This window comes from Alligator mississippiensis, chromosome 1, assembly GCF_030867095.1.
Source record: "Alligator mississippiensis isolate rAllMis1 chromosome 1, rAllMis1, whole genome shotgun sequence".
Taxonomy (NCBI): domain Eukaryota; kingdom Metazoa; phylum Chordata; order Crocodylia; family Alligatoridae; genus Alligator; species Alligator mississippiensis.
In genome coordinates this window covers 176,325,825-176,470,003 of record NC_081824.1, presented here as the reverse complement: position 1 = coordinate 176,470,003, position 144,179 = coordinate 176,325,825, and the positions used below count along the sequence as shown (strand labels likewise).

The 144,179-nt window shown below is 44.4% G+C and overlaps 3 protein-coding genes across 4 annotated transcripts in view; 1 reads left to right on the top strand and 2 right to left on the bottom strand.

Annotated features, from left to right (window-relative positions):
• CLIP4 (CAP-Gly domain containing linker protein family member 4) overlaps window positions 1-32,177 on the bottom strand; it is a 48,249-nt gene extending 16,072 nt beyond the window's left edge. For both annotated transcript variants that reach the window (XM_059717190.1, XM_059717196.1), the window contains exons 1-10: window positions 32,076-32,177; window positions 26,551-26,604; window positions 25,828-25,975; window positions 19,075-19,214; window positions 17,587-17,680; window positions 15,417-15,578; window positions 13,928-14,046; window positions 6,895-7,131; window positions 4,324-4,459; window positions 2,888-3,028 (exon numbers count right to left, since the gene is read on the bottom strand). In XM_059717190.1, the coding sequence (XP_059573173.1) occupies window positions 2,888-3,028; window positions 4,324-4,459; window positions 6,895-7,131; window positions 13,928-14,046; window positions 15,417-15,578; window positions 17,587-17,680; window positions 19,075-19,214; window positions 25,828-25,960 (1,162 nt within the window). In that variant the 5' untranslated portion in view covers window positions 25,961-25,975; window positions 26,551-26,604; window positions 32,076-32,177. The remainder of the gene's footprint in view (window positions 1-2,887; window positions 3,029-4,323; window positions 4,460-6,894; window positions 7,132-13,927; window positions 14,047-15,416; window positions 15,579-17,586; window positions 17,681-19,074; window positions 19,215-25,827; window positions 25,976-26,550; window positions 26,605-32,075) is intronic.
• Window positions 32,178-47,045: 14,868 nt separating this feature from the next.
• On the top strand, window positions 47,046-51,267 carry PCARE (photoreceptor cilium actin regulator). Its single transcript, XM_006271805.4, has one exon. The coding sequence runs from the start codon at window positions 47,347-47,349 to the stop codon at window positions 51,130-51,132; it is 3,786 nt and encodes a 1,261-aa protein (XP_006271867.4). The 5' UTR covers window positions 47,046-47,346; the 3' UTR covers window positions 51,133-51,267.
• Window positions 51,268-85,689: 34,422 nt separating this feature from the next.
• TOGARAM2 (TOG array regulator of axonemal microtubules 2) lies at window positions 85,690-138,935 on the bottom strand. Its single transcript, XM_059717187.1, has 20 exons — window positions 138,704-138,935; window positions 126,803-126,914; window positions 125,341-125,475; window positions 124,513-124,704; window positions 122,752-122,981; window positions 120,753-120,946; window positions 119,747-119,793; window positions 117,654-117,844; window positions 115,696-115,861; window positions 112,502-112,675; window positions 110,594-110,735; window positions 108,958-109,063; window positions 105,427-105,662; window positions 103,599-103,757; window positions 102,551-102,668; window positions 101,030-101,133; window positions 97,344-97,542; window positions 96,555-96,771; window positions 89,835-89,921; window positions 85,690-86,955 (listed from the first exon to the last, which is right to left on the bottom strand). The coding sequence occupies exons 1-20, from the start codon at window positions 138,752-138,754 to the stop codon at window positions 86,699-86,701; spliced, it is 3,117 nt and encodes a 1,038-aa protein (XP_059573170.1). The 5' UTR covers window positions 138,755-138,935; the 3' UTR covers window positions 85,690-86,698.
• Between the last annotated feature and the right edge of the window lie 5,244 nt (window positions 138,936-144,179).

The window sequence follows — 144,179 nt, the reverse complement described above, 5'->3', positions numbered from 1 at the left end:
CACTGGAACAGGGTGGGGAGCTTTGTGATTTAGGTACCTATTTTCCATATATACCCTATGTAGACACATAATTTATCAATTGGGATCTGACCTTAAATACCCCATTTCTAACATAGACAGACAGACAACCCTTCAAAAATGTGAAGCGCCATGTATGCCTAGAAAGTGTAGATTCAATTATGTTTGACTGTCAGAGAGCAACATGCATTCTGTGGTTACACATGTGCATGAAAGTAAGAGAGACAAGTAAAGGGCTGTTCCAGATGTCCAGGTAAAGGCATGACAGGATCTAATGAATGATCCACACAATTGTGCCTCCTGCCACGAGACACATACATAGCAGGAGGAATGCCTGTGGGATCCAGCATCAGATCCTAGTAGGCCTTATTGCTGTGTATTGGGATCCTGGGCTCCCCCTGCACTGGCTCCCACTATGTGGATGGCAGTCCCATCAGTTGAGGAGACTCTCATCCTCAGCAGCCTGTGGGACAATGCTGTGGCTGGGAGTCCCTTCAAGTGTAGGACTCCCAGTCACAGAGGCATAGCTATGCTATACATGCAAATTAAAGCTAGATAGAAACCAGCTATAAAGTTAGTATACATTTTCCAGCTCTAACATTATAGCTGAATGGACCTTTTTATGCTGCAACCGTTAATTTTCACATGTATACAATCTAAATTAATGGTACAACTAACCCACTAATTGCATAATACATGTAACATGTACTGGAGACCTGAGTTATGCAGTTCATTCTAAATCACTGCCAAAAAAGCTACCTTTCATCATTCCATCTTGCAGTCAATACATGCTATGCTGCATGTTACAGTAAAAATGATATTTTTGAGGATTTTAATAAACTTGTTGGGAATGTATTTTGTGGCAGGGGGACTCCCGGGGCCGAACTCTGTGGCCCACCCACCTGTCACCGTGACAGCAGGCCTACTCAGGGCCGAGCTCTTCATGGCCCGCCCACCTGTCTCTGGGCAACCACCCGCTTATCTCGCCCGCCACGCCTTTGATGATAATGAGTTCAATTAAGATGATAATTAAGCGGGAGGCTGCCCATCGTAATGCCCCGATGCCAAGGGGTGCTCTGCGGTTCTGACCTCCCCTAATACCGCAGCCCAAGCCTCGCAGATGGCATCACGGTGTTCTTCCTCACCGGCCCCCACACTGGGCCCCAGAATCTTCTATGCAAGACCCCACTATGGTCTTCACTACTCAGGCGGCCACTCCACCGTCATCTGGGCTACCTCACTCCCCCGAAGCCTTGTTCCTCTCTCGGGTGTGGTTCCCCGGGAACCTTCGGCTACCTAGCCCTGGCCCACCTCAAGGCCAGTCGGGACCCCAGGCCCCCGGCTCTTGGGCGTCCCTCGCGGTGGGCCCCCGGCCCTTTTGACCCTCACTGGTCCTGGCCCCAGCATGGGCCAGTCGAGGGGACTCTCCCCTTCGGGCTGGGTCTCTCTAGCCACTCACTAACACTGGGCCTCACCGTGCCACTACTCCCTTCCTCCTAGGAGCAACCGCAGCACCTTGCCCACATCACTCCCACTCTCGGGGTCCGCCCTCTCTGGGCCCCTCACAAACACTGGCCCTCTCGGCCCTCATAGCACTGGCCCTCTCGGCCCTCATCCAACTCAGGGGTCACCCACCCGGTGGTGGTGGGAGCTAGGGGTTAAGGCGCCCCGACCCGCCTTTCACCGGGGTGATAACTGGCCTGGCATTTCCTGGGGGCTCCCACGCCACTGAGAGCCCCACCAGACCACCCACTCCCGGCAGGGTGCAGTTTCAGGTCATGCCCAGGACCAGGAGCCTCCTGCCAACCCCTTGCAGCTCCCCCTTACCTCCGGGTCGTTCACAGCAGCCCTATGGCCAGGCGATGTTGCTGCCTGACCTCCTGCAGCCAAACTGCCTGGTTTATATAAGCCCCAAAATGGCTGCCCTAATCAGGCACCTGGAGGCTGCCAGCTCCAGGCCCTTAAAGTGGCAGAGACACCCTGTGCTCTGCCACATATTTATATCCCTCTACCTATAAACCTGTGCTGTCTTATGCTCAGTCCACTTAGGCAGGCCTCAAGAAAGGAAATAATGAATGAACACATTGAATGACATGAGTTAACTCAGCATTTCCCATCTGGTATGCCACAGCACACTGGTGTGCCATCAGGCATGTCTAAGTGTGCCACGGCATTCTGGGCTGGAGCCATGCCCCCTGCCTGCTGCTGCGGACACAGACAGAGGGGGAGCGTGGCTCAAGCCCAAAATGCTGTCCAGATGGCTGCCACCCCTCCCCATCAGCATCCAGCTGGCTGCATGCCACTGGCCCCCTCCCGGTGCTTTTTTATTTAGGTAAGGGTGCCATGGGACAAAAAAGGTTGGGAAACGCTGAGTTAACTAACCACAACTAGAATCTATTTGTGCTTGTTAGACCCTGAATAATACTCCTTAGGCCTCAGAGTTTGGAATCTAAACAGAAAAGCAAGAATGAGGATAAAATTAGTCTCAGGTTCCAAATGGGAAACTTGAGAGACAAAGATTAAGTGATGTGCCTACCTTCAGGATTATTTACATAATACTGTAGGAAATGTAAAACAATGTGCCATACCTGTCTCCTAATGTACTGATGACAAAAAAATAGTATCTTATGATAATGATGTTATGTGGCCTGATCCAAAGAGGCACAGTGGCTACAGTTGTTAGGTAGTAGCAGATACTAAGTTCTCATCACCGCTAACTTCAATTACAAAAACATATTATTGGTATATTTCCTTCCATTTTACTCATTGCAAGAGGATGAACTGACTCCAAACAAGCATTTTAACATCAGGATATGCAGGATCTGTCTAACTTTTGGAAACAGTCAGATATGCTACTGGTAATACATACCAGTATTCACCTTGGAAGTTACGCGTGTTACATCGATTTTCTTGGATTTGACCAAAGGTGAAGATCGTGTGGAAGGACTTCTTACAGGATTCTTCTTGTGATCTGAAGCCTTACTTATTTTAGAAAGGGGTGCAAAGATGCCTGTGGACATTTTAAGAAACAAAATATAAATCGCTATTAACATGTAGTATGGAATGCAGAGTAGCAATAGTTGGAAAGTTTTTGCCGTATTACTTACTATGTGACCCTGAATCAACATAATTTGGGGTCTACCACCTAACTCAAGGAGGTGACCAGTCAATTTTGCAGGCAGGCAGATCACATGGCCAGTTGCCATTTTTGTGGGTGCACTCCCCACACCTCTGATTGGCTAGGGGCCTTACTGGTCCCACCCTCTGCTGCTGATTGGTTGATAGGGCTGTCCATCATGAGGCTCTGTCCCTGATTGAAGAGGGGTGGAGCTGCACAACAGGCAGCCCTCTCAGCCAATCAGTGGTGAGGGGTGGCGGGGGCTGCTCTTGCCTGCTCACCTTCATGCCAGCAGGCTCCTTTGTGCTGGGTTGCATGGCTGGGAGGACTACTGGCTCCCACTGAGGAGCCAGCCAGCATTTATATTTTTAGTAAATTTTTTGGAGGAGGGGGGTTTCCCCTACAGATTTCACCCAATTTTGTGATTTCTGCGAAATCCGCAAACTCACAATTTGAGTAAGTCCCTAGACATAAAATTTGTAGTACATCTTCAATGGGCAAGCAGACAGATGTATACACCCACTCAAGTACTCAAAAAAAGCCCACAATAAAATGCCAATTAAAAGCTGACAAAAATTATAAAAGAAACACCTAATATGGCAAAGAAGGGAGGCTTGGGGACTTGCACTGGGAAGAAAATTTAAGAAAAGTATGGCAGAAAGCAAGATAGATTTGTAACTTATAGTCTAATTAAAATTAGAGCCGTAAAGCGTAAGCTTTCACAAGAAGGCTCACTTCATCAGATGTTGTGAAAGGACAGTAGGAAGCAGAACTGCTATATATCTGATTTAGTTGGTCAACAAGGTGAAAATCTACCCTGGCTCTTCCCTGACTAATCTCTTTAAGAAAAGTATATCAGAAAGAATACCACAAAAGAAAATTTTAAGAAAGGCAGGCAAAGCAAGAAATGAAAGAAAGCTAAACAGAAAAACAATTTAGCTGTAAGAAAAGAAAATATCTTAATTAAAAGTGGTGGCAAAACTAGAAGAATAGTACACTAGAGTTCTGTAAGTCATCAGAAATGCTCTCTTTTAAATAAGTTTGATGTTAAAAAAAGAGTTAGGAAGAGTTAAATTAAGAATTGATTAATTTTAATTATCCAACAAAAGAGGGTGGACATTCTTACAAGTTTTGTTTTTTTTTAATTAATGTTTCAAATGGTTTAAATCACCAAAAGAAGCCATTACCACATTTTGCTGCACACTTGAAATACTGGATTTTTCCAACACTTCCATTGTTCTTTCCTTCTGGTTCATCCAGTTCTATGCCAGCCCACTGTCCACTGGCAAATTCTGTTGTACCACAAAATCTTAATGTACCAACCTAAAGAAAAGAATAAACCAAAATCAAATGACTTTGTGAATAGTAACCATTTGAAACAGACAAAGTATTTACTATGAAAGACGACTAAGTCATCTCAAGACTATTAAGCAGTATGCAGAGAAATGTGAACATGACAATCTCCTTTGAAAATACATCAATTTCCTTCAATGCAAGATAATGCATTTCTTAAGCTGTAAACGATAGAACTAATTCATCTTAGTTTAAAAAACAGTGGCCATTTTCACTCAAGTTAAGAATCAAATTCAGTAAGTACCATTAGATTATAACACCAGTTCAGTAATATATTTCATCATGAGCTGAAATGTAAGCAGGTTTTCCTCTCGTTGACTTCAATGAGACCACTCACCTGTACAGGATTAGGAACATGTTCAAGTATCCAGGTGAATTGGACTTGCATGTAATTGGACTTCCATGTAGATACATGAATCATATTCATACTGACCTGAAACTTCAAAAGTTTAAAAAAAGAAGTCCATGCCCATTATTCCTTCCTTAGGATGGTAAAAACAAGGACTTACTTTTGTTTTTAAAAATTATATTTAGATACTGCTTTAAAATATATAATCAGGAACACCTGGACTGATTTTCTTTATTTTGCAAGTGGGCCCCTCCTTGTGGTCTCAGAAGATGTGCATTAAAATGTCACAGATTTGAACTGAAGACAGAAGCTGTGGAATCATTAACAAAGACTGCCCTCTCTCTTCAGAATCCCAGACACTGGATTCAAGTGTAAGTGATGTTGTAGCTGTGATGGTCCAAAAATTATAGGAGACAAAGATTTCTTAGGGTGGGCTCTTTTATTGGATCAACTGTATAGTGGGGATAGAATTAGACAAGCTTTCAAATGCAAGACATTCTTCTTCAGATCTGACCAGAAGAAGAAACCCTTACTTCTTTCATTGGATTCAAATCACTTTTACATTTTGTTTTCTTAAGTAGATTAAATAAACACCCTCTTCCTGCAATTACTCCCCTTTCAGTCCCTTTTGCAGCTTTAATTGTGCTAGTTCACCCATAAATATAATATTAAAATGCATTTTGGCCTTAGGAAGAAGGATTAATATTAAAAAATTCCAACAGGCATGCTTCTTCAAATGCAAGGCTAAATATGAAAGTGAAAGTGCTACAGCCCACAAAAGATACCAAGAGTACTAATGAAATATCAAATGAAGTTAGAGTTCTGTCCATTCTTTAAATTTCAAAAAATGAATGACGAGAAAAAACATTAATATCCTCTTTGTTACAAAATTTACACTAACTTGCAGCTAAAATATCAGATCACTGGTATTTTCTTCTTTGTTTTCATTATGCAGTGATTTATAGCTAACTAAACTTTCATATATTCATTAATTACTCTGTCAGAAGAAATGGTTCCTTGTATGTGTTTTGGTTAGAATTAATTGTGTATCACTAGCAATTATACCTTTTCTGACCTCATTTCAGTAAAATGTTGAATGCAAATTTATAATTGAAAGCTGCTATACACCCTTGAGGAAAAACCACTTTGAAATGAATCATTAGCATTATAAATCTGAATATACAAAAATTAGAAAAAATGGTATATGCAAATACTGTTATCAGCAATACACAAATATCCAAATATAGAATTATGCTAACATAAATAGCTGCCTGCACAACTGTCACAAATGTACTGTCAATTTTTTGTTAAAAGAATATAATCAAATTATTTCAAAGTTCTCACTATCCAAAGCAAAGAAAAACACATGTATTTTGTAACCACAGTAGTATAAACATAACTTTCCAAAGTTATCTGGGTAACTATGGCATGGTGGTTAAAAAAAACAACATGAACATTTTTTTTAACTTTGAGGTAGAGCTATAATAAAAGTATTTGCATTGCTGTCCCTATACCCCAGCAAGGTTTCATTGGAGTTTTCGGCTGCATTGTACCAATGAAAGTTGGTTACTAAAGGCTAAACAGAATTAAGTGTACCTTTTAATGCTTTCTGGAAATAGTAACTAAATTAACCCTACAAAGCATACAACCTCTCAATTTAAAGTATAGCAACTCAAAATTCTGCAACTGATATTATTAAGTTCTCTCAAGGTCCTTGGTTCACCTTGTACCCACAAAATACACTGGAAAGACTAGATCTCACACACTGATTTCAATGGTCTGTTAAGGAGAATTTGCAGATGCAAAATAGAGACTTTTCCCTGTCAACAACTGCTTTACAAAATGAAAATGTTCCACTAACACATAAGCATTCAGTTTATCATAAAAGGATTTCCCTTTGCTTTAAATAAGGAAAGAAAGTATCTTCATAGTTCTACTGCCATCCACATTCCATACTTTTCATAAATGTTATACCTACAGTTGAGAAATGTGCTTGAAAAGAGCTAAGTTCCACTACAGAGAGGTTATTTAGGCAGTTTCAGTTTCATCCTTGTACCTTCTGTCCTGCAATGATAACACGATCTCCCAGTTTCAGTCCAAGGGACATAAGCATGGCTTTGCCAGTGACATGATCGTAGTTTGGAAGCATGGCCTTGGAGATGTCACATGATAAAGGCACTGCATCCAACAGCATCTGTTTGATTTCTTTTGCACTGGCTGCTGCATCTGCCATCTCCAATGGCATATCCACTGGATCAGGAACCACATCTGCTGGAATCTGGCCTTTGTCATTCTAGAATGACAAAATAGCAAAGGAAAAGGAAGGGGTTGTGGGGAGGGAGGCATAAGTTTAAAAAGTTAATATTAACACAATGCAAATCCTGGCTATGAAAAATGTCATTAGCATTTCTTTGAAATGGTTCAGCTCCTTTCCCTCCCTTTTTCTTAAGTAAACAGTGGCTAAAATTATCCATTGTCTGAAGTTAGGTATCTGTTTCTCTAATTACGGCATTTTATTTTCAAAGGTGCTGAGCCCTACAGTTTCCACAGACTAACATAGGGGTGCTCAACCCCTAAATATGTCATCTGGCCCATGTGGCTCCCCACAAATATGGAAATGTAGCCGTTGGAGAGCAGCGGCAAGTAACACTGTTACCACTCCCCTCCCACCAAATTGCCAAGCCCCAACCAGGCCCCACACAGCTGGACTGGGCCTCAGCCAGGCCAGCCGTATGCAGAGGAGTCTGGCCCACAGACAGGATCCGGCTCACGGACCAACCCAGAGCTGCCCTTCTGGCCTGTGAAGCCAAAAGGCTGGGCACCATTGGACTAAGACCATGTATAAGTAGGGTTACCATATTTCCCATTTCAAAAAAGAGGACACTGGGGGGGTGGGGGGTATATGACTGTGAGGTGGAGGTTGGTGCTCATATGCCCGTGCCTTGCCCCCACTCCCAAGCTACAGCCCCCCCAACCCTGCTGCTGCTCCTCACTCCTAACCTATAGCCCCCCTGTCCCTGCTGATACCCCTCACTACGGACCTGTAACCACCTGGCCGTGCCTGTGCCCTGTGCTCCTGACCCACAGCCCCCCACCCCCTTGGTGCCCCTCACTCCCAGGCCACAGCCCCCCCCAGCCCTACTGCTGCCCCTTCACTCCCAACCAGCAGCCCCCTGCCCCCAGCCCTGCTAGTAATGCTCACTCCCAACCCGCAGCCCCCTGCCCTCCCCAGCCCTGCTGCCCACGCAACTCCCTGCTGCCCCTGAAGATCCCCTCCCCCTCCTCCCCACCCTGCTGCAGCCCCAGCACCGACAGGCAGCTGCCCCTTTGCACACCGATCCACAGACAGACACAAACACACACACACACACCCCAGACAGTCCCGAGCCCTGACTCTCCAAACCCCACCCCTGACAGAGTTGCATGCCTGCAGCTGCCAAGATGCACACAGATGACCCGGACTCCAATCACCTTCCCTCTGCTCTCCCCAGCCCCAAGCAGCTCCTTGCTGGAGCAAGCCAGGAAGTGCCGGGAATGTGGCAGCACAGCAAAATCCCAGACGGAGATGGGAGGCCCCCAAAAAAGGACACGTCCAGGAAAACCCGGATATATGGTAACCCTAGTATAAGTGCTCACCACATCCTTAAAAAAGGGTCTAACCATAGATTTAGGAACCTGACCTAGACATTGGGTTTAACAATTCTGGCCATTAACATGAACATAACATTAATTTTAGAGGTATGTTTAGAAATAAAAACTTTCCTCGGTGTAAAATTAGACAGCAATAATAAATTATTTTTTTGGTGATGTTCATGCTAATTGCAAGATACAATTATACTGGTACTCATCAAATGTATGCGGCACAAGGAGAATAAAATACATGAAACAAAATATTTTTTAAAAGGATGAGGTGTAGTAAAAAAAAAAAAAGGTATAACATTATTCACTGGAAAAAAATCCCTGTCTATGTAATTCCTTATACCGCTCCTACAGTTTTAGAGCCCTCTCAAGCTCAGCCCCGGAAAAAGATAGTTCTAATTCTATTCCTTAGGTCCTTTGTCCTGCCACAAATGTCAGGGAGACATGGACTATCCAGGTATTGAAACACTGCACCACATAGCAGCAATGTGCATTTATGGCCACCTACCATGGAAGCTATCCAGGGACAGTTGGACATTCAAATAATTTAAATAACCAATTTCAGTATTGGGTTTCCAAACATATTTTGCTTGTCTTCTTTGTTTTATATTATTTTAAACTTATGTACTAGCAATGTTGTTTTGTTGCACTTTGGCACTGCTTAAGGAAGATATAAAAGATAAACTACAAGCTGACTAATGAAGCATATAAATTAATCTACAAAACATCTTTGTTTTTCAAAACTCCTGCATCAATTTTACATACATTATAATGTCTGGCCATAGTTCTACTAAAAACACGCTGAAAGAACATATAATTTAGTTGGCTTCAAAAATAAGAATTACATTTGGAAAAAAAATCCTTTTTAAGAAAAAATGTTTAAGAGGTCTTAGTTGCCATATTTTACTATCCTCCTAAAACATAAAAGAGGACTTGATTTTTTTTCTTTTTCAAATTTTGCAACCTAGTAATCTAATATACACTCTAAAAACATGCACACTTTAAAGCAGAAAGTGCTCCTCCCTCCCTCCTTCCCCCCACCCACACACAAAAGCATTGGATTGAGGCAAACTATAGTATTTTAAGGTAGTACTGAAGTGATATTGTAGCCATGATAATCCTGGAAATATATATATAAAAAAAAAGAGGCAAGATTTTTGTGGGCGATAGCATTTGTTGTACCAGCTCTGTAAAGAAGAGTGTCCTATACCCAAAAACTTGTCTATGTATCTCCCAACAATATAGTCAGTCCAATAAAAGATATCATCCACAAAAAATCCTTGCATCTCGCATACTGTATTTTAAAGAACTTCTGCTTAAATTTATATTATGCATGAGTGACCAAATGGATAATAACAATGTTCTGAAAGAGAGTAAATCATCACTGACACATAGTCTCTCCATGTCTCCTTAATATTTGCTGATTAAAAGATATGATTCTAAGAGATTAGATGGCTCATGGAATTAATAATGGGAAGCATATCATATTTTCTAACATAGAACATGCACCCCCCAAAACATCAGCTGCCCAAAATTGGGGTGCACATATTTAGCGGGCAAGCTGATTATCTGACTGGGATAGAAGCACCCTACTTTTGAGTCCTACTTTGAGTCACTGTTCTTTATTCCAGAGATTAACAAATTTCTCTCCTTTTTAATGGTCATGAGGTTCCACTAATCAAGCTAACTCGCCTCTATTTGCTAACTGCTCCCAGTTTCTCTCCTCCTATTTCACAGTTTTGGAGACTCTTTAGCCCTTTTCAAATCACAGGCCTAGAAAGACCAGTTTTCAGCAAAGACAAGGGTTTCAGCTTTAGTTAAACAGGTAAGGGAGAAGCACGAGTCAGCTGAAGATTATGTTCTGTCCCTGCCCTATGCAGCCATAAAAAAAAAATCTTGTTTTTTCCCCCGTTCATTCTGCCTTTCAAAAACAATGATTTGGATGAGGGGGTGAAGAGCTCACTGGCCAAGTTCACAGATGACACCAAGTTATGGGGAAGCGTAGTCACATTTGAAGATAAGCTACAGATACAGGTGGATCTCGACAGGCTAGCAAATTGAGCGTGTCAGAACCAGATTAAGTTCAGTGTTGAGAAATGTAAAGTGCTCGACCTGGGGATGAACAATCCCCTGCACACCTACAGGCTTGGCAACAGCAACCTGACCAACACTATGAATGAAAGAAACCTGGGGGTAATAAAAAACCACAGCATGAATATGAGCCAGCAATGCGACTCTGTTGCCAGCAGGGCAAATACTACTCTGCCATGCATCAATCGATGCATCTCCAGCAAGACCAAGGAGGAGGTTCTTCTGTTCTACTCGGCACTGGTGAGACCCCAAATGGAGTACTGGGTCCAGTTCTGGGTGCCAAACTTTAAAAAGAACGTGGTACAACTTGAAAGAGTCCAGAGAAGGGCCACCCATATGATTAGAGCTTTCACGGCAAGCCATACAAGGAAAGGCCAAGGGACCTGGGACTCTTCAGCTTGAAAAAGAGAAGTCTGAGCAGTTTACTGCTATGTCAGGGGAGTACATCAGGGGCTCGGTGAACAACCAGGGTGCCCTTGGGGAGACCCAGGAGTAATGGCCACAAACTCCTGGAAAACAGTTTCAGGCTCAACATTAAGAAAAACTTCTTCACAGTTAGGGTGTCCAGACTGTGGAATAAGCGCCCTCCAGAGGTGGTGCAATCATCTACCCTGCAAATCTTCAAGAGGAGGCTGGATAGTCATCTTGCTGGGGTCACCTGACCCCACCTGTCTTTCCTGCCTGGTGCAGGGGGGCTGAACCCAATGATCTTCTGAGTCCCTTCCAGCCCCTTACAATCTATAAATCTATGAAAGGTGAGCATTATATTCTGGGGCATGTTGTACTCAAGAAAATATGGTAATATAGAACATTTAATCGGTAGCAATGGCTTTCAATCACTACTGGTCTGCATCAGATCTGAAATGCTGAATTGAGACCCTGCATACACTACATTTTTAAATAGGGAATGCAACTAGATAATTTGCTTGGCTTTAAATATGACTTGAGCCCATAGTCAATGCCATAGAGCTACGATTTGGTTAGTACCCAGGACAGCTAACAATGCTTCACCATTTTCAGTGGCTTAGGCTGATATGTAGGAGATGTATCTATCATATTACCGGGGGGGGGGGGGGGAGGGGGTGTTTACAATAGTGTGGTATGACATCCCAAAATGCACTGAACACATACTGCTTTATGTTTATATATATCAGGAAAAATTTGCTAGAGGTATGAGATTCCGACCTAGATCTTCCTATGGTAAGGAGTACAAATAGTGTTTTGATACTACGCAAGGTAGACATTAGCATGATTGTTGTAACTGAATATGAAACTAGAAATCCTGTGGACTTGATTTAGCTATGTTTGTTCTAAACAAATGCAGATTTTTGTTATTAGATATTGAAATGGAGGCAGCATCTACAGCAATTGTTCTCAACCTCGTTACACTCAAGATACCTTTCAGGAAACGCCAGCTCTTGACTTTCATTAATTTTTTCACTCATTATGAGAAAGTAGTAGAGCAATTCTTCTCTTGCAAAGAATTCTGAAAGGCCCCAACAGATCTGAATGTTTTTGACATTATGGATTCCTGTTTGAAATCCCTGGGTTTATCTTGTGAATCACATGTAGATGTTTGCATACCTAAAAGCGCTAATATTGTGCTTCACCCTTAAAAGGATCTCATAGCACCCGAGGGTACAACAGCACCCTGGCTCAAAAATCACATATCTAGATGTTAGTAGGTAGGGACCCATTTTGTGAGGCCTTATACAAACACAAAATAAAATGATAGTCCCTGCCCTAGAACTGGATTAATAGACACAGTCGTGCTTTTAGTATGGATGAACTTATGAAGAGGCACTATGTCAGAAAAATGCTGACAGTTTTAAATTAGTTTCTAATGAACCATCCAATCTAAACACACATACCAAGGACTGACAGGGCATAAAGACTGAATCACACTACTAGTCTTCAGATGAAGAAACAATATAGAGGTAAATGCTTCTATAAATGTTACAACTCAAATGAAAAACGTGGAGAGACAAATGTAGCCAGGGAGGCCTCACTTTACAGCAGTAAACGTGGAACATCAATTGTAAGGAGCACACGTAAAGAGTTGATGGATATTGTGATAGAAGCCCTCCTGGAATCTGAAAAATGATTTAAAAAAATAGTATGATACCATCTTCATTTTACCTCTTTGATGGCATGGCCCAGATACATCCATAATTTACTAGGACCTATTATTTTCAGCAGAATAACAGCTGTAAGAGGAAAATTGCCAACAACTCATAGAAAACCATAAGCTATAGATAGGTGCAACTAAAACTGCCCCAAAAAACTCTGGGATAGAAGATATCCATTAATCTATCTTAAAATAATAGAATTGAAGCATGAAGATGAATAGGGTATTAACTTCAGTCTATATACTAATAAGTGTAGACTTACTCTAATTTTCAAAGGAATCAACTAAAATCTTATTCTTAAGCAAGTGGTTTTCAACCAGGGTGCTAAGAGGGCACATTTACACGTGCACATTTACTGCACAGTAATCTAAAATTACTGTGCAATACAGGCACACGTCTACATGTGCACGCCCATACTGTGCAGTAACTATGGCGACTTATGCCAATTTGGGCATAAATTTGATGCCTGCATGATGCAGGTATCAAATTTACACCCAATTAGTTACTGCGCAGTAACGCACATGTAGACACCTTACTGCACAGTAGCACTGTGTGTGGACTGACTTTGGACTAACTTTAGTCCCAAGTTAGACCACACACAGCATTAATGCACGTGTAGACACCGGCCTATTCCCACTTACTACTCAGTAAATTTAATGCAACGTAAATGCATGTGTAGATGCGCCCAGAAATAAGCAGATAAGCACAGGCTCAGGTTTGTCCCTACCTGGACAATTCCCTACCCTCACTATCTGGCCTCTCTGCAAGGAGCTAAGCACTGTAATATATATATATTTTTTTTTTTTTTTTTTTTAATTGGATGCCATTCAATTCACAAAAGTTATAAAGGGGTACCTCCAAAAAAGCCACTGACTGACGCATTTTCTTAACTCCAAATCTTTTCCTTAGTAAATTGAATCATTGGCCCTAGGTTGATTTCCTTCAAAGCAAAATCAGTTAGGGCTCTGTCTAAACTGATTAAGATGGAATTGGATCTTGACATGGAAATCTAGGCTTGGATGCACAAAGCCTTGATGCAATATTCTCTCTGTAAAATGTGATTCATGGTGAGGATTTTCTTATTTCTCAGACATTACTATGCAGTGTAATACATTTTTCCCTGATCAAAAACAGGAATGGCCTCTACAGTTTTTGGCTAATTTTCTCAAGTCATATTCTGAATTAACTCACTTCCATCCTTAAGCATTCAAGCAATCTCTAACATCTTACCCTGAAGGCAGGATTTGCTCCATGTTCCAGTAAACACTTGACAGCTCCTGTGCACAGGTTAAATGCAGCAATATGCAAAGCTGTTCCAAAATCGAAGTCACTGCAGGTGGCATCCACATCTGCAATTAAACATCACAAGCAAGATAAAAGAAATGTCCGAGCATTTCATTTTACATGTTCTTTAACAGCAACTTAAGTTTTACATTTATCTTAAAGTTAACACATAACACTATTATCCATAAACCAAATGCTGATAAAAGGTGATTTTGTGTAACTTACCAGTCTTAATTCTAGCTGCATACTTATGCACAGACTACCCTATTTCCAGTCTAGTTTATTTCCAGACATTTTATAGCCCTGATAACTACTAAAAGTTAAACTGATGATACCTAGGATGCTTCATCATATGTGCTAAGTAACAAAAACTACTGTACATCTGCATATGAGTTAATAAGTTTATATCTACATTTCTATTTTTATTGATTGTTCATGCATTTAAACTTTAAAATATTTTTTTTACCACCATCCATTTCCATTTTTGAGATGATGATAATTTCATCCATAACTTTCAATGTTTACTTTATTCTTGGTACAGTGACAGTGTAAGTGAAACTAACTGTGAGAATACAGTTGGGATAGTAAAAAAAATGTGATGACAGAAGGGTCCTATATTGACAGTTAAGAGATGCAACTGATAGGTAATAGGACTTCTCCCCTAGACACCCCTGAACCTCTTCTGATCTAGGTGTTTTTTTTCTCTCTTATTCCCTCTGCTTAAGAGGCAAGTCAGGACACAGAGTGTACATAGAGTGTACTCTGCTCGTGTTCCATTTGCCGAAGAGCACAGGGTGGGAAGCAGACAGCAGAGCAGCAGACTGAGAAGAGGAAGGAAACCAGAGGGAATCATGCCTGCCAAAAAGGTTGGCGCTCATTCATCTATAGGATCTCTTTTCCATTATCTCAAATGCAATATTTCAATTGCTTGCTTTGTTTTTCAAATTCAAGGGGAATTTTCAGTGAGCGAGACAGGGTGTCAAAAAGCTACTGTTTAATGTTTACCGAACTGCTTTCCGTCTTTCCTGCTTCTACCCTTCTGAGCCCACCTCCCATCCATCAGGGCACCTCAGAAACCCTGAGAGTCTGCAAAAGAAATGATTATGCCTGTTTCTCTATTTCACTATATCAGCCGGACTTAGAGTTGGGTAAGGTGAAGCTACACTGCCTTTTTCTTCACCCCATTCCCAAATTCTCTATTCATTTATAAAGTATGTAATCCCTTCCTAATCCCTCATCTTTAAAAAATGCATCTTTAAAAATCTGGCATGCACAATAGCACTCAGATTCAGTTCACAGAAAATGGGCCAATAAGGCAAATGAAAGAGAATGAGACACTGTAATTCTTTACAGAGGGTAACAGCACCTTTCAGCTATACTAACACAATCCCATTGACTCAGCCTATGATAAAAGCTGGCATTTGACTCTGCATACCTTTTGGCTTCGCATTTTTCAAAATGATACTAATGAGCTCCGGAACATCAAAGTAGGCAGCATAATGCAAAGCATTCATATTTGTCCAACGGCTACGCAAACTGATATCTGCACCCAGATCAATAAGTTGAGAAGCAAATTTCACAGCAGTCTCAACATCACCTGTAAAGCAGGGTTTTTAAATATTTAACATAGGGTTATAAATATCAAGATACCATACAAAACACACCTGAAACCCTTCATTTCCCAAATTAAAGCTACATGAGGTAAGGCCTTTTCAGGATTAGGCAGAATAAGAATCATTGCCTTCTATCTTGTAATACATAAATTAAGGGCTGGATTCTCCCTTCTGCTAAATTCACTTTGTGCTGCCTACACTGCAGCTGTGCCACCTACGCTAGGGACAGACATTCAAAAAGCCGGAGCCTGCATAGACTGAACCACTTTGCACATGAACAGACATTCACTTTTGACTCCAGAAATGCAGGCACATGCCTGCAGTGGCTCAGGCCAGAAGCTGGGGGGCACTAGAGTAACCCTTGACTGGAGAGAAGCTGTGCTGGGTGTGGGGGTATGACTGGAGAGGGGTTTAAACCCACACCCTGACCTGCAGGGACCCCAGCCAGGGTCTGTCTGGAGGGGGAGGGGGGAAACAGCCCCTGTCAAGGGTTCGCAGCCCCTCCACACCCACTCACTCACTGCTCCAGTGGCAGGAGCGGGAGTGGGGCCAGAACTTAGTAGCCTGAGGGGAAGTGGGGGTTTAATCCCTGCATTGCAGGAGCAGGGGGCAATGCAGGCACCAAGGGCTGTGCACCCAGGGCTGGCTGCAACAGCCAGATGCCAGTAGCCTGAGGGGAAGGAGAAGGTTATTCCCCTCAATGCAGGCAGCAGTGGCAGGGGTACCAACACAGCACCACAGGCCGAGTCCCTCCAAAGAGTGGCTAGCCAGCCACGGGGAGGGGGCCAGTGACGTGGCTGCAGTGGAGTGGGGAGCCAGGGCTGGTTATGGAGCCCAACTCACCATTATCTCCCACTGAGGCAGCATGGCCTGGGCTGAGGCAGCCCCAGGGGACAGGAGGAAGCGCCCACTACCAGCCCTGCACGGGGGCCTCAGTTTGCAGACGGGCTTGCAGCTGCAGTGCAGTACCCTGCCTAATCCCTCTCCCAGCGGTGACAATGGAGTGAACTATCATGGCAGGTGGAGGTGAAGCATCTGTCACCCTCTGCCTGCTCGCAGAGGCACCGGGCACTTGCAGTGACCTACCACAGGCCAGAGGCATGGGTGGCAGCAGGGGGAGGCAATGGACTGCCACAGCCCAGTTCAGTCCAGCCCAGCCCCATGGCTCAGGAGCATAGGCAGTGACAGGCCTGCAGCAACCTGCCCTGAGCTCCCAGTGCTGCTGTGAGCAGGTAGTGGGTGATAGGTGCCTCACCGCCACCCGCCACAATGGTTTGTTTCACTGCCATACCTGGGAGAGGGAGGGGCGCGCTGGCGCAGGCCAGTAGCTGAATATGCCCCTGAGTCACAGCAACTCGTCCCTCCCTCTTCTGGTGGCAGCAACAGCACAGCAAACCAATTCAATCAAATATTTATTTTTATTCATTATCAGCTAGCCACTTGTTTTATACCTGGCTACCACCTTTACCTCCATCTGAAATAACCTGTTATATTTATTTCCTTCTTAACTGGTAATTAATTTTATATCATTTCAGAAAAGCTCAGAAAGAACAGAATCATTCAGAAAAGTTAAAAGCAAACACTAGAAAATTTAACATAAAGAACAATTTTGTACTGGAAGCAAGGCTGTCCCAGGGAGTGAGAAGGAATGAATCAGGGCAACTGCCCCAGGCCCTGTGCTTTGGGGGGCCCCACGGAGCTGGGAAGAGTGGCACAGCAAGCCCATGCTGCCGTCAGCTTCATGTCTGGCCAATCAGCACCCATGGCTGAATCCGCCGCGGAATCCAGCACGTCCAGCCACTAGCCACTCTTTCCCGCCTCCCCCCCACCCAAATCCACCGCCGGCTTCCTCATGTTCAAGGACAGGGCCCCACACAGGCTGATTTACCCCAGGCCCCACACCCTGATCAGGTCACCTCTGAATGGAAGATAGGAGCAGACTGCGAGATCAAACTAGGTTCTCTCTTCTCTAATTTCTGTTTCATTACTCACCAATACCATGAGCCCCAGATTTACAGGTATAATGTAAGAGAGTCATATCAGTCAGTCCATCTCTGTCATTCACGGTGCAGCCTCTCTTAAGGATCTGCAGGAAAACAGCAGATTGCAGCTTTCAATAATAATTAATTATAGAAATCCTGCTTTCAGACAGGTAGACTGAAATTCCAGATTTGTTGAGCTTGAAAAAGCAGTTTGTCAAAATATATACCACTATATTCTACTAATACGTATGCTTAGCAATATGTATATATAGTCATTTGTACTAAATTATTAGTAACCTTCAGCACTTAGAATTTACAACTTTTCTTTATTATAACTTAGTTTTAATGTGCTAAGAAGTTACTGTTCAAGCATCAGATGCAATGCAGCTCAGATGAATCTTACCAGTTTAAAAACTTACCATATTTACTCAATTCCAAGACATTACCTTTGCTTCAGCCCCAGCAGGTCCCGTCCCTGCTCCTGTGGGGACGGAGCCTGCTGGCATTAAAGCAAAGGTAAGCAGCGGGGGGGGGGGGGGGGCCACGGGCGGTAGAAGGAAAGATATGGGGAAGAAGTGGCAGAAAGTCTGCGGCTGCATGAGGGGGCAGGCAGCAGGGGGGCACATGATGGGGGAAAAAGTGGCATACGGTAAGGCGTGGGGGGGCAAGGGGCAGAGGTCAAGTTGTTTGAGCCCTCCCTGCCATCTGCCCTGTTACTGATCCCCCACTGTTTTCCCTGGTACAGCCGGGGGGGGGGGGCGGAATTAATTTAAGACAACTCCCCGAACAATTAGATTCTATACATGGAAAAACTATAACAATTTTTTTAATTTCCACATATGAAATCTAATTATTGGGGGGGGTCGTCTTGGATTCAGGTAAATATTATAATTTCCCTTTCTCCCCATACTTTAATCCTGTTGTTTCCCAATACAAAGGGAGAGTTCACAGTTATAACACTGGGATATCTAAAATCCTATACTACCTGAAGAAACATAAGGAAAGAGGAATTTAGGGTTGGGATTACCCAAAGCAGCCAAGACTCTTACAAACAAAAGTCACAACAGTAAATAAGAGTTCAGTTACCAAGTCACTTTGATATTTTTGAAAACCCCACCCTTAGAGGTATGAATTAGTTTTAATTTTGTTTCTCAGAATTTAAAAATTACTGCAAGTAGAAAACTGGAAGATAGGGGGCAGGGAGACTAAATTACAGATTGAAGAAAGTCCTGCCATTTCTGTTACCACCCATTTGTTTTCTTTTTGTAATTTTCTTAAATAGATTTTTTGGTTTTCCTTATCCCATTAGACCTCTGTCACAAAACAGCTGAAAGCACCTTCTATTGTATGTAGTGCCTGTACAACTGGTACATTAACTACAAGCTGCAAGGCAGAGATATCTTGGACCTTGCCATCACTTTGCTCTTCAACAAATCTATTTCCGATCATTATCAACACTATAGCATTCTTTTATATTGGAACTATTTGGGATCCTTACCTCATTCCCAATGATATCTATGTTCTGCTGGACCTGTGGGACCCATTGCCTTAAGATGGCAAACAATTCAGAAACTGATGTTTTGGGGTTGAAAAGAATTTCTTGGCATGCTGCATCATTAGGATCAAAGAAGGAGAACTCTGTTCAAAAAAGTTGAATCATTACATGTAAATTTGGGTATTATATTTTTTAAACATCACATATGTTTTCCAAACTCTGAGGAAAGAAGTTGGTAATGCCTATCCCCAGATTTAAAATTCAGGATCTCTAAAAAATTCAGCTTCTTCCTTAAGAACTTGACTTTTTTTTCTCACTTAAACTATGTTTACACTGTGGTAAAAACTATGATTCAGCAATCAGTATTCTTGTATTGATGCTATGTATTGATGCCTGTAAGTTTAGGCAAGGACTTGCAGATGTTGGCAATGATTATGTTAATAGAAATCATCCTTGCTTCAAAGCTAGCCACAAACTGCTAAATAAAGACTATCCCTAAGAATAGATAAGTTGTTTGTTAACAATCAATTTCAGCAATGGAGGTTTTGCTTGGTTACTCCACATGCTGTTATCTATTTCTTTTCCTCTTCCTCCTCCTAAAAAACAAAACAAAAACCTCACTTACACACACTTATAAAAACATGCAGGAGAATGGAAATCAAGATAATTAAGGACAAAAGAATTCACTGCTCAACTACTTTCCAGCACTGCTACACATTCATAAATCCTACTAAAATTGGTGGCAGCTGCAGATACTTAGCACCTTTGAAAATCAGGCCATCAATCACTACCCTCAAAAAGCATCTTCCTTTGTAGAACCTTAAACTTATTTATACAAAAGCTGAACTTACAAGCTGCGCATGCGCATGCATCTTCCCACACCATACAGACTTGACATTTGTGGACATTTTTCCTATCCTGAAAGAAGCTAGCTATCCAAAATCCCTCATGTTATTATCATTTCCTGTGGGAATGAAAGCTAAATATACCTTGCTCTGGCAATGAAAATGAAAATCATAGATCTTTCACCTCCCTTATAGTTACCACCAAGCTGCTTTCAGAAAAGGATGAATGCATAACATCCCTCTGCATCAATAGCAGATAGAGGATTCCTGTGATATTACTCAGAGTAAAAATAGGCCTCTGACTTCTGAAACAGCTCTGAGGCCACAACAAGAGGGGTTGAGATAGTAATGCACCCAGAGGTAGTGCACTGCTGCTCTCCTCAGTGAGAGCCATTGAGTTGAATCAAGCAATAAAACACAAAGGTGCATACATCAGTGTTCTAAAGTTTTTCTCATCATGTTTCCTTGACTTCCTAAAGCAGAAAGCAGGATGGTATCCGCACTGCCATTTCTTTATTCTGAATTCTGATTCACATCCAAGCTTTTAAGTCACTTGCTCCTTAACCCAAGCCACCTTGTGCTAGCAAATCAGATAGCTCAGATAAAGTATCAACTATATTTAGCTTCTTTCTAGGCCCAAGCAAATCTCATGATGAGAACTACAGTATTTACTTGACTATAAGATGACCACAAAATAATTAGATTCTGCAGATGAAAAAAATCTAGAAATCTGTTATAATTTTCCAGGTATAGAATCTAATTCTTGGAGATTTGCCTTTAATTCACCCCCTCCTACTGTTACAACAGGGAAAATAGATCTTGGGGGGCTGGAATCAGGTGGCCTCCTTGCCCTCTAGCAAGGAGACTTCTTCCCCATGCAACCTACCCCACTCCCCTTTACTGTCAGACCCTGCTTTCCCTGAGCACATGAAAGCGAGGAGCAAATCTGAAAACATTAACTTTGATACAAACATGCTCATAGTAATTTGTGTATTACTTAGTTCATCCAGAATTGATGCATTCAGAAGTTTTACCTTTTTTGAAACTGCTGTAAGTTTTAGAGCACATACTCCAGTCACGCATATTTAAGCAACACTTATAAGCCTGCAGCCTGCGCCTGCCCCAGATACAGACCTGGGGAGGGGTTTGCAAGTCCCCTCTCCCCCCCAGCAGTGTACATGGCAGCAGGGAGCTGACCCTCCCCCAGATGAGCCACCCATGGCCCTGTCCTTCTCCCCGCTGGGGCCCTGCAGCCGCAGGGCACATTACAGCCCTGGGTCCCAAGCCCCACCTGGCTGGGCAGCCCTGCCCAGCTCCCTCCCTACAGGGGCCTCAATCCCCCTCTACCCCCACACTTACCTGTCGGAGCTGCTCTGCAGGCTGCCTAGGGCCACGTGCATGTCTATGCACATGGCACTCCCTGTCTTTCTGCTTTCCTCCCGCTCCCTCCCAGCTCCCTGCAGGGTGGAACTCTGCCAGCCTGCAGGGAGCTTATTGCAAAATGGCAAAATCCATGGGTTTCTCTGGTAAAATAAAGTTTGCGTTTGCCTCTGGTAGAAGGCAAAATCTGATGTTCATTCCATTTTTCCGTGGGAAACAGAAAACCCGGATCCATGCTGATCATACATGACAGGTTGAGTGAGGGGGCAACCTGTTCAGGACCCCATTTAATGATGCTTGCTAGACATTTAAGGCTGGTGAAGAAACAGGAATCACTGGAAATGGAAATGAAAGGCACAGCTCAGCTGTGGGAGTGAAGAGGAAGTTGAAATGTATTCATTGTAGTGGCTCAAAAAGAGTTGAGGCTCAGGGGGACTGAGAGCAATGGATATTACCATACATTTTATTTAAATGGACTACACTAACCTAGCCTTGTGGTAGATTCTTATCAGCCAAAAAAAGATTCCTATCAGCATTTTTGGCACTATGGAGAGTGCTGGAGCTTGCTCTGACCTCTCCTAAGAGCTAGCCTAGTACTGTAATACCTCCAGACCTGGTATTCATTTCATAGATTCATAGATGTAGGGTCGGAAGGGACCCAAGTAGATCTTCAAGTCCGACCCCCTGCCTTGGGCAGGAGTGAATACTGGGCTCATGTGACCCCAGCTAGGTAACTGTCAAGCCTCCTCTTAAAGACCCCCAAGATAGGAGCCAGCACCACTTCCTTGGAAATTGGTTCCAGACCCTAGCCACCCTGTGAAATAGTGCCTTCTAATGTCCAGCCTGAACCTACTCTCAAACAACTTATGGCCATTATTCCTTGTTACTCTGGGAGGTGCTCGGGTGAACAGGGTCTCTCCCATTCCCCGCTGGTCCCTCCTGGTAAGTTTATAGATGGCCACCAGGCAATGTTCCCTCTAAGGAGTAGCGGTCCATGAGCATGCCGCTTCGGTCCATGAGTGCGCCACTTTGGTCCTGCCTCCCCCTTTCAGTGCGGCATGGGACACTTACAAAAGGTAAGCTCCTCGTTCTTCACCCGGGGCAGGCAGCAGGGCCTTGGGGCTGGAGGCTGGGGAGCTGGAGGGCGGGGACTGAAGCCTGGGGGTCTGGAGCCTGGGGGGCAGGGGCTGGAGGGCTGGAGCCTCGGGGGCGGGGGCTGGAGGCTGCAGGGCTAGGGCCTGGGCCTGCCTGCCCCAAGTGATGCTCCGCTGGGAGCTGACGTGGGCTCCGGGAAACTGCTCCGCTCCCCTGCATTGCCTCGGGGAACGAGGAGGCATGTGGCATCAGGGCCGGGGAGTGGAGCACTTCCTGGAGCCCACGGAGCAGTTCCCCGGGGCCAGCGGAGCCCGGGCCAGCCCCCACCCCAGCCTCCATCCCTGCTTTGCCTCACCTCAGGGAGGAGCCGCTGCCTGCCCTGAGTAAGGCTCCTCTGACTCCCGGGAACTGCTCCACAGGCTCCACCAGCTCCGGGAAGTGCTACACTCCCCAGCCCTGACTCCATGCGAGTCCTCGCTCCCCTAGGCGATGAGGGGAAGCAGAGCAGTTCCTCAGAGCCGGCGGAGCCCACACCACCCCCCGACTCCACCTAGGGGACAAGCTTACCTTTATTAAGCGTCCCATGCCGCAGCCCGGCTCCATTCCCAGTGGGTGCGTGGCCTGAAAAAGTTTGTGCGCAGCCAAACTTTTATTCATGCCTGCCCTGCTTTCCTCTTGGAGAATCAACTGCCCCCCCCACCCCCATTTTTTTTTTTTTAAGGACCACACACACACACACACACACACACACACACACACACACACACACACACACACACACACACACACACACACAAAAGGTTCCCGTCATGTGTTTTACAGCCATGCTCAGTGACGGCTGCATTTAATCAGCTTCATGGTTGGTTTCCATTACTGAGCACATGCAGCTTTTGGCAGCAGTTTAACAAGAGACAATGTATTTAACAAGGTTTCCTTGTATGAAACTGTAAGATTATGAGCTTTTTTCCTCATGTTTATTGGTGCAAAAAACCTCATCTTTTATTTGAATGAATATGGTATTACAGCAAGTCATAAACAGGTAGCCATGACTGTCTTCTGTGCATCTCTCAGGGCTCTTTAAGCTTCTGGAAAGCCCCCTTCTTCCCCCCCACCAATCCCCTATGGTATAAATCTAAATTACGTATGAAAATACAAATTCAATAAAACATTACAACTACCACACTGAGATAAAATTTCTAAACTATTTTAAGTACTGAGGACTGAAACCAGTTGAATGTGTTTAACAGTTAATGAGCTATGATACCCATGCCTTTAATAAATCTGTGAGATAACAAGATGTAATGCAAAGAGCAAACTCCATTATGAAGAAGAAAGGATCTAACAGGATGCAGCTAAAATGTAGCAGATCCAGTAATGTCACTTCCTGCCTGACAGCTGTTGCCAAGATGCACAAAGTATTAGATGCCATAAAGAGTTAAGCAGTGCACCACAGCTGAGAAACAACAATTACTATTTAAGTGTCTTATTACTACACAGGCAGTACTTTTTTTGTTTTGCAGTCACATTTTTAGTCAACAGGGAGGCTACGTAACAGGATGGCTCAGCATGGAAATGCACATTGTACTTGGCTGTAGTACTAGTTCTAACACCGATGCATGCGAGACTGCTGGCAACGAGAGGAGAACTGAGCTCTTAACTAATCTGTACCTCAGTTTACGGGTTATCTAAAAACACCATCACTGCATCCCAATAGACCTACAAGAAAGCCTGCGATATGCTAAATACTGAGGTACTCTGATAGCTCTTAAAAGAAGAAATTAAAATTCCCAGGTATGTTTCGTAGGCCCAAATCTCTACTCCATTTGATTCTTCGCGGGGCAAAAAACAGCATTTCAAAATGATGCCAGAATAAATTGGTATGATGGATGACAGATTCAAACACAATATGACTCCACAGTCATACATGCCCCTGCAAGTAACAGAGCACACACTGTGCTCTGTTACACAGTACAAAGGTGAAATGAAGACAGGATAAAGAAATCCATGTATGGAGAGACTCAAATTAAAAGATAATTTTTAAGCCACCCAAGTACATTTAATATCCACTAGAATATCTATCAGATTGCTAGAGATTCTCATAAATATTTGCAATTAATCACTATAGCTTTATTTAAATATAAATATTGTATTTTTGCGCATATATCCCGCGGGGTATATGTGATTTTACAAAAAAAATGGATGGGTGCGGGCTATATGGGGGTGCAGGCTATCGATGGACTTTTTTCCCCTGCAGGGGCCGGGCTACGCCGCCGCTGCCGCGGGGGCCAGGGCCGAGGCAGGCTGCACCGCCTCCCCGCTGGGCCTGGGCAGAATGGACTGCGCCGCCACCAGGGCCAGGTCTGGGCTGCACCGCTGCTGCTGCAGGGGCCGGGGCTGGGCTGCGCCGCCGCGTGGGCTGGGGCGGGCTGCACCGCCTCCCCGCTGAGCCCGGGCAGGCCGGGCTGCGCCGCTGCTGGGGCCAGGCTGCGCCGCCACTGCCGCTGTGGGGGCTGGGGACAGGGCCGGGCTGCTGCGCCGCCGCCGCTGCCACGGGGGCTGGGGCGGGCTGCGCCGCCTACCCACTGGGCCCAGGCAGACCTCACCCTCCATCTCCTTCTCGCCCAGGGGTGCCACTGCCACGGCTGCCACCTGCCAGGGCATGTAGTAGACACCCAGCGGCGCCTCCAGGGCCCAGCGGGGAGACGCCGCTTGGCTTGAAGTCCTTGCCCAGGGGTGCAGGGAATACAAGGGGGTGCAGGGAATACATGGGTGCAGGGTATACATGGATTATTTTTCGAAAATGTAATTTTCCGCGGGTTATACATGGGTGCGGGTTATACCCATGTGCGGGGCATATGCGCGAAAATACGGTACAAGTCACATAACAGATTTTAAAGGATGCATAGGAAGGCAATTTCTCCAAAAGCAAAAGTCCACTGTCTGAGGGAAAGAATATCGATCTCCCTTAAAACACACACTTTCCACAGAAATTCTCTTCCCCAAAATCTCTGTGTTTTTAAACAATGGGAACCTATGTAGGACCATCAACTTTTAAGTCTTTTGTTTTTATTTATTTAAACACATTTTAGATGCCACACCTACTTAAGTCACATCCTACCCACTTTTTGTGGTTTTACAGTGCTTATTTTCTCCCCCACACAAATAAGATTCACCTATAGATTGGGTCACAAAAACTCCACAAAAATCAGGAAGATTACTACAACTGAACATACAGGAAAGTTAAGCTGACTGAACAAAAATAAAACTAAAAAAAGCATTCTGCCTCTTAAATTTCAAATATAGAAATTTCAGCTGACATTTTCAGACAGGAGCAACATTTTTAAGTTTCTAATATCCCTTTAAGATTGCTTTCTTCTCAAATCAGCCACTGCATTTGCTCTCAAAATAGCTTCTTGTTTCCAGTAAATATACATACCACAGTCTGAAGGCATTGGTGCTGCAGCAACTGAAAAAGTAACTGATGTTTCTGAGCCAGGGAACAAAAATGGATTTCTCCGATTCAAAGAATCTCCTTCTAAGGAAGGCTCTGGAAGATCTTCTATGGTCATCTTCTAGCAAGCCACCTTAAACAGGAAAAACTCACTGCGCACACTGAAGACTATGTTTTATTACAATGAACTATAAATTGCTATCTATATTGGGATTCAGCTATTTCCTTTTTTCAAACATACAAGGGACTGTAATTACCACTCTTTTGATAATAAATTGAATGTTATTAATAAAAATAGGTTGGGCATGATGCCAAGGGCATCCACATTCTATTTCTTTCTGCCATCTGTGAAATGGAGCTGTATTACTACAGTTAACAGGCATGCTGTAAGAATTAACAGATTAATATTTTGCATACCTTTATGGAAATACGAAGTGATAAGCATTACTACTCATCCTATCTTCTCATCTCAACTTCCTCTAACTCCCCTGCTCCCACAAACAAGAAATAAATCACTCAATATATCTGCCATTTACTCTTCTTCAAACAGAAAACTGTTGTCATTGCTGTAATCTTTCCACAGAGGACCCCAAACCACCACTCGCAGGGAGATTCATTACTGAAACTGCTCATCTCCCCCTCCCTGCTCTCTTTTCTTTCAGTTCATATCTCAACCTGTCCTTCCAGGTTTTATTTTAATGAACTCACTGTGGTGATGTAATGTCCAGTATTGCCAGCCAACTTTCCAAGCCTTACACCAGCCTAGGAGAGAGAATGGTTGAGGGGGGAGAAGAAAAAAAAAAATCAAACCACAATTCAGATAAACTTCATAAAATAATCAGTTACATTTTTCCATTAACCAGGTCAGACTGTATTACAGTCTGACAAACTGAACAGGATGAGAGGGAGACTCGGTTAGTATCTGTAAGACTGAACTTTAGGAGGTTGTACTTCCTTTCCCCATAATTAAAACTGAATTTAACTGTGTAACTAGACAGACCATTTATGTCTTGGATGAGAAATTGAAAATCTAGACCCTGATGACTCAAGGCAAAATATGTTACTTTTCACAAAAGGAGAGGAACCTGCTTAAAATGGAATTCAACCATAACATACAGGCTATTACATCCTACATCTCTGATCTCCTCTTTTGCAGAAGTGTTCATTTGCCAAAAATTATAGATATTATTAAAATGCCACAATTTCAAAGTATTTTCTCACTGAAAGTTTTCATGAAGAGGATATTGCCATCCCAAAGTACAACAGCACTCCCATTCTGCCCAAGTAAGTAAGTAAGTGACTCTAGAAATTTGTGTAAATGTCTGTTCAGAGAAAGCGCAACATAACATGTGAGAACACTATAATCGGTTAACCATGAGAACACTTCAACCTAGACAGTTTAATATAAAATATAGATAAGAGCTGACTCTAGATCATGTACGTGGTAGATTAATAGGACTGTGATACAATGCAGGAAAGAACTGGTAAATGAACCTCTGGGAATCAGTACATGTACTTCTAATGTAGGCATTTATATTACATTCATCACTGTGATGTCTGCAGCCTAATAGTAAAGATAAGCTAGAGTGCCCCTACTAACAGGCCCCAAATTCTCTCTGGGGAATGGCTATACAGCCCTCCTGGAGAGCTCTTGACTTAACAAAGGTAGAATTTGCTGAATTTTAGGGTATGTGATTTATTAAGCTTCATCTACTTAACTCAAGAAAACTTCTATGTGTTATCTGAAGTTGCTCTTTTGTGTATACTATTCACACTTCAAGGTATTTTAAAGAGGCTCATTTCAATAAACCCCTAAATAAAGTCATCACCTCTTGTGAATGCCCCAAACTTGCGATACATACACAGCATGATCCATTTTCTAATAAATGATTAATTTAGAGTATAGATTGACAATGGTGACCTCGAAACAAGAAAATCTCTCCTCTTTCAGCACCATGTACAGTTCACTGCATGCTGCCACATTCTCAACAAAAATCTGACATGCTCAAATCCACTTTTAAAGTTGTCATTGTTGTTTTCATCCAATAAAGCCAAAACAAGTTTCAAAGAGTTTTATTAGTGAGACTGAATTGTAACTGTCATGAACATGACATATAATAATGTTAGATGTACAATCACAATGGCTTACAAAACCTACAATTGCTAGGTCATCAGTTTAAATCTTGCATGGAGCGACTGTGCTCTAAAGCTGTTACTATCTGCCAGGCATTCAGCAGCCAGAGAAAGATAAACTGATTGGACTTTTAGTGAGACTTTTGTCGTCTACCACAAGAGTTTACCACCCCAATGAGGCCTCTGAAAGATTCTACAAATGCATCAAGCATCTTAAATCCAATAAGCAGAGAAACAGAAAACAGTTTTAAAAAAGCTGGAAGGGATGGGTACAAAAGGATATAGACTGTTGAAGTGTGCCGCCAGCACATCAGTTAAGAATTGACTTTTGAGAGGATGAATTTAAAAAGAATGAGGTGCCACAACTGACAGTGCAAGAGCAGTGATGTTTGAACACAGGAATAAGCAAGATCAAAGACTCATTACTATGAAAGTTCTTGGAATTTGGCAGCTGGTAGGATTCTTGCAAAACGGATGCAATGTGGTGGTGGTAGGTTAAGAAATTTAGGGTCCAGTAAGTGATAGTTAGGCAAATTCAGAAGCAGGGAAGAGAGAACTGGTTGACGTAATGCAGGTTAGGTTAAACAGATTAAAATGAAAATGGGAAATTTAACTGTGTAAAACAGAAAAACTGAAAGATTGTTTAGACAGACATAGGAGCACCTAGAGCAAGTAGATTTCCTAACCCTTGAAGATTAGAGAGGACTAAGAGTAGTTCAAGAAAAGTCAACTAAAGATTCCTACCTTTACAATGAACAGTAAAAAACTGGGTGTATCCGTATCTCTGTAACTGTCAATTTTATCTTAAAGGTTTAAAAGTAAAAACTGTATAAGGGCTTCTACCACAGGACATTTTTGAGAAGAAAATGTATGATGCACCATATCATAACAAAGTCAAACAGTGAATCATGTCTTTGCATCAGAACTTGTCTAGTGGCACACAGGAAAAATCTGCATGCTTCAGAGAACAAGATTCTTGCACACTGCCTACACCCTCTAGATCAGGGCTGTCCAACTTGGGACCCACAAACCACATACAGTGCTCAGGTTAACCAGCTGCCACCACCAAGCTCCCTGTCCAGGTACTGCTGCCTCTAGTGTACCCAGGCTCTCTCTCCTTCCTCCAGCTTCCACTCTCTGCAACTGTCCCTAGGAGGGGTGGGCAGTGCAACATAAAGAAATAATGAAATAACAATTCAGCATCTTGAACTTCCCTGGCTAAAATGCTGGAGCTCCTTGCAATGCACCACTGCATTTTGGAGAGCTAAAAGTTTAGAAAAACCTTTTTAAGTTTTAGACAAGATCATGTTGCCATAAGCTGCCTTCTTTTCCTGCAAATACTACATGATTTGGTGGACAAAGAACATGGGCAAAAAGGTCATATTTAAATGCTACAAATAGGTCCTCAGCATTAAATTCTCCTGCATGGCAGTACAGAAAGCAGCATGGACTTTAAGCAATTGCAGCCAACATTTTATATGCAGCAGAGGTCAGACACAAGATAATGTTTCAAAATCCAAGTGCAGGTCCAATCCAAGGCAGTATCAGAATTACATTAGTAGCATTTCTTATGCTACATTACTACAAGCAAGACAAAATGTAAACACATGGCAAGTAAAATCCATGCTGTCCACAAAAGTTTGTGGACAAGCAGTGAATACAACTTTAATTTCTCAAAATAAAAAAGGTCTTTCAATCTGCAGTTTAGCTCTCCACTACACTGCTCCTTTACCCATAATGTTACAGCTTTCCTGAAGCTCTAAGTCCATTTATAGACATCAATCTAGGGAAACACCGTATTTTCTCATATAAAACATGCACCTCTCCCCGCACCCTCCCAAGCTAGCTAATGAAAATTAGGGTGCGCATTATGGGAGAAATAGGGATCTCCATGGGTCTGGAAATCCAGCATCAGGGGAGGAGTGGCTCTGGGAGTCAGAGCAATTAATACTACAACCCCTCCCCTATGGCCAAATTTCCAGACCCAGGCCTGACATGTCCCCCTGTGCTGGATCAGGCTGACACACAGAGTCAGTCCATGGGCTATATCTGGCATGTGGCTCAGGAGCAGGCTCGGCTCCCTAGCTGCTGGTAGTCAGTTACTTACCAGTACTACAAGGCAAGATCTTCTTGGCTTTCAAAAACAGGGTGCATATTATACTCTGAGGCATGATATATGCAAAAAAAATACAGTACTATAAATAGGGGGAATCACCTAAAGATCTTAAAAATGTGTGCGCCCATTGTAACATGTGTAGCCAATAACATATATCTCTTTTTAATGAACAAAAACTCCCACAACTTTCAGGCTAGTTATTAGTGCTAGAGGAAGGAGGCTGTGGTAGAGGAAATAAAGGAAGGATGAGAAAAAAGGAAGGAGGTAGGGGGGGCTCACCAGCTGCCTGACAGAAGCAAAGGGAAGAGATTAGTTGTGCCTGTGTGTCTACCGTGCTGTGCACATCCCAGTATATGCATGGATCAGAGCATGCACGGGCCAGCATGTCTGCTATGATACGCATGTGTCTGTGCATGACTGTTGTATATGTGCCAGCCCATGTTCCAGCATATCTGCTGTACTAGGTGTGTGCCAGTGTGGGTGCATGCAAGCATGTCTGCATGCCAGTGCATGCACCAATGTCTACTATACCATGCATGACCAGTGCATGCATGGGTTGCATACGTGCCTACTAGCATATGGCAGTCTGTTGTGCATGTGCCAGTGCATGAGTATGCCAGCATGTCTGATACATTGTGCATGTGCCAGTACGTGTGTGTGCCAGCACGTGTTTGCATGTGCCAGAGTATCTGCTATAGTGTGTATGTGCCATCACATGGGTGTGCTGTGCATATGAAGGCACGTGTGTTTGCATGTGCTAGCGGCTACTATGCTGTGCGTGTCAGCACATACATGTGCTGGTGTGTGTGTTTGCATGGGCTGGTGTGTGCACCAGTGTCTCCTATGCTGTAAGTATGCCGGCACATGTGCTCACATTTATTATGCTGTGCATGTGCCAGGATATGCACATATCAAAGTCCATTTGCATGTGCTGGCATGTATACCAATGTCTACTATGCTGTGTGTGTACCAGTGCATGTGTTTGCATGTGCCAGCACCTGTGCTAGTGTCTACTACGCTGTGCATGTACACATGCATGTGCCAGTGCAGGTGCTTGCGTATGCTGGTGCACATTGCTTGCACATGCCAGAATGCCTACAGTGCTGTGTGTGTGCTGGCATGTGTGATGTGTGCTAGTGTCTACTATGCTGTGCATGAACACACAGACATACCAGCGCATGGGTTTTCGGCACACGTGTTTCCATGTGCAGAAGGCCTACAATGCTGTGCATGTGCCAGCTAACACAAGCAGGTACTGTGTGCCTGCCTTATTATTAAGGTTACCACATGCCCGAGTTTCCCCAGACATGTTCTCTTTTTGCATCCTCCCATGTCCGTCCAGGCAGTTTTTAAAAAATATCAACAAACATCCAGGATTCTGCCCTGCCTCTGCTCAGCATCGAAGCTTGGGGCTGGGGCACCACGTGCATCTGCTCACAAGGCCCAGGACCTGAGGACCGGGGATAGGGGGTGTGCAGGTGTGTCAGGGGCATCTGAGGGGATGGGTGTGGGGGGCTGCTACAGGGCAGGGAGGTGGGGGAAGCACTGCCCTTCAAGCAGAAGAAGGCGGGGGACATTGTTCAGGGCCAAAAGGGAGCTGTCTGGGCAGCAGGGCTGTGGAGTGCAGGTCAGGCATGAGGGGCGGGCTGTGGGGCTGTGGCATGCAAGTAAGGGGCAGGGCACGGGCATATCACTGCGCTCTCCACAGGCGTCCTCTTTTTTTGGAAATACGGTAACCCTCCTTATTACGCCCCCACAGTCAACTGAAGCGGGGGGACGGCGCGGGACCCGCCTCACCGTCCTCCCCAGGCCTCGGCCCCCACATGCTGGGGGGGGGGGAGGAGGGAGAGCGCCTCCCCCGCCGTGCCGCGGCCAGCACAGCACCCCTCCCCCCGCGCCCGCATCTCCCCGCCCCAGGCGCGCTCCCGCGTGAGGTGGGGGGAGGGGAGGCCAATGGCGCACGGGCGCACGCGAGGGCTTTTACCTGGGCTCGGCGCGGGGAGGGACCAGCAGGCCGAGGCGCTCGCGCCTCCGCTACAGCCCGAGCCTGCACTGAACTGACAGCGGCCCCGAGCCGCCTCGCGCGCCCGCCCCCCACTGCTAGCCCCGCCCCCTCCCCCGCGCCACGCCCCTCCGCAGGCTAGACCGCCTCTCTCCTCTGCGCATGCGCGTCCCGCTGCTCCGTTTTTTCCTTCCTCCGAGTTGTTAGAAAAGGGGCGGAACAAAGGGAGTGTCCCCGCCCCCTCCTCCTGTTCCCCTCCCCCTGCGCCATGCCCTTCAGCGGGATAGACCCGCCTCTGCCCTCTGCGCATGCGCGTCCCGCCGCTTTCCCGTAGGTCTGTTAGAAAAGGGGGTGGGGCAAGAGGAGTGGGACAGGCAACGTCACACCGTGAGGGGTTACCCTGGGTTGGCAACGGCAAGACCAGGGGTGAACACTGGGCCCTGCCCCAGGTCCCACCAAGTTGGCTGGAAGCTGGCCCTCGAGTTTCTGTTACACAGGTTAAGCGCTCCCCTAGTCAGCTCTTAGGAGAGTCCTTTTGAATCCTGTCATACCTCCTTTGCACGTGCAGCTAGTCTAAATGCCTGGTGTGATTCACCAGTGACTTACGTGCCATGTAATATGTGATGGGCTAAGCTGGGACCCTGTTTTTATGGCGTGGTAATAGCTTGGTGCCTGTGGCCAGTCTAAATGTCTCATGGGATTCACCAGGACATTGTGAACTGCATAAGACGTTTGACAGGGGCCTGGTGAGACAGGGCTAGAGCCCAGCTAGTCTGTGTGGCTAAGTAGAAGGCAGGGGAGATTTGCACCTTGTACCCTAAGGAAAGGGAGGAGAAATGGAGAGAGAGAAGGAACAAGGTTTTCTGAGCTCAAGCTCACTTCATCCCATGCTGTAGAAGAACATGCATCATACAGCAGTGTATAAAATGAAGGCAGTGGTTAGAATACAAAAGGTTTCATTTCATACAAGGAGTTCTCACTTTTCTCTCTCTCTCTCTATATATATATATACACACACACACAATCGATTTATACTACAAACTATATCTACTTTGCAGTATATATAGAGAATATCTATAATCTACTGCAGCATATATATACTTTGTTGTATATATAGGGTGCATCTACACTTGATGCTATATCACTGTAGCAACACACTACAGCAACATAGGGTCTGTGGGTGTCTACACGTGACCAGCAGCTGCTTTGCCACAGTGACGCGCTCCCCAAGTTTAGCACGCCGCTACAGCGAAGTAGCTGCTAAAAATAACTGTGTGCCATGCATGCAGTGCAGTATGGGCTGTTACTGCGCCATGACTTAGTAATAATAATAATAATAATAATAATAATAATAATAATCAAGGCACAGTAACAACATCGCCAGAGCTACACATGTAGACATACACTACATATATATACTCTTTACGTGTATATATAGATGTATATACATTGTAATATATATAGTATATATACTGTGTAATTAGAGTACACACACACAAACGTTATATATATACTACAAAGTATATATATGTGTACTCTATATATGCTACTTAGTAGATTATACTACTATATATATACTGTTTTGTAGTATATAGAGTGAATAAATATCTACTTTGTAATATATAGAGAAAGTATATATTTGATTGGGATGTTCCAGTGCTACTGCTGAAACAAAAGCTGAACTTTCCTGGCTGGAGGGTCTTGCCCCTCCACTCAGGATCACATTGATGGTCATATCTGGGGTCAGGAAGGAATTTTACCCATGGCTAGATTGGTATGGACTGTGCAAGGTTTTGTTCTGCTGTAGCAGAGGGCATGGCCCTCTACCTGAGATCTCTTGAGCAAGAGAATCCATTTTTAAAGTTTGTTGATCCGTTTTTAAAGTTTGACACATCCCTTTCATATATTCTTGCAACCCATGTGTTGAGAAACGCTACTCTAAAGTGCCACCCTGCCTTGCCTTCTGCCTAACTTTAGACTCACACAGCTAAAGCTACCTCTCTCTGCTGATGTATCATTACATCCGCTTGATGTTACAGCAGGTGAATAGACTTTCTTCCTCTGTAGACCTGTATTCAAGTGTGCCCTCCAGTAGATCACCAACTAGTTTACTGGTACCTTGACTTATTCTGTAATGTGCGTTTCTTCTTATTACGCAACAGTCATACTGTGGGCATTCTCTCTGTCTGTAGCTACTCAAGGACTTGTATTGCTAAGCAGCACTCATGTATTATCTTACAGTATGCGGAGGAGTTAGCCTACTTAGAGACTTGCTGTAGCCAAACTATTCAACTTGTGTCTCTCAATATTGCTAACATTTACAAAATGTATCAGTATGTTTTTCTTAAACAAAAGGGGGGGGGATGAAAAGGGAATTTATAGACATCTCTTCACATCGCTCTGTTTGGAAGTGACATCTGTGCAATCCTTTATAAGATAGAAGATCCTGTTACATCTAGTGTGATGTGAGCCTGCACTAAAATAGTATTGGTCTGTTCTGTAGGCAGACAGATTATGTCCCTTGTTTACACTAGACATGGATTGGTTTGGAAACTATCCAAGATGAGTTGGAGGACATTTCTATCAGCTTAATCAATTGCACCTGCCTATGTTCTCCCAACATGTTGGCACGGAGGCATTTAATGAATACAGTAGTGCCTAGAAGTAAAGCCAATGGAAAATTACAGGTCACCAAATTGAAAATCAGACAGCTTGGATCTGTGGACAACTGGGGAAATAATACTAATGCTCTGTCCTCAGTTGTGAAGAAACAGGGGCAGAAAACATAGATGGATCAAGAACAAAGGGCAAATGGAGAGAGAATTGTGAAGAGAATGGAGTTGGAATGGAAAGCAATTAGATAATATGTGAGAGGCAAGGATTTTTGTGGCTAATATCCTTGCTTATCACACAGTACCTGGACTGTCATGGCTACTCTAACTCTGACTCTGAAATATCACTTTGACACTACCAATTAGATAATGTATTTTTAACTGAGGATCTCAAGCATTTTCCAAATATTCTAAATTTCCAAAGTTAAGCTTCACTCCTACAAAGTGAACAATCTTACCCATTTTACAAAGGTCAAGACGAAGCACAGAGAAGTGAAATGCTAAGGTTGCTTTAGAATTACTGACAGCTCCAAGGGAATCATTTGCTAATCGTTAGATCTGAAGGAGGAAAAATGGGAGAGAACGGGAAAGTATTTCAGCAGGGTGCCTACCTAACACTGCTAGTCACTAATCAGTAACTAATCAGTATCTAAATCCAAACACGGTCTGATAAATTTCTCTAAATTACATGTGCAAAGGGAAACTTATTCTCTTAGAGCTTGGTCCTGAACCAATGAAGACAACAAGAATATTTCCCTTGAATATGAGCCAAAATCAGCCTTGCTGGAGTATATGCTTGACTTGAGACAGCACTAAAAGTTAAAATAAAATAAAAAAAATCAGCTTTATCTTACTGAAAACTATGATTGTTAATGAGACCAAGAGTATGCAAATAAAAAAAAAATCACAGTCAAGATAGGAGACAAACATGGAAGCTTAATGTTCTGATGTCAGGGGAGACCAGATAACCTCCATCCCAGAATTCTGAAAAAAATGGAACATAAAACAACAAGTCTGGAAGTAAATATTTTTAATAAACGTATCAAATCAGGGAGGTACTAGATGATTATAGAATAGCAAGGATTGTAGACAGGAGAGAAAAAAAAAAACAGGCCTGTTAGTTAGTTTGAACTCAATAATATGCAAGTCTTCAGAACAAATTCTGAAGGAAAAAATAATCAAAGATATGGGCATAAAGGGGAATGGGAACAAATTGGGATACAGGGCTACCAAAAGCAAATCATGTCAGATTAACCCAGTGTCTAACTTTGATAACTCATTTTCTAGAGAAAGGAAATGTGGAATATCTCATCTAGCTAAACTTCAAGAAGCATTGGGTATAGTGCAATATGGGAAATTATTAATGACATTGGAGAAAATGGAGAATTTTGAGTTAATGAGCGAGCTAGGTAAAAGGGTGATAGATAAGGGTTGAAGAGAGAGTTTTGGGGCTACAGAGTAGTTACTAATGGACTTCCATCAAGGATTAGTCTTATTTTTACAAATAGTGGTTACCAGTAATTTTCATCAACTACTTTGGCCCCAAAGCTGGTGGCTGACAAAAAGCATGCTGAGAAGGCATTTTTGTGATATCTTTTACTAGGCCAACTGCACAGTTGGGGGAGAGAGGTTTTGTGGCAGTGGGTAACAGTATAAAGAAGATGGCATCATCAGTACAAAAAAGGATCTTGATATGCAGAAAGAACTCGGTGACCTGGAGGTTGGTAGTAAAAAAAATGGGATGAAATACCATAATACAAAATACAAGGTCATGCACTTGGTAACTATAATAAAAAGTTATGCTATAAACTGGGAGTTCATCAGTTAGAAACAATGGAGGGAGAGAGGGACTTGGGTATGTTAATAGATTGCAGGGTGAATAGTAGGGCTGTGCGAAACGGCATTGTTCCGTTTCACCTTCTGTTTCGCCGGTTCAAAGAAACAGCATTCTGTTTCAAATTTCATTTCAATTCAAAACAGCTATTCCATTCCATTCTATTGAAACTGAAAGGCTGTTTCGATACTGTTTCGATGTTTTGCTGGGAGTGGGGAGTCAGCCCAGCTAGGCTGACCTCCCACCCCCAGTGCTAGATTGCACAGGGGCTGGGAAGTCAGCCCAGCTGAGTTGACATCCCATCCCCACTGCTAGATTGGGTGGGGGGAAGTGGAGAGTCACCCCAGCTGGGCTTATTCCCACCCCACACTGTGATTGGGCAAGGGACGAGAAGTCAGCCCAGCTGGGCTCATTTCCCCCCACACCCCCACGCTGTGATCAGATGCAGGGGCAGAGAGTCAGCCCAGCTGGGCTCACTTCCCTCCCCCCCATGCTGCGATCGGGTGCAGGGGTGGAAAGTCAGCCCAACTGGCCTTCCAATCACAGTGTGGGCGGGGGGGAAGTGAGCAATGTTCTCTCTAAGGAGCAGCGGTCCGTGAGCGCACCGCTTCGGTCCATAAGCACGCCACTTTGGTCTGGCATGGGACACTTATCAAAGGGGGCTGAGGGCTGAAGGGCCAGAGGTCAGGGGCTGGAGCTGGGGGCTGGGGCCAGATGCTGGGGGCTGGAGGCTGGAGCCAGAAGCCAGGAGCCAGGGGCTGGAGCCAGGGCCAGGAGCTGGAGCCGGGGGCCAGGAGCTGGGGCCAGGCGCTGGAGCCAGGGCCAGGGGCTAGAGCCAGAGCCTGGCACGGGCTCTGCCAGCTCCAGGGAAGTGCTCCACTCCCCCGCATCAGGGCCAGGGAGTGGAGCACTTCCCCAGAGCTGGCAAAGCCCACGCCAGCCTCCATCCCTGCCTTGCCTCATCTCAGGTAGGAGCCACTGCCTGCCCCAGTGAGGCTCCGCCGGCTCCAGGACACTGCTCTGCTCCCCGGCCCTGATGCCATGTGCCTCCTCGCTCCCCGAGGTGGTGCAGGGGAGCGGAGCAGTGTCCCAGAGCCAGCGGAGCCTCACTGCGGCAGGAAGTGGCTCCTCCCCGAGGTGAGGCAAGGCAGGGGTGGGGGTTGGCGCGGGCTCTGCCGGCTCCAGGGAAGTGCTCCACTCTCCGGCCCTGATGCGGGGGAGCAGAGCACTTGCCCAGAGCCGGCAGGGCCCGCACCAGGCTCCAACCCCCACCTCTTCTGGTGCACGGCCTTGAAAAGGCTGTGCATGGCCACACTTTTAGTTGTGCACAATCGCACACACGTGCACCTTAGAGGGAACCTTGGAAGTGAGCCCAGTTGGGCTGATTCTCCACCCCACCTGCTGGATCGCAGTGCAGGGGGGGAGTGAGCCCAGTTGGGCTGACTCTCCACCCCTCCCAGCCGATTGCAGTGTGGGGTGGAGAGTAAGCCCAGCTGGGCTAACTCTCCACCCCACCCCTCCACCGGCTCGCAGCCCCCCCCCACGGGATCACAGTGCTGGGGTGGGGCCTTCCCCTGCGCTGTTATCAGCTTCTAGCAGTGGGAAATGGGGAGAGCCAGGGCTGTGCTCCTGGCTGGTGCTGGGAGCGCAGCCTTGGTTCTGCCCTGTTTCTCGCTGCTGGTTTCGAAACTCGAAACGTTTCGACACTTTTGAAACATTTCGACTAGCCTCGTTTTGTTTCAAGGCTGTTTCAAAGCCCTTCATTTCAATTCGATCTCACTGTTTTGAGCTCAAAATTAGTTGAAACAGTCTCAAATCAAAACAACCAGTGAAATTTTGCAGAGCCCTACTGACTAGGAGTTACCAATGGGCGCAACTGTAAAAACTGCAAATGAAATCCTAGGGTGTGCCAATGGAGATAAAAAATTCAAGGGCAAAGGTCCACCCAAGCTTAATGGCCCATTGAGCTAATGTGGTTAAGGCCCACCAATTTCTGTAGACAACAGAACACATGGGAGTGATGTGGTTGGCATCACATCCAGCCACCTTTGACTCCTCAGCCTGAATAACCAAATATTTCTTTACAGAAGGGTTGACTAGAAATTACCTTGGGCACAAGTCAAGAACAGAGCTTGAACTCATGCCCCTAAACCTGCAGCAAGATAACTGAGCTCCACTGGCACCACATACCCCTTTCCAGTGGGGAAAGGGAAGTACTCATTATACTGTATAAGACACTGCAATGCTGTGGCTAGTTCTAGGGGTGGGGTGTGCCCGAAATCTTGCAAAGAAAGAAATTTTTTTGCTACTATTTAGTTGGTCCAATGAATGACAGATATCACCTCTGAACTAAGAGCTTTGTGTGACTAGTTCCAGTCACCCAAGTTCAAGAAAGATGAATTCAAACTGAAACAGGTGTAGATAAAGGCTACTAGGATTCTCAGGGGAATGGAGAAATGTGACAAGATGCAACAAAAAAGCCTGGCTTTGTTAGCCTAACAAAAGAAAGGCACAGGGAGATATAATTCCTGTCTAGCCATATATCAAGAGGTAAACACTAAAATGGAAGAAGGCAAAAGGACAATACTGGCAAAGCAATAAACGGCTTTAAACTGGCCGTAGGTTAGGTTAGGAATTAGAAGAAGGTTCCAACCATTATAGCAGTGAGATCTGGAACATCTTTCACTTAGAACAGCAGGGGCAAAAAAGCCTTAAGGACTTAAAATTAAGCTTGATAAACTTCCGTAAGGGATTATATGACACAGTGCTTTCAATAGGCCGGCACTGAATTCACTGACCAAGACAACCTCTCCAGTCCAATGTTCTTAAAACGATAAGAGTATCTTTTCAGTATTGCCTTTCCAATCTGCTGATTATCAGGAGGTATATTTATAAGTAAGAACCCCATCACTTTCTCTTCCTCCTGTCTAATATCATAATGCACAGACATCATAATTGCTTATCAATTGCAATGTCCCAAAAAAATGGACTATGGCATCTCTTAATGAAAAAGGCAGGCAGAAAAGGCTAGGTATATAAAGAAAAGTATTTTGCTAGTTAAAATATTTTACTTTTATTTATTTGTCCTGCAGACAGAATCTGGATATTACTAATCCAACCCCATCAACCTCATAAATACTAGTATCTAAGGGAAAGAACTACTTCAGCCATTATGAAATCATACCTGCAGGGGGTGAAATGTAGTAACTTTGATCAAAGACAGCAGTTCTCCCAAGAGGTTTTGAATAGGACATGAAAAAAAGAGCCTAGTTCATTTGAAACTTCAGGGGATCTTCAGAGCACAGTTAGATAACTCCGCTCTGTTTCTGCAAATAATATTCTCAGACAGTTCATGACCACAAGTAGTTAGGATTCTAGTTTTACATCTGATTCAGAAGATGGCACCATCACCACCAGAATGGTGTTTTGTAGTCTCATGCTGGGCCACTGGTTTAGTGATGACTCAGAAGACTCCTACATATTAAAGCACCAACATCTCTTCCTAATTTGGTTTTTCTTAGAAGATCCCCACCAAGTGCAAACTTGCTTAAGCTTGTAGAAGCTGATGCAACCATAGCCCAACATGATATAGCTACCGCCTTATTTTTTAGATCTTCATTAGCATGGTAGTCTATCTTTAAATTTCATCTCTTCTTGCCAGAATTTGTTTTATAAACTGGCTGGAACCAGTTATTTTACAGACCCTAATAATTTGAATATTGTTTCTCACCACACCTTAGGTGTTTACCAAGAAGTGTTTTATCATGAGCCATTTCTGTTGTTTGCCTTCCTGCTTTTCTACCATATCTATTAAACCAATATATTCTAACATTCCCATAAGTAGATCAATAAATAGTACTAATAAATTATACAAAGCAGGTCCTTTTTATCACACCTTATTTCATCCAGAAATTTTTCCTACCTAGGTTGCCTCACCAATAATCTTTTCATAGTGCTTTTACTGAGCTCATGTCCTACATCATGTTTTGTCTCCTCTTTCCTAGTAAGATCTTCTGGGAAAAGGAAATGTGTTCTTCATGTGATTTTTAAAGAGTCTCAAACATTTGCTACACTGTATAGATTTATAACAAGAACAGACATGACAAAAATCCTGTTTCAACCGGCTGAATAGTCATATAACGAGTCAACAAAGCTTCTATTGTTTACTACCTTAACAAGTAATAGGTTTGGAACAATGATGACCAATCACAGTGCATATGCAAATTAGCTATCATGTGTTAAAGAAACACTGTCAGGTAAAGTTAGGCCAAAAATGTATGTCTTGTTATTATGAGATTTACCGAGATCTTCTGAATAACAGTAAAAAGAATCATGCAAACATTACAATAGCAGAATTCAGATGTCAATACTGCAGTCTATGACATCCTGTAATGGAAATTAACTAGAAATGAAATTGTCAAATTAATAGTGAAAGAGGCATAATTTAATGTATTCAAGGGGGAAAAAAAAACTGTCCTCACAAATAGATCAATCAGCATTCTGCTAATATCCTTGCATTCATTTACCTTAAGGAATTTAGATGCAGATGCAATCAACACAACCATTCTTTCTCTTTCTGCATTTCCTTGTCTTGTTCTGTATGTACTTTTCATCTTCTAAAAAAGTAAAGACAGGACTGTTATAGGTCACAGTTCCATTCGCTCTACACCTGTATTCATTCTCTAGACACCATTCATTTTCTTCCCTGCTTTAGGCAGAAGTCTTATATATGATCATGTGATTAAAGATTATCTCATAACACATATCTTATACAGGGTCAATTTAAGGTTGAACAGGTTGAATAATGCCTAACTTGTATTTGAATTTCGTATCCAAATAGTATTCTTTCAGTAGAGGTTTTGTCTTTTGCTTTTTTAAAGCATGTAACTAATGTAGTTCTATTTTATTTTTAAGAAAAAATGGGAAAGCAAATGCTATTACATACAGCTGTTGCAGATTATGGGTCCAGTGGTCCACCCTGTGCTGCGATACGTGCTTGATGTCAGGAGTATTCAGGGTAGCTTGCTAGAGAGCTTGCTATTACTCCTGCTGTCACTCTAAGAGATGGGGGAAGTCCTTCCTCACCTGGTGCCCCTAGAGTGGGAGATGGACTACTTCAATCATGTAGTAGATTCAGAAAGGCCTTGTTGGGGTTCTCTGGTGTGACTTTTAAAGGTATGCTTCTGGAAAGACTGACTGCCCCTGGGTTTCCCGATGCAGTGTGTGCTGCTGTGACAACAACAGACAGCAGTGGCAGCATGGGCCAAGCCATAGGTTGGAATTTCCATGTTTGGGTATTATTTTGACAAGCTGCTAACATTATTCTGCAGGAAGCAGACAATAGGAGGAAATGGTAATACACGCTTATTTTTTAATCAAGTCCAGAGGGAATTTCACTCAAGAAAGAAAATGTACTTTTTGGCCCTGGGCCTTTCTTCTTGCCAAATTTCATAGAATCCTAGGGTTGGAAGGGACCCCAAGTCTCATTTAGTCCAATCCTGCAGGATCCACTGTTCCTAAACTAAAAAATCCTCCTCATCAGAATGAACAGGAGACCCCCACAAATGGATTTCTAATCCATCATCTTAACTGTGCAACTACCTACACCTACTGTCATCAGTGGAGATTTAGAGTTTCTTTTCAGTTAAAAGTAATGAGAATGTTTTATACAGAGTGTTAGGTAACGTCTCCACCAGTGCAGAGGTATGCTAACCATTGTAAATTGTGGGGAAGAATGTGGATGACTGGAAGGGAAGGCTTATCTTCCCAGGCTACTGCTGCCGCAGCAGTGTTAGCACCACTCTGATGGTAGCAGCCCCATAGCTGGGCTCCCTAGGAGCCAGCCCTGGTACCCCATTTGCTTCCTCCCTCTGATATATACATATGGGGTGCAGGACTGTGCCTGTTCTGGCAAAGGCTCCCATGATGGAGCAGGTTGGGGAGTACCATTCCACTTTCTCCACTTCCCCCTCACTCCCTGCTTGGTGTGGCACTACCCTCCCCATCTACTATGGCCAGGCAGTGACAGCACAGTGCTGTTCTGCATTTGCAGATTCCTGGCATGATTCTAGCACTCCCTCATAGCATCGCGGGCTGGTGCCCAACTCACCTCACCCTAGTTAGGCTACTGTGGCAGGATGTTAGCTGAGCACCTATGGGAAACTAGGTCAGGACTGTTGCATGTACAAAAGGAAAATATATGGTGGAACATGAACATACCATTGGCATGAGTTGCATTATTCACCACCACATGAACTACGAGTGAGTTGTTCAGGACTTTGCAGATAAAATGTTTATACTTCAACAACATTCCTGTGCCCCATCCTGAATTCTTAACACATTTTATTTATGGCAGAAGAACTACTTTAGAATTTTTTTTTTCAGTTTGACATAATTTTGTTGAAACTAATTTTTGTACCTCAATAGTTTATAACCAGGTGCCTCCATCACCATTGTGCGGGCCAGGGGTGAGCCGGGCCCATCTTTGCGCACGCGGGCTGTGGCCAGCATCCCGGGCACGCGGGGCCGGAGGAGACCGGGGGCGAGCTAGAATTAGTCACGGAGGCGTAATGGTTGATTTAAAGATTATTTACTTACACCCAAGATGGTCACGGTGCAGGCAGGAAAACTTGCTTGAGTTACAGTTGCAGATAGAAAAGAAGAGAGGCGGACTAGAGTTCCTTCCCATGAACACTCTTCTAGCCCATCCGGTTGGAGGCTCTAAACCGCGAGCCCATCACGCCAACCGAAGAAAGTACTCAAAACAAAGAGCTCTGAATACACTCACACGAAGTTTGCTAGGCTCCGTGGATCCTTTTTGCGCGCAGGGAAGAAGGATACATCAGGATTGCGCTTGGTGACGGGGAGAGGCTAGAGGCTGATCAGACCTCTGTTGCCTGCTTGAAACGCGTTGGGTCCATAAGGATCCGCAGTGCTTAGAGATCTTCACACAGCGTGAAGTCTCCTCCTCCTGGTGTTCGTGGAGTCCTCCAACTTGGGCGGAAACCACTCAAGCTTTTTATACAGCTAGCAAGCCAATCACTAGCCGCCACGTGTGAATAATTTAGAACTAGCCAATGGTGGGGCACAAATTTGAATACGAATGGCGGGAACTCCTTGCAAAGTGCATTTCTGTGCTGCAAAGAAGAAATGCACCCTGCAAAGAAAGCTACTAGTGGAGGGAATTCTTTTGCACCCGGGGTTCTCCTCTGCAGCGGAAAACTCCACCGTGCAAAGAAGCTGCAATTTGGCGGGAACAATTTAGCAGTGCCGAAGCACACAAAACAAAAATCACACCCTTGGGTTGTGACAACCATGAGTCTCACTGTGGGGAGAAGGGGAAGGATGAAACCTTATAAAACCTGTTCATAAAATAGAAATCTGGTCCACCTGGATCTTGTCCATATGTCTATAGTGGTAGGTCCCAGCATAGGACTGCTCAAGCATATCCTGCCCAAGCACACTTTAAACCAGAAATATACCAGGAGGCTGCTCCTAGCTTGTCTTTCTGTGCCTGTGCCTAATCCTAAACCTTCTGGTGCCTGGAGCTACTGCTTCTTTTGTATAGACAAGGCCATTGGTTTTTTGCTACTAGAGTCTAGTAGTGAGGAATTAATTATATCAGCTATATTTGCTATGTTCTGAGAACACCACATACATTTGGCAACTTGAAGAGAGATTTTTTAGGAAACTAGAGCTCTGCATCAAAATTGTTAGAAGTCATGTTTTTACAAAGAGATGACTGCTAACTCAGCATAAAGCTACATAGTAATTAAAGGTAGTGGAAGGTACCTTTTCCAACCTTTACAATACTGAGAGATGTCTGTTTTCTTTAGGATAACTGTATTTAGGAGATGCCAGCTGTGTCCCCTCATCAACACAGAGCACAGCATCATCAGACCAGAGTGGATTATAACAGCTAAGGTTTTTCTTCTCTACCAATGTTATATAACCATCACCTGCTTACAGTACTCCTCTACTGTCTGCACTGGACTGACAGGGAAATCCATACATGAACGAATGAATGGACACCAGTGTGACACCAAATCCAGAAACACACAAAAACCTGTAGCAGAACACTTTACTCTCCTTCAACATTTCATCACTGACCTCAGAGTAGCTGTTCTCAAACAGTACAACCTTAAAAACCAACTAAATGCAAAAATTGTGGAACAAGAAATCATCCACAGACTGGATTGTGTTAAGTGTGGTCTCAATAGAGACTATATAAATTCTTATATAAATTCCCACTGCCTACAGTAGCTTTTATGACTCCAATGTCCGTATAGTTTACTGCTTTGTTTTTTAATTCAACCCATCTTTGCCCCTCTCGCCATTTCTTCTCTCCTTTCCTCCCCTCTTCCTTGTCTTTATATTTAAAGAACTCTTTCTTTTTGAATGCCTGTTCCCTGAGTGTCGATTCACAGCATCTGATGAAGTGAGCTGTTGCTTACAAAAGCTTATGCATCTCCGAATTAGTCTGTAAGGTGCAACTGTACCCTGCCTGCTGCCTGTATTTAGAAGGTAGAAAATAATACAGCTCAGTACATTTAACCTAGTCTTCATAATAAATTGACAAACTTTGGTTTAAGGACAGTTTTCTTTCTAAATTTTTATTCACAAAGCACCCTTGAGAAATATTTATTTTTAAAAAGCATGTACTTAATTCAAAATCAAACCAAGCATAACAGCCTGTTGGGCTACTGAGGTTAAGGCACTACAGTTTCTATAGTAAACTGTAAACAAGGGAGTGATGCACCTTGTTTGAATGTCTTTGACTTACCAGCCTGACCAGTTAGAACTGAATTGCTTGGGAGAAGGCAGGTTCAAAGACAGAGTCGAAAGCACAAGTTCAGTCCTATAGCAAGAGGCCGTAACTGAGTAGTCACCACTTTCAGCTTTCTATTTATTACAGTGTTCTAATTCTTAATCTGTTTTTTAAAAATCAATCAGCAACAAAAGAGCAATCCTGCATTGGCCTGAGAATCTATCCGATCAGTAGTTCTCAGCTATACTGCAGAAGTGGGCCTTATCTCTCAAACCCAGTTTTGTGATTTCAGAGATTTTTTTACGTTCCTGGAATCATGCAGTTATGAGAAAATATCAAATTTCATTAAAAATAAGTTTTAAAACCTTTTATGATTGCAAAAGAAATATTGAACACTTCCCTTCTAAAGCTCAAACAAGAAGGTAAATTAAAAGAGCTTTTTAAAATTTCATCATTTTAAAGCCAACCTCATGATTTTTAGAACCTGATTCATAATTTTGGAATGCTTGAAGTTGACTACACTCTGGTAGCATGTCAGAGCATGAATTATATATTGCAAGTTAGGTGTTTTGTGAATATTGAACACTGTGTAGTATAAATTAATGCATGTACAGTAATAAAATGTATGTTGCGTAATAATAACGATGATAACGTCTATATTTTGAATGCAAATATGTTTATTGCATAATATAATTATATACAGTAAAAGCCACATTATCCGGCACTTCATTAACCGGCATGGTCTATTAACCGGCATGCCGGTCAACGCAGCAAAACCGAAATGGGAAGTGGGACTTCCAGTTTCACCAAGTCCTACTTCGGGCCACGGCCCAGGGCAAAGCAGCTTGTGCAGGGCCCCCCTCCCTGTCCCCCAGCACATTGATGCCAGGGGAATGGCAGGAGGGGCGGCGCAGTTAATCTGAGATATGGATGCACTGGACGCAGCAGGAGGAGCGTCTTTGCCCAACCCGACAAAGACACCTCTCAGGTAACCAGCATATTTGGTTATCCGGCGCTCCCATTCCCCATGGATGCCAGATAACAGAGCTTTTGCTGTAAATTATACTGCATAACATTATTAGACAGACAGACAGACAGACAGACAGATGTGTACTGAAAGTAAGTGTCATTTTTGGCCATACTGCATACACCAAATTCACTTTGAAATATTGTATTATTGTGTTGTGAAGTATTTAGGCTCCAGACCTAGCTAAAATAGTAAAATGGATCCTGAGAAAGATCATGGAAGAAAATAAGCTGTCTGGTTCAGAGGTTACAGAAGAAAAAAAGGAAATAACTTGTGAGTTGCAAGTGAAACACTGCTGAGAGTCCCTGGAGAAGGAGACTTAATAGGCATCTCTAACCTCTCTGATTCTATGTCTTATACCTTCTGTTTGATCTGTATTTTATCAAGGTCACCCTTGCTCCTGGCAAAGGGCTGCTCACAGGCATTTTTTTCTTCCTCTATTAAAATGGTGTCTCCAACAAGTCATCAAAAACAGGCTCTTCCTTTGGGTGTTAAATTTCAAGTTGTAGGGTGTTTCGCGAAGGAGGAAAGAGGAAAAAAAGGGCTCAAAATTAATTTGCCTTGGAAGTCAGTACTGCAAGAAAGTTCTCCATTACAGATGCAACATGGGTGCTGACTGGCTGAAGCCTTCTTACCCTAATGAGCTTAAAATCTTATTTGTAGTTGACATCTGTCAAGACAGAAGCAAAATACACAAGTCCTCTTAATCCATTAGCTCTAAATTCAGACAAGCTTTCACATTGCTTTTCTGCAATAGAAAAGGAATATTTAAAAGGAAACAAAATACAATGGGATGGTGTGTACTTTCCTTGTGACGGGATCCTGGGAAGTAAGGAAAATTGATTATGATATAAAAAAAAAGACTTTCTACAAACTGGAAGAATTGTCGATGAAGCCCTTATGAGAAAAATGCCAGATTCCAGTACGGGATAAAGCCGTAAGTTTTATTATCTCTTATTCTTTATTTGATCATCTGGATATTGACAGAAAAGACTGACAAACAAGGTGACAGGATGGGCTGCACGCCCTCCCGCAGTGAGATTGTTAATCATATTGCAAAAATTGGAGGAAGGACTCTAAATAATCCTAAAGGTGTCTTGCCTGTTGATCCTGGGGACAAAGAGTTCTCAATTCCATTGCTGGTCAAAAATTCATCTTACTATAACACTGATGACAGCTCCCAGAGTGGGAGTCAGACGAAAGATGGTCTGAAGGAAAATCAAGAAAAAGTACTGGAAAGGGACAAAAATGCTAACTTCCATTTGTCATCTGAGGATCATTCACATCACAAGATCCTCAAAGATGACAAGAAAATCAAGAGGACAGAGGCTGAATCATCCCTGTCCAAAATGACCGAGTCTCAAAAACATGTAGCTGGGGACGCACAGATCAAAAAGCAAAGCTCCTGTGAATCAGAAACAGCTGCTTGCACTTTGGATGACAAGAATGAAAGCAACTCAAAGCAAATGCCTAAGAAAGCAAAGAAACAAAGAAGCCACAAACAGGCAAAGCAGGGTCGTCACTGCAAAACCAAAGAAAAGTCCACGCCACCTCTGTGTGAGACTGAGGAAAAGGTGGATTTCCCAGAGTTGCTCGTTAAAGCCCATCAGAATGCTTATGCCTTCCTAAATCCCAACCTTTCCAAGTATGAAGCTATCCTATGTATGGCCAATCAAGCTACCCAAACTCAGCTGCACTTACAGCAGATGGTGAGCTTTCTAGTGCTTCGCTTTGATGAAATCAACCAGCTCTTGGAAGAAATTGCCAACGATGGGGAAGAACTCCTCAAAGAGGTTGGTGAGAATCTATTGTGGCCAGCTGGGAAAGATGATCCAAAGGAGCATCCAGATCTTTTGCAGCAGTTACTACAGTATACAGTCAACAAAATGCAGGTGGTAAATGGAACAGTGGCTTCCCTAACCTCAGATGCCTTGCAAGAGACATGCAGCTACTTTCAGTCTGCAGCCAGCAATTTGGAATTAAAACTGAAGGCAAAGCAAGGTTTTGATGAACGCTTACTAAAGACCATAAAATTGCTTGAAGCCTCTGCAGTGGGGCCCTCTGAATCCCATAGCAATGATAGGACTCTATATTCTGAAGACAGTGGTATTGGCGCAGACAATGAATCTGTCAAAGGATTCAAATCCCTTGATAAGCTTGGAAAGGAAGGAAGCTGCAAGGCTTGTGTTTGTGATCATTCATCCCAAAAGCACATCGGACCACCAGAAGAATATATGGAGGATGGCACATCAGCATTAGTCACAACCAGATCTCAGGACTATGCACTTGAAAGGCATGGTAAAGCAGTATTTTATCCATCTGTGGACAACAAAAAAGGAATTCCGTGCCTGGAGTCAGCAATAGATCTTTCCATCAGCCCCCAATGTTCACGCCTAATCAAAAGCCATTCCCTAAACTCCTTCCTGTCTGATTCCACCCAGGAAAGCGAACATTTAAAAAACTGTGAGTCAATAGATTATCCTTCTGAAGATGAGGAGAGCACCCTGGGGGAGGAGGAGGATGACAATGTAAGTTTATCAGAAATGAGTAAGGATGCTCTACTTAAAAGACAAATGTCTTCACCAGCAGTAACTGATACTGCATGGAGAACAGCCACTAAAAGGATTGAGAATCCAGAGAAGGAAGAGATAGTATTGAAGATGAAAGATGCAATCAGTGAAAAGATCAAGTTTGTCCCAGCTGGATCTGAACCGATGGAGTGGGTAGAAGATGGAAAAGCAGCAGTAACAGCAAGGCCTAGGACAGCGAGTGGCAGTCGGAGACTTGCAGTTAAACAAAGACGGTCTAGGTCAGAAGAGTCCCTCAGAAGCCAGGCAGAGGACCCAACCCTTTTAGAACTCCAAAGGACTCAAAAGGAGCTCAGCAAAAGACTGGAAATATTTTATGCACTTAATGGGAACAAAGATACTGATAGAAAGTGGGAGTCCCTAAAACCAAGAGCAGTGGTTTATGTGCAAGACGCTGAGCCTACTACTCTTAGACCTTCTATCAACAAATTAAAGGCATGCCTCTCAAAAAACTTCAGCATTTTGCCTAATCAGGATAAGGTCCCATTATATAGGGCTGAGCAAAATCCTGCTAGTCAGCCCGATCAGAGGAGCAGTAGAACACCTTCAAACGCTGCTGTGTTCACTCAAGATTCATCAAATGGGAAAGACAATGAACCTCCTGAAATACAAACATTGAACAGTGGCAGTTGTACCCCTCGTAAATCCGTCAAAAAGCTTATTGAGACCTTTAGTCCTGCTGAAGGCCATGTGAAACCTATTCATTTAAGACCCTTAGGACCAATAAAGTGCATCAGAAAATATGGACTTCCAGTAATGCCTCCCACCCTTCCCTTTCAGAGAGGATTAGCACCTTTAAGTCACAAGCATCGTGTCTCTCCAGTCGGAGACACAAACCTTCCAAGCACAAATGCAACCCAGTGTAACTCTTCAGCAGCTCTTCCACCTCCACCTGCTTCAGAATTAAACACAAGTGACACAAATGGAGAATATGATGTAGATTTTGAGAATCTGCCCCCACCACCTCCTGAAATATTAATGGACAATTCATTCAACTTATCTGTGTCTGAAGAAAGTATAAGAATGGAAGGAAACTCTTTAGAAGAGACTAAAAAGCCTGCCAAAACAGAGATTCACATGGCTAAGAGAGCACAAATTTCTCCAAAAATGAAAGCCTCCCTATATTCTATTGATTTATTACCAAGTAAAAATATCAGCAGCCCCAATGTTTTTATTAGTAAAGTTTTAAGGAACACTGGAGCGGACCCAAAATTTGGAAAATATGCATCAGAACAGAATCCTTCCAATCTGTACAGCCAAGAAAATACATTAGCATCTCAGAGAGAGCAGGAAATGAAAGAGGCTGCAGATTTGTATAAGCAAACTCATAAAATAATACCTCTTCCATATCCCAGTGGATTATCAAAACAAAACAGAAAGGAAAACCCATCAGAAAGGAAAGAGTCTGGTATAAATTTAGCTTCTGAGCAAAACCCAAAGCAAAGTTCTCCTGATTCACTCAGGAGAAATGAGAAAAGCGCAGTTCTCCTTAGAAGAGTCTCTCCCACACGAACACCACCTTCTTCTCCACCCACTGAGAAACGGCTCTCAAGTCCACCTATACATCCCAGACACGTTGTGCAGGTTTTTAGCCCTGTGCAGCCAAATTGTTCTCCTACACACAGGCAACCTAGTCCTCCAACCAGCCCAAAAGTATCAAGCCCTCCAACACAAAAGAAGTTGTCTTCTCCACCAACTCAACGAAAACTGTCTAGCCCTCCAGTGGGACGCAAACAAAGCCCACCAACTCAGCGCAAGATGTCAAGCCCTCCAACCAACCGCAGAGAAGCAAGTTCACCTCCATTCTGTGCCACCCCATCCCCACCAACTTCTCCATCTTGGTCATACAAAGGACTGAAAATCCCTTCAGAGTCCAGTGTTGAACAACAACCTCCTTCCTCAAAGGTTGGCAGTAATGTACATTCAATATTTTGCCCAGCCACCTCTTCTTTATTTGAAGCCAAACCTCCGTCTCCACCTAGCAAACCCACTGCAGAGGTCACAGGCAAAACTGAAGTTTCAGCTTTTGCCCCGAAAAACAGTGTTCCACTCAGACCCTGGGGGGATCAGTCCAGAAGGCTGGCTGCAAGCGCCGTCAACCCTCAGCCTTTTGTCAAGAGAAGCTTCTCTGACCGCAGACCAGGGTTTCAGCTGAGGCTTCCAGCACCAGCCTCAGCCAGCAGTGAACCTGCACTTAACCAGCCCAGGTGAGAAACATCCTGCTTTCAGTCCAGATTTATAGGTTGTTTCATGCTCTGTATGCTTTCTGGTTTTGGCGAGAGTTTAGTCCAGTCCAGTCCAAAGATCTCTGAGAAGTACCCAATTACGTGCAGAACAGTAGTACCAGGATCCCCACACCCACTTTGACCACTCTTACCCTAACCAAGACTTGAATAATTCACCTCCCAGGCTGCAGGAGGGAGTTCAGTCTACAGAATTCATTCAAGCTTTGGCAGTCAACTGACACAGCTAACCAGACTACCAGTTAGAGACAGATTTTGTAGTGCAGAACACTTCACTTTAGACGCATGCATTCAGTTCGTGTAATGCATGAGACAGCCCTCCAACAGTAACAGTTATACACTGCTAATGACTTGGGTTGGTTTCGGATGAACAACCTGGAGAGAAAGGTTATCTTGCTATAAGTCCCTGAGTCAAATCTCTGAACTGAATTCTGTGTTTAAATATTTTAAACCACTAAACAGGAACGGTGTATAGGTGATTTGCAAGCATCTATCTCCTCAGTTACAAAGCTTTATTCATAAAGCTGGCACTTGAAAACCTGATCTCATCATTTGGGCCTACATTTTCAAAGCCAGCTACTGGTTTGGGGTGATTCAGTTGGTGGGTGCACACTTAGAGCTTGCTCATGAAAGCTACAAAGCTTCTGCAGTTGCCATGGACTTACAGATGTGGTTGTTCTGAAAAATTGTGCCTCCCTCCCCCCCCCGCTTTATTCAAGTTGAGTCCTCCATAATCAGTGATCACTTTTGAAAAAGCTGACCTTAACATATCCAGTACTTAAAATTACAAGACAAGCTGGGAAATGTAATTCATCAATGTTTGCAAATTAGACTAAGATCATCAAATGTCATGGAAGTGCAAAATGTTTTTATTTTAGCTTTTCATGATCTTAGCACATTTAAGTCCATTAAGTTTTAAGCTATACAAGAGGATTAAAAGCCTGATCATGCATCCCTTTCTCATGCAAGCAGCATTTATACTAATGTCTGTAGCTCTGCTAAAGTCAGTTGGACCATACATGTGAATAAGAGTTTGCAAGATCAACCCTCAGCCAATAAAACCCCATCTTTAGTGTATATGTGCATATGACTATGTGTATTAACATACACACATATATACAAAATGTATCTGCAGTACAGGAATGAACTTAGAACATAAATCCAATGTCCAGATATGTCCTAGTAAACAAAATAGGACCCAACTTCTCTCTTGAGTATTGCAAATAACCATGTATGTCTAATGCTGGTTACCTATACAAAATAATGACAAAGCCTTCAGTGAATACTAATGGTTTTGCATCCTGGGCTGTTTTATTGCGCTATACTTTGTAATGTTCAGAGTAAGTTTTAGCTCCTAAACAATGCATTTTTTATGTACAGTGTAAAATCGGCATCATCTACTACAGTGTCTGCTGGCTGAAATAAATGTTTCCAAGAGGGCTGTATGTCAAGCCTTGAGCCAAAAAATGCATTGCCAGTTTTATAGATTAATTTTAAAAATAGGCTATTATAAATTGCTAGTTAATTTCTTCTTTGATGATGAATATTATCTGTCTGTTGTACTCAGTCACAGCACAAATGATAATATAAAAAGGACACTGAAATAAACTATAAATACAATTGCTCTTTTCATGAAACACTGATATATCTCTCTGAGTCACAAATATACAGGTTCCCAAGTCACTTCAGAAAAAAGAAACATACACTGAGTCAAACTCAGCTTTACATTTCCACCAGTGTAATCCCAGAGCAATTCTATTGAATTACTGAAGATTTGTATCACTTTAAGTGGGAGTGAATTTGGATCCACTATTTACAGCTTACATTGATTTAATATGCAAAGCAATCTTGCTTTTTTCTTAGGTTTAAAATCAACTACTCAGCCTGTGCCTTATAGACACTGCTTTGAATTTTATAATATACCTATCTGGGCCCTAATGACATGCACAGTGACAAGCAGATGTGCGATGTTTGAGGAATCTGCACACTGAATATTACAAAAAGCCTTGAAGTTCCCAGTGTCACTGCCTATAGAACCAGCACTGCATCTTCTAGGACACTGAAATGAAATGGTTTCAGAGCATAGGCATGCTGCTGCATGGCTAGTGACTCATAGCTCAAGCAGCAGTTTTCATTAACAGAACTGTACGCAACGCCCTGGGCTCTGATTCATTACTTCCAAATGCAGTAGCCATACAAGGCTTCATCAGCTTCTCTCCTCATTCAGTTGGCAGAAGCAACATTTTAAAATGCTTAAGCCTTAAAATGTCAAGAAGTAGCCCATGGATCCCAGTGTCTCCAGGCTCCAATAAAGTTCAGATCTAGATCTGAACTGCACACTACAGGCCCATGCAAGGACCAAGCTTCTCCCCATTATTCCTCGCTTTACCATGCCCAAGACCTTCCTATCCCCCTTCTTTCTTACCAAGCTTAGCAAACTCCTGGCCACACTCTCCCTGGTGAGCATCACATGTGGACCTCTCTCAACAGGCTGACTTACTCCTACCTTTCCCTAGACTGCCAGCCTGGCAGGACCTACCCTGGGCACTTGTCAGTGCCTTCCAGCTTCTTCCTGTGCGTTAATCTGTGAGGAGGGTCAGGAAACTGTAGGAAGAGCAGGAGGCAGAGAGTATTGTGAATGCAGATAGGAAGAATAGCATTTACCTGCCAAAGGGAGAGAGACACCGGAAGCAAAGGGCCTGAACCACTAAGCCTCAATAACTAGGAACTCCACCTTCTCCAGTATACCACCCTTCGTTTCAAGATGCTGAACATGCTGACCTCAGGAAACTAATTATTTCTCAGGAGTTATACAGGTTCCTAAGATAATTGTTGAGTTAGACATTTCCGTGTGCACACAGCAGGCTGGGTCCGGCCTGATCAGCTTGGCACCTCAATTTAGGCATAGCAATGCCTAAATATTGACAGCTAGCTCCAGGAGGACAATCTGGATGGGCAGGATCACATTCCAAAACATGATTCAAGAGCTCATCTGTCCCTAGAGCTAAACACTAAGCATAGAGGTGTGTCTGAACTCCTGCCTCGCTCCAGAATTTAGAGGCCTGACTCAGGCTACACATTAGACATCTCCATTCACTCAAGATCCAGGCCATCTCATGCTTCCTCTGAAAGTGGATGCTTAACTACTTGTTGCCCACCCTTCTGCACACTAGCCTAATGATTAGAGCATTTGCCTAGGAAGTGGCTCTCTTCGGCCTGAGGGGATTGAAACCTGCATCTCCCACTTCCCAGGAGCATGCCCTAACTAAAAGGCTATGGAATGCGCTGGGTGGAGGCACTCTCAAGCCTTCCTCTTGAAACTGAGACAAGAATACAAGAGTCACAGGACCAGAGAGAAAAAGCATAAGCCAGACAGAGCATAGGCCAGGGCCAAAGGCATTCCCTTGGGAGGGGAAAGATCTGGGTTGTAGTCCTGGGACTGTGTATGCATTTCACTTTTCTGCCAGGTGGCCTAGTTTCAGCAGCAGTAGGGAAGAATGCACCATCTTAAATTGTCGTTGTAAATTGATGGTTTGGTCGCCTGTTAGTGGGCAGAGTGGCTTGGATTTCCTTTGGGCTAAGGAGGACCTAGAACCCAGGTCTCCTGCTCCCATCACTAGACTACTACACAAAGGGTGTTAGGGGAATGAATGAGACTGTAGCTGCTGCACTTTGTACTGAACTCAGTTCAGATCGGGCAAATTAGGTGTGCTTGGGGACATACCAAGTTTTGGGTCCCTCTGGTGATTTAGGTACCAGTTCAACTCTAATCTGGTTAACAGTGGGGCTTAAGCATGGTAGCTGTTCAAATGGATCCTGGAAACCCCAAAGTAGGCACCAAATTATTTTAGGCATTTTAGTGGTTTGTAGGTGCTGGAGCAAGACGGTTCTGAATAGCTTTTTGGAATTTAGATGCTGAAATTCAACCCGAGTCCAACTGAGGTTGCTTACAGGACCAGTATGGATCAGGCCTGATATTTTCACAGGAAGTAGATAAACATTTACAACAGGATCTCTCTAATGAAATAACTGGCACAAAGAAGCTGGAAAAACCACTGATGTAGTCTGTTTCTGATATCTCCATGAATTCTGGGACTCTCTTCTTCCATTTTTTTAACACTGAGAAACAAACTGCTTGAGGCAAGAGACCAGTCATGATCCCAGGTACAAACCACCTGATGGGACTCTGGGGTTAGATCTTTGAAGACTCACCACTTCATCGGCCAGCCTAGTCTCCCCCAACTGGACCAGGAAGAGAATAAGCTTCCAGCCCATTCTGCCAACCAACACTTTTGGGCCCTGTAAATATGCACCTCTGCCAGTCCTGCACTCTGAATGGTCCACTAGAAAGCAAGGAAATGGCCCCTTTTTAAGTGTATAAATAGCATCCCATTTCATCATTTGCAGGAAATCAAGATAAAGGATTTTAAATAGCTCACTATCCCAGGCTGTTGCTACAAGAGCTTAGCGCGGCTGTTGTCACTATCAATACTAAGACCCTTGTTTTATTGTTCCGGTTTTCACCCCATAACCGGCTGCCATCTGGGCTGGCTTTGGGCACTAAGATTCTTGCTCTGTATTAGCCTGGCCATTGGATAACCATCAACACTAACGACATGTTTGCAAGGCAGAACTTGGATGGATTCTCTGTTTGTGCAAATCCTATTAATCTATAATAAGATTTGTGTGTATTTAGTGAAAAAAAATGCTGTTTGCTTCATAGCACTGCTCTCAGATTAAGCCCCTTCACCAGGGGTAGAGCTGGGATGGAAGGAAACTTAAAATGTTACTCAGATTTCATTCAGTTAAGGAGAAGCATGAGGCTTGGAATCAGTAACACAGACCTAAAGCAAAACTTGAGCCCTTCCAGACTTGGGGAAGTCTGGATCAGAATTAGATCTTCAGGAGAGGTCCTACATCTCTGTGTTTGTCTAAATCTCTTGATCTGGCACTAGGAGAAGGGTAGTCTAATGGTTAAAGCAGTAGCTTAAGGATATGTCCACATTTGATGTCCCTTCTGATTGAGACTGGATGAATCTGCAAATGCTATTAATGTGTAACAATAAACTCTGGCACATATCACACTAAAGTATTTCTCCCAGGCACGTCGTTTGAACATGTGCCTGGGACCGCAGCATGTTGAGCCAGGTTGGAGTAGCCCTGGCTGGCAGAGGGCCCCGTGGGTTAGCCTGCCAGCCTGGGGCTGCTCTGACAAGGCTCAATGTGCTGCAGAGGGACTGGCTGGGGCATGAGGGTGCTGCAGCATGGGGCTAGCCAATAGGCAGCTGCCATACTGAAGCACCTTCATGCCCTAGCCAGCCCCATCAGCATCTACACATGCATTGCTGAGCATGAAAAATCCACAGCTGGCTAGTATTTGTATTGGCAACTACTAACCTGCTGCAGAGTTTATTAGTTTCCTGACACCTAATAAGACTACTTGTGTAGACACCAAGACGTTTACTATGGAGCTATTTTGGCAACTCCTCAGTTAATGTCTCGTGTAGACGCACCCACTGGGTGCAAATTTAAAGTGCAATACAGTTTACTGAATAAGTCCATCTGTAACTTCTATTTTAGGATACGAGTGTTCCCTCTTTCATGATGTTATTCAAAAGAGTTTTTCCAGATGGTCTCCTGAATAACTAACTCCATGTGTAAACAAGCCCTGAGACAGGAGATCTTGATCAAGTTTATGCTCCATCACAGATCTCCTGGGTACTGTTGGTTTATCCTTTCTGTGCCTCAGTATCCCAGTACATAAAACAGGGAAAAGAGTACTGAGCTATTACAGCAACACTTTTTCCTGGGGATTTTGGATCTGGATCCAAATTCTGCAGTTAAATTCCATCTCTAACTTCAAGTGAATCTATTTGCCTACCCTTATATTCAAACACACTATAGAGACTTTTTGTGCTGATAACATATTACCGTACTTTAAGTGATGGGCTCCCAAGAGAGGTTTGGAGATAGGGGACTGCAACTCAGAGACCAGGAAAATAAACTGACCGCACTGTAATAAACATTTAAAAAGGATGGAAGTTTTTCAGTAGGCCTTGCTACACTTCCTCATAATGGGTTAACTTGCTCTACTTAGAATTTTAAAAAGGTCTTGATTGATTAGCCTCTTATCTTAAGCATCTTTTCTGTCTGCAGCATGGGGGAGAATACTAGAAAGGCAGGTGATTCTTGGAACAGCCCATGTTTCTCTGAGATCAAGGACTCCAGCAGATCCTCTTCTCACCCTGAACTCTACATCATGGGTCAGGGTCTCCAGAGGGAGTGACAAACCAAGACACTTTAGAAGATCAAAGGTATGGTGCAGGTTAGATGGTCCAATATCCTTGTCACAGCGACCAAATATTGCGTCGGAACATACCAAAAAAAGGAAGACAGATTATTCACTCCATCTAAAATCTCCCCATCACTTCCTAATTAAAAACCAGCAGGGTGCTCACCACCTGTTTGTTTCTTTCATTATGCTTTATGATTTGACTCAAAGATTTAAATTTAATATCAATTGTATGGAAAATTTAATATTAAACTGTTTGGCAAATATAGAACAGATCCATCTAACTGTATAAAAACAGGACCCTGCTGCCAAATCTTTCACTGCTCTATTAAATTCAAATATTCAGAAAGTTACAGAAATTAGCATTAGGTGGCATGTCAGCTATTCAGAAGGTTTCAGTGTTTCTATTTTAAAACCAAAACCACTATCCAGCAATTTCTTGTGAGGAGTGAAATCTTAGTTCTGTGGAAGTGAATGGCAAATCACCCAGTGATGAAAGTAAGTCCACACCTTACAAAAGGTCATTCTATGCATCTCTGATTTAGTTAGTTTGTAAGGTGCAAATCTACCCTGCCTTCTGCATGACTTCAGACTAACATGGCTAACTACCTCTCTCAAACCATTCACTGGCATTCAGAAGGCCAGGGCCTCACCCTAGGGATTCTACGTGCATTATGGTTGTGCAAAGTTTTGGGTGCCGATTTGATTCAGAGGAGATTCGGCCCAATTCGGAGGCCGAATCTCCAAATCCAAATCGAATCAGGAGACCAATAAAAAGGTCTGAATTGATTTGAAGCTCTCCAAATTGATTCGGAAAAGATTCAGAGAGCTTTGGAGATTTGGGCAGTCCCCACTCACTGCCGCAGGGAACTGGACCCAGACTCTGTGCTAGTAAGCAGGGGGTGGGGGAGGGGGAACTGGAGGGAGGGGGAGGGGGAAATGGGGGGGACCCCTGCCAGGCCCCTTCCCCTGCTTGCTCCACCAGCCCGCTGGCCCCCGCCTGCTCCCCCAGCCCCTCCATGGCTGCCCCACCCAGTCCAGCTCCATTTCTTAAAAAAAAAAAAAAAGGCCACCACTCACCAGCTGCTGCAGCAACTGTCGGGGCTTCTGAGGGCTTGCGGCAGAGACCCCCACACAGCGTGGGGCAGTAGGGGCAGCCGGGATTGCCCTGTTGCCTGGCAGGAGCTGGTGAGTGCAGGACTTTTTTTGTTTTGTTTTGTTTTGTTTTTTTTAAGAACCGGGAGCTGGGACTCGGAGAGCAGGTGGGAGATGGGGGTCTCATGACAGAGCCCTCCATGCAGCACAGGGCAGTGGCAGGCAGCAGGAATTGCCCCCCCCCCCCCCACCTGGCAACAGCCAGTGAATGCTAGGCTTATTATTTTAAAGAGCCGGGAGGCTGGGGCTGGGGGGCGCGGGCAGAAAGCAGCCATTGAGAGGACTGGAGAGCGGGCAGGGCATGGAGCCTGTCCAATTTAGAAATTTGGCCGATTCGGCAGCAGCCAAATCTCCGAATCAGATTCGCCAAATCGATTTGGGACAGTGATTCGAATCACCAAATGGAACCACTGTTCCCTGAATTGGCCAAATACAAATCCAAAGCAAACATTAGCCACTTCGCACACGCCTAATGGACATGCCAGGTGCATCTACATGAGATGTTTGCTACAGAGCTAGCTAATTAGCTCCTCAATAAAACATCGCTGTCTACATGTGCAATGCTATTAGGACAGAGTAAACTAATTAACTCTACAGTAGATTAGTACAGCTAGATACAAGTACGAACCTACGGTATGGTTATTTACTCTGCCACAACACACGCATAAATGCTTACGGGGCTGGCTGAGGCATACTTGTGCCCCAGCCAGCCCCTCCACAACGTGTTGAGCCAGGTCAGAGGAGCCCCAGGCTGGCAGGCTGACCTCTGGGGCCCCCTGCCAGCCAGGACTGCTCTGCCCCGGCTCAACATGGTGCTGTCCTAGGCTCATGTGTAAATGCTGTGCCCAGGAGCAGTTTATTCAGCCACATTAATTTCACATGTAGATGCCCCTGCCAAGAATCAAATTAAGTACAGATAATAAAAATAAAATTGGTTGAAATAAAAAGAAAAAAAAAAGAGAAACATTTTCAAGGAGAGCTTTTAATCTAATGCACTTCCTTTAACTATTGTGGAATGTCAACACTTCCAACTCCCAGAACATAAGCCTTAATCCCGATTACAGTAATTTTGTAATACCTGACCAGCCATTTTAGAAATGCTAGAGCAAGTAAGCAGCTGCATTTATATAGTGGTTACAGCAGACTAGGTCACAAGAAGACCTATTCTCCTGTTACTCTGTGAAGGAAGAGAGGATTTATCCTATATCCATGTAAGACTCTGGAAAGACACTCCCCCAACATCCTTGTCTAAAATGGAGGCTTGATTGAGTGCTGACTGTCCAGCAGAGCCTATGGACAGCCGCAACAATTTTACTGAATTAAAAGTTGGAGAGAAGGACATCTTACTTATGAACATGTGTTACCTGTTCTGTTGTAACCATTTTGCCTCTGCTACCCTACAGTAAGTAGAAGCTAAACTGGGGCAATTTACCCCTGAATGAAACAGCTGCTAAATTACTGTAGCTTCCACTTACCACAGGGTAGCTCAGACATAAAGAACATTTACTGGACATCAGTTGGACATGTGGTGATTGCCCTGATGAACACTTTTAAATGGGTATAATTGTTTTGCCTGCCCCTACTAAGATAAAGGATATTGGTAGGCAATATTAACTTCTAAACATGAGAATTTTACTTTCTTTCCACATGTTAGATCTGAGTATCCACAGCTTTAGTCCAAAATCATTTGCAACAGGCATCTTTTAAGGCAACTGGGGATTTTCTGACTCCTGGGCCCCTAAGTTTGGACACAATAGCCATCACTCATTAGCATTTTTTAATAGATTCCTACTATAAATTTGTGTTGATTGGCTAATCTGAGACCATAAGAGCAATCCCTGAGATAGAAGGTCAGAGTTTATCAGTCCTTTTTTAGAGGATTATGGTCTGTACCTCAGAATCAGTCATAGTGTTTTAGCTAATGTTGAGCTTAGTTTCAAATGTGATCTGGACAAAGTAAAGTCCAGAAAACATCGTGTGAAATTTTATCTTTTTATTTGCAGGATGTTCCAGGGCTCTCATCTGATGGTAGTATCTGAGCCCGTCAAGCACCAGTGTTGCAGATGGGGGACTGCAGCACAGAAGATTAAACAGCTTGTTCCAGGTCACATGAGAAGTCTGTGGCAGAGTTGAGAACTAGACTTTAAACTTTCAAGTCCAATTCAGTGCCTTAACTATAAAAATATCCTTCTTCAGTTCTGCTTATAATAGACTCTGTGCCATTTACCATCAAAAGTAAAGAGAAAAACCTTAATGGTATTTAAGTTGGTCACTTTTTTTTTTATAGAGGGCTGTGGGTGCATTTACATGTGCACCATTACTGCGCAGTAACTGAAAATTACTGCGGTATGGGAACGCATCTACACATTTGTGCCCATACTGCACAGTAACTATAGCGACTTATGCCGCCTTGGGAGTAAATTTGCTGCCTGTATGATGCAGGTAGCAAATTTACTCCTGAGTACTTACTGCACAGTAAGACATGTATAGACGGCATGTATAACCCTGTTTATGTGGACAGACTTGGGAGTAACTTTACTCCCAAGTCAGTGCACACACAGTGTTACTTTGCTGTAACACCTCCATGTGTAGATGCCAGTCTAAAAAACTGCTTGCTGCACAGTAGCTTATCACACAGTAAGTTACTGTGCAATAAATGCATGTGTAGACATGTCCAGTTAGTAGTAAAAAGATAGCCCACACAAAAAAGAGTTGCTTTACACCTGTGTGGTGAAAAGGAAAGGCCAGATTTTGTGAGATGTTGAGAACCCTTCACTTTTGCAGAATCACTCAGCCTTCATAAGATTTGATCCTGTGAAAGACACAGGACTTGCTCTAAAACCCACTGAAGTCAATGAGAATCTTTCCTTGGCTATCTCCAAGGCGGTAGCAACTGAGTCTAAGGGAGGAATGAAATAAGAGGTGAGATTACATTCCAAGAGTTGTCAGTCTTGGATGTGCAACAGAGATAATCAAAAGGTTTGTGACCTCCAATTGATGAAAAAAGCTTTCTCCCTAGTTACCTATTGAGGGTATTGACTTGTGTATCTCGTGCTAATAGCTGTGCTAAACAAATCCCCACCACCACCTCCTAAGAAAAGCCCTAGAGAGGCTGCATCAGAAAACAGCAGGGAAGGTACTCGTGGAGACCAGCTTTTTACATGAATATTGCAGCTCTGTGGTGACTCCATAAAAATACATATCTATGCAAGGGGCTTATTGATTCTGCAAGCAAAACCCACAGCAGACAGAAATGAACTGGAAACAAAGCAGTGGGATAAAAGCATTTTGCTTACATAAATAGAACTTTGAAGGTGAAATGCAACTCTGCGTGAGGACAGCTTCTATTCAATTATTGTTGAGATCATTTTATTTCCTTTCTTCCTTAAGATTTTATGTTGAAATTTCCCTTGCATCAATATTTGATGAAAGGCAGGCTTATTCAAAAGCATTTACTTAGTTATTTACCAAGGAGAAAAGCCTATCCAAGATCCATAATACATCAAGGAGTGGGGAAATTGGTGGTACAAGACTTCCTGCTAGCAAAAAACATCCAGGAGATAAAGACTCTGGAGGATGTTCTACTGGTACACTGGTCTGGAGTGAAGCACAAGCAATTTAGCATGTATGCTGCTGCCTGTGAGGCCAGCCAAACCCCTCTTGTTGAGAACCATGCATGAGGATAGGATGCCTGTGCTAACTTGTTAAGCCACTGTCTGTCCTAGCATTGTTCTAGAATCTAGATGCTGCAGAGGAAGCTGTCTGGCAAAGGAGCTCCTAGACAAACACTACAGTCTTTGCAGAATTTTGGGAGCTGTCCTAAATGTGCTGCAGTGAGCTGGCCATATTTGTACCCCTACTGGACAGCATCACAATTGCTTGAGTGTGTGGCCTGAACCCTATGCTGCTTACAGTGAAGAGTTTCTCTTTTAACTTGATCAGTAGCAGGATTCTAAATCTGGAGATGGAGGCTAAATGTTCTAGCCCCACAACTGCATGAGCTCTGAGGGGCCATGATGTGTAGTACAGAGACAACAATGACAACCTTGGTGACCCCATTTTTTTCAGGGTATTTTTGGCCATTGCTTGCATTTGTGTACAAAACCAGCATTCCTGGCAACAAACGGTTTTATAAGATTACATTAGCTTTTGTACTATATTTTTTTACTCCTGTAAAATACACCAGAGTTTATACATATATAGGTGGAACTATGATGGCTCCCTCACAATCTGTACATAAATAGTTTCATAGTTGGTAGGGTTGGAAGGGACTTGAGCAGATCATCAAGTCCAACCCCCTGCCATGGCAGGAAAAGGTACTGGGGTCAAACCCCGGCAAGGTGTTCATTCAGCCTCCTCTTAAAAACCCCCAGGGTAGGAGCCAGCACCACTTCTCTTGGAAGTTGGTTCCAGATCCTAGCCACCCTGACTGTGAAGTAGCGCCTCCCGATATCTAGCCAGAATCTACCCTCCGCCAGCTTGTGACCGTTATTTCTAGTCACTTCTGGTAGTGCTGGGGGGAACAGGGACTCTCCCAATGCCTGCTGGTCCCCCCTGACTAGTTTGTAAATGGCCACTAGATCCCCCCTCAGCCTTCTCTTCTGGAGGCTGAACAGGTTCAGGTCCCATAGCCTCTCCTCGTAGGGCCTTCCCTGCTGACCCCTGATCATGCGGGTGGCCCTCCTCTGGACCCTCTCCAAGTTGTCCTCCTGAAGTGCGGCACCCAGAACTGGACGCAGTACTCCAGCTGTGGCCTGACCAGTGCTGCATAGAGGGGGAGGATCACCTCCTTGGACCTGCTTGAGATGCATCTGTGGATGCACGACAAGGTATGGTTGGCCTTCCTGACCGCGTCCCCACACTGCCGGCCCATGTTCATTTTGTCATAAAGAGCTTCAATATTTAGAAAAAAATGCTTTTGTGCCAGTTTTTTATGCTGTCAAACATGTACCTTGTGCTATAAAAAAAATATTCTTTTTTTTAGTCCAATGACTAAGTTTTATTTTATGTTTAAGGAGAAAAGGCCCTTATATCAATTATTTCATGCTGAATCTTCCAAAGCAAGCATGTTCTCCCTAGGGTAAATGATGTGGAGTGGAGATGGTTAGCACAACTAACCACTGCTCTGATCAGCAGGGAATCTGGTTTTCTCTGATAAAAAAAAAAATCCCCCATTTTCAGATTAAAAAATGTAACCTAAAATCCACATTTTCCCATGATTAAAATGAAATGCCACAAATATATATATATCATGCTGTTTCAGTTTAATCACAAGAAAATGTGGATTTTAGGTTATTTTTTTAATCCAAAAATTGGGGATTATTTTTAACAGAGAAAAGCAGGATCCCTGGTCAGTTAGTCCCTTTGCATTCCAGTTTCAGCTCAACTATTGCCAACAACGCTATACTCTTGCCAGTGAAGATTCTCCAGAAAGCTGCTGGCAAATGCAAGCACATTGTAATGACAGTAGCTAAATGGTTAAAATGAGATGGCATTCAGCGCAGTGTAGAAAGAGCCAAAATTCTGGGACGTTTAATGCAAGATGAAGTTGCGGCTGCACTTATAATCACATTTCACTTATCTTGCAAGGAGGTTCTAGCAGTGTCAGCTTTCCAGCCAAGAGCTGCTACCCGCATAGCTGTGAGTTAAGTGCTCTATGCCGCACTTCCACTGCAGACTTTTACAAGGCAGAGAGTTGGCCCAGCACCAACTACAAGTGATGCTGCTTAAATCATCCAACTTAGAGTATGAGATGACAAGTACTCTGACATTTAGAAATGACAACATGAAACGGCCATAAGTGGCTCTGATTGCTTCCTTCACCTTCAAAAACTCACCCCGGATCTTAGAAAACTGCTCAAGTTGTCAGTATCCTATAAAAACAAAGCTGTAATAACAACCACACTTGTATTTCTGTAGCATCCAGGAAATTCAGAGGGTTTTGTCATCCTAAATTCAATGCTACAATTTCCTTGACAGGCTATTTGTACTTCAAAAAGTAGCTGTTCTCCCCGCATGTCATGGAAGGGAAAAAGACTGAGATGCAGGGAGACTAACTTATCTAAATTGTCATCTCATCAGCAGGGATCCTGGTTTTCTCTGTTTAAAAATCACAAATTCTCTGATAAAACCCCAAATTCTCTGATTAAAACCCCAAACTCCACAATTTTCTATAATTAAAATAAAATGCTACTATATACATATCTATATATAGATATATAGCTATTAGTTGAACACAATGTTTTATTGATATATTTACAATTTTAAAGCAATCTGGAAGCTTATAGTGCTTCAATCATGTAATAAAATACATTCTAAATACCTATATATTTTGGCATTTGATTTTGGGTTTTTTATCCTGGAAAAATCACAGCTCCCCCTGCCCGCTTCACTCACCAGGATCCAGGTCAGGCTGTGGATATGGCTGCCTGCACCCTGCTGCTTTGTGGTGCTGAGCAGCCCTGATACATCATTGCCCTGCCTCTGCCAATGCCATTGCCCCTCACTCCTGACCCACAGCCCCCTGGCCATGCTGGTCCCCTTTACTCCAAACTACGGACCCCCAGCCCTGCCAGTGCCCCTCACTTTGAAACCACAGCCCCCTGGCCGTGCCAGTGCCCCTCACTCCCAACGCACAACCCTCCCAATCCTGCTGGTGCTCCTCACTCCTGACCCACTGCCCCCCATCACCATCCATCCCCTGTCCCCCCACATGCAGCCTGTGCCCCCCCCCCTTTGTCCCTCCCAACTTACCTGGAGGGAGGTGCAGGAGCTGCTCTGCACCACTGCCTGTCTGCCATGTGCATGTGTGTGCACAATCATGCACATGGCACCCCCTGCTCCCTGCATCGCACTCCCTCCCAGCCCCAAGCATCTCCTTGCAGGCTGGAACTCTGCCAGCCTGCCTGTGTTTTTCTCCTTTAAAGGATAAAATCTGTGTTTTTCTGCATTTTTCCACAACAAATGGAAAACCTGGATCCCTGTTCACCAGTCAGGGAGTTTCCAATATCTCTTGAAAAAAGTCTTTCTGGAGCTGACTTAGACTTTAATCCTTCCACATTGATAAATTTATCTTCATTCTGAGTCTTTGGCTAAGGACAGAAGTTACACATAGAACGGTACAAATGATCAGAAACCGGTTCAAATTCATAACACAACAGAACTTCAGTGCGCATAAACCACTTTCAAAATGGCTGAAACTGGTTTAAGATAAACCTGGATAGATGTAGCATCAGACTTAACTGATTTAGGTTAAATCAGTTTATTGAACTTCTGTCCCAGATGCCCTCCAGATTCAAGTTAACTCACAGTCTGCCAGCATCCCAGGATGCTTTGCACCTTCCCAGCAAGCTCCCCCTTGCAGGGTGGGCAGGCTAGCCTTAGCCAGGTAACCCCGCAGTTTCTGGCCTGGGTCACTGCAGGCATGTGGCAGCATTTCCAGAATCAAAAGTGAATGTCTGTTCACTTGCTTATTGGTTCAATATATATATATATATAGCTTAGATTAACCTGCAAAGATTGAATTGATTCAACCTCGGCCCTCAGGTTTTTTGACTGTCTGTACTTAGCCTTTGTGATTGTGCCCATGTACATCTTGCAGATAAAACCTTTGAAAAACTAAGATCCTAACTCCCCCTCAAGACACAGAAGATCATGCAGCACTTTCACTAATGGAAGGGGGTTTGCCACACTCTTTTGCTTAGGTAACTATAGTGAGCTGAGCTAACCCACAACTCTGAGCTGGAGCAGCTGAGAATTTTGGCCTGAGATCAGAACTTTACACCTTGGACCCATTACCACGTATATGAATAATTACAAGAATAAGGTTACAAACAGAAGTGTGTGACTGTAGCTGAGGACTAAGGAGCATGAGCAAAGTGGGAGATATTGAGCTATGCCACTTTCCACATTAAAATAAAATTACTTCCACCCTTCATTTCATTTCAAGCCTTCTTCCTGTGTCCTTCCACACAATTTTCCCCACTGTTACCACAAGATTCTTCTCTGCTACTCCTAACACCTGGAACAGCCTCAGTCTCTCTTCATTTTATTGGTACTTTATACCAGCACTGTCCAACTGACACCCCACAGGCTGCAGGTGGCCTGTGAGAGGTTAAATTGCAGCTCCTGGGCTCTCAGTTGGCTACTGTTCCCCCATTGCTCTGGCTGCAACATTGGCTAGAGTCCCTGGGCCCCCCCTCCTTCTTCCTGCCCTTGCCGCACAGGACAGGGCAGCGCAGCACAGCAGAGGGAGCAGAGAACGAGCCTGGGCTGTTCAAAGGGGCCAGGAGAAGATCACACCTCTACCGAGCAGCAGTAGGGAGGGAGATGTCAATGAGGACATGTTGCAGTAGGAATCACACTCATGAGGGACAGCAGTGGAGGGGTAGGCAGTGCAGCAGTGGGGGTTGCCCACATGGATGCACAGAGCAGCTGGGAAAGACATCCACACAGTAGCGAAGTCCCAGACTTGGGCTTGCCTGGAGTGCCCCCTGAGGTCTTAGATGCTGGATAGCCCTGCTTTATATAATTAATTCAATTACAATGCCCTCATCCCCTGCTTTGCCTAAGGCAGATTAGACTATTCATGGTGTTTTAGAGCAATATGCCTTGCAGTGGGGCAGTTTTAGGAAAAGCTTAGACAAACACTTGTATGGGATGGTTTAGTCAGGGATGACCCTGTCCTAAGCAGGGGTTTGGACTAGATGACCACTGGAGGTCTCTTCCAGCCTTACTTTCCCATTATCCTACAATACTATTTCAAAATCTGTTTTTCCCACTTTTGCCCCTTAGTATTTGCTTCTTTTTCTTTGCTAATATTTAACTCTCTAACAACCTGGTCACACATTCAATTAATGGAGTGATAAAAACCAACCACAAAGTTGTTACATTTTTTCTGTATAATAACTTTCTAGCTTATTCACTGTTTTATCATACCATTAATTGCATTAACTTGTTCCCTGGTCACACGTTAAGATGTCATTAACTGGTTAATCACTTCTTAAGCGTGCCAAGGCCCTGAGTCTATTATTTAAGCCTCAAAAGAAGCTTTGGTAACAATGTGAAAGATGTGCAGGCATAGCCCTGGGGTTCACACACACACACACACACACACACACACACACACACACACACACAGAGTTTTCTTGTAATTTTTCTGCCTTGTAAATGCACACACTACATGCCACAGTATATGCAATTTGGGGATGGGATGCTTTGAACAGTTTTGAATGAAGCAAGAGTTGCTCTTTAATTGATCCTATAATTAAGAGCATTGGACAACACAGATGTTGTCATTACTGTAATTCTTTTCTTTAGTTTATTGAACCCTGAAGCATAAAAATAAGCCAAAGGAGGAGCCAAGAGGCATTTCATATAAAACAGCCTTGCCATCAGCATCACTAAGATTCTACTAATGATAATGACACTGAGACTTACTATACCACTAAAGTCTGTAACCAACAAATTGCACCAGCTGCACAGCTTTTAAATCTGTAGCTAAGAATGTAATGTACCTGGACTATTTCCATCTTGCAGCCTCACTTCCTCTCCAGGGCAGTATCAGTTTAAAATCTTGTACATCCCACACTGGGAATTAAATCCTGCAAGCACAGGAGGCAGGAAAAGCATATTTGATCATTGTATCCAGTCCCTAGCCTGTGCTGAAGATTTCCATCTTTTGGCCTATGCCTACAAATATAGTTAGCATAAAGATTGGAGAGCTGGAGAAAAGTGAATGCATCTCTTCTATCATGAATAAAATCTTTTTTTTAATGCTTTGGCATTTATTTGTTACTTTCATGTGCCTACTGGAAAAAATACAGGAACCTGAGTGCAGAGAGAGGTCACACGAGCAGACAAGGTTCCTTGGGTGAATTTGATATCTTTTATTAGACCAGCCCAAATAGTTGGAGAATATTTATTAAGCAAGCTTTCGGGTTCAAAAACCCTTCGTCAGGCTAAGGAAGCTTCAGCAGTTGCTGCGTGCTCTTCCTGGATGGAATGAAAAGTAAAGAAGCCAGGGGCTGGGCTGGGGAGTCAGTTGCCAGGCAGATTATAATGTATCAAAAATCCAATGTCTATGTTTAGTCCATGATCTCTAGTATCCAGCAGGTTGATGAAATGGAGCTCATAGGCTCGTCTCTGGGAAGTGCTGTGTAAGTTTCCCTTGAGGATCAGGACTGAGAGATTGGAGAGAGAGAGTGGCCCTCCTGTGAGAAATGTGCCCCCACCGGTAATTGAGTGTTTCTGTCTTTGATGGATTTCCGGTGTGCGTTCATTCTGGTGCACAGTTGTTGTCCAGTTGTTGTCTGGTCTCTCCTACATATCTTCCATCAGGGCATTTGGTGCATTGGATGAGGTATATTAAATTTCTGGAGGTGCAGCTGGAAGATCCTGGGATGCTGATGGCTCTGTTGTGGGGTGTAGTAATAGTGGGGGCGGTGGAGATGTGTTGGCAGGTTTTGCATTTCTTGTCCTGGCACAGTCTGGATCCTTTTGGTGTGTTCTGGGCTTGAGGAAGTTGCTTCTGGTGATGAGGTTGGCGAGGTTTGGTGCTTGTTTGAAGGCTAGGATGGGTGGCTCTGGGAAGATCTTTTTAAGAATAGGGTCTCTGTCTAGTATGGGTTGCAATTTTTTGAGGATTTTCCGTACAGGTTCAAGGGAGGGGTGATATGTCATAACCAGCGGTGTGCGATTTGTGGGGGTTTTTCTTCTGTACTGCAGCAGTTCTTCACGTGGTATCCAGGTGGCTCTTTCAAACGTGCGATCTACCTCTCTGGAGGAGTGTCCTTGCTGGGTGAAAGCCTTTTTAAGATTGGTGAGGTGGCGATCCCAGGTTCTCTCTTCAGTACAGATGCGGTGGTATCTGAGGGCTTGGCTGTATATCACAGCTTTTTTGGTGTGTTTCAGGTGATTGCTGGTTCTGTGCAGATATGTATGTTGGTCTGTGGGTTTCTTGTATACTGTGGTCTGTATTTTACCCTTCTGGATACTGATCCTTGTGTCTAAAAAGGACATGTTGGTGCTGGAGTATTCTAAAGAAAGTCGGATGGAGGGATGGTGACTGTTGAATTTCTGGTGGAACCCAATCAGAGATTGCAGGTTCTCAGTCCAAATGATGAAGATGTCATCGATGTATCTTAAGTATAGCAAGGGTTTGATGGTGCAGTTCTTAAGAGAGGTCACACACAAGAGTAGGTAAATACCTCCCCACACACGTGCATGCACATATGCACACAAACTTCACAGCACCTGTGCGATGCTGTAATACGAGTACTATAATCCCATTGTATGGATAGGGTACAATAAGACAGCACACTTAGTGGTGTGCCTACAGCCACACACAGCGAGTCAGTAACTGAGACACAGTGAGTCGCTCACTGAGCTGGGAGTAAAACCGAAGAATCCTCATACCCAGTTCTTGACTCTAATAACATGACAACTCTGCCACAGCGAGAATCAATGCAGCAAATACACTGAGCCAATATCCACACAGCAAATATACTGCCCCCTGCTACAGAGATTCTACAAGATGCAAACTAAAATAATCCAGAAATTAATATTGTTCCTAACAACTTGTGGAAAAATGTCAGTATTCAGTCACTATTCTCTTGACTTCTCATAAATGATCAGCTCTGCCTCTGCATTACAGAAAATCAGGCCTTTAATGGGGGGGGGGGTGTTCTAAAGCTCAGTGACTTGTGCATGGTTTACATCCAAATTGAAATAGGTTTTGCTCATCCCACCCTTGTGCTGGGTGTCCACCTCAGCAGCAACTCTGCCCCACAAAAAGCATCCCCATCAATGGAAATTCTCTGCAGGCAAGCACATCAGCAGAGACAGTCTCTGAACAGCAAGTCCACATTGCCTCTCGCTCCCGGGAAGAGTAAAAAAGATCTATGCTGTGAACAGGTGGTAAGACAGAATGACAAAGCATGTATTGCACTTGCCTGAACTACTCTGGCCCTGCTGAGAGAGAAAGTTTCTATTTCTAGCCCTGCTATGTTCCCTTGACATTCACAAGACCAAAATAGCTGGTAGGCCTGTGCAAAGCAGGTTGTATTCACTTTGGATTCAGCCGATTCAGGGGACAGTGATTTGATTCGGTGATTTGAATCACTGTCCTGATTCGATTCGGCCTAATCTGATTTGGAGATTTGGCAACAGCCGAATCTCCAAATCTGCCAGGCCAGGCCCATCCTCTGCCCCAGCTCCCAGCTCTTGGGGAAAAAAAAGCCCTGGCTCAGCAGGGGGACCCTGGGCCTTACTGCTGCTGCTGGCGGGGGGCAATCTCCGCTGCCCCGCACCACTTGGGGGGCTCTGCATGATCCCCCGAATCCCCAAGGTTGCACCAGGAGCCCAGTCCTGGGGCTTTTCTCTTTTTTTTTCCTTAAAGGGCCGGAGCCCTGGCAGGCGGAGCAGCCGTGGGGGGAGCCAGGGAAGTGGGGGGGGGTCGAGGGGGCTCGTGCAGAGCCCCCCATGCAGCATGGGGCAGTGGGGGCAGCAGGGATCATCCCTTGACCAGCAACACCCGGTGAGTACCAGGGCTTTTTTTTAAAGTACGGAGCTGGGGCAAGCAGGGGCAGCCATGGGAGGGCTGGGGGAGCAGGTGGGGGTTGGGGGAGCTGGGGGAGCAGGCAGGAGTCCCCCCATGGTCCCCTCCGCCAGCCCCTGCCCCTAGTACTTACCAGTTCCGAGTGGCTGCAGCTCCATGCTGCAGCCACCGGGGACTGCCCAAATCATCAAAGATTCAGAGAGCTTTGAATCAATTTGGAACTTTAAATTGGTCCCCTGATTCAATTCAATTTGGATTCGGAGATTCGGCCACCGAATCGGGCCGAATCTTCTCCAGATCGAATTACCACCCGAAGCTTCACAAAGCACTAATAGCTGGGCCAGACTTTTACATACAAGAGCGTAGGAAATATCAGGCAGGGAAGAGCCCAGGAAGCCTGGTCAGTCATTCACTGTGCCTCCCCTTTCCTTGACAGAGCAGCTGAGCCCCCACAGCCTCTGAGCCTCCAATCTGCAAAGAAAACTGCTTTAAGTGACATCTCCAGCAAAAGCAGTCCATTACCAAGGGCATCTCTTTAATTACCCTAATTAACAATGTCATGAGAACCTTGAGAATCCTTTCCAACGGTGCCAGGTTTGACCCCTCCTGCATGCAGAGAGGAACATGCTCCTTTAGTAGAGGCTTTGCCATGCTCCAAGTGGCACCACAACAGGTGACTCTGATGCCCTGCAGAGTCACAGCTCTGTGGATTAGTTCCAAGAGGATTAAAAACAATTGCAGCCAAGAGATAGAAACAAATGACTGCAAGGGGCATCCAAGATCAGACCAGTCCCCTGCGTTCACATGCAACTGTTAACCGACAGAAACCCCACAAATGCCACTTCACATTCCTACACACAAGGTCTATGAACAGCATCCCAAACACCAAGACCATCCTATAACGGGGGGGGGGGGGGGAGGGCAACCTTTTACAGCAGGCATGGCACAAATTCACTTCCCATCCTCCCCAATCCCCTTCCCCTGTACCATCTGTGCTCTGCTTTGCTCCCTGCCTGCCCTATCTGCCACTGTGCAGCCAGTCCCCCCCCGATCTGCTGTGCACCATGCACTGAGACTGTCCATGCCAGTTGTGGCACCTGAGCCACAGGTTGACCACCCCTGCCATAAAATGCCTTATGAAAACACATGGAAGATGAAGAGAGCGCTGTCAATGCCCCAGCGCTCAACTACAGGGAAGTAGTTGGTTAAAATATGCTCAGACAGTACCAGGAAAAGTGCCACACCACATGCTAAAGGAATGCAAAATATCCCCACAGTCCTCCATGTCAGTCTGATCTAGGGGAAGAATTCCTGCCTAACTCCTAATCTGGCAGTTGGTAAAACCTTGAGATGAAGTGCAAGGTCCTCTAGATGAAGTGCAAGGTTTTCTAAGCACTGGCAAGAGCATCAGCACTTCCCAGCCAAAAATCCACAGCCTTCGATATGGCCAGTATCCCAATGCCCCAGACAAATGCAGAAGGAGAAAAAAACAAAACCAAACCCAGTAAATGGTAGCATTCATAAGGGGAAAAAAATTCCTCCCTGCCCCCGATTGGTAAACTGCAAAAGCCCTGAGACACAGGATTTCCATATGCCTTTCACACTACAAGAGCTACCGTTATGTCCCAGCCTGGGGACTGTAAATACCATGGCTCCACACCACACAAATTGATTGGTGGGCCAGGACTCCCTGTCCTATCCTATCACCCATTACATTAAACTTATCCAGTTTAATCTTAAAGAGATGTAGTCTCCTGGCCCTTCACATGGAAGATCATTCCACGCTTACTCTTCCGACAGTTAGAAATCTTCTCGTTTCCAATCTAAATTTATCTGTGGCCAGTTTGTAGCTACATGACCTCGTTCCAGCAAAGCACTTTATCTTCCCTAATATTAACCCAACAAATTTACTTGAAAAGAGTGATTCTATTGCCCCTCAAGCTCTATTTTGTTAAATGAAACAAACAAATCTTCCTTAATAATCTTTCATAAGAATATGTCTCCTATCCTTTAACCATTTTGTGGTCTTTTTTTTAACTTGTTCCTATCTAACCTCATCTTTTTTTAACCGTAGTGACTAGAAGTGCACACAATATTCTAGAGAAGTCCTACCAATGCCTATTCAATTATACTAATACCACCTTGTCTTTACTGTATATACACAACTTAATATTCCCTACGATTACGTTGGCCTTTCTGACAGCTATGTTGCACTGGCAGCTCTTGGTCTTCCTACGATCAACCAGTATGCTCAGGTCCCTCTTCCTCAGTTGTCTCCAATCTATGCACTCCATCTTATAGCTGAAGTCATTGCTCTTGGTTCCTCAGTGCATTATCTCAGGCTCCATGCCATAAGATTATTTAAATCTTCCCATATTATAAATGGGTTCTCTTCCACATTTGCAATTTCCACCACCACCCTTGCAGGTTAGTGTCAACCACAAATTTCATGAGAACACTTGTAATGCATGTACCAAGGTGTCTTACAAAAATGTTAAACAGGATAGGCTCTGGGAGCAATTCTTGAGGAACACCACTGGTAACCTCCCTCCAGTCAGATAACTCACCCTGTAACACAACACACTAGTCTCCCCTGGCTTGGTACTCCTTATCCACCTCATGATTTAGCACCTCTTCAAATCTGGCTGGTAACTTTCTATGAGGCTTAGCATCAAAAGCTTTGCTTGGGACCAGATAAAATCAGTTTCATCTTATCTTACCCACATCCAAAAAGTCTGATCAAAGGATGAAAGAAAAAGACTACTACCTCCATCAGGATCGGGCTTAGGCATGCCCACAGAGTTGATTATGGCGAGGTCCATAGGAAGCCAGCCCTTCTCCTCCCTTTGTGCCTCATTGCAGCAAAGGACTGATTAGACCCCCTACCCCACAAGGCTCTTTTCTGGGCATCTCTGCCACAGTCCTTCCCGCAAAAACCACTTGGCTGGGGACTCAGGCTATGAGCTGTCACAGGCAGATGGTGCTGTAGCCATCAAGCAGGATTTCCACCTGATACAAATGAACTACCAGGAGGAAGCAGAGTCCTCCCTGGGACTGGCTAGGTGATGGCCTCTCCAGAGCCAGCGCCTGCACAACTGCTTGAGGACCCCTCCCTCAATGATGAGTGGGCTAATGGTATGGGCTCCAACCTCTCCAGAGCAGCATGGGACTCCCCAGATGTCTCTGCAGGGTTTCCCTGGAGCCCTCTGAGCCTGCCTTGCCCCGCTCTCCACTCTTGGAGTTGGACCCCTGCAGCCAGACTGAAGGTGATATCAGAGCCAGAACTGGCCTTAGGGGTGGGTGATGTGGGCCACCACCCAGGGCTCACATGTGTGTGAGCAGCCCACGCTTACAGCAGCACTCTCCTCACACCCCAGGAGGGAGGAGCAGTGCCCAGCTCAGCCCTCTCTTGCCTGCACCTGCTGCTCAGCATGGGTAGCAGCACCATGCTGCTCCACCTCCCTGCCAGGCTGTGCCCTGCACCGTGCCCCTGCCTGCAGCATTGCCACTGACTTGTGAGGGGTGTCAGGGCAAGGGTGAGGTGTTGGCGGGAACAAAATACAAGTTCACCTAGGGTGCCATTTTCTCTAACACCAGCTCTTATCAGAGCAGGCCCAGCAGGTACCTCTGCAGCTTGTGGCCCTGGCTGTACGTTTTGTCCAGAAAGGACCGGATCATACATCTCCTCTCATCAGCAACAGGCAGCTGAGGCTAAGTGCCAGCACAGACTGCCATACAGCAGCGACTTCAAGTACTGCCTCTGGAGGCCACAGGTAGGCTGTAGCCACTAATGTTACTGTGCTTGCTATTTCACAGAGCAAGGCAGATGTCTCATTAGAGGCCCTGACTGAAGCTTGCTGCTGCCCCTGATCTATCCACAGGTTCTCCCACAGCTCAGAGAGTCCTCAAGACATGAGCAGTGTCCAGCATCATGTCTGAATTTCCTCAGAATTGCTTAGGATGCAGGTCTGCCAACTGCCGAGTGAATGATCCAAAACACTAAGGGCTAAATCCTGTTTCACATACTAGCTGTTTAACGCAGGGCTGCTACTGAAGTCCTGACATACATGTCAAGGGCTCATTTTACTTCCCCTGAATAACTCTCATGATTTTGTGTGCCTTTGGAAAAGCATCCTATTTCACACAAGCTTCTCCCATGGAGACAGATGGGTACCTTGCTCATCTTCAGTGGGCATTCAGAGTTTGGCAGCTAGCTAAGAGACATGCTCACAGGAGACAACTGCACAGGGCTAGATGAAGTCAACAATGGGCTTCCATTAGCAGCTCCCACAAGATGCAAGGAGATGCCACCCAGGGCAAGGGGAGAGGGGGCAGTGGCACAGAGCCCTGAATCCTGTTCTCTTCTCCTCACCCTGTTTATTTTATTCAATAGCTTATTAATGCATCAGAGCGATGTCGGGGATTACATTCTTCCCTGGCCACTGCGGACAAGATTAGGCCCAAAGCTGACAGGAGATACAATACCATACACAAAATCTATTCAGAAAACTTAAATTAAAAACGCATCACACGTGCATTTCTTTCTGTAACACCAGAAACTGGCTACTACACAAATTTTAGCTTCAGTTCAAGATGTTATTGTTCACACTTGGCTATGGGTTTTTTTCCCACTAGGCTTACAGGCTAACAGCAATGACCAATAAATGCAGGTTTAAAAGACCCATTATAAATATGAACTAAAGTCCAGTTAAACACAAAAGAAGAGCTAAATTAGCTGTAGCAAATTTTATCATCATTCTGTGCCAAGTACAAAAGTGCTTGTTCAATCCTCAGAGGTATTTGTTATAGCAGCTCACTTCAACAAATTATCATTTAGCTCTGAACTGAAGGCACTGGCAAGATATATAAATAGATTTGAGCAACTCTTCCCACCTGTCATTGACCTTGAAGTCAGGTCTTTGAGCTGCATAGTAGCTGTAACAGACAAATACCCTCGACTGCTGTTCAAGGTGATGTGTGTACACATTACATATAGGTGCTGTTCTTTTTGCCTCTGAAGTATGTGAGTTATTGATTATTGTGTATGTACACATTAAAGTAAATGCTGCAATACAGAATTCAGATAGAACCCCGCTGTGGGCCAATACCGGATCAAAACACAAAAACAGACCTAGGTTTTTGGAATTCTGGTCTGGGGAGTTTTGTTCAGGTTCATCTCTACTGTATAGATAAAATGCATATACTTGGAATGAGGCAGCTTTATTCTTTACAAGACCTTTTGTGTACTGGGATATCAAGCACTTAAATAAATGCATGCAGTCCCAGCACTAAGTAACGAATAATATCAGAGGGGGCAAAAATAAAGACACATAAGCAATAAAATAAGAGATCTTTTTAAGATGGGAAGTCAATGACCCAAAGAAATAGTTAATCAAATTCCCTGACCAACTAATTTGCACTGAAACTTCCTCAGGAAAAGAATGTGAACCAAGGTGAAATGTTGACAATGCCAGGTCACAGTATAAGGTGGAATACTTTATGGCTGTTACTCTAAAATTAACACATTAGCTAGCAGCACTTTGGAAAGTGAACACTCTGTGTTGTAGATTTTTCAATGAAGTCCTCTTGCTGCTGGGTTTCAGATTCTAAAATCTGAGCTGTGTATCCAGTATGTGGATTAATTTAATTATTTAAGGGTAGGATGAAACATTTTTTTAAAAGCAAAATAGTGACACCAATAAGCCTCCTAGTACAAACCCAGTTATAGTCATATAAAGGTAACTTAGACTCACATAGCTCATTCCCCTTCCTGCCTGAACATTTTCTATCACTATAACTACATCCACACTAGAAGTGTTGTATCAGACCTCTGCCAGACATGGAGGTAGAGACACAATGCAATCTGATGCACAATCCAATCATGCTTCCTGCCATGCCACACACGCATCAAATCCCATTGTGTCTTATTGCCAGTGCAGGGGGAGCCTGGTATCATGATCCCAGACTCCCCCTGTACCAGCAAGTAACAAGCTTCCATGGCTGGGAGTCACCTCAGCTGACAGGGCTCCCAGCTGCAGCAGCAGGCCACGCACCCCAGAGGCTGAGAGCCTGGATCAGCTGAAGGGGCTCCCAGCTACAGGAGCACACCAGACCACACATTCAATTAATGGCATGATAGGAACCCACCACAAAGTCATTCCACATTTTTTGTGGAATACCTTTGTGGTTTATTCCTTGTTTTATCATGCCATTAATTGATTGAACATGTGACCAGATTACAACTAAGACAGGATTAACCGGTCAATCACATCTAAAGTATAACATGTGGCAGTCACCTGAGTTTCCCTACACTGATATAATTAAAATGGTACAATTTCTGTGTGCAGGCAAGTCTATAGGGATGGTTGGAGAAATAATACCCATAGGAGGTCCAAAACCGCAGCAATTGAATTCCCAGTGCAAGGATGGGAAGCTTTTGTGCCTGACCTTCTTGGAGAATCTGAGCCAAGGTGCTCTGCAAACTGCCTAGCTCAAACTTCCTGAAAAGTTCAAGCAGTAATGACAAAGCCCTGTGACCTGCAGGTTTTGCAGCTGCATCAAAAAGCAGGCAGAGTTCCCCAAAAGTGTTTCTTTTCCTTCACTAAAAAAGGAATCAGTGATGACAAAAGATGTTGAATGATCATGGAGGAACTGAAGCCTACCATTTACCCAGCACACAGCCATTAGAACAGGCAAAGACCATCAGAGGCCCTTCCATCTGCCTCACCCAGACCCAAATGTGGCTCAGACTGCTCTTTGCGGATCTCTTTTACAGCTGAGGCAGAGGAGTTTGTTCTCCAAACCTATTTAGCTATCAGTGGTCCTTCAGAGGCACAGAGCACAGCTCAGATAGTTGGCAAAGGCTTAGGAGGTTCAGGTCAGATCTAATTTTATCTGCTGTTGTTTTTCTATCTCTGCTTAACTCCATTGACATCAAAGGCTTTATTGCAGTATCAGAATTCAAGGTCAGCTGGCAGGGATTTGTTGGGAACAACAGCACCTTCATTTCTAGGATCCTCATTTAACGTGGATGAAAATAGCCAGGTCAGTGCTCTCTCGTTCATTTACTTACTCCCCCTACCTCAACCCCAGCTTGAAAGAGAGCTGCTAAGTGCATGAAGAGATTCTGTAAAGAGTTTCTATAGCCCTCAGACCCAGTAAATCCTACATAGATGAAACAGACACCAAACTCTTCATCCCGCCACTTCTCATATATTTGCATACTTCAGTTCACGTAGTACATCTTCAGCCACTTGGCACCAGTCTCCCTTAAGGATGTCCCAGAATTCTTTGCTCCATGTCTCACAGGGTGCATCTATATGAGACAATATATTGCCATAGCAATGCACTACGGCGACATAGCATAGGCTGCACAGACCATAATGCCACAGCTACATCACCATGGCAATGAGCTCCCTCGCTATAGCACATTGCTATGGCAACGTAGTGGCTAAAAATAACCATGCACCACTGGCATGGCACTGCACAGTACACGTTGTTACTGCCATCATTTAGTACTTCCAAAAGGAAATAGTAAATGATGACACCATAACAACGGCGCCATAGGGTCACATGTAAATGTGCCCACAGCGCTTCAAAGCAGCAGCACAGGGGGTTGTTGGCGGTGCGCTCCTTTAACTTCAGCAGCAGACTGGTGATTTGGAAGAGGAGACTATCTCCTAGACTTGGTCTCTTCTCCCCACCATTGTACCCCACTGCCTAGACATTGTTTAAGATGGAATTAGATGCTGAAATATTCAAACTGAAGCAATCAGACTCTATTCTACTTACCTCACTGTCCTTTGTCTTCCAGTTCTTTCAGAAATGTCTTCCATTCCAGTCTTTTCCTGCGAGTCCCCAAATGGCTTCTCAGTGTTGTTGCCATTAATGATGTCTTTCTACCCAAGCATTCTTCAGTCTGGACATAGTGTCCTCATGTCCTCCCCCACTATCTTGCCATCCGTTCTTGAACTTGGTTTCCAGCTACACTCTTCTCATTCCCACAAAAATTCTCTCATCTGTGCCCATTCCCCATGTTGAAATCATGTGTGTACTGAGGTTTCTGCAGTAGCAGATACAAATCAGGTAACCACATTTACAAGCAGTAACATAGATACATTTGGGTGCAATTAACCAGTGCTTGGACACGTAGATCAGGCACATGACTGCATACAGGAGACTTTCTGAGGCTGTAACTAGGTGCCGATTGAGGATGGAAGACCAGGTTCTAGGGAAATTATGAAATTTGCACATTAGGAATAGTCTAATGGTGCCTCTTGATCCTAATGTTAGCCTTGGAGTGCCCACACAGGTATCTGTATGGAGTAGCTAGCACACTGTACATTCCCATCTTAGCTTACTGTCTATTAACTTCCTGTTGTCACACCAGGTTGTAGGAGCCCAGGTCTGGGGACACTCAGGGACTGAAGTGACGACCAAGGTCAGGAGGAGGGAGCAGAATCCGGGGACAAGCCACTCAAGAAGCTAGAAGGTCAACCCAAGAACGGGATCTAGGAGCAAGCCGAGTCAGGAAGCCAAAGGATGGGGCAGAGAGCGGAGTCACAGAGCAAGCCAGGTCAAGAAGCCAAGAGAGTAAGCAGAGGGGTAGAATAGAAATCAGCAGGGGTCAGACCATCCCCCCACTCTCCCAGACTACTCCCCTCCCTCCCCATAGCTTGAAATTTCTGGCTTCCAGCTGGCTGCCTCCTGGGTGGGGGACTCTCTCCCTGCAGAAAGCCCCCCTGACCCAGGGGAAGCCTTGGGAGAGGGGCTGTTCTGCCAGCCAGAACTGGTAGGCAGTTAGCAAAGGGGGCTTGGGAGTACCCTGGCTGGCTTCCCTGGGCAAGGCACAGGGAAGAATGCAGCTTCCTTGCCACTACCAGCCCAGGGGTGAGGCTATGGCTAGCCCCTTTTTGGTGCTGTCCTGCAGCTCCAGGAGCCTGCAGAGCACACTTCATTGAGGCTCTGAGCTTCCACCACCCAATGCCAAACATCTGTTCAGGTTGATCACATGGTAACTTTAAGCACTTTGTGTAAGCGCAAAAGTTACAGCGTGATTGGAAGCGTCTTCCAATCACTTGTGTAAGTGCCCTCAGAGCACAACAGCAAAGCAGTCTGATCAGGTTCAGGTTATATAGGGAAAGTGGAGGGTCAGCTAACCCTGACCAGCCACTCTAATGACAGGGAATGGCAGAGGGTTAGACTCTGCTGGAGGCTTGAGGCCAGCCTATCTGGGGTGTTAGCTGCTATGTGGATGAGCGGTTGTTAGCCAGGCTGAAGCCCTGGGGTTCAAGGCCATGCCCTGACACCTTTGTCCACAAACCCTCAGTGCAGTTCTCCATAATGAGCTAACTCGGTTGTGAAAGGAAAGCCTGCATCTGCTCCAGCCACTATGGTCCACAATGGATTAGCCTCCTTTGCTATTCCAGAGCAAAACAAGCCAGGAGTCTCAAGATTGGCCCCAATCCCCATGGAGGGATGTATGAACTGTTAAAGTAACTCACCCCAAAAATCACTGCTAAGTTCAACAGCAGCAAGGTCCCACACCTCCCTGCCACTCCCAGGCTCAGGATTGCTAACAAAACATAAGCAGGCCTATGGACTTTGAATCAGGAGAGTTGGGTTCTGTCACCAGCTTGCCCACTGCCCTGTCTGACGTCTGACCAGTCACTTCACCTCTCTCAATCCCTCTCTCCTGCCGCCAGACAATGGTCTATCTTGACTGCTTAGACTGTGAATAAGGCACAGTCACATGGTCCTACTGCAACTACCGTAACACTACTCTAATAACAATATAGTGAAGATAAGGGAACAAGAACAGAAAGGAAATGGGACCCGTCCAGTCCAGGATGGTGCCAGTCCTGAGATCTGGCATGAGGAGCTCAACCTTCCCTAGGGCAATTTGTCTCTCTTATTTTTCAGACAACCTCTTGATTCACTTCCACACTGCACTTGTGCATGAGGAGCAGAAGGAAAGCCGAAGTGAACTCCTCCTTCACCAGGGCCCAAAAAGTGACCTGCTCCACCTTGTCACCAGGGGATAAATCAGGCCTTTCTCTGTTGAGAGTCCCTGTCTCAAGGTGGAACTGCCTCAATTGAACAGGCAAAGAGAGAAAAGGAAACAAAAGCAGGCGGACTAAAACCCAACCAGACAGAATAAATATACTGGCAGAAAGCACTTTTTCTCATTAGCCATGTGAAATGATATGCAAGAGCAACACTCCAGGCCAGTAATAAGTTAACAGCCAGTTACACGAGTTACCTTTTAATTCAACTCCATGAACTATACAACTGAACAAATAAAGCAGACTCTGAGACATTTCTTTCTCTAGCCACAAAAGCCCCTTTCTCCTAAGTACAAAAACAACTTTCCAGTGTATCCCCAGGGGCTGAAGAGCAGAAGCAAAAACAAAAACTCACTCAGCAGTGCAAAGGCAGCTTGCGTGGAACAATATTTCAAGGGTCTCAGAGGGAGATGTATTTAGAGGGAAGCAAAATGTGAGGAGAGGCCTTTGAAGTAGAGGGAGGGAAAAATGGATGGACCTTAGGGTATGTAACCCCCTAAAAAAAGCAAGGTACTTCCTGAGAAAATAGGGCAATTGGCTAGTTACCACAAATACCTGTACATGAATGCATGGGGCCTGGGAAGCAAACAGGAAGAAGTGGAAGTCCTTGCACAGTCTAGGAATTATGATGCGATTGGAATAACAGACTTGGTGGGATAGCTCATGTGACTGGAGCACTGTCACAGATGGGTATAAACTGTTCAAGAAGGAGAGGCAGGGGAAAAGAGGAGTTGTACTTTAAAGAGTCATATGATTGCTCAGAGCTCCAGTACAAAACTGGAGATAGGCCTGTTGAAAGTCTCTGGGTCAGAGCAGAGAGCAACAAGGATGATGTCTTGGTGGGGGTCTGCTATAGACCACCAGACCAGGAGGATAAGCTTTTTGCTTTCTTCAAACAGCTAGTAGACACTTCCCAATCACAGGTCCTAAATCTCACTGGGGTCTTCAATCACCCTGACATTAGCTGGAAGGGCAATACAGCAGCACACAGGCAATCCAGGAAGTTTTTGGAGAGTGTTTCGGACAACTTCCTGGTGCAAGTGTTGGAGAGACCAACTAGGGGCTGTGCTCTTCTTGATCTGCTGCTCACAAACAGGGTGGGGAATATTGTAGTGGATGGCAACTTATGCAACTGTGACCACGAGATGAGTGAATTCAGGATCCTGAAGAAAGGAAGGAAAGAGGGCAGCAGAATAAGGACCCCGGACTTCACAAAAACAGACTTTGATTCTCTCAGAGAATTGATGGACAGGATCCCCTGGGAAGTCAGTCTGAGGGGGAAAGGAATCCAGGTGAGCTAGTTGTATTTTAAAGAAACCTTACTGCGGGCACAGGAACAAACCAATTCCAATGCAGGAAGACTAGCAAGCATGGCAGAAGACCAGCCTGGCTTAGCATGGAACTCTTCAGTGAGCTAAAACACAAAAGGAAGCCTACAGTAAGTGGAAACTTGGACAAATGACTAGGAAGGAGTGTAAGAGTATTGCTCAGGCATGTGCCAAAGCACAACTGGAGTTGCAGCTAGCAAGGGACATGAAGGGTACCAAGAAGGGTTTCCATAAGTATGTCAGCAACAAGAGGAAGATCAGAGAAAGTGTGGGTCCCTTACTGAATGGGAAAGACAACCTAGTGACAGATGATGTGGAAACAGCTAAAGTACTCAATGCCTTTTTTCCCCTCAGTCTTCACAGGCAAGGTCAGCTCCCCAACTACTGCATCTGACAGCACAGTTTGGGGAGGAGGTGAACAGCCAACAGTGGTGAAAGAACAAGTTAGGGACTATTTAGAAAAACTAGATGTGTATCGTGGAGCTGTATGCAATGCACCTGAGGGTGCTGAGGGAGTTGGCTGATGTGATTGCAGAGCTGCCAGCCATTATCTTTGAAAACCTGTGGAAGTCAGGAGAAGTCCCGGACAATTGGAAAAGGGCAAACGTAGTGCTCATCTTTAAGAAAGTGAAGAAGGAAGATCCAGGGAATTACAAGCCAGTCAGCCTCACGTCAATCCCTGCAAAGATCATGGAGCAGATCCTCAAGGAATCCATTTCTAAGCACTTGAAGGAGGAGAACGTGGTTAGGAACAGTCAGCATGGATTCACCAGGGGCAAGTCATGCCTGACCAACCTGATTGCCTTCCATGATGACATGACTGGCTCTGTGGATGCAGGGAGAGCAGTAGACATGATATACCTTGACTTTAGCAATACTTCTGATATGGTCTGCCTCAAGTCTTGCAAGCAAGCTAAGAAAGTGTGGGCTGAATGAATGGACTGTAAGGTGGATAGAAAATTGGCTGGGATTGTTGGGCTCCAAGAGTAGTAATCAATGGCTTGATGTCTAGTTGGCAGCCGGTATATAAAGTGAAATGCCCCAGGACTTGGTTTTGTTCGATACCTTCATCAATGACCTGGAAGATGGGATGGAGTACACCCTCAGAAAGTTTGCAGATGACACCAAGATGGGGGGGGGGGGGGGGGGAGTAGTAGATGTGCTGGAGGGTAGGGCTAGGATTCAGAGAGATCTAGACATATTGGAGGACTGGATCAACAGAAATCTCATGAAGTTCAATAGGGACAAGTGCAAACAGGCAGAACAAATCCCATGCACCACTATGGGCTGGGAACTGACTGGCTAACCAGCAGCTCTGCAGAAAAGTACCTCAGGTGACAGTGGACAGTAAGCTGAATATGAACCAACAGTGTGCCTTGTTGCCAAGAAGGCTAATGTCATACTGGCTGCTAGGGGTGGGTGAAGCTTTGGTCGCTGATTTGATTTGGAGAAGATTTGGCCCAATTTGGAGGCCAAATCACTGAATTCAAATCGAATTGGGAAACCAAAAAACCTCCAAATCAATTCAGAAAGCAGTCTTTCAGGGGAACAGAAACTGAGAAGAGGGAGGGGGAGCAGCGAGGGGAAAGACTGACATCTGTAGCTGGCCAGTGACTGTGATCTTTCCCTGAGTCCCCTTCTAATCACAGTGCTCTGGGGGAGGAACATAGAAACAGCACATAAGTCCCTGTCTGCAGCCTTTCTGTTCCTTTTGTGACCTGTTCCTGCCTGAGCAATGGGAAGGTCCCCTGTTACAGGCTACCACCTCTACTAGCTTCATCCCACTGTGCTTTAATACACACACGTCATGAGTTTTGCTTGTCAGAAACTTGAGGTGCAGTTTCCCAGAAACCCCTGCACCTATCTCCTTGAAACCTGGCAGGCTTCATGCCCTCAGAAGGGGCTACCATCCTCAATGTTTTCAGCCAAATTTGACAAAAAATGACAAAGTTCTAGGTATTTCAACAATTTCCCATTATAATCTATGGCCGAATCTCTCCGAATCAATGCTAAATCTTCCAAAGCTGATTCAGCCGAATCAACTCAAGACAGTGATCTGAATCTTCAAATCGAATCACTGTTCTCCGAATCAGCCGAATCTGAATCCGAATCAAATACTTCCCTATTCACACAGGACTTCTGGCTGCATTAGTAGGAGCCTTGCCAGCAAATCAAGGGAAGTAGAGGAGTACTGGTATATTCAATGCTGGTGAAGCCACATCTAGAGTACTGTGTTCAGTTTTGGACCCCAAAAGAATGTGGACTAATTAGAGAGAGTCCAGTGGAGGGTGACAAAAATGGTAAGGGGGCTGGGGGACACAACTTATGAAGAAAGACTGAGGGAACTGGGCTTAGTCTAGAGAAGAGGAGACAGAGAGGACTTTATAGCAGCCTTCAACTACCTAAAGTGGGGTCCAAAACAGGATGGAGCTGGACTGTTCTCAGTGGTGGCAGATGACAAAACAAAGAGCAATGGTCTCAAATTGCAGCAAGAGAAGTTTAGGTTAGATATTAGGAAAAACTCACCAGGAGGATAATGAAGCACTGGAGCAGGTTACCCAGAGAGGTTATAGAATCTCCATTCTCGGAAATTTTTAGGACCAGGCTAAACAACAAAGCCTTGGCTGGGATGATCTAGTTGGGGATGGTCCTGCTTTAAGAAGAGGGTTGGACTAGATGACCTGAGTCCCCTCCAACCCTAATTTTCTCTGATTCTACTTGGAGAAGCAAACATAACACATGTTTTGTTTAACTGTGGCCATTCTTTGTCAATGCATTACTCTCACAGAAGCTGCAGCTCAGCATTTTGGCATTCATGTGTTCTCTGCAGTGCCTGGCTCCTTCCCTAAGGAACAATTATACAAGCCTTTGCCATTTTCAGCTAGTTTTGTTGTTTGTTTTTAATGAAAAGTTTCCCGAATTCCCATTTCACAGCATTTTGGAGCACTTCAGAAGATATCAAGTTCCAAGGTGCTCTAGAAAATTTCTGAAGGTAATATGTTTCGGAGGACTTGAACCTTTCAGAATTAGGCTCTCAGCTCAGCCTGTATTCTAGATGGCTCCACAAGATCCTGAGTTTCCAGGTGCCCTGAAACATTTCAAGGTGTTCAGAGTCCCAAATAATTTAAAACATCCCAGAAGGTTCTAATCATTTGACCTAGTCAATACTTTAATAAAAACACATTGGTGGCAAGGATACGTTAGCGGTTTACACAGAGAATACAGGGAGTGCAACAATGGCAAATACATCTAACAAGTTAAACTACTGTATAGCTCCAAGTATGAAAAAATAAATACAGTTAGAAATCTGAGACTCGTGAACCCCTTTGGCTGGCTGTATCTTTTCACAGTCCTTTTCAGCTTTCTGACTTAAGCCCCAGTGTCAAACTCCTTCAATCTTTTTGCTTTCACAGGCTCCCTGAGTGTCATTTGTCTGTCACCGTGGTCCCACACAACTCCAGTCCTTCCTTCCACTTTCCCAGCCAGAAGTGGGAGTGTGTGAACACGTGTTAGTGTATCCAGTATTCAGATCCAGAAATACATGCATCATTTATGGTTTCAGGACTCAGGAGTATACTCCCTTCCCCTCCATGCCCTTGTGCGTCTTGGGAAGGGTGTCTCCCATCTCCCTTCCTCACTCAAGTTTCTCTCTCGGTCTGGGGTATATTCGCATTTTTGTCACGCTCTCTTCCATGATCCAAGCATTTACTTGTCTCTCTCTCACACACTCTCTTTCTTAGACCCATCTCTCTCGCTCTCTCTAAATATGGGTATCTGTTATATACATAAATATATAACAGATATATAAATATATTCCTTTCTTTCTTTTTTTGGTTTTTTTTTTGGGGGGGGGGGGGGTTTACACAATTACAAATCACAACATTTATACACCATTTTTTTTTTTTAAATAGCTATGTAAACATCTTGGGGACAAAGGCTCAGGAAATAAAACCTTAGAAAAATATGTGATTTAATTCTACTTCAAAATATACTATATACATCTGCACCTATAAACTTCCTACAGTAGATTCCTCTCCCCAAAAATATATAATAAAATCAATGCCAGTGTTGTGTCACCCATGCATATCAGCCTTTTGCTGTACCACATAGCAAACTGTGCTGAAGACAGTGGGGCTCCTTCACTGTACTCCCATGCCTAAAAGGTCCTGTAGGTTTTTAATCGCATGTTGTGGTTGGCTGGCGGCATGATCCAGTAAGGTGGGTCCCATCTCTTTGTGTAAGGTTTTAGCCAGCTTGGAGACCACAGTTCTAACATTGCCACTACGACCAGGTAGCACTCCATTTCCAATCATGTTGCTTAAGAAATACCAGAGAATGGGCAGCACATGACGCTCCACAGCCTGAGGTTTCCGAGGGTACACAGAAGTCACAAGCACTGCAGGGCAGAAGATAAAGCATCTTAGCAGTCGAGATAAGCACGCAGCTTTATTCTTGGTCCCTCAGAACCGTTTCCAGTCAGCCACGGTCTGGAATTTAAGTGAGTGCAAACAGGCTGACTTTCTAAGGGCAAGCAAGCAGCAATGATGTGTTTAATACTTAATAGAACTACTGACCTCAGATGATCCTAATTTCTTGAAAGTGGAGGCCTTATGACCAACACAGAAGCTCAGTGAAGTGATTTATAAAGTTCTTGTAAATGTTTAGACTGATGACCCTTTGATTACAAAAGGTGTCAAATCTGTATTTACTGCCAATAATTAACCACTTAAAGCAGCTGTACCAAATTTCAAGTTTGTAGCTCAGAAGAGCATTTGAACGATTGAACTTCAATAAAGAGAAGCTGAAGACCTTTGTATGTCCCTTGATTAAAAATCCAGAGGTCTAATTTGGTGTTTCCCTGTGCTTAGTGGCCCATAACAAGTGGCTAAACCAAATTTCAAAATTCTAACCCACAAAGGGCACTTTAATGGTTAAAATCTGATCAGGTAATACTAGTGAGCTATGTAGGAAGGTAAGGTCTAATTTGAGATTATCCTGTTCAGTGCCTCATAATGAATGGCTGTTCCAAGTTTCAAGACTTCCATCTATGCTCCTCATATAGCCACCTGCACTATCTTACCTAAGCAATTCATAGTCTTTAATGCATTCATCCCCACAACATCCTTTTGAATTAGAAAAGTGTTATTATCCTCATCTTACAGACATAAAATGAGGCAAAGAAAGAATAAGGAACATGCCGGTGAAACTAAAGTAAGAAATTGAGCCCAGCCTCCAAACTCTGGGCTGAGGCCCTTTCCGCTGGCAGTGCTTCTTCCCATCCTCCCTAAGATATGATCTCACCCTAATTTCTGAACTTGATAGATAGCCATATTAAAAAAAAAAAATTTAAAATCAACTGACATGACAACTGTATATACCTTTAAGAGTTATGTGACGTTTAAGAGATAAAGCTGAGAGAAAGTCTGATGGCTGTGTGTGTGTGCACACAGCTAGCAGAAATCAAGAAAACTCTTTGTAAAAGTGGCTCCTGCCTCAGTGAACTGAATCCACAACATGACAAATGACACTTTTGCTAGTAGTTTCTACAGACAACTGAAGACCTCAAATTCCAGAAAGCTAACTTCTCAGATCCCCCCATAGAGGTAATCAAGGCACAATAGCTAGGCATAATGTGGAGAAAGCATACACCATGCCATCCCATGGCCATCTTTTTGTCTACACTCTTAGTCTGGCACCTTTCATCAGCATTAATATTCACTATTAAACAAAAACAAAACCCCAACCTTAAGTAAAAGTAAAAGCATCCTTAGTAAGACAGCAATGGGTTAGTCCTCATTAAAAAAAGAGAGTTAATTTGAATTCTTATGCTATTAAATATAACAGTCACCATGGATTTTAGGTGAGAGAGCTGTCTGCTCCCATTAAATCCCAGAGAGAACATCCACTGTTTCTAAACTGGCCCCAATTTATGTTCAAAGGATTTATTTGGAAAAAAAAAAGATTTAAATTACTGTAGGATTACATTCTATGTTTACAGGGATTTACTTTATACAAGCTATCTTTAAAGGTCCCAATAGGTTTGACATGACAAAAAAAGGCCTTCAGAGTCAGAATGAACAAAGAAACTCTATTAAACCTTAGATTAAGATAGGCTAGCATAATTATCAGATTTAGCTCTTATTAAAGCAAAGCTATAATTAGGCTGCTTTTAGTGCATGTTGAAGTGATCTTTTTTCCATTCCTTGGATGCCACCAAGCTGTTATAGGTCAAGAAAGAGCAGTGTTTTTAGTCTGTTGGATTCAGTTGTTGTGGAAATAAGTTATCTTTACGCATCCTGAAATAATAGGAACAATGGGTCATGCTTCAGGGTGTAAATAGGTTGTCTGCATGTGTCACAAAATAGCCTGCTCATCCCCACAACCATGTAGTGCTTTACAGCCATTATTTATATGCACAGTCTACACTCATGCTAGTAAACTCCTGGTTTTAGGGGGATTATGCCCTATTTTTTCCAACATGGTTTTCCAAACCGAACAGACCCCCAAAATAACAAAATACCAGTGACTGCACAAGGCTCAGTAGCTGTGTGTGGGTGTCTGTGGGCTGGCAGGAATGAACATTTGCCATTTGCTTAAGAAAACAGTACTGCTAAGCCAACCCTCACACTCAGGAATCAGCCTAATATTTTTAGAGTATGTCTATGCCGGGGGCCACTGCTTTCAAGCATTCTGTCTGCCCAATCCTGCTACATGCCCAACAAACCTGAACGTGAGGCAATAAAGCAACTCTAGAGGTGCCCCACTTTTTGATCTCTGCTTCCTCCTCCTCAAAAAGAGGCATGGTTTATCCTCTCATGTCAAGACTGGAAGCCTAAAGACTAAGAAGAGTGCTTGAGAGCAGCCCCCCAGGAGTGCCAGGGGAAGAGTGTAGACACACCCTTCATTTCCCTTTCTCAAGAGACAAATTTTGAGACATCCCATCCATAATTCCTTATTAGAGTCCATGAACCCAATTCTCCACTGTATTGGCTCCATGTTTAATTATTTCCACTTCAACAATGTCAGCTTACACAACTTACATGTACAGTGGCCAAATCAAGATGGCAGCATTACATGAATGCTTTGCACCACTATAAATGACTGCACAAGCTATAGGTCTCTGAAGGATCAGGCCCCACACTTCCAGCTGTCCCAATCCCTGTTGCCTTGTTAATTCAAAGGAATTTCCTCTCAACATTTCCCATTTTCCAAGCATCTCCCCTAACAAGTCCCAGCAAACTACAGAAAGTAGAGTCCAGCTAAGTTGCTTGTTACCCGACAGGTGTTGTGTGATGTCCTGCATGGCCCGGCCACTGGTGAAACGCACTCTGCTGGCAAATGTTTGTAGAAGCAATACATTATCTGAAAGAGAGTCAGAAGCACGTTTGATCAGTCTTCTTCAAAGAAGCTCATACCATGGGACATACAGAAACACTGGGAGTTTTCTTCTCCCAAAGAAATTCTGGTCTCCTACCAATACGTCACATTCACCACTGGGCAGAAAAAAAAACAGCACAAGGTCTAAGTACTACACAAACTGACTGAAGCCCATCAAGCTTTCAAGCAGATGTAAGAGGTGGATAGGCCCTTATGATGGATCTCTGTACAGAGATAAATTTCATTCTCTCCTCAGAGAACATCTGGGCAGATTTAGTATCTACAGCTCTGTTTGCATTTTACACGGTTAAAATCAGTTCCTTGAGTTCTGTGTTGCCCTGCAGGAACAAATCATCTCATCATCATCACTACCCACAAGTCTCTCAAGTGCTTTTGGTATTACCTGCTCTTTCGGGAGGGGTTGGGGGGGGGCAGAAAGAGACCACTGCACTCAGATCTTGGCAGGGGGAAAAAAAAGGGACTGATTTCCCAACACCTAACTGTGAAATATATTTTAGATTCTTCCTTCTTCTAGTTATTTCTAGTTGTTGTTTAGAAGCTGTTGCACAGTGGCCTATAATCACTGCCCTGCCCTTGTGATCCTGTCGGGTTTGTTGAGCTAGGCAAGGCTGTTCATGGATAGGACCGTCCATAACATGTCTAGATGTCACAGGAAGTGGTGTCGAGTCAGGGAGTGGCATGCTCCTTCTGAAGCAGTATTGAGCCAAAGCCCTAACGTGCTTTTAAGGGGCACTCTGCTGTTACGGGTATAATCCTTTGCACAGAGACATTAAACAAAAAAGAGCTCTTTAATGATTATAACAACTTTTTTTGCACATGTATTTGTAGGTGGATTGAAAGGGTGGGGGGGTTGCAGCTATGTTCCAACTTCAGGAATCACACTCTACCCACCTAAAATGACAAATAGACATTTCTTCCAGCTATAAACCACTGTGTGGGATTGATATGCGCTGTTAAATTATTGCTGCATCATACCCCACATATAAAATTTCAAAGCAACTGATTCAAAGGAGCAGCTGAAATGCAATTGAGATTAGAGGTATTACAGCTGTGTAAAAGATTAATCACTAGTATCAATAAAGCCTTACAGTTCACCTGAGTAGCTATCTTTGGGATCCCTCTGTTGTTTCGGAAGCTAAGTATACACTTACTGCTTGCTTTGAGGTTTAAAACTCTGGAACAAACTGTGCATATTTGAGACCCCCTCAAGCTTGAAAGTGTCAATGACCAATTTATACAAGCTTTAATGCAGAACTACTTGACACAGAGCAGCTTGGAATGGAGGTTAAGGAGAACAACGCAGCAGGCCATACTGTTTTCAGTAACTCAGCTTTAACTTTCTCCAGTAAATACTAGATCATCTGATAGGTTGCAAAGCAGTCTGCTCAATGTTAGAAAGGGTAGTAAAAGTAATGAGCTGCTTCCCTTGCACTTGCAAGCCATGTTCTTGATGGCAGCACAAGGTTCCTTACCAGGGGACATTTCCTTGGAAATCAGGCACTGTGTCAGTAAAATAAGAGTATCGTTACCACCTGTATAATGAACTCTCCACCCCCTCCCCACCAACCTATCCTGACAAATACCTGAGGTACATGCAGCATAAAAAATAACAACTTAAACTAAAGCTACAGGATATTAAAATAAAAAAGCCTCTCTATAAAGTTTAACAAATAAAACCAGCCAAGGGTTTAAAAAGCAAAACATAGTGATAGGCCTGCCATATCAATTACGGCCAGTGGTCCATCTAGGAGGTTTTCAAAAGAATAAATGAGAGTTAAGCTCCCGACTCTCATTGCGTTCCTATACAAATTCACTTCACTGCAGCCAGTGCCTTTGAAATGATAGCCCCATTCTAGTGCACCATGACAAACCAAATTAAGTTAATCAACATTAGCCATGTTTTGAATGATTTAAGCGTGTCCACACCAGTTTGACTCATCTATATAGAAATCAATTTAGTGAAATCAGTTAAATGCATGTGTAGGAAGGGTCTCCATGTGCCATGTGAAAACCAGGATAAAACTATTTCCTTTCTCCCTCCTTTTGTCTGCCTTATTTGTTCAGAGGATCAGCTTGCAATGACAGGGAACATCCCTCACCAGGTAACTGTTAAGATGCTTAGCACAACAGGGCCCTGAGCTCATTTCAAAGCACTACTGCAGTGCCCAAGATACTGAATTACAGTCTCTGGTGGTTAGAGGTTATGTCCTGGGGCACCAGCAATTTATGAAAAGAACCAGAAGAACAAACATAAGGACAAGTGTGGTCAAATTACAAAACCCAAGCACACAAGCAGAACCTCTGGAGTATGAAGGGTTTACGGTACTTTTACCTGGGGAGAGAGATATGAATGGAGATGGATATCAAGGGACAAGTCCAAGGAAAGGTTGGTACCTGGTGTTGGGGATTATCCAGATCCCACTTCAGGTGTTTCTAGATGGATGCTGGGTCTGATAGTTTTAAGTCAGGCTATCAGGTCCTTCTGTAACCACCTTGCATTGCTGTATGGAATATTAAAGGTAGCAGAGGAAGAAGCGCCTCAAATGCACATTTTGATGCAAGCCAGCACCCAGGGTTTCCAAGCAACAACTGGGATTCAAAGGGTGGGAGCAAGCCAAGACTCTAGGGGTGCACACAACTCTCCCCTCTTCCAGACTAGGAAAGTTGGAAGGACATCTTTAAGACTTTTTAAATCTCTTTAAGGTTTATCTTTTCTATTTTATTTTGTTCTAGGCTTCAGGATTGTTTTTTAAGGAGAAAGTAGCAGGATTTAAGGACAAGAGGCCAGAATCAGTCCACACAACTTGCCTGCATCCTCCCCTCCAACTAAAAATCCAGATTTCTCAAATCTGGGGCTGTTTAAGAGCCACATCTGAATTTTGCAAATGGCACCTACCTTTATCACAGACAGACCCAAAGGCCTGGTTCCAAACAACCCCAAACTCTGTAGCTTGAATTCATTTGTAGCACAGGAGCAGAGACAGATGAGTTTTGCCCAGTTCTTCTACTGACCCTTGACAGTGCTTATTTTATGATGTCTGAATGGTAGTCAGGAGGTGGGGTAATGAAGAGCTTCAGGAGACAATTTGCTTGGAGATGACACTTGACCACCAAGATGATGGGTGCTGCAACTCTTTTACATGTGCTTACTTCCTCTCTGTTAGCTAGTGTGGGGAAGAAATCAGTTCCTTCACCTGTTATTGAAAGGCCAGGATCAAGGGTGGTACAGTCTGTCTGATACAATTCTCTTCCCTTTACAACCAGGCACAACCGGGCCCAAAGTCAAAGGACAAAAGCCAGAAGGCAGACAAATTCACTACAGCTGCAGAAGAGCTCTGGACATCTGGTGCAAAGAGAGTTAACAACTCCATTCTTTTAAGGCCTGTCTCTTGAACGCACTAAATATTTCAGGTATATTCATGCAGCGCAGTATTTCCATAGCCGATATAAATCTAGGTGGCAAGGGGATTTACAGCAGACCTTGGTTATGTTGTTACTAGCAATAGCAATCACTTCCTATGCAGAACAACATTTGGAACATGCCATCCTTTAAGACTGGATTTATATTTGTTTATTCTATAGAAATGAACTCAACAAATCATAAATTTCCTTTTAAAAAAGGAAAGGATGGACTGAAGAAATTTTTGAAATCGAGATAGGAGAGAGAACTAGCTAAATACTAGCCCATAATTCAAGATTTCCTCTGAGGCCATTCAGCAGGAGCAGTTCTGGATAAAGGCCCCTTTCATATCAACACCAGGACAACTCACCCAGGAAGTGAAGAGGGGCTTGAACCATCTTCGACATCCAAACTTCCCACTGTCCTTGAATTGTAGGGATGTGTGGTGCCAGGCTTTATTGCTCAGCCTCATCATACAACAGACCAAGTCAATAGCCCAGATCCAGTGGCCTAATAACTCTGGGAAAACTTGGGTGCGGATTTAAGCTCTTCTGGGAATCTGGGGTGTAAATGTTTGAACGTAAGAGTAGCCTGTTCCAAATGAAGTCAAAAAGAGCTGAGAGTTCTCATGATATGCCTGATATATGAATCTAGCCTCAGCCCATGACTCAGGCATTGTCAGCTCACTCTGCAGTTCAGCAGGGTATGGATATGAGCCCTACATGAAATGGAAGCCTGTGCCTCTTCAAAAGGGGAACTGGAGTAAAATACATTAATGCAACTGGGTCTTAGTTCTGGTAATAAGTACTAGCATTGGAGACTGAAATTCCCTATTCACAAAACAGGGTGAATGGAGATAGTTCAGCCCTCCAGCAGTATATTTTCTAACCTAAAGCAAGATGACTGAAAATGCCAGGAAGGAGACCAAACAAGTTGTAAAATCTGTCCTGTTAAAAGCACACTGGCACCAATAAAATCACAAATATAATTAGGTATCCATCAGATAGTAACAACTGTTGCTTGGGGATGGACTAGAACGGAGGTACGAGAGGCACACGATCACTCAGTGCCAGTTCCATGAACCTTGTGGTCATTCATGCTCACATCTATTGCGAGTACTTTATGCCAGGAAACACTAAGCCATGAAGCAGAGGTGAGAGAAAGTATTTTAGGAAGAAAAAATAATCATTTCACAAAATGAGGATTCTCTTCTACCTTTTGGAACAAAAATTCAAGATGATTAAGGGACAAAAATAACTGACACTAACAACTCTGGGAAAACGTGGGTGCACATTTAAGCTCTTCTGGGAATCTGGGGAGTAAATGTTTGAACATAAGAGAAAAACTAGTGTGAGAACATATGTATGCATGTGCATGCATGTTCCTGTCTGTGAGAATGTAAGAAGTACACGTTAGTACATCTGAGATCAGCTTTGAGAAGCAGAGCAAAGGAATAATTCCCAATACGTGGCTGAGAAACATGCTGCTCAGAGGTTGAGATGAAGGCCATGAATGATACCGACTTACATGTGTTAGTATGAGGCTTTTATTCATGTAGAAGCACCTTACAATCTTTTCCAAGCTGTGAGGGAAAATGTAGCTTTAAAGTTGTGGTAGAGGACAGAGTGAAGATGCAGGAGCTCCTGGAGAAAATGAGACTGAGATGGACCCAACCCCACCAAGAGACACAGGGCAACTGATGGCAAAGTACACTCTCTCCACGTCCCATCATGGGCCATGCTGGGTGGAAAGTACCTTGGGTCGTGGCCTCACATCCTCCATTTGAGGTTTCTAGCACCACAAAATGCACTAAACCCAAGAGGAAGTATATGCTTGTTCCCTCAGAAGTGTGCAAGAGGGAGCATCAAGGCATTTTGCTCCCATCATCCATTCTCTCCCCACCCCCCACCCCCACCCAAATGGCTCTTACACTTCACATGCACTGAACTAAGTACAATCTCACTAGCTGTGGGGGAATTATTTCTACCATTGCCTGACCTGAACTCCACTTGCTGCACTGGCATGCCATGAAATAAGATGACATGTCAAATGCAAAGTCTCAACTCCTAATCTTCAAGGCACTCAACAATGTGAGAGTTCAGGACACCTGAAAAATCATCTACAACTCCAGGATGGGGACCAGAGGACAGAGCTTCCTTTCTGAGGGACAGTGGAACGGTCCACCACAAGGGTCTTCCTCATCCGTACAGGAGTCAGAGCTGTTCCAGGATCCTCTCCAAGACAATTCCTGAGGACACTAAAAATCAATGACCTCACCACCCTCTGTTCCAACCTGACATAAGCCCACAGTGTACATGGAACATAATTAAATATCATAGTTAAAAGAAGAAGACAACACACAAACTCCAACTAGGGAAAGAGAGAAAGACATGACAGATATAAATCATAGCACTTAATAGTCTCCTAGAAAGAATCCATATACTACAAGGTGGGCGTGTCTACACCTGCACATTTACTGAGTGGTAATTTAGGTTACTGCACAGTAACCGAAAATTACTGTACAGTACAGGCTCACATCTACACATGCATGTCCGTACTGTGCAGTAACTATGGAGACTTATGCCGTAAATTTAATACCTGCATGATCATGTTTGAAGATGAAATTTGATCATGCAGGTATCAAATTTATGCCCGATTACTTACTGCGCTGTAACACACGTGTAGACACCTTACTGCACAGTAAGACTGTGTGTAGACTGACTTGGGACTAACTTTAGTCCCAAGTCAGTCCATATATAACATTACTGTCTGTGCTTAATGCCTGCACATGTAGATGCTGACCTAAAAACCGCTTACTGTACAGTATCTTCCTGCATAATAAGCACAGTAGACGCTAATGCACGTGTAGACACACCTGGTGATGATGATAAAAGAACCTGAACAGAACAGGAGAGAACTGCTGAAATGCAGCCAGATGCAGGCTGTGGGTAAAAAACCAGGATCCATTTAACTGCTCAGAGCAACATTATGCAGCAGTTAAGACAGAAAATATAGACTAATTCAACCACATGACCCATGTTATTAAGCTAAATGACAACACTGAAAAGGCTGAGTATGCCTTCAAACCAGAACAGAGTCCACTGGCCAAATCAGGTAATAAGGGCCATTTTGAAATATTTGGTTTGAGGCCTGGAAAGGATACCTCCAGGGCAGGAACAAAATGAACCAAGCATTACCTAAATGAGTAATCAGTGTTTCCAGCACCTTCACTGCTGCAGAGTAAATACCCGAATTCTTAGAGTTCAGATTGTCAGTGACCACCGTAACCATAGAGACCATGACTGGATGTAAGCCATCTCGGAGGACGGGGATCATGGAGACAACCGATTCTAGTGCATACTGGTTCACTTTCTTGTTGGAGTCCTGAAGTCTCAGGGTAAAATCATCAAAAATCTGTTTAAAACAAAAACAAAACTGGGATGTATGATCTCTCTGGGCCTGGTAGGGAATGTAGAAACAAAGTCTTCCTGTAAATACAAATGATAGCTCCGACCCTGCTCATACTTCCTATCAAGCTGGCACTTGTCACTCTGAAAAGTCTCATTGTCTTCCATAGACTATTCACAGCAGTAAATGCTATGCACATTATTGCTTGCATGGTAAGGCTCTAATTTCTTTAATAGTGTCTCCTTTCCCATTTTAAAGAGATGAGGAATGTTTGTGTGGATACAGGAAAGTTAGTTATTATCCCAGCTTAATGCTGAGAAATCCTCATACTTAAGTTGACCGTATTTCCCTTCTTCAAGACTTCAACAAGTTTATTTTTTTTAAGTTATCTCTGGTCTTATACAGAAAAATGTTAATGGTTAATTAGCAATAGATTTTTGGGAAGACAATGGAGGCACCCAAACCTCTTCAAGAGAAAAATGTCAGTTTGGGGCTGCTGGACTTTGCTCCTAGGAGAGTCCTGGAAGAGAAGGTGCAGGGCACAAAGGGGAAGGGAACAAAGGAAAGGCCCCCAATACCTGAATAATGTTTGAGGAGACAAACTGGGGGTTGTTTCTGCAGTGATCTGTAAGGAGCGTTATTCCCCCCATTCGCATCTGAAACTCCTTGGCTGTCAGGAGCTTGTTCAGCTCCTTGAGCTGGTCTATCACTTCCAGGCTGCGGAGAGATGATCGACGAACAACTGGCTGTGGTGGGACTAAGGTGTCTGCACTGGACCTCATATTGAAAAATAAAACAGCATGAATCCTTTGGGATTAAGGGACAACAGAGCAATGACAATAACAGCTAAAAGGTACCCTACTGACCTCGTTACAAGTAGAGCTTGGTCTTATAAATGGTCTCAAACTTACTGCAGAAGCAAAGTCTAATTAGCAGCATCTCCATTTTGTAATTAGGAAAACTGAAACTTCGGGGTTTTGTACACGACACAGGGGTTTAATTCTCCCTAAATTGAAGCAGTATTTTTTTTAAAACGCCACTTCAATTTAGACCAAGTAAACCCAAGTGTCATGTACGCCCATGTTGAAGCCCAATTCTTCCCTGCCTCTCCAGCAGCAGGGAGGGGGAGCGAGCTGCTGGTGGGCAGAGAGGTCCCTGAGCTGTGTGTGTGTGTGGGGGGGGGGGTTGGGAGGTGTGTGGGGGGGGTGGGAGGTGGCACCCACCTGCAGGCACCTGGCTTGGGCAGTCCTGAGGGGAGGGGGGCACCACAGCCATGGAGGGAAGCACCAGGCACCTGCGCAGCTCAGGCAGGCAGGCTCTGGGTGGGAGAGAAATCAGGCTTGCCACTTTTTTTTTCCCCCCCCTTCTGTGAAGCCTGCCTTCCCGGGCTACTGCCAGGCTGCCTGCATGGCCCCTGAGCTGCACAGGGCCTGGTGCTTCCCTCCACAGCTGTAGGGTTTAGAAACTATAATTCCTTGGAGATGCTTTATTTTGCTGTGCCCCAAAGTCATTTAAGGTGCATTATGCCACTGAAAGTGCTACAGCGGCTGGAATTAACACGCAATATGCCACCAAATGTGCAAACAGCAATGCCACTGAAGCAGTGCCAAAGGCATTTAACCCACTTTAAACCTGCTTTAACGTGTTGTCTACAAATGCCCCAAGTGCCTTGTCCAAGGCAATTTAGAGAATTTGCCCAGCACAGGTGGGCACAGAAGCCAGGGCTGGCTCCCAGTCCTGCTCTCAGAACTTTCTTTTCCTAGGGTCTGATCCAAAGCCTGCTGAAATCAGTGGAAAGTTATGTCAATGGGTTTTGGATTATACACTTAAAATACAATTAATTGATTGTAGCATGTACCTCGGGAAAATTCTGAACACAGTAGTAAGGCTTATGGCTCACCTTCTTCTAACCACTAAACACAATGAAATTAAAACAAATCCACTGGGTTATCGAAGGAGAAAAGTTACTGGTAGGTCCACTGCCAGCTCCAGGAGCAAATGGACCAAGCTTCTGTCTTCAGCTCCAATCCAGCATAGCAGGAAGTGAAGCTATCCATAGTCTACCTGCAGCTGCCTGTGTTTTTTTGTCATAAAATGCTAATTCATAAAAACTAAACCTATTCATATACCAGTTTTGAAGCAACTGTCGTTTGGAGTTCAAGATGGAAATTTCTGGTCAAGAACCAGAGAAGGAGACACCCACACTGGAAATAATTGATAGTCTCTGCAGAAACAATTGGTGACATACAGGGGGGACAAGGCTGAACTCCTCAACGAGTTCTTTGCCTCAGTGTTCCTAAGCGAGGGGCACAACAAGTTTCTCACTGGGGTTGTAGAGAGACAGCAGCAAGGTGCCAGACTTCCATGCGTAGACCCTGAGATGGTGCAGAGTCACTTGGAAGAACTGGATGCCTTTAAGTCGGCAAGCCTGGATGAGCTCCATCCAAGGGTGCTGAAGGCACTGGCCGACGTCATTGCAGAGCCACTGGCGGGAATATTTGAAAGCTCGTGGCGCATGGGCCAAGTCCCGGAGGACTGGAAAAGGGCTAATGTGGTCCACATTTTCAAAAAGGGGAGGAAGGAGGACCCGGGCAACTATAGGCCAGTCAGTCTCACCTCCATCCTTGGTAAAGTCTTTGAAAAAATTATCAAGGCTCACATTTGTGAGAGCCTGGCAGGACAAATTATGCTGAGGGGAAACCAGCACGGGTTTGTGGCGGGCAGATCGTGCCTGACCAATCTAGTCTCTTTCTATGACCAGGTTACGAAACGCCTGGACACAGGAGGAGGGGTGGATGTCGTATACTTAGACTTCAGGAAGGCCTTCGATACGGTATCCCACCCCATACTGGTGAACAAGCTAAGAGGCTGTGATGTGGATGACTACACAGTCCGGTGGGTGGTGAATTGGCTAGAGGGTCGCGGTGGATGGGTCGGTCTCGACCTGGAAGGGTGTGGGCAGTGGGGTCCCGCAGGGCTCGGTCCTTGGACCGATACTCTTTAATGTCTTCATCAGCGACTTGGACGAGGGAGTCAAATGTACTCTGTCCAAGTTTGCACATGACACAAAGCTATGGGGAGAAGTGGACACGCCGGAGGGCAGGGAACAGCTGCAGGCAGACCTGGACAGGTTGGACAAGTGGGCAGAAAACAACAGGATGCAGTTCAACAAGGAGAAATGCAAAGTGCTGCACCTAGGGAGGAAAAATGTCCAGCACACCTACAGCCTAGGGAATGACCTGCTGGGTGGCACAGAGGTGGAAAGGGATCTCGGAGTCCTAGTGGACTCCAAGATGAACATGAGCCGGCAGTGTGACGAAGCCATCAGAAAAGCCAATGGCACTTTATCGTGCATCAGCAGATGCATGACAAATAGGTCCAGGGAGGTGATACTTCCCCTCTATAGGGCGCTGGTCAGACCGCAGTTGGAGTACTGCGTGCAATTCTGGGCGCCGCACTTCAAGAAGGATGCGGATAACCTGGAGAGGGTCCAGAGAAGGGCAACTCGTATGGTCAAGGGCCTGCAGACCAAGCCCTATGAGGAGAGACTAGAGAACCTGGACCTTTTCAGCCTCCGCAAGAGAAGGTTGAGAGGCGACCTTGTGGCTGCCTTTAAGTTCATCACGGGGGCACAGAAGGGAATTGGTGAGTATTTATTCACCAAGGCGCCCCCAGGGGTTACAAGAAACAATGGCCACAAGCTAGCAGAGAGCAGATTTCGATTGGACATTAGGAAGAACTACTTCACAGTTCGAGTGGCCAAGGTCTGGAACGGGCTCCCAAGGGAGGTGGTGCTCTCCCCTACCCTGGGGGTCTTCAAGAGGAGGTTAGATGAGTATCTAGCTAGGGTCATCTAGACCCAGCACTCTTTCCTGCTTATGCAGGGGGTCGGACTCGATGATCTACTGAGGTCCCTTCCGACCCTAACATCTATGAATCTATGAATCTCCTGGGAAGGGCACTCAGATGGGATGTATAACAGGTTGAACAGGTTCTTCTAGCCACAGGACTACTAGCTGTTTTCTTTTTGTGGGGGGCAGGATTGGTTTCTCCCACTCATTTTTCTTGAAGAACTTCTAAAGCTCTTGGGTTCATCTCAGTGCAGTGTTGGAGGGGAATTTTTGAAATCTCAAAAGGTTTTGTGAGCTGGGAACACTGCCTGCTGCTCAGCCCTATCAGATGCATTTAACTGATAGACAGGGCTGAAAACTCCCCTACACACTTGTTCAAAACTAACACAATGACAACCAAAAAGGTTTAATACCCTTCATCAGAAGGCAGGCTGTCGCGGGAGATCGTCAAGCTGCTGTTCCTAGACTCCCTGTGGCCCTTGGCAGAAGGGGGTTCTGATGCATCATCTTCCATCCCCTATATACATATAAAAATACATCTATAAGTGAGAAAAGATGGGTAATAACTTGCTTAAAGTACTCAAGGCAAAATACAGGTTAGAACCAAGGTCCTTCCTTCTGAAGAAGTAAAGCAAAGCTCAAACAGAGAGAAGAGCTAAAGACTCCAAAAGTCTGTAAAGTCACTGTCACCATCTTATCCACTGGAGGGACACTAAGATAAAGCACTGACAGACAGGGGCACCTGAAGAGAGACAGATGGATCTAGTCGCATGTGGAAGCCCTGCAGTCACAAAGAGCTACCAGCCAGCAAGCGAGCGTGCAGATAACTCTGGTAAGGGTTGGATCCCTGTTAGACTTTCTAAAACAGCCGTTTCCAATTTCTTTCCTGCCATGCCCTCATTTGCAGTCTGATAAGTTTGCATGACTTTAGATAGTGGTAACTGTTCCTGTGGTCACAGAAAGGAGAAACTCAGCTGCTCCACAGTAATTGTTTCTATTCCCATTTTACCCCATGTTGAAAATAAACCAGGGCCATCTAAATGAAACAGATCTGTGTTGCCTCAGTTTAGCCTTCACTTTCCCCCAGGATAAATGTGGACACACAAACCATTACCATGGAACAGCTGAGGTGTGATAAGTCTCCACTCCCTACTAAGTGAGGGCATACAGGGTGGCAACAGTAGTCTGAGCAACATGATAACAGCACCCAAGTTTCAACTCTCAGTCTTCTTTCTCTGGAATATTGTGACCCCCCACCCACAATGGTGTGACTCCACTGTGTGAGCTCTGGATTGGAAACCACTGTTATAAAAGGTTTTCGTGGGCCTAAAGAATATTAAGGAAATTTTAGGCAAGACAATTCATGTCTCATTCTTGCTTTTCCAGCTCCCCCAACCCCTGCTCCCCCCTCCAAAAAAAATTGTTTTCCAGAAGAGAAATGGGCAAAAAAAAAAAAAAGCTCATCAGGATGATTTTCTACTGCCAGTGAATATTCTCACAGCACTTTTGAGTTCAGTGACAACCTGAGAGGAGGGATGATACTCCTGAAGTAAAGAAATTATATATGGCTATCCTAGTGGTTTATATCACCTCTGTTCCAAAATCTTCTAGGGGCTTTTTCCCTTGCCTATGGAAAAGAGGTTTACAAAGAACTACTCCCACCCCGCCCTCTTTCTGTTTATGGATGCGAGGGAGGCCATCTTCCTCTCCTTCCCATTCTTTATTATGGTCATAATCCTACATCAGTTATTCCAAATCTAGATCCCCAAATGCTTGCACATAAAATGGCTCTGGATCTGCAATTCAGTCCCATAAAAAGAAAACTCCAAGGAAAAAAGGAAGGGTGCAAGAGAGAGAAAGAGAGGTTATGTTTAGACTTGTGAAGCAATATTGGTACATTCCTATAGAAGATATTTATCCTACTAAGCACTTACTTTCTGCTTAATTGTTGCCATGACATCCCGCAAGTCATGTGATGGGAGAGACTGTTTCAAATATCCATCAAATTTTGGATGGGGCATCAGTGCATTCAACATCTTCCGTCCATAAAACCTAGCATGGAGAGGAGACTAACTAATTAAAGAACATTTTACCTCAAAACATCACCATCTCATTTGTCCATCTGGGATGCTGGCAGTGTTACAAGAACACATTTTTTTGTGTTCCTCATGGGCAATGCACTTCGTAAGAACTTTTAATCCCATCAATACAGAGTGAGATTTATCTCAAATTGACATCAGTATACAACACTGCGTACTGTCTGCAATAGGAAATTCAGCAGAAGAGCAGTGAGAAAAGAAATAATCTGGTTCCACAGAGATCTATTCATGAATGCAGGAATCTATTTTTCCTCCGATAGACATGTGGGACTCCTATAAATGTTAGGAATAGTATCAGTTTGGTTCTCCAATGAGGTTTTCATTTTCTAGGATTCCAAAGTGCTTTAACAAATTACTGTATAGGAATTTTTTCATCACTGAAATGGAATATGTTCAGCCACAGACCAGAGCAATACATGATAGTTTAGGACAGAACGTGACAAATACCATAGCCAATTGAAACTGCAGGAAGGAAGAACACATTGATTCAGTGCTATTGGAATGTGACCAGAACCATCTTATTCTTCCCATAAAAGCACCAGGATCTTTCAGTGGCCAGGGCTTCAGCTTTACCCAACATTCAACAAGAGTCAAGGAAGTCGCATGCACATGTTGGCATCAAAGAAAATTGTTTGCTAGGAGCATGCAGCTAATCGTAATTGATTAGAATAATAAATGCTTCATACAGCATAAGTATTTAAATGTATCTCCTTTGCTAGAAAACCCAGAAGAAACTGAGCATTCTTTAGCCAACATTACACTCGGAAAAGTATTCTTTATGCTTATCTTACATTGCATTGCACTAGATATAGTTTGCCATTTGCCAGCCACTCAGAAGAAAATGTTTCTGCTCCTAGGAGATGGAAGGGACATCAGTTTTTACCGAGTGTCTTGATTGCTGTCTTGGGCAAGCTTCACCAGTGTCCGGACCAGCAACTCTGTACTGTCTCGGGTGCCCGACAGAAGTTTTTCCGCTCCAATCTGTTCCACAATGGTTAGTAAGTGCTCGGCAGTACACCTTCGAATGAGGGGGTTACGATGACTGGAAGCAAGACATCAAACCATCAGATCACAGGAATGTAGGGCTGCAAAGGACTTGACAAGGTCATCTAGTCCAGCCCCTGGCTCAAGGCAGGGTCATCCCTAACTGAACTATCCTAGCTAGTGTCTGTCTAGCCTGCTTTTGAAAACTTCCAAGGATGGAGATTCTACAGTGACCCTAGATAGCCTATTACAATGCCTGATCTCCCTCATAGTCAGAAAGTTCCTCTTGATCTCCAACATAAATTTCCCCTAATGCAGTTAGGAGCCATTTCTCCTAGTCCTGTCCCCTACGGCCACAGAGGAAAGGCCATCTCCATCCTCTTTATAATCTTTCTTCAAGTATTTGAAGACTGTTAACAAATACCCCCTTAAATCTTCTCTTCTCCAGACTAAATAACCTTAATTTTTTTAGCCTTTCCTCATAAGTATTGCCTTCCAAGCCCCTAATCATTTTTATTGATCTGAACTGGACTTTTTCTGAACTGTCCATATCTTTCTTGAAGTGTGGGGCCCAAAACTTTATCTCTTGAGCCAAAAGACAATTCCTGTAGTGATGGGCCTCTATTCCTGTCTCTGTGGATTAGGCCACTCCTGGGTAATATTATCCATTAATGCACAAAGCCAATATATTACAGAGGATAAGAGGAGAATTCAGTCCCTACAAGCCACATTGATATGCAGGGTCTTTGACGAAATTACTAACCCTGGGAAGGAGGGAAGGGAGAGGGAATTTATGCCAGTATGGCAGTTGGCAATTTTGGTAATACAAACACTGAGGACTAGTACCGTACCCAGATTTAGCCCATCGATTTGTTTCCTATCCAGCTGCCAAATGAACGCTCAGAGAGCCAACACAACAAGGGACGGTGCTGTGGTACATTCAACAGTGCAGCAAGTGTATTTTTCCTGGAGGTACCCAAGACCATTTGGCAACAGTCAGGTATTTTAAAGTTTGAGCAGCTGCAGAATGGGGCATACACCTCAGCCTCCATGGTCTCTAAACTCTCATTTATTTGCATAGATACCAACCATTTGAAAGCACGAGGCATCAGTTGTGTCAATGTAGTGGATCACTCATTGGACTCCCCAGAAATATAATTCCCCAGGATGATGTGCATCTCAGGACCCACATAATCTCCCTCCTCATAATGAAACTGATATTTTGGCAATGCTCAACTGTGCGTTTTTAAGTTTTAAAGGTAATGATAGAGCTGTCCTACTCTCAGAAGCTAAACTTGTGTGGTAGGACCCTGCAGTTTCTCCTGTAAATACTCTAACTGCCCAGACTGCCCTCTCTGTTGCTTTTGTTATCGAAATTCTGATTATGCATAGTTTCTCCCAGTGTTCCTGGGGTTAGGATTCTAAGCAAGTTAAGCAGGAATTGCTGTGGTTGCATTCCCCAGAGACCAGAGAAAATATAAAATAGTCCTTTCCAATAATCTATCACATCCCCACTGCCATATTATTTGAACAACATTGACGGACTCTGATAAAACAGAGGTCTTCCTGGTGTAGTGTACTATCAACATTGCTAAGTGTAAATGGGATGTCGGTGATGAAATTCCAAAGAGCTGTAGAAGAACCCAGCCCAAGGGATTCCCCACCACTCTTTCTGATGGAGGCAAGCAATTAGTGGCGACATAGATTGGACTAGGAGAGTCACCTACTTTACTCCATTAGCCATAAGGGCAGCCATTGCTCTTGCGGGGGTCACATTCCCCACCATGAGGCCAAGAGATTGATCAGCCACTTTCTGAATGAACTCGCTGGAATCCCCCGTCTTCTGGAGCAGGACCCGAGCTGTCTCCTCCACCTCCTGGTCCATGTGCTTCTTCATGGTCCTAAAGAGCTCACCAAGGGTGCTGATAGCAAAGCGAGACACCTTTGAGCGGAGATTACTAATCTGTAGGAGGCAAAGTCACGAACAGGACACAAGAGTCATTTTAGGGAAAAAGGGATTGATTTTGACATATCCAGAGGGCCCCGGGAAAGGCAGACCCACATGCCATTTCAAAGGGAAATATATAATCTACTGTTCCGAGTCAACACTAGGAAGCACAGATCTACCCCTGACTGACACCAACTCTTTCTGTGGCCTTTGGCAAATCACTCAATGCAACAGGATTGTTGTGGGGTAAAGAACACTCAACCAAGTTCAGGCAGTACTGAGCCCTTGACTTCTCTAATTTAGCTTTTGATCTCCCTTTCAAAGTGAGTGTCTTAACCACTGCTGTGCTGGAGATAAGGGAGATGGGTAACACTGATTCCTTCAGGAAGCCCAAAAAATAAAATCTTTTTTTTCTTTTTTTAAGAAAAACTGAAATAACCCATTTTGTATGTGTCCCCATTCCCCCCTTTTCTGTAGCCAAAACCAAGTTACTGAATTTGTATAAGTCTGCAAAATAAGTTTGACTGATCCCAAACTGCATCTTCTTAAGAATAAATGATTCACCAAAACATTTTGTCTGCCTCTGGTTGTGAGGATTAGTTAAGATACATAAAGACCATTGGAAAATAATGGTACACATGGGCCTGATCCTCCATGATGCTGAGCTCTCCTAATTCCCATTGAATCACTGGGAGTTCGGCATGGGTTGGAGCTGGGAGGGAACTAAGGACTTGGAATGGCTTTGACCCCCAAACCACGCATCTATCACCAACTGACTTAACCATTTGCAGCATTGATTTTTTCACCTAATCATCCCCCTGTCCTTGAAATATAGAAGTTAACCTCCAGTCATGAAGTTTAGTGCACTCAACACTACTTTGGATTGGGCTCTGTTGACAAAACATGGTCCCAAAGACTAGAACAGACAAGCAACTGGAAGCCAAAAGATTGTTTTTGAAAGATAAGTCAGCATTGTCCTTTAGCAGAAGATGATCCAGTGTCCATCTTAATTCCTTATTTTATTTTTTTAAAGTATAATACAAAGGACTAGAGAATGTAACACCTGGACCATAAAAGCAACATCTGGAACAGGAGTAAAACAAAAGAAACCCATGTCTTGGCAGTTGATCTTCTGAAAGAGAGACAGAGGCACCTTCCTAAATGTAAAATCAATGGAAGAATGGGAGAGGCCCCTCAGCTGTAAAGTACAATGTGAACACCTCTAACTCTCCCAATCCTGAATATCAAAGTTGGAAGAGGTGGTCTGAATCCTGAAGGTCTGAAACTAGACAACTAAAGGCTCTGTAGGCCTTAACATCACCAGAGTCACTCAAATCCTGCCACAGCCCCCCGGCCCTGCTCATGCCACTCACTTCCCCCCCTACACCTGCTGGTGCCCCTCGCCCCCCATCCACAGCCCCCTATCCCCCAAACTGCCAGGGCTATAGGGCCAGGGACCCAGGTCTGTAGCACTCTGCCCCTGGCAGGAGGTAGCGGCTGCTGCAGCCTGGACCCATGCCCCCCAGATCTGTGTGTGGGGTGGGGGCAAACATGGCTGTCCGCTGTGGGCTTGGGCTCCCACCCTGCTGCCCTCCCCCAGGGCCTCCGCAGCCTAGCGAGTGCAACCCAGCTCTGCAGGGAACAGTGGGGTCGTGCGGGCATCTCCTTGCCATTGTGAGCTCTGCGCTGCCCTGGTGATGTGTCCCCTGCCTGTGCAGCAGCAGTGAAGGGCACAACCCCGTGCAGCTGCCCCCGCTGCTGCCATGTGGGCAGGGGACACGTTGCCAGGGTCGTGCAGAGCTCGCAGCATTAAGCCTGCCCCTGCCCTGCACACAGATCTGGGGGGCACAGGTCCCTCCTGCCTCCCTGAGAGTGTGCACAGTGACAGGGAGCCAGCCCCACTGTCCCCACCCCTGGATGAGCCGCCCATGGCCCCATTCCACTCCCTATAAGGGCCCTGCAGCCATGCATTGCAGCCCTGGGCCCAAGATCCAGACACCCCCAGCTGGGCAGCAGCCTCAGCCCCAGCCCTACCCAATTCCTCCCTCCCTATGGGGGCACCAATCCCCACCCCCACTATCTACAGGAGCTGCCCTCCAGGCTGCCAGGCAGCCCTGGGCATATACATGCACATGGTGCCCCCTGCCTGCCTGCCCTCCTCCTGCTCCCTCCCAGGCCCTGGAACTCTGCCAAACTGCAGACAGCTTCTTGCAAAAGTGCAAAATATGTGGGTTTCTCTGTTAAAATGAAAAATCCGTGTTTTCCTCAAGTAAAGGGGGAAATCCATGTTTTTCTCCATTTTTCCATGGCAAATGGAAAACCTGGATCCCTGGAGGACCCACGAGAAATAGGTACCTGTCTTCCATGTCAGCAGCTCAGAGAGAGAGACAGAGAGAGAGACAGAGAGACTCTCTCTCACAAGGCTGCACATAGGCCTGGGAGCCAAAGGCTCCCATCATCCTGACTGACAACAAGCCAGACTGGGATCTGGTAAATCACCTTCAAGAGGCCTCAGTCTCCATGTCTGTAAAATGCAAAATGATAATCCCTAAATCAGCTGTTGTCAACCTGCTTAGACTTGGGGCCCACCTCAGAAAAGGCCAGCTCTTAGTTTTCACTCATTTTTTGACTGTGAAAAATAAGAGAACAATTCTTCTGTTGCAAAAAAACTCAGAAAGACCACAACAGGTCAGAATGCTTTTGACACTATGGATTCCTATTTGAAATCTCTGGGTTTATCTTGTGAATCAGGGCTGCACACCTAACAGCACTAACATTGCACAGCACCCTGCAATAGCTGTAAAAGGATCCCAAGGCACCCCAGGGTGCCACCACACCCTGGTTGAGAATCATTGCCCTAACTCAGAGATGATACATGCATGCACCCACTCATGCCACAGAAAGGTGCACGCAAGAGGCAAGGATTTATTGGACTATTCAAGTTTATATTTACAGTAGCAACAAGTTAGAAAACTGAGACCTGAGGGAGAACATCATGCATTCGAAAGCTTATCTAATTTTATCCCAACTACATAGCTGATCCAATAAAAGATATCACCCTAAGAAATCCTTGCCTCTCTCAATTTCTAGACCATGACAGCTACAACATCATTTTTACACTACATCTAGGCATAGATTCACTACATGTAGAGACAGCTATCATATGTATAAGTCTAGCTTTCAGAAACAGACATATAGAAACAGAACTAAAATATAGAGATAAAAGTGGAGATAAGGATAAACATGCATATCTACTCTTTATGCTGCATGAGGAGGTACAAGGGATAAACATGAAGCACCCATATCTTACCTCTCTGATAACTGCCAACGAAACATCATGAATTCTACTAAGGAGGACTTCTGAATGGCAGGTAGCCAGACGGCGGATGCCAGAGAGTCCTTTCTCTTTCAGCTGCCTGAAAAAGATAGACAAAGAGGAAAATATCATTGGTCCAGCGTTGCATTTTGCTAAGCACAGTGCTAAATGCAACCTGGAATTCAGTCTGGAAAATGAAACATACTCCAAAGCTCAACAATTGAGGCCTGAGAAGCAAATGCACTACATTTTCCAGAAAACTGCCTATTAACAAAATGTTCACTTAAAAAAAAAAAATGACTTTCTAACCCTTAATAGCTACTCCATGCAATTCCCCAGGGACGTGGCCTGGAGGAAGGTGTATGATTGATTCACTCGTTCTACATGATAGACTCCAGCCTTGAGAAATCTACAGATTTTCATGGCAGACTATGGATTTTCCATCTCCATTTGGACTCAGGAGACATAATTTGCCTCTCTCTCTTATAACCCCTATTGATGTTGCTAATCTGTTTCCTGACCTCCCTCACTGAGCTAACAGTGCCACCTCTTGATAAGCAACAAGAAACACAGTCTTCGGAAACAATAGCCCCATCACAACAGACCTGGGCTAGTCCTGCTCATACTTACAATAGTGGAGAGGAAACCAGAGGAACAGAGGAGGAAGGGGAAGATATTTAAGTAAAACCATACACCTGTGTTTATACAGCAAAGTACACTATGGTCCAGAATAACTGTACTGGAAGTGAATGGAATCACTTTGGATATACTCTGATGAAACTTGAATCATAATTAGGCCCAGTCTCCTCCAGAGCTCATAGAAATTCTCCACCCCCTGCTCTGTGTCTACCTAAATAGCAGGAAGTGGGGGGAAAGTGATTCAGGAGATCCTGGCTCCCTAATAAAAGTACTGTCCTCATCCCATGCTCCCAAATCATCATGTAGAAAGGCTGCAAGAAGAACAGTTCCACGCTGTTTCTCCTCTTGCATTGAAACTCAAGAAGTCCCTTCACCCCAAGCAATGCAAGTGATGGCTTGGGCTCTGCGCACAGACCTGTAATTTAGAGAGATAAGGGAGGCTGCAGTTTTCCAAATGACCACCGCCCTCCAACCACAAAAGGAGGGAAGGAAACCCACTGGTTTTACCCACACTTGCAGCAGTGAGACCAGAAGGGAAGGTAACAATGGACAAAACTCTACCTCCCCCAGCATCTTGAAGCCTTTCACAAGCTAGGGCCAAAACCTGCTTCTATCTTTGTGACCACTGAAGAAGTGTTCACCTCCTTTGACTGGGAATCATGAGAGGGAAGTGATGTCTGGGGAACACTGGTTTCTAGATGGAGAACCTTTTGATTGCTCCATGATTTTACCTCTTCTCTGGAACTACCATTTGAGGCTACACAAAGATCCAAAAGAGGATAGCACCAAACAAGGTAAGCTAACCTGCTCTGCACCAACACAGCAGTACAACTAGGAGTAGGAGACCCAGTTTGGATAATGGCTGGGGAGGTTTTTACTACCTCATATCAAATGAAGAGGAAATGTATTGTGGAGGCTCTGAACACAGCTTTGGAGGAGACAGCTGCTGAGGGGCATACAAGGAGGAAGGAAGGGCAGAGATTTTCCTCACCAGTCATTGCTACTGAGCCACTTGAGTGCATCCATCATCCCCTGCTCTGGGAGAGAGAAGGGTCTCATTTCGGACATATCCCCACTTTCAGACTCCTCCTCCCACTCTGAAGAACCCAGAATATTTGCTGGCAGAGAGTTAGCTGTAAGTACAAAATCAAACACGCTGACATAAATATGGCGGTGCTGGTCCCCATTCTATAGCAAAGGTTTCAGCCAAGGTTCCTGAAGGAGTCTGATTTTAACTCTGCCCCCTCTAATGGTTAACTCCGGTTGCTGTTTGTCTGTGTCAGATGTCAGCAATCTCATTTTCATGAGTTTGAAAAGTTTCACATCACAAATGTTTACGCAACATGAACTCAAGAAAAGAGAAAAAAACATCCTCAACTCTTGTAAACTGGGGCAGCTTCACTGGCTCCAGTGGAAGATCTGGCTCATAGTTTTCCCAGCATTCAAACTCTTACCACTTAAGTGGAAAGTCTGCCAATTCACACAGGAATTCATTTTACCTTGGCACTGGGAATGTAGAAATTTGTGTTTTTCATAGTTTTATGAGTCTTGTAAACATTTTTGTTTTGGAGAGCTGTACATTCAGTGCACATCAAGAGTGCTGGGATAGAATATATTCATCATCAAATAGGTTTGTTTATAAGCTGTGCAAAAGCTAAGCTTTCTTTTGCAGATAATTTAAAATGTATAACCCTTATGGTAGTCAAGGTAAGAAGATGAAGTAATGGCAAATGCAAATATACTAGACAACAAATTTGTCAGGGAACCCATGTGCCATCAGGAGTGTTAGAGGTAAAAAAATCCACATCTAAAGATCTAGATGTAAGAAATGTTTGTCTTCTAAACTGTAAATAAAGCTCTGTGAGTTCTAGATAGGCTGATTATAGTTATCACATAACACTTCAATGAATAGTGGACATATAATTATATTGTGTCCACATGGCATGGAAGAAATATAATACCAAAATTTAAGGATGAGATTTTCAAAGGTGGTCAATCTGATCATTTTTGTAAATCTCATCCTAAATAGAAAGGGAAAAGAATCTCTGATGGGATATGGATACAGACCCAGCCAAACCCTTCTTATCTTGCAATAGTTTATGAAATCCCATCATAAGCTCTTCAAACAGAACAGATGCTTTCAGAACAAGAGGGACCAGAGTCACTAGCTATTTCCCTTTGTCCTTTGTGAATTTACTGCAGAGGACAAACAGTTTGAACATCCCCATGAAGCTTTCCACATCTGTCATTGTATTTAAGCAATAGGCTGTGAGTATAGCCTGTGTCCAGTTCATGTGTCCCAGATCTGATCCCAAAGGCTGGATGTCTATATCCATCTCTGGCTGTGATAGCATTATTGTATAATGCCATACCTGCAAACAACTTATTTCTGCTGTTCTATACAGGAAGACAATAAGGATAATCGTTGAAAAGTCATGCAACAACACAGGAACCTTCTGGGGAGAGGAGGAGGTAACTTAGTCTGATCACATATGTAAATAAGGAAATCCAGATTGGCTGCATTGGAGCTCGTGTAACTTTACAGGATATGCACACATAAAAGCTTTTCTGAACGTGCAAATAACATCCTAAAAGGGAGATGAAGTTGCAACAACAGCAGCAAAAAAAAATGAGACATTCAAAATGAATGAAGCACCCAAACCTGGAGTTCTACTAACTCCTTATTCAGGCAGACTTTCCCTGAGCTATACGAAGGCTCATTTCAGTGTCACTCAGTCTGGAACAACTTCTCTATGCTTACTATGAATTTATACCAGTGCAAATGAGAGCAGAATTTGAACCAGGGATCACTGGCATCCATGGACCAAGGCACCCTGGACCTGTGCTCGGAGCTGCATCTGGTCTATCCCCTGTTCCCCACAGACAAAGCAAATCTCACCTGAAGAGTGGCGCAGGAAGCTGCTCTCATGATTGATGATGGGGATGCTTGGCAAAGACGGCCTGTTGACTCTTTTCTTTAAGGCAACACCAAAGCTGGCTCTGCATGGGTTGCTCATGCTGGGTGAAATAGAGATGAGCCCATTGGTATTAAGTGGGCCAAAGCCTGTGGAAACTGAAAGAGTGGAAGGGGAGTAGTCATTTTTTCCAGTGATGGACTGGATAGCTCAAAGCATAGACGTTGAATATGCAGGGGCCTGAAGGCCCTGGTCCCCCTTGGGAAGAGGGCCGTCACCTGAAATGCTTAAAAATGTCCATGTCTATCATCTTAGTCCCCCCCCCCCCCGCAAAAATAAGAGTCGGTGCCTGTGGCTAAGGGGTTGATACTGGGCAAAGGGGGGTGGGGAGGGGGTTGTCCTTTACAGAAAAGTACCACAGTACTGTCCATAAGAATCCAAACAGAGGCAACACTATCATAAGCTGTAGTGCTGGGCATCATAATGGTAGAATATAGCAGTACTTTCTATAAAGGATAAAGGAAACTTAGCATCCCACTTCCTCTGTTCTAGCCACTGTTGAGATGAGTGGAGGATTTATGCCTCCAGGGGCTGTCAATCCAGCACTAAATTCACTTCACCAACTCACAGCAATAAAGAGTAGAGGTAACCTTGTAGAATACCCTTGGGCTGAGTGCTGACTTGCAACTTTCCCTGCTGCCGCACTCCTTGGAGTTTGTGCCGCAGTACAATCAACGCTTGTTAGTTGCAATTAAGTCAGAGCCTATAAGTTGTGCTGTAGTGTATATTTTATATATATATTTAATATCGAAAATATATTTTATATATATATATTTTATACACGTACACACACACTTTACTCTCCCATATATGTATATGCAACACGTGAACTATTCAGACTTTCCAAAAACATATGCTTCTTGGGGGTGTTTCCGAAGGTGATTTGTCTTCCTGTGTGAGCAGGATCTTTCTTCATATTTTAATTAGAAACATTTTTATTTAAATTAATCCAGGTTATAACTTAGTTATAAACATTCTTTTGGACTCATTGGCTTTTCTTTTTGTCACAGCAGGCTCTGCTGCAACATGAAAGACATGCTGCAAAAGCCCAAGTCTGATCTGCATGGTAAAATGAATCAATGGATAAAGTCTGTAGCTGGGGAACATGAGGTCTGGGTTCTGGCTCAGCCAGTGACTCCCCTGGGTGGCTTTGGGTGAGCCACTGTATGACTGAGTTTCACTAGCTGCAAAGTGGGAATAATTACTTTTCAGATTCGTTTGTGAAGTGGTTTGAGATCTTGCATGAAAAGCACTATAGAAATGTTAAATCCTATTATCATCAGCAACCATATTATTAAAGAGGAAGGCTACTCCCATGGTTAGGTACTGACCAGCCTCCAGGCTGTTAATCCAGCACTAAATTCACTCCACCAACTCAGAGCAATAAAAAGCAGAGGTGACCTTGTAGAATATCCTGCACTGCCACAGACTTCCTGTCTAACTGTGAGCAAGTCACTTGGAGTCAGACCCAAGTGTCCTAGGCCTGGCACTACTTTCTTGCTCTGTCACTTGCTCGCTTGCTTTCTCACTGTCAAGGAAAGGAATCTTGCATTCCTTTCTGCACACTGGCCTAGCTGCAATTCGGGGTGGAAGCTGACAGGTGCTGTGTGGGCCTATTCCAGCCTTGCCTATTGCCTATTTTCTGGGAATTCTCCTGGGCTGTGGCAGACAGTTGTGATTCAAGCTCATACAATCCTATATACAATCCAGCAGGCTAAAGAGAGCTTGTAACCCAGGTCTCCCACTTCCTGGGCAAGCACTCCAAGCACTGGGCTATTACATTAATAGAACCTCCTCTTCCTGCATGTTTCTCATGAAAGTGCTGTGCCTTATATTGAATTCAGTACTTTTGAGGAGTGTCAGCGTGGTCAGAGGGCACCTACTGGAGTGGCATCCTTAAGGGACTTCGGCCCAAGAAGTGCATAGTTTACCTATCCCAGCAGGCCTTAAGCAGAAGAAAGGTGTACCAACCATTCAGATCATCCATTAGGGCAACAGTTATGGCCAAGTCCAATATCAGAACTTAGAGTACCTAAGTATTTCGGCGCCTGCGGCACAACTTCTGAGGAGAGGCTGAGAGACCTGGGGTTATTTAGTCTGCAGAAGAGAAGGCTGAGGGGGGATTTGATAGTAGCCTTCAACTGCCTGAAGGGTGGTTCCAAAGAGGATGGAGCTGGGCTGTTTTCAGTGGTGACAGATGACAGAACAAAGAGCAATGGTCTCAAGTTGCAGCAAGGAGGTTTAGGTTGGATAGTAGGAAAAACTCTCACTAACAGGGTGGTGAAGCACTGGAATGGATTACCTAGAGAAGTGGTGGAATCTCCATCCTTGGAGGTTTTTATGGCCCAATTTGACAAAGCCTTGGCTGGGATGATCTAGTTGGGGTTGGTCCTGCTTTGAGCAGGGGGTTGGACTAGATGACCTCCTGAGGTCCCTTCCAACCCTCATTTTTATAATTCAATGATTCAAACTAACATTTCCTGACAAAGTGTTGTGTCTGTAGTTAGCCTGGGTTTTTGCTTATCACATTTCAGATGCCCATGTGCTTTTTTAGATTTCACCTTTAGTCTTTTCTTCCCATTCCCCATTTGTTAGATAGGAAAAATAGACTCACTCTATCCTACTGGGGTTTTGTGAGAAAAAATCCATTATGGAGCATGCTGCACTCAAGAACTACAGTAATAGGGACCTTTATCAGCACCTTACATCATGCTATCTGGGCTAGGTGGGACCCATGATCAGCCACCCTTGGGTGAAAGTCTCTTTCTATAGATTTCTCAGACTGACTGCATACTGAAAGGAGCTCCTTCCAAGCACACCAGAAGTAGAGAAATGTAGCAGTTCCTATCAGGAGATTTGAACTGGGGTTAGATAATCTATGGACAATGCCTGTGGCAATAACGATTGCTTCTCCAAAGAGATCTTCCTGACCTGCAACTCTGATTATAAGAATGGAATATAGTGACCCTAAACCATAGGCACTCACACTCTCTGTATTCACTCATATAGTGTATTTGAGGTACAACATACTACCAGCCTATGTGATAGAATTTTGCATTCTACACAGGTGCCAATGACTACATATGGTACAGGCCAGAGGCATGTAGCAGCCACTTACCTTCCTGAGCAATACCCCTGGGGTCCACACTCTGAAGTTGTTCCCGGAGCTGCAGGGACCTTTCCTTTTCCCTCTCTTTCTCCCTCTCTCGACGCAAAAGCTCCATCTCTTTCATTTGCTTCTGACGCAATTTCTCCTGAGCTGACTTGGAGATGGTGACATGGATCTGGACACAGTGGGAACATATCACCATCATTTCATATATGTTAGGGGCTGGAAGGGACCTTACAGATCATCAGGTCCAGCCCCCCTTGCACTTGGGCAGGAAAGACTGCTGGGATCAGATGACTCCAGCAAGATGGACATCAAGACACAGAGGGACATAAACACTCAGCACTTCGCACTGTGACAGCGGCAGGAATGCTGTGGTGCAATAGCGCAAAATTAGTTATGGTTCAGCCTACATCCAAGTACTTTTAGGCATAATGGGTGCATACAGATGTGCAGCTTCCAGGTCCAACTCATGGTGATTCATAGAAATTGCCATGAGTTAGACTGATTTTTCTGACCCAACAGACAATAGGTTTTGGATCAGAAGGGTAGAGGATTGGCTCCAACTTGGAGTGGATCCAGGGAGAGAGGCTGTGTCTTCTCCTGGCTCTTTCCTTGACTCTGGCCCCACTCTTGCAGCTTGGCTGCTGTCTCTGAAGGAGAGGGGGGAAAGGCAGGGGCCGGTAGTTGTTTTGGGGTTTTCAGCCCCACTGGAGTGGGGGGCAGGGAGGAAATGGGTAGACTGGAGCCCAACCAAGGTGAGGGGCTCCAAGTCACCCACCTCCCCGCTCCAGCAGGGCTGAGAAAATCCCAGAAGGGACCTCCCTCCCCTACTTTTTCCTCCTCCCATCCCAAGGCAGCAGCTCAGGCCAGGCTGCTGTTGCAGCTGGAACAGACAGAAATTAATGAAGTTGCTCTGCTTTGGAGCATCTTCATTTGAACCCTCATACAATGAGCACTAATTTGTCAAGTGATCAGAGGGCTCTGCAGTCATGCTCTTCTGCTTGGGCACAGCATTATCAAGGGGCTGTTTGCATGACAAATATAATTTCCATCTGCGCCCAACTTTTCCCACATACAGTTAAACTAAAAAAAAAAAAGAGATCTGGTCAAATTTAGAGGCATTCATTTACACCTCTGGAGGTCTAAGAGGCTGGAAAGTGAATAGATGGATTATACTTTGAAACAAGAAATGCAGCCAGCAAAAAGGTGTATGGAAAAGCAAGCTCCCTTATATTATTTTTAACTCTTTTAAATTATTTCCCCTCAGTGTTGCCAGATTTGGAAAATGGAAAGATCATGCTGGAAACTCAACATGATTGTACTCAATGAAACATTATCAGATGTTGCCAAAATGAAAGATGATGCAGATGTAAGTGCTTTTTTCACCCCTAATATATGATCTATAATATATGCTATAAATAATAGCAAATATTTTGATCCTTTCACTCACTGCCACCCCTTAGAATTTTGGTATCTCAGTTGGATTCTGTCAGGTTTGCTCCCCTGTGCTGCTGTGCACTCAGCTTTAAGAGCTCAGGCACAAACTCTCCACGTACGTGAAAGACCGTACACATGGAACAAAATGCAAAGGCAATTTAAGGTCTTCTGAAGGCAGAAAACTGACCACATGTGAATATTTTCTTCTAAATGCAAGCGCACTTTGGATTGCCCTGAACATGCATGTTTTGTGCATTATTAAGTGTGAGAAAGGACTCTTTCTGTATAAACTAATTGCCATCTGCCAAACAATGATCTCTGCATCTCCTTTTTCAGTAAGAGCACACAGGCAATGTACAACTCCTCAGCTGAGTTCCTTTGGGACTGGAATCTCTGCAGAGGAAGTTTAACATTTTCACAGCTATTTATCATTTATATTTATCTAGTGCCTGTGATCCCTAATATGCTATGTGTGTATAATCAAAGAACCAAAAGGCTGTTCCCATATCATAGAAATGAACACATACCCTTCCATTACTCTCTTTCCAGTTATCATCCTTCAAAAGCTTGGGACCCAGCAGGTGACCTGTCTCCTTGCCCTGGCCGAGGGAGAGTGTTGTCAAAGGCAGCAAAGGTTCTGGTGCGTACCCAGTAGGCTTCATGCCCACAATCAAGCCATTCTTGGGAGCAGCTAAAATAGGTGCCGAAGTTTTGAATTCTGAGGAATCAAGAACATATACAGATATCAATGGGGAGACTTACACACTAGCATCCCCAGGCTGCTCAGATAGTGGTTTAGTTCTTCTCCTTTAAAAGTGGAATGTCTTTTCAAGTCCATGAAATACAAATCTAGTAAACAAAGTACAGGGCCCAGTCCTCAGTGCCTAGTAAGCAGCTATTTGCTATAAAAGGGTGCCAAGGAAGATTTTCACTCCAAAAGAGCAAACATTTTCCTCTATCCTCCCATCTCTTCAGACCTCAGCAAGGCATCTTTCTTTTCTCAGTTGATAATGGTCTGTGTTTATCTGACCCTCTTACCTTCTGACAACCATAACTTTAGGTACAGATGCAAAAATCGAGGTTCCCTCCTCTTTAAAGGAAAATGAAAGGGCTTTTTAACAGAAAAGTTTTGGGCTGTTGAAATATAAACATATAAAGACCACTGTCCAGAAAGCCACAATCAACTTCCCCTTAGTGAATTCATTATCAAAATTAGCAGTTCTGCCCCTGAAATTAGCACCTCTCTCAGCCAGGTGCCCTGAGGGATGAGTGAGAAAGTTTCCTGTTAATGTGCTATAGCACAAGGCATCTGATTCTCATTTACTCTCCAGCTTAGCTGCTGAGTTCAGAGAACCAATCATTCCATACACTACTTCACAGATGATAGATAGCATCATGGGATAAATCAACCACAAAAAAAAAAGGGAATCAGGAATTGGTTTCATTAAACGATCAAGTCAACAACAAAAACCAAGATGGGCAGACCTTGCAGTGCATTGCTACCCTGAAAAGTATACCTATGCAAAAATGTCAGCTTCTTACTCAACAAATGGCTCCCTTGTTTTACTTCAAGTCATATTTGCATATTGCCATCAAAAAGAGTGCTCACTACCATTTATTACCCTTGCAGAGCTCATACAGCTGTGGAAAAATAAGCTGGATCCTAGTTCTTGTGGCACATCAACACAAGTGTTCTAAACACATGGAAAGCAATCTAAAGAGGCTTGCACAGAGGTATCTGACACACTCATTTAACTTACAGAGCTGCTCTTTCTAATGAAGATGCATGAGAGAAGAAGAATGCAGTCTGCCTTTCAGACCCCAGATTGAGTTTAAAGGTCTGGCCATTAAAGGGGAAACAGATTTTTAATAGTAATTTAAGCACCTGTGATCAGCAAGGCAGATATGAAACCCACTCAATGTTAGTTTTCCACATTCAATGTTCAGAGTAAGACCTCATGTCAGAAGGTTGACATATTCAGGTCAGATAAGCAGTGCATAATCTGGATCTTTCTCTACGTCCCCTGGGGCCATAAAGCTGAGCTGGAAAAATCGCAAGGAGAACCCGTCTCCTGTGGTTTCTGCCTCGTCAGTGCACAAACAAGCAAAGCTCATCTGACTGTTTTACAGCTTGACAAAAGGCTCCATTTGGGGTTCATCCCAATTCTAAGCAAACATTCTGGGGAGGTAGAAAGGGCAAGCAGGGGCATTTCTTATTTGGTCTGACACAGTTTCTCTTTCTCTAGCCTTCCATGGTGCTAGAAGCCATATGAAGAGATGCACATTGGATGGTGTAGTTGAGATGAGAGTTGACAGGATGATTTCTACTTTGCTTATGAGCTGCGGGGGAGGGGGGGGGGTGAATGGCTCAAGCTCTGCCACTGAACATGGGAAGTTATGCCCCATTCACAGTGGGCAAAGCCACACCACTGCCTCCAGAGCAGCTGGGCAAATTTTCTAAAGTTACTCCCTCTACTAATGAAGGATTACAGAATGTTCTTGTTTTCCCCCCTCCCCCCCTCCCCAAATCAGGCCTTTGCCTGTCCCACATGAACTGGGATCCTGATGTTTGTTCTGAGATAAAATAACTGCACATTTGTTTGGGATTTTTTTTACATACCCAGAGATTTAAGAGTCTTTTCCTCAATGCTGCTGTCTGGTCTGGACCTTTCAACAAGCAAGTAGAAAAAAAATACATGAGTAAATAGAGGAATACAGACCAGTTGAATGGAAGTGGGTTTTCTTACCTGAGCCACCATGTCCTAGCAGAAAGTTTAACTCATATACTGGTGTGACAGAGGAGAATCAAGCTTTATCTGTTCAGGAGTGAAATGATATTATATTCTCCTCAAAATAAAATTATCCTTCACATCAATTTGTGGATATGAGCCTAGCAAGGATATTCAGGTGAGTATTATAATGAAGTATATACATTGCAGCTCCATCCACTTTTTATTTATTGTTACATCAAGAATACAACCGACAACTAGATTTCCCCAAGTACAGAAACCAGACGTATAAATGGATATCATCCTATCTATTATGCATATTAATGTTTTAAATTATTCCCTACCACCCTGAACCTGAGATCTCAGAGCATGATAAAAATATTAACAAACAGAGCCTCCCAACTTCACTGATTAACTGTGTAGTGAGATGTAGGCAAGTTTTGGGGCTCTCATTTTATGATGGGGAGCTCAAGGCCCAGAAGGATCAAAGCCTACCTCTACAGGAGAGGCTTCTGCATTTCAGAGTTAGATATCCAACTGCTGATACATGCTCTGCAAATTATTGTAGGTACAGATGTCTGCAAACCAAAAAGTGCCTCAGAGTTGGAGAACAGACTCAGGTCCACCTGAAGCTTGGTTCACAAATGTCTGGCCCAAGATTACAAAGAGAATCACTGGCAAAAGCAGAAGTAGAACCCAGAAGTCCTGGCTCCTACTACTACTGTCTAACCACCATACCATGCTTCTGTATATTTGGCATAACTTTTTCATGATAGATGTACAATGTGCAGGATGTATATTTTGGGAAGCTAGCTGTGAAAATAAAAATCTCTTTAAATAAGATCTACATGGAAGAAGTTAAAGTGAGCAGGAAGAAGTTCCCAGGCAGAGTTTTACCTTATCTCAGGGGAGTCTTCTGCAGACAGACTCACTGGATCCAGTTGTTGAGCACCCGGAAGAGGCACTGGAGTAGTGCCAAGGTCTCCATTGGATGTTCTTGCTGATTTAGGGATAGGGGGGATCAGAGCAGCTCCTAAAGACTTCTTCATCTTCTCATCATTGCACTGCAAGTACTGGAGGGAAGCCTGGAACTGGAAGAGTCCAGGGCCCAAGTAATTAAAGTTCAGATTAAACCTGTACCCTTATCCATGATTTTACCCGTAACTGAATCCTACTTTGTCATTGTGCAGATGCAAGTACGGTTATGGGGCAAAGACTGCTGAGATAATGTGAGCACCAATAGGAATTCATTCTGTTGGGCTATAGAGCAGATATCCTTGAAGCAAAGTATTGGAAGCAGGGCGGCTAGGGCATGGGCAGGCCAGAATGCACCTCACTGCAACAGAAAGTGCACCTTTTCTTCAACAGCAGAGAGAGAGAGGGAGAGAACCCTTACTTTCCATCAAAAACTGATTGCATCCCTCTGCCCAGCATCTAGAACAGAGGAAGTGAAGGGAAAGCAGCAGAAATACCATTGTTCCACTTTGCCTCTCATCTGTCTATGCATCTTCACCTTGCACATGCCTGCAGCAGTCTCAGAGCACCCTCTGCCTGCCTTGGCACCTGCCTGCCATCTCCCTGCTAAGTCGGCAGAGTTTCTGGGGTGTTCTTGCTCTTTTAGCCTTTCTGAGAGCAGTGAAATGAATTTGGCTTGCAGTCCCCTGGCTGTATCTTGAACACCGCTCAAACACTGCTGTATTCCAGCCAATTTTCTACAACTCATTTCATATTCTGTCAAAACCTGCTGCTCTAAAGTCCATAATTTTTCTATTACTGCCCTTTCTGCAGACCTTCGTCAGCGTTCAGCCCAAATAATAATGGGATCTTGGGTCTCTAGTTGCTCTCCACCTCCCACCTAATTTATCATATCTAGCTCATTGTCAGTTATTAACTCTAGAGCAGCCTCTTGCTTTGCTGTCGGTACAATGTGCTATGTAAGCAAACCCTCCTGGCCTATTTTGCGACCTAACAGAATGATTTTATTTGGACTGGACCCCCTTTTTGGATCATCTGCTTCTTGGCAAGAACTGATAGGGGGGAAGGGACTGGAGAGGAGGTATACATGCTGTGGTTTTCCCATCAGTCTCTTCATGGTTAATGGCACTCCAGAAAACCCAATCAAGGTACTCCAGGGATGGCTTTGTCCCTATACCTAAATAGCTGCGATCCAGTCTGCTGGCCTTCGATAGATTTCTGTCATTTGCCAAAAATATTTCCTAATCACCCTTCTCCCCTCATCTCACAAGGTAGAACCAACATTTCTGCAACTCCCGTCAGCCCTGCAGAACCATAGTTGAGAGATGCTGCAGATGGAGCTGTCCACTTGGTTCCAGTCAGTTGCCCTGGTGGGAGCCCACTGAAGGGAACATAGCTGTACAAAGGCTACAGAGAACCTAATTTGAACTCTAGGCACTTTATCATAGGTGATGATGCTCATGATAGGAATAACTCATCTGAACGTCTAGATTCCAAGCTGAGCCTGCAGGGATAGTCCTCACAGCAAACACCTTACATCTAAATAGAATCACTGTGAAATAAAAAAGTCATTGAGACTCTGCTGGATCTTTTGCACTTTTAAAACAAGAAGAACCCAAGTGGCACACATATATTAATAGGGTAGGCATATGCAAAGAGCTGTACTGACCCTCTAATTGGTTGCTCCTCAGCAAACACCATGAGGACCACTAGTGCGTTCACACATTAAAGGTACATTACCCTTTGCAAATGCAATACAGAGGCTAAGATTTTAGTAACTAAATTATGCCATTCTCAGACTTCTACCAGGATCCTGAACTTTTACCAGATCAGATGAATATTTTAGATCTCTTGCCTGGTATGTAATAAAGCAGAAAAGAAATCCAATCTGGTATGGTTTAGTTTTCTTCTGCATATTTACCTCCTGGGAAGCTGGCAGCAGCTCAGCGCAACTGTTGCTACTGCTCCAGTTGCCCATGCCATTCTCCAAGTTTTTTTGCTCCTTTTCACTTGGTCCATTGGCCTCTGGGGAAGTTGGGATACTCTGAATGGGAGGCATGGGCTTGGAAGTTATCAGCAGCCGTTGGGAAGCAGATCTGGAAACAGCTGGCTTCAGGGCAGCCCCCTTAGGGTCACTGGAGTCAGACAAACCTGCAAAGCAGACATATATTTCATCGATTTTTAGGGTCGGAAGGGGCCTCAGTAAGATCATTGAATCCAACTCCCTGCTCTGGGCAGGAAATAGCGCTGGGGTCAGATGACCCCAGCCAGGTGCTTGTCCAGTCTCCTTTTAAAGACCTCCAGGGTAGGGGAGAACACCACCTCCCTTGGAAGCCCGTTCCAGATTCTGGCAACCCTTACCATGAAGAAGTTCTTTCTAATGTCCAATCTAAATCTGCTCCCTGTCAGTTTGTGGCTGTTTCTAGTCACCCCCAGGGGTGCCTGGTAAACAGAGCATCTCCTATTCCTTGCTGCCCCCCGCGATGAATTTGTAGATGGCTACAAGATCGCTTCTCAGCCTTCTCTTGGGGAGGCTGAAGAGATCCAGGTCCCTCAATCTCTCCCCATAGGGCCATACCTGCAGGCCCCTAACCATCCAAATGGCCCTCCTCTGGGCGCATATTGCAAAAGAGAAGCAGCATTTTAGAAGCAAAGTAACTGAATTTGGACCCCCAATGAGGTAGTTTTTTCAGAAACTTGTACCCAACTGTAGCAAGCTTGCCTTTTGGAGCTTGGGTTGAGTCCCAGGCTTGAAATCTTGCTGTTCTGGTTGGTGGAGCTCATCCCCCAATCAGGAGGTAGCAGGAAGAGTTCAGTCACTCCCCTTTCCTGAGGGGAGGGAGAGAGGAGTCCCCTGCTCTGTGGACCTGATTGAAGACTGCAACACTCAGGTCCGGAAGACTTCAGGGGCGGAGCCCTGGAGCATATAAAAGAAGCTGCATGACCTGAGTGTTGCAGTCTTCAATCAGGTCCACAAGGCGAGGGGGTTCCTCTCCCTGTCCCCTCAGGAAGGTAGAGTGACTGAACTCCTCCTGCTGCCTACTGATTGAGGGATGAGCTCCACCAATTAGAACAGCAAGATTTCAAGCCTGGGACTCAACCCAAGCTCCAAAAGGCAAGCCTGCTACACAGCCAAAGAATAAGAATTGTGCTGCTTTGAACACATTCTGGTGGAAAGCCCACAGCCATCTGCAGCTGAGGAGGACAGTCAGACCCTGGCATTCCCAATGAGATACCCAAGGGAACACAAAGGTTCTCTAGGATCCTGTCTCCTGTTTGAAAGGTGAAAGATCTGGATTCACATGGATTAAGACATGTCATACACCAAAATTTCACCTCCTGTGGAACAACAGAAAAGCTAAAATAGGTGAATGAAACAGCAAGGGAGGAGGATTAGGATGCCAGGTACAAGGTGAAAGGACAATCCAACCAAAGCACTGGCTCCAGAATTATAAAGCTTCATTACATCAAACAATATGTTCAGAAACCAGATCCTTCTCATTTGTGTCCCTCCAAAATATTACATTTGCCTTCTCAAATAGGATCTGTTTAGCCAAGCCATGTACATCACATCAGTGTTCTGGGTACACCCAGGACATTGCTAGAACTTGAAGTCAGCACTTATCAGTGACATGGAGAGGTTTCATATCATCAGAGATAGCAGACAAATGACTGGTTTTACCTTTGGGTGGTGCCAACAGGCCTTCAGACATCCTCCTCTTCTTGAGCTTATCCTTGATTTGAGAAGTCTCCATGGCTGCACTGCTCACCTCCAGTTCTCTGGGATCATGTTTCAAAGTTGGACAGGGAATCTGAGATGCATCACCTAGGGCTGCAGTGTCCAGATGCTGAATAGTGCTCTGGCTGTCCCAACCTACCAGAGGGGAAATGGCCCTGGAATAAGGTGGATTCCCATCTCCACCCCATATACAAGATTGCTTCTTCATCTGGGCATTTAATACAGACTGAAGAGAGACTGCAAAACCAAATGGAAGAGAAGGGTTGAACAAGTCAACCTCACTCTTAATCAGTCAGTCTATTCTGGGCAGCTGTTTTATTCTAGCTTCATAAGGCAATTGATTTTTAGGTTGGGTTCTGATCAAAAATATCGTGAATCTAGTACCTGGATTGTCTGGCCTGGAAGGAGAGAATAAAGGCACAAGCTCTAACTATGAATGGGGAATCCCATCTTAAGGTCTTTGGCTTCTGAGACTGAGAACTGGGATTCCAGCGGTGGTGCTGGTTTTAGTTCATAGGAATCCAGACACATGGGCTGAGGATTAGGACTGACCCCGCTAATCATTGAGCTTCTTACTATTTTCTGGCTGGGGTTCGAGAGGAGGGAGGGGTGATTACACCTCTGCAGTCTGAAACGAACATATAGACTCATTGTGGCAAATGAAGACTAGAAAGGTTGATTTGGACAGCAGAGCTGTTAGAGCATCCCTCATCCCCTGCAGTCAGGTCTGGAGGCTTAGGTTTCCATTTGGCCTGGACCACGGGTCCTTACCTTCTTCTGCTGTTGTCCATCTGCTTCCACATAATTGCAAATTTGAATCAACACTTCCCCCTCGCAATGACCTGCATCTGGGTTTGACTTTGGGGACACTCCCACAGTACACCACAATAGGGGTCTGGAATTTAGCTATAAAACAACAACAGGAAAAATTGCACAAGCATGTAGCATTCAAAAAAAGAAGAGGGGAAAAAAAAAAAGACTGTCCTTTTTCATGCATTATAGTCAGATACACCAAGCTAAATCTAGGGACCTGGCTCATGCAAAATTCCCTTTGGATTCAGTCCATCTTATCTAGCATGGCATTTATATCAAGCTAATTGCTGTGGTACCTGACTGCCTTGTAAAATTACATAAATCCTTGTTAATGGTCTGCCCAAAGACCTAGGCTCTCTCTCCTCTCCTGGTGAAGGGGTAGCTGAACCTTCAAGATGTCAGATTTTTACAAAACTCAGTTTGGAGGGAGTTCACAAAACAAGTTTCAAAATTCTGTGTGTGTCTGTAATTTAAACCTCAGATGTTCCCCTCTCCCCAGGAGAGATCCTATTAAAATAAAAAAGACGCAATTTATAACTCATATGTTTCTAGCTGGGAAGAGGATCTGTGCTCTCAGTTAGAAATAGAAGCCATGTGACAAACTTCTTTCCATAATACAGATTATTCATTCAACTGTTCACCTGTCCCTTACTTCTCCATTTCCATCCTGTCTAGTTCCAAAAAAATTCTCTCTCCTATCCTTTCCACTTTTCATCTCAAAGATTTCACAAGACAACATACACCCAAGTAAAGTTTGAATTAAGCTTTCCAAATCCATGATACCGTGGAAGGTACAAAATCTGGAAAGATACTTCCCCATTGTTCATCCTGACCACCATTTCCCATCCTTTCCACATCCCAGGTCAGACCTAAATATCCAGCAGTACAAAAAGGCTGCCAAACGTACCCAGCACAGCCAGAAGCCCTACTGCCTATCTCACTGTATAGAGTCTGTACATGTACCACAGGCATTGGTGTTCTTGAGGCAGAACACAAGCCTATGGGAGTTAATTTCATCTGGGCAAAGAGTGAGCAAGTTGAATTGCAGGAAGCCCCATGGTGGAGATGTTTTCTCTGCAAAACTTTTCTACCTTGAATTACCACCTCTGTAGAATCTCCCTTACTCACCTTTGGCTTTTTTCCCCCTGCTTCCCCCTGCCCCCTCCCCACAATCTGCCTTTCCTGCTTTACCTTTTGTTCTCCTAATTTCTACCGATTTACATTCTCACTGACATCCTGCCACACCTTTAGCCTCTCTCATTCCTTGGAGTCTCAGAACAGCAGAGACTCCCTATGCCTGAAGGGCAACTGCACCTGAAAGCTTGCTGAGAACTTTTTTCCAACTACTCAGTTGGTCTAATAAAAGATATCACATCTACTCAAAGAACATTGCCTGCCATGGTCAATTCCAGTCTTTTACCTGCTGTGAAATCCCCATGGGTTGCCATGAGTGTGGACAGAAGACCTCTTTTCAGCTGAGAGGCTGTTTGCTGTAGTGGTTGTGATACTTGCTTCCTGTAACGTCCAGAGGCCTGCATGGAAAAAACACCACCAACACTAACACAGGTGCCAAACTTCATTTCCTTGAGAGTTGCCTAATAATATTCTTGTTTGGCACATGTTAGAAAGCTGGCAAAATCAAAGAAGAAGGTAAAAACCACAAGCCCAATGGCTTAAAGCCATATTTGAACTGCACATTCACCACCTCTTGGCAAACCCTTTTGCAGGCAGTTTGAGTACTTCTGAAGAAACTGTTGTCAGCAGGTCCATATCTAGCCTATGGGGTAGGGAGGAAGGACAATACAGAGGCAGGGTGTTATCCCTGGAAGGGTTGAAGTAGGAGCATCCAGAGAGCAGCAGAAGCAGTTGTTATTAAATCTTTGAAATAAGGGCTCCAATTTATATCTACGTACTGTAATTGCAATGCAGCCTTGTATCAAGGCTTATTGCAATGCAATGTAAGGAGAGGCATAGAGGGCTGTGTTGATTAAAAATTAATTTAACTGAATTTTAACATCAGGGAAAGGTGCCTGAATAACTACCCCCAAGTCTTTTCTGTATCTAGACCCTGGTTATCAAGCTTCCGTCCTTCACATACTTCCTGTCTCCGTCCTGATTTAGAATGAGGGAGTAGGTCTGCTTTCATTGCCCATTCATGCTGAATATTTCAGCTACAGCTCAAACCAGAATCCCAAGTCTTTTGAATCTATCAGCGAATACAAACAGACAGAAAAATTGCCATTAAACAAACGAATGAACGTTTAGAGTGCCCCCCAGTAGCATTTACTGTACTTCAGAGTAAGAAATACTAGGCAAAAGTCAAATACCACAACACACTCAATGCTGGTTTTTATTGGAGACAACTGTATGCACGTGCACAAAAAAAAGATACACCACATGTCCACTCACACACAGGCACACACACATGCACATTCACATAAACACACACTTCCTAACATTTCAAAAGCTTTAGGGACAATACTGGAAGAATACTAAAGCCCAAGGCTAATAAATGCTAGTAGTAGCATAAGGCTACTACTAATTTAAGGCTAATAAAAATCCGCATTTGCCAATTACATTTAATCTTATTCCAATTCTTTCCTTTACATCTTTTGCTGCTATTACTTCAGTAATCCAAAGATTGCTCTTCAGTTTATCACTGGGACTTCAGTGGTCACACTGAGCTTTTTTACTGCATCTTACTTAGATATTTTGAGCAACTGCTTACAATCTAAGACAGGGGTGGGCAAAATATGGCCTGCAAAGGGGCTTTGTCCAGCCCATGGCAGGTCCCCCAGTCCTGCCTGGCCCAGGCATTGTCTAGCCATGACATGTCCTGCTGCCCCCTGGGTATGCAGCAGGGCTGAGGCAGTTCTGCACCGGACTACCTTTCTAGGGAGCCTAGGCAGCAGTAGCCTTACAGTACTGGGGGAGACCTATGTACAGCCCTGACCCACCCCATGCCTGCTGCGGACTCACCTGGTCATGCTGAACAGCTGCAGCAAAAGCAGTGCTGGAGGAGTAGAAGCATGCTCGGCATGGGGGAAAAGCAGTCCCTCCCCTTCGCTGCTGCCCAGCACTTCCTGCAGCAGTCACTACATGCACACTTCCCCACACACGTGCACCCACACCCCCTCCACATACACACCCCTAACCTCCCTCCCCCCACACACCCCACAAACACCATACCCACCCACACATCAACACATCCCTAAAAATATGCCCCACAAGCCCCCCATAACCACCCACCCACATCCACACATACCCTCACAGCCCCTCAGCAAACGCCATACCAATTCACCCATAACCCTGTAATACACAGGAGTAAGACTTTATTTTGAGCTATTATACAGTCACCTCTATATACAAAATTGCAAACACACACAAATCAGGATACAAATATCTTTTTAAAATAAAATTATAATATGTCATTGCGGATGTTTGATTTTTAGTATATAATTTGTAGTTTTTTCCAGTTCCAAGATGGTAAACCCCCTTTCCAAAAGGAGTACTTCTGGGGCAAGGGGAGGGACTGCTGGTAGCAGAAGTCAGGGGTTAGGGGGTGAGACTTCTGGTCCCAAAATGACAACCAGGGAGCAGGACACCCATCAAGGGGCAGAGTTACTTTTGCTCACCAAAACTCATTAAGTGGCCCTCTAGCCAAAATACTTGCCTGCCTCTGGTCTATGAAGAAGAGGTAGAATAAGATTTTCAAAAGCACTCTGCTTTGACTTACTTCTTAACTATAGAAGTTAATTATAGAACTCCCCTGGCTTTCACTGGAACAGTTCATCCAGTGTTGAGTGCTCTTGAAAATCCCACCCACAGACTCAAAAAATGCACTGTGAAAACATTTTTTATTGTAGTAAACTTACAGCAGTAAGGAGTCAAAGCAATGGATTCATAAAAAGGACTACAGGCAGGCAGCTTGGTTAAACTATTACAAAAGGAGCATGGGGGAACGGAACAGTCAAAAGCATGCATTTATTCTTTTGATTTACACAAATGATAAAAAGGATGACTATGCAAGAGCTCCCAACACCCAGCTATCAACCAAGCTTACAATCAACCAATTAATAGTGCCCCACATCCCACAAATAGAAATGGCCAGTGAACACAGTAGCAAAACCCTTGCCCCTCTCCACCCAGAGTCCAAAACACTCTGTGAAAAGCTTTGTCTAGACTAGAAATAGTGATGGCAGTTAGGTCAAAATTAGCTAACAGCTTATTAACTCTGATCCAACCTCAACTGCTTCCGCTGGTCTAGACAAACTCATTTGGATGGCATTTGCAGTTTACCCTTAGTGCCAAGGGATCAAGGGCTCTGTTTTCAAAGGTCATTGTCAGCACTTCCTTGATATGAGGATGACTTCCCTACTTATGGTAACGCTGTCATTAGCGAGTCCATAGATCACTGAGGAAACCAATTTGAGATTCACATGTTTCACTGTAAACATGACAAATAGTTCTGGGTGGAAAGAGTACATCCTGGTGATGTCAGGTCACAGCTCCTTCCCTTTGTGTCCCTTGTCTATCTGCCTCCATAGTGAATCAAGTTTGCACAAAATGATCAGTGCCTTGTTGTACATCATGGCACTGTTGTTAATATTGCATTTTTTCCAAATTGTCCTTCACAATGTTCTTGAATCTCTTCTTTTGCCCACCTCTAGAGCAGTGACCATAGGTGAGTTGGAAGCTTAGGACCTGGTTGTCAGGCATTCTTATGACAAACCCTGACCAGCAGGTCTAGTGCCATATAAACATGGCTTCAATGCTGGTTGTGTTTGGCTGAGCCAGAATGCTGGCATTTGTTCTTTCATCCTTTCAATTGATATGGAGGATTTTCTGAAGGCATTGTGGATGGTAACATTCCCGAGCTTTCAGGTGCTTCCAATACATCATCCAGGTTCCACACCCAAACAACAGGGTAAGGATGACAACAGCCTGGTAGACAAGAAGTTTGGTTTGGGTTCTGATATCATGATTAATCAAAGACACAACTTTGGAGATGTTCAAAGGCAACAGTAGCAGATTTGATCCAGTACTGAATATTGTCATCCATGTCTACTTTTGGGGGAAGGTGGCTATCCAGGTAGGGGAAGTGCTCAACATTCTCCAAGGAGTCTTCTCTAACTGTAATATGTAGAGGAGCAGCTGGCTGGTTTGGGGTGGGTTGGTAAAGGATCTTGGTGTTCTTGAAGTTGACAGCAAGTCCAAGCATTTCATATGCTTCACAGAAGCAAGCAAAAGTGTGAAGCTCTTCATTTTAGTGGGCACACACAACACAATCATCAGCTTATTGAAGATCACTATGTTCCAAGATAATCAACACCTCCATTAATGAGTTGATGTTAGAGATCCCCATTTATGCAATACTGGATGCTAACTCCAGAAGGAAGTTTATAAGAATAACTGAGATGCAGAATATCCAATATAGAGGGAAAAGAGTGTTGGTGCATTTCCAAGGCATTGCTTAGGAGACTTGCGGGCATGTCAAAAGTAATTAAGGTACCTAATGCCTATTGATTTAAATGGAGTGTAGACATCTGATTACATTTACAAATCTGGGATTAAGACTATTTTTGACAACAAACCAAGACTGGGATTAAGGCTATCAAGGAATGAGAGAAGTCATTTTGGGACTAGCACATAAAATACAGATCATGAAATAAAATGGAACAAAAAAAAATAAGGACAATATTAGAGAAGTACTCTTCTAGACTGGGATTGTCTCCCAAAGAAGATGCCCAGTTACTTGAGGCATTGAAAAATGGCTGAGATGCGATACTGAAAAATATCCCAGAAGTGAGCACAGTGGTTAGGACAAGAGATTTCCATGCTTCCTGCTTCCATACCCAGCTCTCCCACTAACTTGTTGTATATCCTTGATCCAGTTCTCTAGCTTCTCTGTGGTATGGTTTTGGAGTCTGAAAGTCTGGCCCCAGAAATGCAAAGCATTGAGTAACGTAACATGAGAGTGCACAGGGACTATGGAGACAAGGTTCCTTGGGTGAATTTGATAATTTTTATTAGACCAACCCAAATGGTTGGAGAATAGTTATTAAGCAAGCTTTCAGGTTCAAAAACCCTTCGTCAGGCTAAGGAATCTTCAGTAGTTGGTGTATGCTCTTCCTACGTATGCAGACTCTCACATCTTTTGCAAGTGAAAGGGTTGGAAGGGCAGGCAATTGCCATAAAAGCCACTGTGTTTGGTAGCTATGCAGCCACCCCTCTCCTACCACGCAACCTTGAGGAAACAGTGGGCGAGTAGAAGTCTCTCTATCTGACCACTGCAGAAACACCTTCCATGACCCAAACCTCATTAAAACTGGGCCCAGTGCAGGAGGGACAGGATGCATATCTATGATATTCTGATACCGATCACAGCTGGACAAATGTAAATGAGTGCAAAAAGAAACAGTGTTATTCTTGCCACATAGCCAGTCACAACCAAGAATGGCATTGGACCACCTTGTTATGAAAAGAACAATGCTGGAATAATTGCTTTCCAAAGACAGGGAGAAATCAGGGATTTGAACAGTTTTGAGCCCTCCTAACACTTGGCAGACAGTAATGACGCTCCTGTCTAATTCTCTGCCAGGTTAATCTAAAAGAAATTCACCCTCCTGGGATTCTTGACTCCTTTGGATCGTTACCAGCCAGGAAATGAAAATGTAAAAGTTTTTGTCATTATTAGCATTTAAATCTCTCCCAGTGAACAAATTTGCTCGCTCTCTCTCTCTCATGGTTTGCCAATGTTGCAAACCCAAAGGGTCAGTTTGTAAAATACACTTTACTCTAATCCCTCTTAGAAAGCTGTTTAAACAAAGATTGGTTTGAAATGAGCACTAGATGTTAACAGCCAAAGAATTGGGTTGGTTTTGAGGCTCTGACAAACTCAGGTGGCTATGGTCATCTGACATGAACCCCAGCTTAGAATTAGGGATGGTCCAGCTGTAGAAATGGCAACTTATTTTAGTAGTCACTACTTTGGACAACAGTATATCAAAGTGAACAAAGGACTTGAGGTTCTTAGATCTTGACCAGGTTGCTGGTCAAGAAGAAACAAACAGAGCTACAACTTGCAGCAGTGGCACTCACCCTTGATTCAAACAGTGCAAGCAAATCAAGCTTTCCTTGCCTGCATTCCTGAGTTACTTTTTTGGTACAATGCACAAACTATACAACATCTTCCTGTCCCCTGACTGAATGAGGAGCATTCTTAGGATGACTTTTCTAAAGCAAATATTTGAGAACACATTTGAAACGTACCTGTCATGATTCTGACATTCATTGTTTTCAGGAATGTTTCACAGCTAGCAAACACTCTTGCTGGAGAATTAATGGTATACAGGCACAGGCAGGAGCATAGACAAGGAAAATCCTATTAAAAATGCAACAGAAAACCTGGAGCTTTCTTTGGAGTTCCACTTTCACTTGCTCAGCTGGAGTCCCAAGGAATCCTCTCATCAGGAGAGGATTACCAGTTCTGCACCCACATCAAAAGACTTTTCATAGCAGACTCCATGCCAAAGCACCCCTTACTTCAGCAGAACCAATTTGCTCATCCCTGAAATAGGGCTTATCCCTGAGAAGCCTGAGCAGGGCAGCAAGCCAGGCGATCGAAACAAACTGGTCTGAAAGACAAATTTTGCCAGCTCTTTCAGTGGTTACCAAAGAGCAAACAGAACAACACGGAGCACCTGCTCTAATGAGGCGTTCGGTTGGACATCACGGTTATTTGAGTACGGTACACAAAGCTTTTTCACCATGCATACCGTAACTGTCTCTACTGCACTGGCCAAATACATTTATTCTTCTCAGGTGGTTGACATCTTGTCTTTTGTGGTCATGGGAAACAAAGAAGCAACAGAGCCAAGAACAGATAACGTGCATTAGCTTCCCTTTCCTTAGTGCTTGCCCCAATCCCCACTGATATGGGTGGAAAGCTTCTCCTTGATGTCAGTGAGCTCTAGATCAGCCACTTATAGTGTGAGCTCCTTCAGTACACAGAGCCCTTCAGTGCACAGAAGCTCCCATCTGAATCAGGGTACTAGGTGTTGCTGCAATATAAATATGAAATAGTTGGAGCTACCACTAATTAGGCCATAGCAGCTGGTGTTCTGGAAACAAGTACACTGACAGGTGGACAATGCCTCTTCAGAAGGGTTGCTCTCAGGCCAAACAGTGACAAGACTAAGTTTAGTCTTCCATGGTTCAAGCAAGAGTCAAGAACAAAAAGAAAGTCTCTCTGTGTACACACCTGTGGGGAACAAAACATGATGTGTTGGAGAGGTCATGATCAGTCCCATGCATGTGGTTGGCATAGGTTCAACTCTCACCCTGTGCCTGAGGACTCCATGAACCAGACTGTCTGGCCTGCTCAGCTCCCCTCCTGCAAAAGGAGCAGAGACTGCCCCATAAACTTCCAGGGCTAAGGATTCCCTGGGCGTGGGACAGTGCTGAAAGGAAAAACATCAGTACAGGTATCTTTAGGAACAATGCCAATTAAAAATGTTGGCCTCCCCTACCAGCTCCTGACTTAGGGAGCACCACTCCCCCAACACACATGAACACATAACCCCATATCCCCAAGGGAAAGCATCTTCTCCCACCCCCTGCTGCATGAATTTGTTTTGCTGTACTGTGCTGCTAGCATCCAGTACTTTCAAAATACCTAGGGACACATCCTTTTCCTGCAGAGGGTAGCAGTGATGGGAACGGATGAACCCTGTGAAGTGCTCTGCGCCTCTTCCCTAGAAGCTCAACCACTCCTAGCTGGTTTCTGCTAGATGGGTTCTCAATTCAGCAACACTCGTGTTAACCCCAAACACAATTCCCAATGGCTCCCTTCCCCTTACTGTAAAATAATTAAGTGGTAAAAAATCCCCCAACCTGAAGAGATTCCATTCATTCAGAAAGAAGCAAATGAGATTTTAGCTGCCCAGCCGAAGTTCTTCACTCCCAGTGTGAAGCAGAAGCCGGTATAGCAACATGATTTGTTAAGCCGACACACTATATGTCAGTGGTCACCAACTGGTCGATCAGGGAGCCCATGATAGACTCTTTCAATCTGAGGGGGCATGCCCCCAAATAATTATTTCTCCCTCCACCTCAATCTGCCCCCCGCCCTTCCCTCCCCACACACTGACCTGCAGAGGAGGGGGTGGCCACACAGGGTAGATCTTGGGTTGCTTTTTAATTCAAGATGTGATCTCCTAGCCAAAATGGTTGGAGAGCACTGCTGTATGTATTGTTGTATAAGTACAAAAGAAGACAGCTTCTATCCTTAGGAACTTAATATCCAGTTTGTTAAAGGGACTTGGGTACTATGAACTGTGTTAGGCACCTGAATGCACCATCTAGGCATCACTAACATTTTCAAAGTCTCCACTCAGCAGCAATTTAACTCCTCAGGCATGGAAGTCCTTTCAGCGCCCCAGTTTCCACTGGCTGGCATTTGCAAAAGCCACTTAAGCTGCCCCACAGCTACTGAGCTGCTTGGAGCCCTATCTGAAGCCAAAGCCTCTCAAACTGGGTATGGGACCACCAGGCCTTCAAGCAGGCCCAGAGCTTTCCGAACTGCTGTGACTGCTAACAACTCCACCAGGAGCATCAGAGATTGCCAGCAGGCTGCTGGTGGGCAGCAGAGCATCCTCCTAGAAGCATGACGAATAGATCCAAGGAGGTGATACTTCCCCTCTATCGGGTGTTGGTCAGACCGCAGTTGGAGTACTGTGTGCAATTCTGGGCACCACACTTCAAGAGAGATGCGGATAACCTGGAGAGGGTCCAGAGAAGGGCCACTCGTATGGTTAAGGGCTTGCAGGCCAAGCCCTACAAGGAGACTAGAGAACCTGGACCTTTTTAGCCTCCACAAGAGAAGGTTGAGAGGCGACCTTGTGGCTGCCTATAAGTTCATCACGGGGGCACAGAAGGGAATTGGTAAGGTTTTATTCACCAAGGCGCCCCCAGGGGTCACAAAAAATAATGGCCACAAGCTAGCAGAGAGCAGATTTAGACTAGACATTAGGAAGAACTTCTTCACAGTTCGAGGGGCCAAGGTGTGGAACGGGCTCCCAAGGGAGGTGGTGCTCTCCCCTACCCTGGGGGTCTTCAAGAGGAGGTTAGATAGGCATCTAGCTGGGGTCATCTAGACCCAGCACTCTTTCCTGCTTATGCAGGGGGTCGGACTCGATGATCTATTGAGGTCCCTTCCGACCCTAACATCTATGAATCTATGAATGGGAAATGTAGGCCACATCTGAGCGAGCTACTGAGCGTGAACACAAGATAGAGAGGTTTGGGCAGTTGGTAGTAGCTTAGGGACACAGTCAAGCGTGTGGGGCACCAGGGCAGCAGTCACTTTTTTCTGCATGCCCCCCACCCCAGGCTGGTGCCCAGGACGCTTGCCCTATTTGCCCTGCCCTAGTTACACCACTGGCTGCTTAGCTATGTGCTACCTGAGCAGCTGACTGATTTAGGTCTCTAATTTAAGGTCCATGGCTAAGGATCCCACATGAAGGGAAGTGCCTATCTCTGGCCTGTCTGCCCTAAACAACAGATCAGCCACTTAGATGCTTAATGCCTTCTTCCTTGCTCCTCTCTGCACCTCTCTCCTTGATATGTCACCTCTGACTAGTTTGGGCAGCTCTCTGCTCAGCAGAGCAGATTCTGGGAAATCCTTCTTCAAGCACCTCACTTTCTTCTCATGCATTGCATTGTTGGGGGAGCCTTGGGGTTTCACCGGGGCTAAAAAATTCCTGTGGGTGGCACGGAGACAAGGTGATAGGAGAAGCAGTGCTGAGGAATGCCACCCAAGGACCTGTGTGGATCTGGGCTGTACTACCCAAGGACTGTTCCCGTAAAATGTACTCACATGAGCAAGCCTTGACTTCTATAGCTAGTCACGATGAGCAAACCCCTGAAAACCAATAATGAGAAAATCAATACAGGCCCCATCCTCTTCACAGGCTAAGCTGTGCTCACCCCAAGCACTGAATGGAGGGGCTTTTCTTGATCTATGTTACCCTGTCACATTTGGGATCAGCAGGCTACCAAAATCACACTGAGATCCAGCAGCAGAGATGAATCAAGGCAGCAGCAGTAGTTTATGCAATGAGCCGTGCAGTGTGTGGGGCCACAGGAAAACCATTGTTAGATGAACTGAGGAAGGAAGGTTGGGTGGGTGGTATACATAAGGGGACTTCTGGTCACTTGTCTCCAAGACAGGGGCTGTACCAGGAAAGGTTTGAGAACTAGGACTGGGGAAAGCAGGGAGGGCTGGCCTTTTTCTTCTCTGGCTCCCTGGTTGGTGGTCAAAACTCAGCACCCCAAAATCATGGAAGCTCATATCCCTGCACATTCCTAACATCAGCCCTTTCTGCCTCAGCTCTTTGCAGAGGCTAGACTAAGGGAAAGGACTTCAGGGCAGAATTGAAAGACTAGACATCCTTGAGACTCCGGGCTTTTCAACAATTCAACTCCTAGACTCTGCAGATGCAATGTACACCACAATGCAGTCAGCTGGAAACACACATCAGAATTAATGATACAATGAGGGAGGCAGCTTGTCCAGTGTTTAGCACTGAAGACTGGGAGTCAGCAGAAGTAGGTCCTAAGTCTTAGCCTGCTATTAAATTCACTATTTTGCCTTCATAGATTCATAAATCTGAAGGTGAGAATGCACCATTAGATTTACCAAATCTGGCCTCCTGCATGACACGGGCCATGGAATTTGAGCACAAGATCACCTCCCGGCATCTTGCTTCTGCACTTGAAGAATAGAAATGGTACTTCACCCACCTTTGCAAAGCCCTTTGAAATCCACAGAGGAAAACTTTTGTGTAAATACTAATTAATATTGCCATCATCACAGCAATGGTTCCTATCTCAGAGCTGTAGCTTGTTAAGTTTTCAGGAAGGGGACAGAGATGCTATCAAGGAAGGAAAGAGAAGAGACATGAAGCAAAGATTTCTCTCCAGAGAGGGAGAAGCCAGGGGAGGGAGAACGTAACCAGCAAACATCTCTAATAATGAGCAAAGGGAACAAGTCCCTGCATCTTATCCCTTGGAGAATTTGAGTGGCTCTTTATTTGCCATCTGTGACAGGCTGGCATCTCTGGATTTCAAATGGAATTTAAATGCAAAGGGAGCTGCTTTTGATTGTATAGCTTTCTTCTTCCCTATGCTGCATCATTCCCAGCTGTGGTTTTCCTAAATTCCTCGTAATATCCATTTGCAAAGCAGGGGCTAAACTCAAGGTAAGTATGCTCATCAGCAGAGGTGATACCCTGGCATCAAGTACCTACACCCCAGAGTCATCAACTTCCCAAGTTTTCCTATCAGCCACTTATTCAAACAAAATGCCTCCACCTGTATCACATCTTCACTGCAGCACCAAAATTAACTTAACTGAACTCAGCAACTTAAACCATTGGCCAGATGGATTTTCACACCATCTTCCAGAGCGAGACCAGAGAGCCCTGATACCAATTCCAAAACTTCTCCATGGTTAACCAGGAGCCTGATTTGGGGAGTGGGTGTGGTGTGGGCCTTGCTTGATTCCATTTAAACAATGACAGCAGATTTCCAGCAAAAACCTGAAAGCAATTTGCACTTTGTGGCCTCACTAAGACATGCCGAATTTGCTCAGAGGCTGAAAAGCAAGCTTGCCTATTTACCTGCATGCAATGCCAGATGGGTACCTCTGAGAATACCTGGCTGAGAGACCTGACACTGCTGTGCTTGAGCTGAAGTGGGAATTTTCCCACCTCTGATGGAGTTTCTCTTCCCCCTTGCAATAGTACAACACCCTTTCTGCTAGTGGCCACAACTGTCCCAGGCTGTGAGGTGCCAATTGCTATCAGCTGGTTGTATAAAACACTAAGTTTCATACAAAGAGTAAGTTTTCAATCAGCAGTTCCTGCCTTTTCCTCATCTTCCCCTCACCGGTCTACTGTAATCTAAGCCTGGCTCTTCTTCCACTCACCTTGGGACTCTCCCTCAATTGAAAACCCAGCTTCCCCCACCCTCAGTGTCAGCAAAAGGACTTACCAGAAAGTTCCCTGAAGCTAAATTTTTTTTCTTTTAGGTTAATAAACCAGAAGGGAAAGGAAAAAAAAAAAAAAGCAACTACACCTTTTTCCCAAATTCTCTTTCACAATAGACCACTTACTGTTTTACTGGAAAGAATCCTCAGCACCAAGAAGCCTCCGTCGGTGCACAGAGCAACAAATCATCAGTATGGTCCATCTCGTCTATCCCCAAGTGCCACCTCCCTGAGAAAGCAGCAAAGCACCCGTCAGCACTGTTCACTAACCTCCTTTACAAGCAGGGACATCCCATCACTTCGGAAACCTAGTTTCCACATTGTTTAGCTCCTCATCGTTCTGGGCACTACAAAGCCCAGCTGTAGGCCACCTCCCCTGCAACAAATCCGGGTTTCTACCAAACCATAGGTATTCAAAGCTGTGTGGGCATGGATGTCAGCATGGCAGGCTAGCCCCCCTCTGCAGGAGGATAGCAGGCTTGCACAGGTTACACACGCAGCAGGCAAACAGTGTCACCTACTGTAAGCAAACAAGGCTGCATAGCAACCACTTTTCTAAAGACACAAGTCATATGGTGCAAGGAATAGGCTTTGCCTGCAGGGCAGGCAGGCGTCTCCCAGGGTTTTGGAACAGAGAGCACCTACGTGACCTTGGTATCACCCCAACACTGGAGCCAGGACAAATCCCAAATTGGAATAGAAGGGTTGCACGCTCCAAGTTCCTCCTGGCCTGTGATTCCTAAAAAAGATTCCTAAAAAACCCACCCAAAGGCTGCCTAACGCCCACACAAACAGCACAGTCTGACTGTTTTGGAGCTTATGAATGGGAGGGGGAAGTTGAGCCTTTCATTACTAGAGGTCAAAATGCTCCAGATAGTAAATTCCTGGGGGCAGGATTATAAGCTTCGACTCTGCTATTGGAGCAGAACAAATCAAGAATAACTCCACGGAATGATGCTGCACAGGAGCAAAATCAATGCAAGAGCTGAGCCAGCTCCTGTTAGCTACGTTCTCCCCTTGGCTGCACCTTGTACAGCCATCAACCCCTCTTCAAAGGGCTGCCCAATTTGAATTCCACATTTGCACTGCGACAGAACTTTTGCCGCCCTGCCAGGAACTACTCATACCAAACCAAACCATTGCCCTTACTTTGTGTCCAGCACCAGCCACATCTGCCTTGCTGTGCAAAAGTGCTAAGACATCATGAAGTTTTCACTCGCTCCCAGTATTTCCATTCCTAGCTTCAGAATATATCAGAACAGCTTCTTGCCCAAGTGTTTATAAACTCCTCCACATGTATACATATATGAATTTTCTTCTAGAAAAAGGGGCTGGATTGGCCAGTGGGTAAAGAGTGGTAGTAATTTTTGTGACCTGTGACAATTAAGGTCATACTAGAAAAAAGAGGAAACCAAGAAACTTGCCCCTTGGGGCTACAACTCCCTTGCCCCTTGAGGCTAATCAAACCCATCTATTACATTACACAGCTATTAAGACCTGGAAAGGCAACTATTGACTCATTTGACACAAGACATGGAACCACCGCCAAATGGCAGTGTCTCCTGCCACTGCTAAGCTAAGTCCGATTTGAACCAGCGACACAGAGATGAAAGCTTCCATCTCACACCAAGTAGCCTTAAGGGAGGGTCAGCAACTTACAGCCTGTGGAGCAACCGGATCCAGCCCATGGAGCTGGGGGTTCAGTAGTCAGCAAACACCACTCACATAGTCTTTGGAAGCAGGAAGAAGCACCAGCACAGAGAAGCAGCAGTAGTGGTGCTGCCTGCATCATACCTGAGCTTGGCCACTCCAGCCTGCCACTGCAAAACATTCCTGACAGATGCCTTAAGCCAACCAAGTCCTTCATTTTCTCCAGTGTTCAGTACACAGGGAAAAACTTAAAGAACTCTCTCTACATGGCAGATAATGACCTGATTCCAGCAGACTGGCCTCACAGGGCCAAATCCTATTTGGTCTCGGAGACGGAGGTGGATCCAGGAGGGTGCAATGCTGTAGTCGCACTCATCTTTGATTTCTGCTCCACCCAAAGCTTAAAATCAAACTGCCTGGCAGCAGCAGTGGCAGTTCTAGTCAGGCAGCCATGAGGGAGCCAACTGGCTCTTTATAGTCTACCTGATTCCTTCTAAACTCTTCATTTTATGGGTTTTAATGGCCCTCTCTCCTTTCTCATAGTCTTGATGTTTCGCTAATTAAGCTATCCTTTTTTCTCCTGTCTGTTAACTGATCCTTTTAGCATAGCTCCTATTACACAGCCCTGCAAACTGTTTTTAACTCTAGCTAAAACAGTAACTCAGGTGTGGAAACATTTAAGCAGGTGATCATCAACTCAGGTGTGGAAATAACTTCCAGTGAAGTGCTGGATGCACTGTCAAGATGCTCAGTAAGGCTAGATTTTGTTTGATTAACCTGAAAGAGAAGTACACTTAATTCTAATGACAACAGGACTAAAGAAACATCTTATGATTGTTTTTGCCTATTTGCTGCATTTTTTTATACAATTCCATTAATGTTGTATTTGTTTTTGCTTCGTTCTTGAACTAAATAATATAGCCCTAGGCCCTCAGCATATTAGCAAAGCTTTTGGTTTCTATATATGATGATGCACCACACCATCTGCACCCCACTTTTCAAAATCCTAGATCCACCCATGCTCAGACATACCTATATTTAAGTATCCAGGTGCCTAAATAAAGGGTAGGCAAGTATCTTGGTGATCAAAATGGATGGTTTCTAAACATGCTCAGAGCCAAGTGCAGGTGTCTATGGAACATTATGGCCCAAAATGGAGGAGCTGCCTGAACTAAAGCACACACTCAGTTTTGTGGCTTCTGGAGCAGGGCCAAATTGGATCATTTTTCAGAACTAAATTCCACCTAAGTCACTTTTAAATATTTCTGAGATAAAAGCAGACCAGGCCTAAAATGTGTATTACAGTTACATCATCAATGCAAGTTTTCTAGTGAATATATTCTATTTGAGCTAGGAAAGAAACAAATCATTGCCTTGTGATTCATATACTGGTCTCAGAGTCTAGAGACATGGGGTCATCTCCCATTTCTACCACAAACTTCCAGCGTCAACTTAGGCAGGATCCAATCTACTCCAGTTCCCATCTCAAAAAAAAAAAATCCTCTCCCTCTATCTATATTCTTTCTATTTAGACTGTAAGGTCTTTAGGACATGAAGCATCTTTTATGTATGTCCACTGGGTGGGGGGGGGGGGGTTATTTGTTTGGTTTGTTTTGTTTTTTGTTGTGTTTTTTTTTTAGGAACCTGTCACAAGCCAGCAGGAACTTGGAGTATGCAACTCTTCTCTTCCTACTCAGGGTTTTTCCTAGCTCCCCAACACCTTCATTTTGGAACAGAGATCATCTTCCCTTTCAGCCAAGGATCCAACAAAGTGAATTAAAGAGGGGTGTGAATGCTCAGCACCTCTGAAGACAACTCAGGGCTTGGTTTTAAGATGGGTGGGCCCAGAATGAAGCACCCCCAAATTAGTAGCCATTTTAAACAATGGTCCTAATCACCTTGTCCAGATCATGAAGTGGAGCTATGGCAGAGCTAGCAGTACAACCCAAGAGTATCCAATATCCAGTCACCTGCTCCAAGCGCTGAACATCTCCTTGCTTTATCTTTGGTTTGCTGATATTGAAGATGAAGGTATACATTTAAGCACCTCTCTGCCTAAACCATTAAGACATAAAATCCAAGGCTTAGTTTGATATTAAAACAATTTTTAAAAGCCTGCCTCACTTTGGATTGTGCTTCTAATAGCTTCAGTCTGCGTGCTTTGCCATCAGTGTTACCTCAGCTTTACTGCTGCTAAATTTAAGTTCCACATGGAAGATGTATTGTCCATGGCACAATTAAGCATCCAGGGAAGGAAAATGAATGAGAGGTGCTCCACAGTCAACCCCGTGACATCTGCAGCAAAGGAAAGATTTCATTACGATAGGATTAAAGTGCATAAACAAAGTGCCATCTAGAAGTACAGAATCACAGAAAACTGGGCTGGATGGGACCTTGAAGGGTCTAATCCAACCTCCTGTCGTGAGGCAGGAACAGGATCTACTCTATACAGCCGTCACCAACCTTTACCAAACTTTCCCTGAGTTGCTGAATGGAATTGGCTTCTTTTAAATGCCCATTCTGGATTCTAAATGCAATTCTCCCCTTATGGGAAGCAGGGTGGGCATCTTCAACTGAACTTTAGGATTCTCTCATCAGATGTCCAGAAGAAACATTCCCTAGTCCATCCATTCCCCCTTCCCCCAGCTGTCCCAGGGAACAAGGCTTCATTGAGAGGCACTATCTCATTGAGAATCATACTGCCATAGTAAATGAGGGCCAGAAGGGACCTCAGGAGGTTATCTGGTGCAACCCCCTGCTCAAAGCAGCACCATCCCCAACTAGATCATCCCAGCCAGGGCTTTGTCTAGCCAGGTCTTAAAAACTGCCAAGGATGGAGATTCCACAACCTCTGTAGGTATTGCAGAGACAGAAATCACCCTCCCCAAACCCTGTCCCCTGTGGCTATAACCAGATACCTGCTCAGCTACTGCTCCTCATTTTCTTTTCCATTGCAGATGTACACAAAAAAGCATATTTAACAATAGTAACATTTGTAGCACCAGCAGCAGCTATCACCTCTTGGCATTCTCACAGGCCCTTTATGTTCACAGGAACCTTTGCTGAGTTGGGAGCTCTAGGGCTTTGCCCATAGCAACCTCCTCTGTGCTTTGGACAAGCACCTGGGTGATCCACATACCACTGCAACAGAGTCCATGAGGGAAGTAAGCATGCACAGCATCAGCACTAATGAGAGCCCAGTGGACACATACAGAGCAGGCTAGTTTATCCGGACCCCCTGCTTTGGTGACATCAAGAGACAGAATAATGTTACTGATTCAGCACGACAAGGGCAGGTAGAGCTTTGCAGGCAGACAGGAAGAGCATCCGTTGGCAAGACTGCTATTCAGGATTGGTCTGAGTGACGACGGTCACAGGGCAGTGGAAGAATTACAGCTGCAGAGGAACACACAGCTGTCAGGGTGAGTTCTTAACCCACTGACTCCTTCATGGAAAAAAACCCAAAACAGCCATGCAGTTAGCTAGCGTTTATCTGTGGATCTCAGAGAAAAGGAAATTCAGTATCATGGGTACTGCTGTATAGGGCATTTTAGCAGCAGCCTGGGCTGTCCGCTAGACTAGAGTTTGTTCTCTGCAACAGTTAGTACTTCTGCTTCTACTTCCACTTGAACCAAAGCTGCAAAATGTGGTGCTTTTTATAACCTCAAACCCCAAGACTCTTCAGATGTAAGGCCTAGCTTGGGGCCCTTCTATGTTCAGACAACACAGAGAGAGACAGAGGTGTTATCGGGGCATATTTAAGGCAATAAGAAGGAAGAGAAGCCTCAGGGATTTGCGGGGTGGAAGGGGAGGCAATGCTTTCATAAACATCTCTTGAGGCTGCTGCACCTTGCTACGCCAAGGCCAAGACTTGAGAATCTCAACAGTTAGTATTTCTGATCCTTTTGTGGGATGACTCCAAGTAAATTACAGTTACAAACAAAGCTCATGAAAGTCTATAGGAATAGAGATGGCATCATCTTCACTCTTTGAGAAATGTCCAGGCCACTCAGCTCTTGCTTCAAAGAGGCTAAGACTAAAAAAGGGAGAGAAAAAAAAGCAGTAGCAGTAATAATAATAATATGCTGGAAGTTTA

What these genes read in the sequence shown, in the direction of transcription:
- TOGARAM2 (XM_059717187.1), bottom strand. Translation starts at nt 138,754, where the DNA reads ATGTGGAAACTAGGTTTCCGAAGTGATGGGATGTCCCTGCTTGTAAAG. An exon ending in TGGCTCAGTAGCAATGACTG is followed by an intron (nt 109,064 to 110,593) that starts GTGAGGAAAATC and finishes TATCTTTTTCAG; the next exon opens with GCAGCTGAAAGAGAAAGGAC. An exon ending in CTTATGGCTAATGGAGTAAA is followed by an intron (nt 103,758 to 105,426) that starts GTAGGTGACTCT and finishes TCTTGCTTCCAG; the next exon opens with TCATCGTAACCCCCTCATTC.
- PCARE (XM_006271805.4), top strand. Translation starts at nt 47,347, where the DNA reads ATGGGCTGCACGCCCTCCCGCAGTGAGATTGTTAATCATATTGCAAAA.